This window comes from Thermobia domestica, chromosome 10 (genome assembly GCF_964235325.1).
Source record: "Thermobia domestica chromosome 10, izTheDome1.hap1.1, whole genome shotgun sequence".
Lineage (NCBI taxonomy): Eukaryota > Metazoa > Arthropoda > Insecta > Zygentoma > Lepismatidae > Thermobia > Thermobia domestica.
Window position 1 is genome coordinate 108,481,662 of NC_137463.1, and position 121,896 is coordinate 108,603,557.

Below are 121,896 nucleotides of genomic sequence, written 5' to 3' on the forward strand. Positions count from 1 at the left end.
GAAACAAAAATCCTAATTACACCACTGGTTACTGGTAAATATGTCTCCCATTCTTGACTGATCTTAGCCCTAGTCGTGGAGATTGTAGAAAAAAACTCAAAGAATATATTCAATACATTGTATAAAAATCGAGTATTATTTTAAAGTTATTGCGGCACTTCTTTTTAAAATATCAGGATGATAATGGTGGTGAACTCAATTCTTCATTTTCGAGATCTTAACTTCTTGTAGTGTCGATGATTAGAAAATCTAAAAGAAGATACACCTTATCTATATACTAAGATGCTAGGTTTATAAGCTTGTCTCCAAAGAAAAGTTTATATGTTTGTCTAAATCATTTCGACAATGTGATCTCAAAAACCACAAGCGCTAGAAACGTGCCGTTTTCGGTGGCCTATTCCAAATTTTGTGTAGATTGTCCAGTTCTAATTGAATATTTTTTAAAAAGTGACCGTTATTTCTTTATTACATTTTTAGGTTTACACTAGAAGTGTTGAAATTAAAGAAAAATGTAACGCATCATATCCTATGAGCTATATATTCCAACACAATATGTTTGTATGTAGGGGTTGTATATCCCTCAGGCGTTTGTTTTATGGCCAAATGATAATGAAAAACGAAGGATAACCATTTCTCCAGGCTAAGATGAATTTTTATTGCTTGGAGTGTTTTGCCCAGTGAACACCATATATCATTGACATTATAATTAATTGTATATGTAATGTTGCTTGTTACATACTGCATACAAGAAGAAAGAAAACACTGGTCATACATGAATTAGAAATTCCAACCGGAAGTAGGCTCAATCTTCCAAACGGTGTGAGATATTGAAAAAAATACTAAAAAAAATCTCCCCTTTATGGTACCACTTGCCGATTTTTATCAAGACGTCTTTCACTTGTGTCTGTAAAGGGACATGTACAGATGTTTTGAGGAGTGACAAGGAGATTCACGCTTATATGTGAATGATGCGCTGTGTAGGGATCGCAGGTTCAGGTAGTCTATATATTAAAATGCTAGAAAAGTTTATGTTTGTGGCCAATTTTTTCGACAATGAGATCTCATCATTGTCACAAGTGGTAGAAACGTGCAGTTTTTGCTGGTCGATTCCAAATTTTGTGCAGATATTCCAGTTCTCGTTCAAATTTTCAAAAATGTTGTTTTTATTTTTCTATACACATTTTAGGCGTCGTTTTGGGCCTATTTACCCTTGTGAAAGGCAACCAGTAAAGGAATTACGTATAGCGGGTTGATGGACATTTCAAGCGCTTTGTTTTATCTGAGTGATAAAAACTATTGCAAGCTGGTAACTTCGAAGGCTTGTGGACCGAGAATGAGGCGTACTTGGATGTGGAATTATAAGAAAAAAAATATTTGCATTTGGTATTACTTATCCAAGTTTGCCACAAGAAAATCGAAAGATAACCATTTTTCCAGTTTAAGATGAATCTTTATTGTTTGGAGTGTTTTGCCCATTGAATACTAATATAATTAATTGCTTATTACATGCATTACACTGCATGCAAGAGAAAACAAATTGCCTGCTCAAATCTTGCAAACGGTGAGAGATATTGAAAAAAATAATCGAAAAAATCTCACCTTTATGGTACCCTTTGACGAATTTTTATCAAGACGTCTTTCACTTACGTTTGTAAATGAACATGCACAAATGTGAGGAATGACAAGAAGATTCATGCTCATATGTGAATGATGTGCTGTATAGAGAGCGAAGTTTCAGCTAGTACAGTATTAAAATCGAATAATTTATGACAAAAGTTATCGATAAAAATTATTTTCTTATATTATTTCAATAAGGAACTGTGATACAACATACCTCTTTTAGCCGTTTATCATTGAGCGATTTAAACCAGAATCAATGGGATGATTGGAATGCCGTAAAGAAAATGTACGCTACTTATATTTTGACAAAATTTCTATGTACGAATAATTTTTACGTAGTTTGTATTGGAAATTTGCTTTGTACGCATATTTGGAAACTTGAAGCATGAGATGGATTTGGAGTCCCAAACAATAGTTTATTTTCGACGTTGGAAGAAGCAACATAATATGTTTCACTAAGATCGGTTAAATTTTACGGGAGTTAATGTGAAACAGTTAAACAAAAACAGATAGCCGAACAGCAGAATTAATATTCGCTCCAATTGTTAATTGAGCCGTTCAGATTGGCAAACCGATTAACTCCATCAAACGAGATTTTTTGGTAGTGAGCATTTTAGTAACAGATACCATGGGGATTCTGCACAGTCGTTTTGACGTATGATTAGCGAACATACTAAAGGCCTGACTACTGTTAGACGAACTCTTTAGTATGGCACTAATCACGCGTCAGAACGACTCTGAATAAGACCGTATGTATTTAAATGAGAGTGATCAGAACGCTTACGCATTCTGGTGGCAAATTGTTAAACTATGGAGTTAATCGATTTTGCCTCTGAAAAGAATGTATCTTTTCCATATGTAGAACTAAAAAAAAAAAAAAAAAAAAAAAAAAATAGAGTTAATCGATTTGGCTTCTGAACGTCTCAATTATTCATCAGCATTCCTCTCTCATTTCACGCCGGTTCTCCAACCTCAACACTCACATTCAGCGCTTGGTAATAATACGTAAAAAAAAAAAAAAAAAAGTTATCTACTGACGCGTAGAATATGCGTATAAACTTATAAAAAATGTAAAGCTCGTAATTAACGAGAGACAAGTCTACAAATTAAAATTTTTTTCGCGCTTGTTACAGTGGCTCAGTGGTAGAGTTCTTACCTCTGGCGCGTGGGATCCCTGGTTTGATCCCTGGCCAAGTAAGTTTGTGGCGGACGACATCACGTTCGTGGGTTTTCTTGGGGTACTCCCATTTCCTCCTTCTTTCTCATTCCATCAATTTTTCCATCATCAATCACATTCATCCAGGGGCGGTTTCAGGACGGACTTCTGGGGGGGCGGTGGGTTGTAAGACTGGTACTTAAGAGTTACTTTTTAGAGCTCCAAACTCTGGGATGGGCTTTATTTATATACAAAATAAAAAAGTTCCCTCTTCTGGGGGGCAATCGCCCCTCCCCCTGGATCCACCACTGCATTCATCGTCTCCCGTAGCCAAGAGCATAATCGTAGAACGTTAGACTGAAAGTTTCATTTTCATTTCATAGACTTGAATTGATACAATTATCAAGTTTGAAGAAATCACATTTTTTTGGTTCTGCTTTGGAATGTTTCTTTTTTTTTAAGAAAAATATTTTTTTTTTTTTTACATCTGCGTTAAAATAATGGTTGCCTACGTGATGTAAATTACGGGAACTTGACGTTAAAAAACGTACGATAAGGAGGAATATATCTTGCCAACCCTGCCAACAATATACATCTCAAAGCGCACACTGAAACCATGTAATGCGGGAACTCAGAAGCTAAAAGCGAGTTGCTGCATGTCACGTGACTCGCAACCACCTGCGCGTACCATCGAGAGTACCTGTGGTGCAAATAAACTGAGTTAACAGTGAGTAAATGTACTGAAGGTGTGCGAAGTGAGACAGCGCCAATTAATGACGTGTGTAAAAACGTTCGTCGAAGTTTAGGCGTGGTTTTTTAGTGTGTTAGTTAGAGTGCGTTGTGTTTGCTGTTCTGAACTAATACAAAATGTTCGTGCATTTGTGTGTGTTTACATTCATCGTAGCGTTGGGTGAGTATCGATTATACCCTCCAAAATATGAAGTTGCTTGAATAGTAGAAGTACAACGACTTCTATGCATATACGAACACACATTTATTTAGAGGCGAGCTTGCTTTCTAGGTTCAGTTAAGCCGTCGCGGGTAATTATACTCATAAAATGTAGTATTTATTTATTTGATAAATATATTTTTGCTTTCGAAAGTTCTTGTTTACTCTACAGTTCGTAAATTTTGCCTAATTTAAATATTTTATGAAAGTGAGCTATATTTGAAAATACTACCTAATCCAGGTGATATAGCTTATAGAACCTTAATAAGGGTTGTTTTAATGTAGAAATAACTGCAGCATTTTTATTTTGTTGTTGCTGTGTATCTCCTCAAATTAAGTTCTCCGATGTTTACACTTGCGCATTGTATGAAATTAAGCATTATGCAAGGTAGCATTAATCCAAGACTATTTTGGTAAAGAAAATAAAAAAAATAAAAATAAAAATAAAAATTGTGTGTGTGTTGTTTTCTCACGTAAGAGCGTATATAATGTATCGTACGTTTTGTTACTCAGAAATTCATCTCTAAAGAATCCAGTTCTATGTATTGAGAACCGCGAATCATCAGTGCAAAACACTTTTCCTTTTCCTTTCGTAACCGTTCTTATAACGGAGATTCCAAGTGAAAACTAATAATGTTTACATACAAAAGTAAAAAAGTAATTGGATGATGGAAAAGATCTTTTAAACTATGTTCGGATAAGAACAAAGTTCTCACTCCCCCGTCCTAAATTTCTGTTCAAATGATCTCCCACTAAGTAATAATAAAATAATAAAGAGGAGTCTTCGTTTCTTGCTTCTTACAAAGGAATTGATTTTTGTCCATAATTGTTTATCTCCTTTATATCTTTTAATATTTTATAATATTGTGATCTTTTTTCGTGTCACTAGACATTAAATACGTAATTCGTTCAGAGTACTACTATTTTATGCTTCTAAAAGTGCTCTTCTAAATCCCAACTATATACTTTTCAAATATTCCGTATTTGAATATACCAATGCATGTACTTTGAGCAGTATAAATTACACAAAAGTAGTATATGGTGTCACTGTTAGGAATATGTGTCACCATTACAATACAGGCAGTAGATGCAGTATGTTACATAACACTGTATATTTTTACATATACTGTAAATAAATAAATAAACTATGTAGGCCTATTTGTTCGAGCGGAATAAACTATCAAGTGTTACTGACTACGAACTACATAAAATTCGATTTTCTCGAATAGTACCATGAGAAGTTATCCTGAAGCATCTCATTTTGTTTAGCACCATGTAATTGATATAGACCTATGTCTTATATTCAAAAAATAATATTGAGCTCTTTCAAGGCTAAGCGGTTAAGCTACGCGCCTATGGCGTGGGAGACCCGGGTTCGATTCCCGGCGGGAGCTCATGTGGTTGGGATTCCACGTTAATCAGTAGGTCCACGTCTCATATAGCCTCGCTGCTGAACGGGACTTTAAAAACAAATCAATCGCAAATTTTCGCACAGAGTGTCTCAAAAGCCCCCTCCTTTTAAAGCCCCCTCGGGTAACTGATATTATCAGAGTTACAACAACATGTAAGAGGAAAAACCGTCTCCAAATATAATGTTTTCAATCTAAAGTGAAGGAATTTTGTAGATCGGACGAGCCGTTTGGGCTGTACACTCTTTATGAGATCCAATGTTAAATGAAAATGGAACGTTGCCATTTACCTGGACCCAGAACATAAGTGAATGAACTTAATGTCTTTTACATTAACGTATCGATGTAGAGCCCCCATTTCAAATATATTCCCATTCACTTTGTGTTGTGGGTTCAGGTAAATGGTAACGTTGCATTTTCATTTAACATTGGGCTCATAAAGAGTGTACAGCCCAAACAGCTCATCCGACTTTTAAAAAAAATCGTTACTTTAGATTGAAAACATCGTATTTGAAGACGGTTTCCTGTCTTAGATTTTGTTGTAAATGATAAAACAGAGTTACCATATGTCAGAGGACTTTTGAGACACCCTGTAGAAACAAAAATTAGAGTTTAAGAGTTCATTACAATTTTGAGTTACATTTCATTGACCTTAGTGTGAGCTGGAGTCTTTCTAGTGATACCGGTACGATAAAAGTTTGGTGAGGATATAGTTTAGTATCAGTTTCATATTAAAAGCTAGCGTGTTTATCGTAGGTTTTAAAAAAATAATTTTTCTCGACTCTCGAAAGTGGTAGGCCTACGTAAGGATTTCCACTCATCCGTATCGCTTTGTTCAGCACGATGGAATCTATTAATTGGTGTAGGTCTCACCTTTATACATTTCTTCGTTAAAGGTTAATTAAAATATAGAATTATCACATTTTTTTGGCATGAGCAAATGGAATCTTTTATCCACATGGATGAAATAATGTCATCCCGCAAAAGTAATTTAACTTGGAACGTCATAAATACTATAGACTGTTAGACATTAATCAGGACCGGGTTAACCCATCTGGAGGCCCAGGGCTACTGCTGACTTTGCCTAATATTTTTCTGTGAAAGTACAGTAGAAAATTAAGGGAATATGTTTCATATTTTTGGTTATATTTTATTTTTTTGATGATTGTATCTTTATGGTTCTTTTTAGATAGCCTGTTGAGATTTTGATAAAAGTAGAGACCCCTGTCCACTTAGAGGCCTGGGGCTACACCTGCCCTAAGGCTCCCCTTTAATCTGGCCCTGACGTTAATCAGTCAGTCAGGACTTGTTCTATATAGATTGTAACCTACACCGCTTTTCGTCCCTTTTAGCTCAAATATCAAAAAACCGTGAAACACATGTGTACTTAATTTAGTCCAAATACCAAATTTCATGACTGTAACATCAAGAGATTCCGAGTTATAAATATCATATTATAATAATTGTAATCCCTCCCTCTTCCTTTCCATCCCTTTCCTTCCCGTATTGGTTAAATATCAATATATATATATATATATATATATATATATATATATATATATATATATATATATATATATATATATATATATATATATATATATATATACGGAAAGGAAAGGGATATATGTATAAACACGTGTCTAATTATTTTAAATGGGTAGTCTCAATACAAAACTTGATGTCTCTAACCTTCAGAGATTCCATGATATAGACATTTTATTATAAGAATTGTAATCTCACGCCATTGTCTTCCCACCTATTTTCTGCCCTTCTAAACCAAATAAAAAAACTCATATATCTATTTAAAGTGATAAGTCCACATACTAAATTCCATTCTTTAGAGATTCAGAGATATGGCCATCTTAATATAATGATTGCCATCCCTATTCACTGCTCCCCTTTCTTCTCTTTCCAAAAATCCTTCCTTAGTGATACCTTACGTCAAATTCTATGCATTGTTCAATTTTTTTCAAGTTTCTAGTGTAACCGGTTTGATCAATCAGTTACGTACTCACTCAGCACTTATTTTATATTGAAAAGATGAGACATTTAGATCTTATAAGGAACATTGCTGCCACTCTTCCTCCCTCAAAACGGTGAAATACTTTAGAAATAAGCAGTGGCGTATTTAGGGGAGGCTTCCGGGCTTAAGCCTCCCCGAAATCTTACTTACTATAGTAAAGTATATGAAATATCTTGCAGAATTTTCATATTTTCAGGCAAAGCCCTCCTCGAAAGTTAGCAAAGCCCCTCCCGAAACAAAATCGTAAATACGCCACTAGAAATAAACTTACTTATTAACCCAAGTAACATTGATATTCTCACTGACCTATACTTCCTATTTTTTGAAACGCTTTCCATCTGGGGGAAAAAATGTGATTTCAACACTTTGGTCATGGCCTGCTCGGTGGGGGAAAGGAAAACGTGATTTCAACACGCTCTTCATTATAAATTATGACCATCTTTTATCAGTTTAGTTTAACATTCCAGTTATGTTTTGTAGAGTTTTAGATTAACTTATTTCAGCAACACTTGTTTATTATCGATGTGTTACTTGTAGAAAATTTATATAAACATTAGACAAATAGATAAATAAAGACAATTAACGTATGCAGGCAAATTGATAACTATGAGACAAGTTCACTATGAAATTCACAGTACGGACTACTAGTCTTTCCCTTTATATATTTCCCTCCCCGCTAGTTGAGTGGCTAACGCACGCGACCTTGGTGTACGGGTCCCGGGTTCGATACCAGTTTAAATAAAAATCAGGGCATGAATTTTGCATATAGATTTAGAAAAGACGGGGAAATTCGAGACCAGATGGGAAGAGCTTTTTCTTAAAAAAAAAAAAAATCTGGAAACAGTTAATCGAGAATCGAGACGAGACCTACAAAATTTATGAGACGAGAAAAACATTGTTTCGTCTCGTTCCGGGGTAAAAGGGGAACGCGGCAGGACGCCGTTCCTCCTCTTCGAAATAATACCGTATCTATGGCGTCCCTCCCAGTGCTTAAAGTGTTCCGGTTATGCATCCGAAAATTAGAAAATCGGTCGGTATGGCATACCGGTATAAATAACTGATTTAAATTGTAATTTGCATGTAGAAAAAAAAGCAGATTTTATACATAGAAATAAGTACGACATTAGCATTGAGTCAACAAATATGTTTGTACTATCAAAGATTTCGTTGGTGCTGTTTCGAAAGAAGTAAAAATTTCCTATCACCCTATTCAATGGCAGAATTTGTGCTCTTGATTTTTTCAGCAATTCCACCCCTTCATGTTCCCCACCTAAAATATTAAACCTGGATCCGTCACTGGCATTGACAGCACTTTATTTTTTTTTTAAATTCAAAATTATTCTTTTCACATCATCTGGACTTTTGTGTTTACAGTTATAAGAAAATTAATGTTGACCACGAGATAAGACCAGACCAGAAGAAGAATCTGTTGAAAACGGAAATGAGATTCGAAAGAATAATTAAATACTAGATACTAGAGAGGAGACGAGAGTGATACAAAGACTTGAAAACGAGACAAGAAAGCACATACCTTTTTTTTTTTTGTTTGTTTTTGTTTGTTTGTTAGATCACTATGTTATTGTAAATGCGATGTTTAAGTAAACGTACCATCCGTGTTCTTCCACATTTAGATCGCCGATATGCTCAAGCAAAATTTAGGAAAGCAAAGTCATTTTATAAATATTTATTTCTGTTAGGTTGATAATAGTTGGGAGTAAAACATTTACTATATTAGTATTCACTCTCTCTCTCTCTCTCTCTCTCTCTCTCTCTCTCTCTCTCTCTATGTGTGTGTGTGTGTGTGTGTGTGTGTGTGTGTGTGTGTGTGTGTGTTTCTCTCTATAGATTTTTCACGTCATAAATTATGCAAAAAATGTCAGGAGTAGAGATGATCTTTAGGGTTCTGTCAAAATTACTCCTCTGAGTTGTCATATTTGTTCCATACCGTCACCTCATCTGATGTCGTTTTAAGCACTGGTCCCTCCACTTCCTAAAAAATTATAATTGGCAAAGATAGGCGCGGGGAACGGCCTACGTCATGTGCTCCCCTACCTTTTCAGATCCACTTTTACCCTTAGTCTCTCGTCTTGTGGACTTCATTACTGAACTCTACAATGTTTGATGTTGGATTCTTCTATATTCAAGAACATTATTCAGAGTTGTTGACATGCTAAGTGTATCGAAAGTCCGTGGGCCATAGGGCAACTTCATTATTAGTAAAAATACGAAAAACTGAAAACAGAGGTAAGTTGTTGGCTCAGATGGTCGGTATGATTGTAAAAAAAATATACTATTTTAGATTGATTACTATCTTTATTCAACAACTTCCCTTTCTATCCATTTTTTCTTATCTTTACTGATAACGGAGTTGGCTTATAGACCCAGCTTTTTGATACACCCAGTTATAAAGAGTCTTATCTTATCCTTGTATATGTTTTGCTCTTCTTGGTTGATGCGTGAAGTCTCGTTCGATAGTATTCTGCCTTGTGACATAACTTCAGTTTTACACCTCTTCTCCGAAAGAATTCTTCTTAAAACCCTCGTAAACTCTTACTCTTATGTTGAAATATGAAAGCTTCCCAAACAGAAATTTAATACAAGTAAATGAGACACTATTTTCAAGTGTATAATACGTATGGAGCATTGTATGGGACAGAAACATGGACATGAAAAGTAAAACTGTTAGCTTTCGAAATGTGGATGTGGAGAAGAATGGAGAGAATTAGCTAGATTGAACAGAAAACGAATAAGATAGAAATAGTGGGGTAGAAAAGAATAAGTTTAAATGTAATTAGAAAGAAGAAGAGAAAGTGGTAGGGGCATTGACTAAGAAAGAGCCGTATCATGAAGGAGATGCTAGCAGCTATGATAGAAAACAAAAGACTAAGGGAAAGAAGTTGAAGTTGATGGAAACAGAACATTTCTACGTAAAGACATGAAATTAGCTGAAGATTGTGGTCCATGTAACCTTCTCAATGTGAAAACAAATGATCTGCTAGTATTGGGAGAAAACGATGATGATTTGCGTTTCATGTTCCAATTACAACTTCTTCTAATGGAAGTTGTGCAAGTAACTTGTTGACATTAGCAGATAGGGAATTTTTATGAAATTAATTTCTCGTAGATTTCTTGGATAGATATTGCTTAAAGTCTTCTATCATACACTAACTTTTTGTATATACTAACTTTTTATATATACTAACTTTTTGTACCACACTTAAGTTGTAACAATATTTCTTGACGTTCTGATTGACCGTATAGTTGATTTATTTTTAATGGAATCCTTAGCAGTTCGAGGTTGCAAGATTTGATTTAGTTTATATTTAGCATTGATATTGCTTACCTATGATCACGAGGGGCACATACATTGTTTAACAGGCATTAACGTTCATCCTGTCAATATGTGTAATACTATATATATATTACACAACGCACTGTCGCCAGATAAATGGATCTCATGTTGATCGGAAGTGGTTGAGGTGTTACGTGTATTAGTTGACAGCCTTTCTAACAGGTGATAAACGAATCAACAGGATGTATTACTAAGTCGAATAGAATTCGTAATGTGACAGATTATTTGCTACCGTACAGTAACAGGAAATATTTGTTGCTTTATTTTATTTTTTATTATTATTTTTTTTTTTGATCATGATATCAATATCATTACAGTAATAAGAAGAAATAATACCAGTGAAATCTTTGTTAACAGTTACCTAAATACAGACAGATTTTGTAGTACTCATGATTATATATATATATATATATATATATATATATATATATAGAGAGAGAGAGATACAGATGTACATATATAGATATATAAATTTAGATATCTCAGGCTTGGATGGTTTAAACCATTGTTTAAACCAGCTGGTTTTTTCGAGAAAATCAACTGGTTTAAACCAAACAAAAAGAACGAAAAATGCTTTAAATCCTCTGAACTTCATGATGACGTCTCCACATATCAAACCATCTGCATTGCGTTTATCTACTTTTCATTTTTTAATCAAGGGGGTCCCGTGTTCAATTGTCGGTCGAACCACAACCCATCTTTCAAGTGTAAACCAAATAGAGATTCGAGGTGTCCCTTTAAGCGAAAGTCTTCTCCGTGATAACCTTGGTATTTCATAAGGATGTTAAGCCTAAACATATGAAACGAAACCAGATTATAAATTTCTACTTGCCTGAATGCCTGTTTTTTTTTTTTTTTTTTTTTTTAAATAAAGAAGCCAAGGTTGCTTAAATATATTGATGGAAATTGGCAAAATTTATCAATGCCTACGCAGCTTCCAACATCAGCTTGGATGTGAGTTTGTTTTAATTTTATTGAGTGATATCTACATACCAAATTTGTAATTTAATACCTCAGTTTTAGCGTAGTGATTATGATACGTTGACCTTAAAATTTTACATACAAGTAGATTTAAAATAACAGGATTTTCCCAATGCCTAAGGCGGGAGTTTTCCGATTTATATATAATTCTGGTATAATGTTTTTACTTGTGTAACTGTTTATCTTTTTGTCCTTCTGAAATGACTCTTGACAATTATTTTAACAACTAGGCCTATGTAAAGATCAGTACAACGTATTTTTATCAGGAGTCCTTCGTGAGTGAGTCGGCAATCGCATTTGTGACCAATTAGTGCCGGTTTCGTATCTAAATGAACAATTTCTCTTGGATGTAAGCCGAGAAGTGGTTTGGATTCCGCTTTAAGCTTATGTGACCCCTTCCAGCATAACCTTTTTGTTGTATAATAACACCAAGGCGAAACAAACTAATTTCTCTCCATATCTAATATAAATACATAGAGTAAATTATTTAAACCAAAAACCTGGTTTAAACCAAAAAAATCGGGTTTAAACCAAGAAACCCTGTTTTTTTGTTTTTTCAATGAAAACCATGGTTTTTGCCAACCCTCGATATAGATATAGATATAGATATATAGAAGGGCGCGCAAAATTTCAAAATCAGACGCATTCGCCAATCCGCAAATGATGATCGCCAGTATCTCACGTAAAAATTATGAGAGATACTCCCCACGGCCTTTGCTTTGACAAAGAAGGAGATTACATTAGGGCATAAAATTTCAAAACCAGACAATTAGATTCAGTATAATAAATTCTGAATTGGACAATTCATATACATGTTAAGAAATGTCTTACCGTTTGTGTAACGCTCTCTTTCCGCACTCAAATATCAGTTGTAGATTGCAGTTTTCGGATGAAAGTCCTTAAGTGAAGGGCCATTAATGGAAATTGTCAGCAAATCATAGAGTGATCTACCAAACACTGGTCACCAGCTCTAAATTTCTAGTCGCCAATGGCGACCTGGCGACCGGAAATTTTGCGCCCTGCAAATTTATTTATTTATAAACAGTGTGTTCATAAAGTCACTCTGCAGTGGATTATAGCACTATAACCAACTACAATGTGACATTTCTTCTAAGCTGAAAGTTTAGTAGGATTCATATGTGTAAGACAAGTCTAGCATAACATAATATACACATACACAAGGATAAAAGTATTGTTTCAGTATTTTTCTCACAATAACAAGATCTACACACATCCACTGCGGACTTTTTGAATGCATTGTATATTATTATTATTATTATTATTATTATATTTTATGGAGTAGATCTCTCCTTTTTATGGACACTCAGATACGGATACGGACAGTCCTCTTTTCCCTCTGACCTTTTAGTAACCTCTTCATAACGAACAGAAACTATTCTTAGTTTATACGTATTTAGCATAAATAAACCTGCCTGCGATATAATACAGTAGACAGAAAATCGGTTCCCAATAACATGTCATGAAGTAATATATTGGTGAACCACAAGAAGCAGAACAGTTGCAATCTGAACTTGAAATTTATTTTTTGTCTGTCCACAATAAACTTACTTTTACTTTCAGTACAGTCAGTATGAAAATTAAGGTATTGTAACAGGGGGATGATATGTATTAACAGTTGAGAAGAAAATTACATTATTACATTAATATAAAATCTTTGTGACGCCGAAACTCTTCATTGTGACGTCGAAACTCTTGATTTAGTGTTCAGCACATCTAAAGCAACAGAATTAGTTGGCCAGCTGCTGATATCATTCCAAGAAAATAATCGTCCAATTAGGATTCCCAGGACAAACAAAAAGTTGCTAGTAGTTAACAAAATGTGGCAGATTGTATCTGTGTTAAAGGTTATCGGTTATAAATCATCTACACAAATATCACTGGAAGGAATGAAATTACAAATCTTTGAAAAACCAAGACACGTTAGAAATTTTCTGGTTTAGTTCCATAGTACAATGTGAAAGGATCACCCCTTTGATGCGAGTGGTCCCAAGTTCGTTTCTCGGTGGGGAAATGGCCGAAGAAGTGTAAAATCTTTTTCTGGCCAGCCACCCTGAGCGAGGTTTTTCTCATTCACACCAGAGATGCTACCTCACATAATAATTCCAGGCCGCTTCCTTTTTTCCTCTCCCAATTCACCGAGCAGTGTGATCACCCATGGACGTCATCCCTCATATGTGACAGGCTTGTAACATGGCCATAAATGCCGAAAGCCCAGAAATCTAATTCTTAATCGTAATCCTGTGAGAGGTTATGTTACTTCCTAGTCGTAAAAATCGAAATCCTGATTTAACCAACTTCACAGCCTTTTCCACGCCAAGCTTGTTTCGAATCTTATTCCACACTACCGGTACTCCAAAAGTTGAAAATGTTACTTTCAAGTGACGCTGACACGTTGTAGGGGCTGAATGAAGGAATGTATGTGTGGCAAAATGAAGATGATGTGATACATAAACATAACTATTCATTTGAGCGCGGGGAACAAAGGAGCCAAACGAATGAGGAGGCTCAAAATTCAAATTTAACAGTATCATCCGAAAACTGTTGACCGATTTTGAACATTCTTGGTGCAAAAGTAGACTTTTGGCCTGGGAAAGTTCGTAAGTGTATATATATTCATGTTATCGCGGAAGTCAAAAGGATATTGAAAAAAAAAAAAAAAAAAAAAAAAAAAACGGAACTGAAAATTCAAATTCAGCATCATCACGTAGAAACGACAGCCTTGGGCACCGGAAAATTTATGTAGTATCAATTTTCACTCAAGACAAAGAGAGATACAGGACTGGAAAGCCATGACTCAAACTCAGCATGACTTTGTGGTAGACAAATCTGTGCATATGGGTTTTCCCAGGGTTCTCCCGTTTCCTTCTATTTCCGCCATTCCACTATTATCATCCATCTCATCATCAACGTCTCTCTTAGCCTCAGCGCATAATTGTGGGACGTTAAACTAAAAAGAAACGCATCAATATACAAAAATAACTTGATAGTTTGTATATGGCTATACCATCGACGTCGAAAATTATATATTCAGCTTTGCCACATGCAAACATGGAGCGAAGGAAGCTGAAAATTAGAAATTTAGTCTTATCAAACGAAAAAGGCTTGACTCATCCTTAATTCTTTATCGTTTATTTTATGAAGATAGTTAGGTCTTCAATTTTGGAAGGTTTAAGTGTATTGGATTTGGCGCAGTGTGACAAGTTGCGAAATAAACTACTTTTATTTTACAAACCATTATACTGATATCACCATATACTCCAACGCTGAACACGAGAGAGTTGTTGTAAATTATAAGTAGACATCGGATTTTGTATGCAAATGTATATTTTGTTTACGTATATACATCTTTGTTAAACTTGGTAGGGATTTATAACAACAATAATGCAGCTCGAATTTGAAGTTCTATAGTGCACATGCACATAAATGCATATTTCAAAGGTTAACGCTTATATATTAGTGCTTAAGAGCATACTCAGTAAATTCTGTAAGTTTGTATTTCACATGTATGCGTATAGCATGTAATAAATCCAGTTTTCAATTGTATTTTCGATGCATTTAAATGTCTATGCAACAGAATGAGTTTTTGCATGTGAGGATGGAAGAATCCCTAGCTTAGGGAGCACCCATATTGTTAACAACCGATCAGAGCAAAGAAGCTTTCAATTGAAAACAACGTTAACAGAAATCTGATAAAGACATTCCAAGATCTTGTTCACATCAATTCAGAAACAAGAGATGCGAGGGATGTTGCTCAGTGAATGCTTAGCTCTAGTTTATGAAGTTCAGCACGAGCTTCAGTCAGTTCCTGTTAAATTCGGGTGCTCTGTGGAAAATAAATTTACTGGTATTCTGAATTAAAGCCAAGGAAAAATACTTTCAAGGATTATATTCCAACTTGCCAAAAAATGTAGATATCAAACTTGCTCTTCTCTATAAATATTGTCTGCTAACATTGGTTGGTGTTTACAGGTCATTTTCTGGCAACAAACGTCTCAAACTGACACCAAAAAAATGTAGAGAACCACCTGGCGATACTATGCTGTGAGGCTAATTACGGGAAGGAATAAGCCCTTGAAAATAAGAACTTATATTTTGTACAATGGATACGTATAAAAAAAAAGTGAGGCTTGTATTATCTCGTGTAAAGTAAATGCACTCTAAAATATAGGTAATTGTGAAGAAAATCTAGAGATCATGTTCTCATAATCTATGTATGTTTTAAAAATGTAAGATATATAAACTGTAAATATCATAACAGTAAATTCTGAAGAGAACTTCTTGAAAGGTAGAGCACATTTTCGATGTTATATTTCACCTATAGAATTTCTGTCACAACTTTGCCACATGTTTGAGTTTTTTTCTTTTATTGTATTGTTAATACACATTTTAACACATTTAACGGCATAATTGCATGCATATTTTATGAATTTTAAGTGCATAAAAATATGATGTTTAATTAAGAGTGATGCTTTCTTCATATATGAGTCATAATTTCGCGTCAAAGAAACTTACAGAGTCGAAAAAATCTGATTAAACCCGAAAAAATCCATATAACCCAGCCCTTCCCCCCACGCACAGACAATCTCACATTTTTTGAGACCGTGTGCACTACGAGTTATTGTACTGTGAAGTGAATGTCTTTATGTCTTCTAAGCACACCTGTCTGTCTGTAAGTGTGTTCTTTTGGAAAGCACAAATCGCGAATGACACTGAGATATGTCCATATCCAATGCTCATTTACGTTTTGGTAATTAAATTATTGTACTTAAAATAGGATAAACTTCCATTTTATTTGCGGATGAGATTAGAGAATTTATATATATATATATATATATATTTATTTTGCGTACTGCGGGACATTTAAACAGATCTTATTTCATTTTTAATTTTAGCAAAAGAAAAAAATATTGTACATGAATGGTTGTGTAAAACCATAACGGTATAAGTAACATTTTGGTTAAAATTGAGTTAAGTTCATAAATGAGAACTACTCACGAGAAAGTTCATGTGGTAAGGAAACCTGAGCGCAGTAATGTTATTTGCCAGAGATATAGTTATAGACATTTATATTTTGTCGGAAACTAAGACTTATGCACTCACAGCGTTATTGTTTGCAGCCATTCAAATATGAGTTTTAAAAAAATTGCGAAAACAAGGTGGAGGTATGGCAATTTTGTTTGAGAAAATTTCATAAAATCGTTGACATCGGAAAGTTTGTTGTGAACTGTGTTGATATGGTAAGCGTTCATTTTTGGGTACAAAATAGATTACGACCTGAAATTTTTAAGTGTTCGTAAACAGCTCATAATAGTTAACTACAGTTTTTTAGGAGGTTGATTTCAGTACAGATGCAGTAGAAATGTTGTGCTCATACCACCGTAAAAATATTCAGTTTTTACATGTGACATGATTGCATTTGTTTATTATGACATTGCTTTGATGAATGAAAGAAAGCGAATATTCGTTTGCATCAGAAGACTTGCGTGTTTATGAGTATAAACGTAAGGTTTGATAATTTCGAATTTTCGCTTTGTTTGTTACGATTACAGTAAACTTTCTTGCAGAAAAAATCTGGGTGTCTTTTGTTAAATATACAATTCGTGCAAGAATTTTCTTTCTTATTTTTATTTCATGAAAATTAAATGCAAGTGATTTTCATTCAAGCGCATAATGTTATTTAACTGTGATCATAAATTCTTGTTACGTCACTGTCGTGGAGGATCTCTACGGTTAGTTAATTGAACAGTAGACAGCACATGAGGGTACAATTATGTGTTTTATTATGTAATTTAGATGTGTGGAATCTTCTCTGCCTCACTCTCACCATAAAGATTTGATTTCTATGTGGCATGTCACGCATTTGATTTTATTGAAGTTATTCGTCTTTAATTAATAAAGAATGGTTCCGCTTTCTGTTTCAGTATTTTCCCCCCGTTTCCCTATGTTTTTATTTTGTAATTTTTCGTAGAATTTGTGTTGTAAAGCCTACGATATCTGTTCTGAATCTCAAAATCTTAAATAAATAAGGGTGATACATATTCACATTTCTTTTTAAAACTTCATTTGTTCAAAACTTTAGGCTATGTGAACTTGTAAAAAGATTGTATTGCAATAACTGTAGCAATTGAAAATGTCAAAAGACTGTTTATTTGTTTGCTTTTTATCATTGCACACCATCTTACGCTGTTTCATTTGAATGATATATTAAAATACACATTTCTAAACATTAAATTCTTGGTTTATACAAACAACCGTGTAACTTGCGTTACAATTAGAAAGTCTTGTTTTACACAGCGAACGGTTCTAATCGATGCATATATGTGCTTCAAATCATCGTTGATTCATTTTATGACTGGCTTACGAGGTACAAGATTTTGATGTAAAGCTTTCTGTGCGTGTAGCTTCAAATACCTGACATATAATCTTTCTTCTCTACATTTTCTTTATTCTGAAATGACTGAAGTTGAAAGTATAATTTACTTCATACCTTCAATGCCCACATTAATTAATGAGAATAAGATAGATATTTCCGTACAATTCTTAATTTTTCGTAGTGCTGTTAAAATATATGGGGAAAAGAGTTGGCCATACATCCCCTTATCTGTTAGCTTAATAGTCCATTTTAGCTATGCCAATCAAATGGACTGCAGATATTTTCAGGCAGAACACTCACGCAATTGTCTCTTCTACTTATCTTTTGGAGGGAGTAGTAACTCTTACTCCTTAAGGCTTCCATTATCAAAAGGATTATTTTCCATTAATCAAAATATACAAAATATCAAATATATATGAAGAGTGTAGGAGTTGTGCAGTAGCGTAGCCAGGATGTGTGTTTGGAGGGGGGCAAGTGCTGTTATAGGCACATATAGAAAAATTACAAACACAAAAATATATAAAAATAAAATTATATAAAAAATTACAAACATCAAAGTACCAAAATACATTGCCGGACCTCTTTGGGCCCCCCCTTCCCTACGCCACTGGAGTTTTGTGTTCAGACAAACTGAGAGAAGTTGAAATTAATTTTTATGGATTTTAGAACCATTTTTCTGGATTGAATATACGTACCTCCATGAAGATGTGTAAGAGACTACCAGTGATACTCAGGTGCGCCGATTTCTGTGTAACCTGGGTGTGTGTGTGTTCAAGAATGTGCATTTCTTTGCCATATATCGTAGCGAAGTTTCTTAAATTTCAATTCTGTAAATTTAAAATAAAATAAAAAGAAAAGGCAGTAAATATACTGTTAAAGGTGAATATGCAAAGAATATTTTCTAAAGACACAGAATTTAATAAACTAGGCCAAGAAAAACTACGAAATTCCATTTTTTGAATTTGATCTCCTTTGTAATACGTATTTGTACATCTGAGTCACAATTGTTGGTGTATAGAAAGGGATACAATACAATATCGCGAGTTTTAAATTCTTGTACGTTTACGTGTAAGGTGCATTGTTTCCTCGCACAGAACATTCTTTTGTTTTTTTGTCCGTCAATATATCAACGTAGTTTATTATGCAAGCATAAAGGAGTGATAAAAGATACAATGTTTGTTCATAATATAAAATAATTGTCTCTTCTCGATGTTAAATATAATAAAATATTGTTTTGGTTGAATAATAACGGGAATGCAGGTTATAAACACTAATTTCTAACCAGTAACGGAAACTCAGTTTGAAAGCCATTGCAAGAATTATTTTTAGTGTTCACCGTAAACGAACATTGACTCTCAGTTGCAGATTTTGATTTCCCGTCTTGTGTTTCATTAGTATAAAGGAGCTGGAAAACTAGCCGTAAACATCCTTTTTTACAGCAAATTTTGCCCAGGGTAAATCAAAATTCGAGGATAGTACTTGGACATTATTGTCGTGCTTCAACATAGCCAAAGCAAGTATATATTATCGTCCTTTTGATATTACGTGCTGAAGGACATACCTTATACAGAAGTTATAAGTAATCGAAGTTTAATTTATTTTAGCTCTGGAGGAAGGGAAGGGGAGTAACTTACCTGCTATTCCTGAAAGAAACAGTTGTCATAAATACAACATAATAAACAAGACGATTCATATTTATACACATTTTGCAGTACATAAGTGTCAGTACTGTATAGGCTTCAGAGTTTAGTTGTGGGGGAACAAAATATGTAGTAATGATGGAGATTACACTGGAAGAAATGCATTTCAAAACACCTTTATACAACATTAGATTTGATTGAAATTCTCGCCCACAAAATGTGTGTTGATGTTGAACATGATGATCGTAGTGAAGTCTCTAGTTTGAAGGACCCAGAGCACACCGACCACCGTAGGGAAACTTCCCGACTTTCTCTTTCATCTGGCAAAACTAAAATTTCTGTTTATATTTGCTACGAACTTAGGTAATTTTGCCACCGGAAATTTGGTCTGCGGAAGTTTTGTCGCCTGTAATTTTGTCAGGTTCTTGCAATTTCTTAATGTTCTCATTGTGTAGTCCTGTCCATACTGGCCGCTTGAGGTGATTGTGATTGCACATGCCGTTAAAGTGAATGCTGTATCCTTTTGAGCACTCTGTGCAACATGTTTGAGGTATCTCATGGACGCCTTTGTCCTGCCGCCAAATTATTCTTGTGTAGAAACTGTAAACACTTGAAAACGAATGGGAATACAACACGCCGGTTCATCAATTTGATTTCAGATTTAGGAGAGAAACATTGTGCAACATTTTTACCGATTTGGCTTACCAAAAAGCTAGTGAAATTAATAAAAGATGTGTTTAAATGAAATCTAAATTAAAGTTCGATAGGGAAATACTTTTCACGAGCTTTCATGTCGAAAATGGCCTGAAACAAGATGATGCATTGTCGCCAGTATTATTCAGTTTTGTGCTGGAATAAGCTATAAGGAAAATTAAAGATAGCAACCAAAGCGTAGAGATCAATGGCATTCACCAGGTTGTGGCTTATCCTGGTGATGTTAATCTGATGGGAGATGATATCAGAACAATAGAAAGAAATGCAAAGATTTCATTACATGCCTGCAAGAACATGCATTTAGAAGTAAATGTAGAGAAACTAAATACAAAAATTATGGGTACGTTAAAATATCAAGTAATACTTTCGACAAAGTGGACACTTTCAAATATCTTGGATCAACATTAATAAACTAAAAGCATATACACGAAGAAATTAAGTGTCGACTGAAAGCAGGGACTTCGTTTATAGTCAATTCAAACTTATTTGTCTTTGCGAATTCTGTCGAACAATTTGAAGCTTAAAATATATTTTAAAAAATCTATGCTGTTGCGATGTATGGTTGTGATACATGGTCAATTACTTTGAGGGAAGAAAACAGACTGAAAATATTTCAAAATACATGTAAAATCCTCAGAGTTCTCAAACTCGTTATTACTGCGATCCACATTAAATAGTAAGAAAGTATTTTGTGGCCCGCGTACTTTTATTCAAATACTCAGTGACATTCTACGTAATAGTGGAGTATTTCAAAGCAATTAAATTTCGTAAATCCGTGTGAGCATCCCGAGCGACCATGAATGTTGCTAAGTAGGACTCGATGCTTAAATTTTAATAAATCAAAATGTAGTTGGTTTCTTGTATGTCTATCGTAAATTCTCATTTTCAGACTAAATTGTAATATAAATTTATGAATATAGTGTCCCTGTCGGTGACGATCGAGGAAGTGTAATGTAAATTTCTTTATCAATAAGCGTATCTGTTATATGAAACTGTACGCATGCACAAAGAGCAATAGAAAAGTATCACAGATCTAACACTACTCCATATGCAATGCTCTAGCCCTGAGATTTTGACTCACCCACTCTCTTTCCATTTAACCCAGCATCTCTAACGACTACAACAGGGCAGGCTCTAAGTAACCACTGTTGTGGGATTAATGTTATAGACTGCGTAGGCACTTTTCTTTTCGTCAATTAATAAGGATCTCTCGTTTAGTTAGCGTGTAAAGTTTTATTGAAGTTTCGTAGAAGTAAGAATACAAGAAGTTCCACAACAAAATATCATAAGCAGTGACTGAAGTTATTTTTTTTCTTTAATAATATCGAATTAATGTCCAGATACAAACAAGCCAAATTAAAAGGAAACATTTTGGGAAGATGTTTTACCAAAATGTGCCGAACCTTGTATTGTAACTAGTATATACAACTATTGAAGTGAGCCGCGGAAGTTCAGTGATAGACCGTGTCGTGGGTTTTTTCGGAGTTCTCCTGTTTCCTCTCACTTTCTTCATTCCACCAATTCATTCATTTCTCATAATCAGTGTCTCCTTTAGCCTAGCCGACATAATCGTGAGACGTAAAACTCGAAGATTTCATTTCATTTTCATTTAAAACTATTGAAGGGACAAATATAATCTTGTTATATGAATGTGGGTCGATACGTGCATACACGTGGAGACTTGATAACAGACCTGAAATTTGGACTAAGTGATCCAGTCTCTTACCGCGTGCTGTACACGCGCATACATTGTCAAATTTTGTTAAGAAGAGACATCACAAAAAATGAATATTATGAAATCTACATACCTAATTTTATTATCACAGATGTGTGACCCTTCAGTTACCTTATGTCCTGTTGTTTTCTGCTTGGCACATTATAAATGTCTTAGAAAATATATATATCTTTCATACAAAAATATCTTTCAATAGAGAAATATCTTTCATACAATTATACATTAGTTTAAGAAATAATGTTACTAACTATGAAACACAACTTACATTGAACCCTGCTGAACCTTTATATTCAATATTTACAATGACATTCCAGGTAAGTTCTAAGAGATGAGGTATGTAACAGGTGATAATAAATAAGAAAAGAAGATAATAGTAAATAAATGTTCATATAACACCACATACTCTTCATTACATTAACAAATGCGCCCAATTTTCATTTTCTGAATAGTACTGCACAACATATGTTTCTGGATCAAAATAAAATTTTCATAATTGAAAGGAAAAGCTCGCGAACCACCATAAAACGGCGAGTGACCCACTAATGGGTCGCGATCCACACTTTAAGAAATACTGACCTAACACGATTACATGTCGGAATATTCACGATACGACGACAAAATCAGTTTTCTATGTCGTTTGCTTGTACAGTTCAAAACTCTTCCGTAGACAAGAGCATATTTGCGGTACACAGTGTGCAACGTGTGCCAGAACCATGAGTGTGTCTTTCCTGCATTACACGCTAATTGACTTAAATATTAAGAGCAATAGTAATAAAGCGGATATTGCCCGTTAAACAATATTCGTAACTTTCGTAACTATTCTAATGAATAATAAAGTATTCGTAACTAAGAAGAAAGAAACGAGTGTAAAAAGTGTATACTGGCAGATATGTAAAATTAATATTGCATTCATTATTAGGTGTGTGTAATACTGTATTTAAATTTCATAGATTATTTTTTTGTTTGAAAACGGTCACTTATTACCACGAATGTACTGATTACACTCCATTATAAAACATGAATTTAAAGTAAATTACAAATTCAGTAAAGGGTAATTTTGACTTTGTTCCTTAAACTGATAATGCTTGGTATTTGTGTAACAGTTGAGTCTATGTACTCCCATGCGAAAAAAAAAAAAAAAATGCGCGTATACTGTAACTCACGATTTTTCGCAATTATTTCATTTTCCATATGTTTATTGGTAAAATTTAGTTATTAGTAAGTGGAGATAATAGAAAGCAATCCATCTAAGGAGATATTTTCAAAAAATATAATAAAATAATAAAAATATAAGCAAAAAACAAAATTATGTTCGGTTTTGTGTATACTGGCAATAATGTTTTCGAGGGAATTTTTGGAGTAGCACAGCACGATTGCAGAGGGAATAACAAGGTTAGTAGGAGAAGAGCTGAATGAAGGAACTGGAAATTGGAGTAAAATATTGCATTTATTGGCTTAAATCTAGGGTGTAAATTGTCTACCAAATATAAATTAGCTTCTGTAAGCAAGATGTTATACGGAAATATATAAACAAAGAGAAAAACTGTTGTCTTAAGTTTGGAAGTGACATGCTCTATAGCCATGAGCATTTATTTCTTAAGAAAAAGATAGGCAACAAAAGAAAATCTGTGTGGTCAAGTGGGTAGAGTGACGGACTAGTAATTCTTATACTGTTTTGACACCAGATCGAATCCCATCCGGTCCTGTTCAATTTTTTTCTTTACAAAACATTGTAGAAAGTGTATAATTTTTATGTTAATAAAACTGAAACAATACAATTAGGAAATAACTTTTTGTTTCCTCTGATGACGTATTTATTTAGAATTAGTGTACTATTAGTAATATCGATTGCTTTCAGTTTATGGTGTTGTATAGCTTCCTTTATCATCCTCTTTTCTTGAAAAAAAAATTGTCTTCAATAAAGTATGAAAAATATATATAGTCAGAAACAGACATCTTAGTATCAAACGTGATTTATCGTGATGAAATAAACAAGTTTCCCGTTATTAAAAAAGAAAACTATAGAAAATCATTGAATTTGGTCTTAAGGTTTTTATTATGCTATATATATTCTTTATAAGACTATACTTTATAAGACAAGATGAGCGATCATACCCTCAAATTTAGCTAGTGAGTGAAAGATGTTTTCGGCACAAATATTTTACAGGTTTAGGTGCATGAAACACCAATACGCCATGGTCTTGACCTTCGTTTATTTCACATTATTATCCGACATATCATAGCAGGTAAAAAGCAGCATCAATCGGCAAGAAGAACTGCAAGTTGTGGTCTTAGTCTGTTTTTGATGCTCCGGACTCGATCGCCTAGCACGCTCGTCTATACCTTGACTCATACGTCTATCATTCAGTGCAGGCACATATCCAGCTTTTCTTTTCGGAGGGGGCCTAACACGAATCCTCGTAAGCACGTAATTCTAATGTTTCAAAAATATCAATAATAATAATAATAATAATAATAATAATAATAATAATAATAATAATAATAATAATAATAATAATTCAACAGTTCTGTATTTCTCTTAAACGTTTCTTACTTGTCATTTATGAACCGGTCAAACTTAATTCTAACACATGAAATCAAAAAATATTTTCTAGAGACATGTAAGGAAAACTGTCTGCTACGTATATCACATAACAAAAATAGCAAATGGCAATGAGTGTATCGTTCTAATACAGTAATGTTATAAACAGACCGGAAACGAAATTGTAATCCCATTTGAAAGTGTTCTTTAATTCCACCTGGTATCAATGGCATTACGGTATATTCTTACAAGTAACACTTCCCAAGTGTAACACTCCGATTTTGATAAAATTTGACAGGCAGATACTACACATAAAATAAACGAATACATGTTTTTTATTTTCTGCGGTAAAACTGTTTTACGGGGGCAAAAGCACTCATCCAAAATTTTGAAAGTTGACGCCCGAAAGACAAAAACAAGTGGACCAAAGTGTACGAAATTGTGCACAGATATGGCAGACGTAAAATGAAGGAATACGTGTTTTGTATTTTCCTGGAAAAAACGGTTAGGTGGGACGCAGATCCCTCCAAACCTTTGATCATGAAATATCAAAAGCGCTAGTAACAATATGTCTGATGTGTGTAAAGGACGAAGAATTCCGATGACACTTTGTGTATGGACAATACGCAAAAACTAAACGAAAGCCTGTTTTAGGGTACAAAATCCCCCATCCAAAATGATGAAAGTTGACGCCTGAAAGGCAAGAAGAAGTGAACCGAAATGAATGAAATTGTGCACAGATATTGTAGACGAAAAATGAGGGAATATGGGTTTCGTATTTTCCTGAAAAAAAGAAAAACGTTTCGGTGGGACACAGACCCCTCCAAAACTTTGATCGTGAAATATCAAAAGTGCTAATAACAGTATGTCAGAAGTGCTTAAAGGACATGAAGAATTGGAACGACACATTGTGTAGGGACAATACGCAAAAAAAAAAAAGGTTTATTTTCTGCGAAAAATTGGTTTCAGGGGGCAGAATTCCCCACCCAAAATTTTGAAATCGTGCACAGATATTCTAGACGTAAAATGAGGTAATTGTGTTTCGTATTTTCCTAGAAAAAAGCGATTGAGTGGGACACGGATCTTCTAAGCTGTTGATTAGGAAATATCAAAAGTGCAAATAAGTATGTATACGTCAGAAATTCCTAAAGAGTATGGAGAATTGCAACGAAACTTCGTATAGGGACAATTTACAAAACAATAAATGAAATGCATTTTAATTTGTATGAAAAAACAGTGTTGGGGCCTAGAGCCCCTCCAAAAAAAAAAGTTAATATTACCGTAAAAGTGCAGGAAGGAGTGGACCGAAGCAAATGAAATTGTGTGTAGATATTGTATAGACTGTATGTAAAATAAGGACTTTCGTGTATTAAAGATGTCCCTATCAATTTTGGCACATCAACAGCAAACAGGAAATTAATCGGCACGTGTTTTTATTTATGCGGAAAAACATTGTAAGGGTTAAAGTTGCCTCGTGAAATACTACAAAATACGCTATACTGTTTGTGCTTGTTGTTGATCTGCCAAATTTGAAGAAATCTGATGGAGACACTTGTGAAACACGAGAGGCTTTATTTTTCAAATCCAATATTTACAGACAATTTCATTTGCTTCGGTCCAATCCTTCCGACACTCAACGCCTCGGTCCACTCAAAAGGTTTTTTTCTCTTTTCAGGAAAATACGAAGCACGTATTTCCTCATCTTACCTCTACAACATTTGTGAACAATTTCATTCAGTTCGGTACATTTTTTCTTGCCTTGCGTCAAATTTCAAAATTCAAGGGGGGGGGACCTTTTGTCCTCTAAAACCGTTTTTTCGCAGGAAATAAAAAAGCCGAATTTGTTTATTTTTTGCTTATTGTCCTAACACAAAGTTTTGTTCCAATTCTTCATGTAAATTTAGGCACTTCTGACATACTGTTATTAGCACTTTTGATATTTCATGATCAAAGGTTTGGAGGGATCTGTGCCCCACCTAACCGTTTTTTCCAGGAAAATACAAAACACGTATTCCCTAATTTTATGTCCGCAATATCTGTTCACAATTTCGTTCACTTTGGTCCACTTATTTTTGCCTTTCGAGCGTCAACTTTCAAATTTTGGGTGAGGGCTTTTGCCCCCTAAAACCGTTTTTCAGCAAAAAAAAAAAAAAAAAAAAAAAATAATAATAATAATAAATAAAATAAAAAAGCACTTATTTGTTTATTTTATGTATAGTATCTACCTGCCAAATTTTATCAAAATCGGAGTGTTACACTTGGGAAGTGTTACTTGTTAGAATTATAACAACAACGCATTGTCCACAGTTTGGACACTGACTCAAAGTAATCTGAAATAAAAAAAAAACTCAAAAGGGAAAAAGTAGGTTTATTAAAAAAGTGCTTGAGGTTTGGTAAGGGACAGCTTCCAGGACCTCACGCTGGATACGTCACTGAGTCAATGCATTATATTTGTTTCTTGCAAAGATGATAATTAGATGCGTAATGTGTAAAATTATATCATAGTTTGTCTTTTTATAGGTCTTTCCTTAACACATCCATATTATCCGGCGTTCTGCCTGCCTGTTCTATGTCGGATAAGCGAAACTGTACTGTATTTTCAGATAGCATATACACAGGAGCTAGAGGTCTGCACGGGCCGGAATTTTTAGAACGGACCCTGCCCGTCCCCTTTAATTTATAATCTATAGGCATTAGCGAATTAAGGGCGGAGCCAATGGAGCCCAGGGCCCCCAGCTCAGGGGGCTCTTTAAAATCCCTCTGTTTAATACTTACGCTCGCGGTATCACTATATTTAAGTCTTTGCATCAGCAGCATTTAACTGTTAATAATGAATGCAATTATTTAATTGTTAATAATGAATTTAACTAAACTAATTATTGTAAACTTGGAACACATTCAAATATTACAGCATAGTTCTCGGTAGTTCCATAAGTAATTTCAGAGACCACGGTGTTTCAGTGGTAGAGCGTTCACCTTTGGTGCATGGAGTCCTTGGTTCGATCTATGCTCGCGCCAAGTGAACCTTGTGCTGGACAAACACTGTGTGCGTGGGTTTTCTCGAGGTTCTCCCGTTTTATCCCACTTTTTTCATTCCATCATTTCATTCCTTTCTCATCATCACTGTCTGCTTTAGCCTATCCGGCATATTCGTGGGACGTAAAACTTAAAAATTTCATTTCAAATCATTTCAGTCAAAAAACAGTTGCAGGAAGTATGTAATTTCGAATAAAACAAACTACTATATACAATTCTGAGTATATTATTCTTTTATGAAATTCTCGCGAACCTTATTTCTAAATTGAAGGGTAAGAAGACTAAATTTATTCTCTTATTATTATAGATCTATTTCAATTGAAGCAGTTGGAATAGTTGGAAAAAAATATTTAAAAAAAACATACCCTATATTCCAGTGTGCCACAATCGGTATAACGCGCCACACTGGTGTTTCCAGCAAAGTGAACAGTGTGACGCAAACTTTTTCCTATTATTTGCAAGAATATTTGTCGAATTCCTGTTATTTATTATTATTATTATTATTATTATTATTATTATTATTATTATTATTATTATTATTATTATTATTATTAACGATTTTTCCATGGATCAGCTGTCTGTATACGGTTAAGCAACCACAAGTATCACATTGAAGGAATGAGTGTAATTATTTACTTTAATAGTAATACAAAAGTCTAGTTGCTTGTATATTCTACCGGTAATAACTGCATCCGTCTAGAAAGCTAGGACTAACAACAAAGGGATACCAAGTTGTGACCACACACCGCCCCAAATCGTGGGTGCCACAAGTTCTCTTCTACGCCTTATAACAATAAGGGCTGTAGCGTTCAGGGAGAGAGAGAAACAACTTAATTCCATTGCAGTTATATGCTTATTAAATATTAACTTATATTTATCAATTATGTAAGTGATCGTATCGTTTTCTGTTTATTATTATTATTATTATTATTATTATTATTATTATTATTATTATTATTATTATTATTATTAATTATTTTATTATTATTATTATACATTTCTTAATACGTTGATTGCCATGTGTATGGAATTCCATACACACGGCTGTCCTGTACAGTAGAGCGTGATTATTTTCCATACGCAAACAATGTAGATATTCCAAGTTTGTTGTGTTCGTTCTATAGGTGTGTATGTAATTAGATACATATGGCGTAGAAATCAAAATTTAATGTCCATGCCACGTATATGCAAAACCATAGACAAAGACATTTATGAACAAAGACATTGAGTTTGAGTTTAACGTCTCGTTCAGCAACGAAGCTATATGAGACGTCGGCCTACTGATTAACGTAGACTCCGAACCACGTGAGCTCTCGCCGGGAATCGAAGCCGGGTCTTCCACGCCAAAGGCGCGTACGCTAACCACTAAGGAGCTTATGAACAGAGACATTTATGAGCTAAAACAAAGGCGAAAACAAAGATGTGTGATGTGATTTTGAATTTATCGTCCCTTTCAGCAGCGAGGCTATATGAGACGTGGACCTACTGATTAACGTGAAATCCGAACCACATAAGCTCCCGCCGGACGAAAACAAAGACCTTTGGAATTGACAGTTGTTTGGACATTCCAGTCGAACCTACCTAATATTAACAACGTTCCTACGATAATTTCGTAACATTGTATTATTTCTTTTGTTGATTATCTTGGTTAGGCTTATTTAAACACTTTCTTCTTTGCACCGACGTGTCACATCTCTTGGATGAAGATACACTAGCTCTCACTGGAAATCTAATCCAGAACCAATGCACTTGAACCACTTGACCACAACAAGGCACATTTAAAAAGAAGTTTCGATTTTGTTCGGAAAATTGTGATTAGGTGTAACATTTAAAAATATATTTAAGAAAGGGTACGGAGTAAACGCACTGTACTTTCTCGCTCGAATTTTTTACACTGACTTATGTTAGGCTGCAATTGTTATTGAAACTTTTATTTGGGAAATTGCGAATAAAATAATGTTTTGGAAAACTTTGCTAGAAGAAACTTCAGGCCCAAAAGTAAAGTACCCGTTGGTCATATTTCCGTTAGAAATAACTTGATCCATATATTAGAATTATAAATGATATAATTGTATGTGAACTATAAGCAAAAGCGTCTGAGTAATTTCTGAGAAAATTATGCAAAAACTCACCCCCAAGAATAAATTATCCCTTGTGGATCTTTTCAGTACAAACGAGCTATGCTATATTGTTAGTGTTTTCATAAAACATTTATTTATGAAATACGAACACAATCGCCTGAGTCGTTCTTGAGAAAATCGCAGGGTAAAACTTACTGTCAAAAGTAATATACCATTTCTAGATTTTCCGGATGAGGGAATTATACCATATAGCTAGGTTATTTATGTAACACGTATTTATAAAATATGAACAACAAACATCTCCTGAGTTGTTTTTAGGAAGGTCATCGGGAAAAGCTTACCCCCAAAGGTAAACTCTTCTATCTGTAATTTTGACAGTATATCGAGTAATTTTTAAGCAAATCGTCGGGAAAAATTTCACTGTCAAAGTAAACTATTTCTTTTGGATTTTTATTTTCGGAACAAGCGAGTTATACCATATTGTAAGATTATTACAGAAAATAGTTTTACTGAAATTAGAACAAATTTGTCTCAGTTATTACTGAGACAATTGTCCAAAAAAATCAACCCTTGAGAAAACCACTTCTTCTGTATGTTATCGGAATAAACTATTTATGCTCTATGTTAGTTTATTAATGAAATATTTCTTTACGAAATATGAACAAAATTGCCTGAGGCGTTAATGGGAAAACCATCTGGGGAAAGCTCACCCTAAGATTAAGCTACTCCTTCGAACGAGTTGTCATATTGTTAGGTAATTAATTATACGTTTATTTATGAAATGTGGTTGAGAAAATTGTGCAAAAAGAACGCATACCATACAGTAAATTACACCATATATATTTTTTCAGAAAAATTATTCATATGTGGTGGAGATTTGTTAATAAAATATATATTTATCAAAAGTAAATAAAATCGTCACAGCTTCTTTTTATTTGAGAAAATTGAATTATTTTAAATTTTAATCCTTCAGTAAATTACCATTGCTTTTAGGTGTCGAAGGACATAAAATTCGAAAGATATTATGTTATTAAAACGTTATGTCTAGAATTCGGTGCAGATACGTTGAACAGTATGGCCTCTATTTGAGTGCGTGTAAAAGCGTGACGAACCGAGAGACAAATAGATGGACAGACATCGAAAAATCATTTTTTTTCGATATGTAGGAGCGATGTAACTTGAATTTATTGAAATCTGGTATTCGGTTTTCATAACTATCACCACACTTTCTTTTTTCGTCGCTCGAATGTGAAAACGAATAGGCCTACACCGACACGTAATGTGATAATTTGTAATCCCCAAAATTTAATTTGTTATGTTTAATGTGTGGTTACTCTAGGAAAAAAGCTTATGCATGTTACATCATTTTATTATCAGTTTTTCACGCTATTGTATAGTTCGGTACGATTATAGTTAATATTCATGGCATCTTTTGGAAGCTTTCGCGTTCCTCACAAAGAGAGCTGTAAAATTTAGTTTTGTTTAAAGAAAGCACTCTTGATTTTTTTTATCACACAGACTTGCATTTGTTGCACTTGTGGATATGAAACAAAAGGAGAGAGAGAGAGAGAGAGTCAGAGAGTCAAAAAAACACACACACAGAAACACTAGAACAGTTTTTTTTTCTTCATGACAACGAGCTATCGCTGTGACTGTGTTCCTCACGCTGTGTGTAAAGCTGCAGGTTGCTCTTGTTTTGTTTTTTCCAGTTCCTGACTCACAGACACTCGCAGTGAGTTGAAGCTGTGTAAAAACGGAGAGGGAACGGTTAAGCATACCATACCCTAAACTAAAAACAATCGCTATTAGTAATAAATAGTAAGCTAATTCTGAATAAATACGTCATCAGAAAAACAAAAAGTTATTTCATTATTATATTATTTCGTTTCTTATTAACATAAAAATTATACACTTTCCACAATGTTGAAAAAAAAATTGAACAGGACCGGATGGGATTCGATCTGGTGTCAAAACAGTATAAGAATTACTAGTCTGTCGCTCTACCCACTTGACCACACAGATTTTCTTTTGTTGCCTATCTTTTTCTTAAGAAATAAATGCTCATGGCTATAGAGCATGTCACTTCCAAACTTAAGACAACAGTTTTTCTCTTTGTTTATATATTTCCGTATAACATCTTGCTTACAGAAGCTAATTTATATTTGGTAGACAATTTACACCCTAGATTTAAGCCAATAAATGCAATATTTTACTCCAATTTCCAGTTTCTTCATTCAGCTCTTCTCCTACTAATCTTGTTATTCCCTCTGCAATCGTGCTGTGCTACTCCAAAAATTCCCTCGAAAACATTATTGCCAGTATACACAAAACCGAACATAATTTTGTTTTTTGCTTATATTTTTATTATTTTATTATATTTTTTGGAAATATCTCCTTAGATGGATTGCTTTCTATTATCTCCACTTACTAATAACTAAATTTTACCAATAAACATATGGAAAATGAAATAATTGCGAAAAATTGTGAGTTACAGTATACGCGCAATATTTTTTGCGCATGGGAGTACGTCTCTTCTAATTGAACGTCCTAAAATGGCTTCTAGAACATACAGCTAAGACGGCAAGTGTCGGGCTTTCACATTGTTAGAGTCATTGGGCCTTATGTAGAGTCGTTTTGACTTATGATTAGTGTCATACTAAAGGCCTGACTACTGCAGGAAACGTTTGTCGAAGTCTTTAGTATGGCACTAATCACGTGTTAGAACGACCCTGCATAAGGCCCATAAGTCTAGGAACGCTCTGGTGGGCAGGTTATGTAGGAAGAAAGTAGGAGTGCTCTCAATTTATTTTAACTAGAAACCCGGTTGAAAAAGCGAGGCGTAGATGGGAGGAAAATATTAAAATGGACCTCGCAGAAATAGAAACTGGACCTAATTAGCTAAAGACAAGAGTCAACGGAGTTCTCATTAAACGGCTCCATAGGTCATAGAGTTAATTAGTTAGTACCAGCAGGTACGTAGCCAAAGGGGGGGGGGTCGGGACTCCCCCTTCGAGATCAGATATGAAAAAATTAAGGAAGGATGAAACAACAAGAAACGAGAAAAAGAGGAATCAACGTTGAAAATTAAAGGCTACAGCAAGCTTTTGGTTACTCTTTCTTATGAGGAGATTTGTATTGCAATACATGGTGGCGAATGAGCGGGATATCCTTAAAAAGTCAGGAAATATGAAATTTCTAGAAAAGTTACATAATTCTCAGAATTTCTGCTACTAGTCAGGGAAATTTCAAGCTTTCGAAAGCATAGTGTCGTTCTGTAACAGTGTAGACATTTTTTTATCATAATTTTTCGTCATCGCTTCTCTGCAGTATGAAACATGTTATTTCAGAAACAGTTTTCTACTGCTCCTTTAACCTGTCATTTGGAACAAACAGTAGTTGACGGAATAATAAAAACAAAAGGTTATGTGGAAAGTAAGTTCTGTTAACATGATTCAACAGAGGAAGGAACGCAGATAATGTAAAATATTTTACAAGACATTATTGAATATGTACTTTTTATAATAGTCGATATGTACTTTTTTATAATAGTTGTCATAATGAAAGGAAAATTGTCATATTTGAATGAACAAAGGAAGGAACATAAATATAATATTTTCAATACTTTTTAAAATTCTTTTACTGGAGATTTCTTCATGGTTTGTTATTAAAATACTTACTAACATATCCTCATTTTATTGATCTAACAAACCAATATGTGTTGCCAGTAAAATAGTTTCGATTGATCAAGGTCCTGGTGTGATAACCACAGTGTTTCATGTCACCCCCGATTACGAAACCCTGGCTAAACGAACCAATATTTTTGACAAAAAAATAGTTTAGAATGATCGAGCCCCCAGGTAATGACCACAGTATTCTATGTCACGGACCGCCCCTCCCCCTTTACGAAATCCTGGCTACGTGCCTGGTACCAGTAGCGTCATTTGCGAGTTTGCCTGCGGGCAAGATTGTCCATAGACACAAGTTTCACGATTTTAGTTGTATATTAGTATACAGTTTATTAACAAAGCATGTTTTTCTCAAACTCAGGAGGGAATTGCCACTCCTGCTCTCCGCAACTAACGCTCCTCGTTAGTAGGAACTATATATAAGATCCGAAAATTGTTAAATGCATTTCTACCATTTATAGTCATATATAGGGCATTATTGCATTGTCATAAGGGTCAAACAAAACGCGCCATTTTACTTTATATATATACTTACAAAGGACACACTAAGGAAGGATTTTTGGGCTCGGAATCTGTGAACGTTAGAGACGTGACGTTTGATAGAATATGGAATTCTCACTTGAAAGAATTAGTCACGTCTTTCGGTGTTTATTTTATTTTATTTTATTATTATTATTTTTTGTTGTTGTTTGTTTGTTTGACCTAGAAGGGAAGAAAAGGGATGAAAAAGAAAAACGTATGGGAATTACAATTATTGTAATAAGGTGTTCATATCTCGAAATCTCTTAAGAGTAATGAAATTCGGTATTTGGACGTCTTATTTAATATAATTAGACACGTATTTCACCTTACTTTGATATTTGCTTTAGAAGGGAAGAAAAAGGCGGGAAGATAAAAGATGGGCTTCAAAATTTAATTTTAATAAATCTTTATTAAAATTAAACTATATTCAATTAAAATTAAACCATTCAATATGAACACATTGAAAACCAGCTACCAGCTTAGGCAAATTTTAGAATGTGGAAGTTACGTAATTCTAAAAATATAGTTGTTATCACTTTTCTTTCTACTTTGGTTTTCATTATCATATTATTGTGACGTTTGTGGTACACAAGAATGATTATTATTTAATGTCTACAAATAATAATAATAATAATAATAATAATAATAATAATAATAATAATAATAATAATAATAATAATAATAATAATAATAATAATAATAATAATTTCTTTTGCTATCAAAAGTTATATATTGCCATGAAAATTTAAATTGGTTTCGCAGTTTGCTACGCAAAAATGAATATAAATAACAGTGTTATTAATGTTTAATGAAGTGTTGCTGCTTTAATTTTCGCCATTAGTCGCATACATCACAAATTTCATTACACTAGGACTGGATTAAGAAGGGAGCTTAGGGGGCTATAGCCCCGGGCCTTCAGGTGGACCGGGGACTCCACTCTGCTCAAAATCTCAAGTGGCTATCTAAAAAGAATCATAAAGATACAATCATCATCATAAAATAAAATATGATCAAAAGTATGAATCATATTCCCTTAATTTTCCTACTATACTTTCACAGAAATGTATTCGGTGAAATCAGCAGGGGCCAATATTTTTTCTAGGACCGGGCCTCCAGATGGGTTAATCCAGCACTGCATTACACTATATACCTTCCTACTTAGCATCCAATACGAACTGGAATTTGTATCGGTCCTACTTTATTTTACAACCCCGTATATTTTAAGAATTTGATGTACGCAATTAAAGTTCTTAGCATCGTACAATACCCAAGTTGAATGATTATTTCGTAGGATTTTAGGGTTGAGTTTGACTTCAAACAAAAGAAAGAGAGAAAGAAAGAAATTAAATTTACTAAATATAGTCTTCAAATCCAAATAAGAAAGCATCACTTAATTTTTAACAGTGTTTATGTTTTATTATGTCGGTTCTCATTAGTCTTTACAAGGAAATTAAAAATACATCTGTTCAGATATAGGACCTGGTCCGTATTATCTCGTGGCCTCCGGCTGGATGCAGTGTTACATCGTTTGCTTGTAAGATTTTTTTTGGGGGGGGGAGGAGGGAGCATATATTCTATTAAATCTTGTTCTCCACATTGTGAATTAATTTTATTTTCCTTTTATTACTGTCACAACATATTGCTGCAGTATCTCGTTTGAGTACAAAATAAAACATTTTGCAATTGTGGAGTTAATACTCCTAATTCGTCCATTTTATGCTCCAACCACAAGAGAGATGTCACTAATATTTCTTGGAGCGAAGAGATAATGGATACTGCGTATTCACGACTATTGTGGTGGTGAAAGTGTGAGACTTTCCCGTGATCACGGTAAAATAATCGTGAGAACACAGGAACTCTGAATGTACTGTAACATTATAATAACGGCATCCTCCCGCGTGTCTAGCCAATCGTCCAGCATCTGAGAGATCTGCAGAATGGTTCTAGTACATTAACAGCTGGTACATGATATATATTTTTATGATCATATTTTAAATTTGTTTCGACTCTGCTGAACATTTCCTCTTCCTCCTACATGAATAAAACAGGGAAATTGTTAACGTAATGGAGCTGTGTTCTTTTTTTATATTGTCAACTGCTACGGGAATTTCAAAATAACTCTCGCTTCAGTTATATATACAATTACATTAAATCTAGTTGAACGGTTAGTTCATACTATTCTTTTTCACAATAGGTTCACGAGATAATTTCATGCTTTCCATACCCAGTAATAATTCGGGTTCATACCCCAAATCCTTTACAGTAAGTACTACACTCATTTGGATACATAATGTGTCAACAGTTGCTCAATTAAATATATATGAATTCCCTTCCCGTAAACAAGGATAGAGATAGTAGTGGCCCATGAGGTATCTTAGTCTCATGTTTTATTCATGTTTCTCTGTTATTTTTAATATGGATTGTAAAAAAAATGAAATGAAATTTTTGAGTTTTACGTCCCACGGTTATGCCGGTTAGGCTAAAGGAGACGGTGATGATGAGTAATGAATGAAATGGTGGAATGATGAAAGTGGGAGGAAACGGGAGAACCTCGAGAAAACCCACGCACACGGTGTTTGTCAACCAAAAAGTTAAATTGGCGGGAGCAGGGTTTGAACCCGAGATCCCTAGCACCAGAGCTGAACGCTCTACCACTGAGCCACCGCGGCCCCAACATGGATTGTGTTCTTCCAACGTGTTTCTTTACTTAATTCACATATTAGTTTTTATATGGTTAAAATCCTTTCCGTTTGTAATTATATATATATATATATATATATGTGTGTGTGTGTGTGTGTGTGTGTGTGCATGGGCGGCGATTAGGGGGGGCAAGAGGGGGCAGTTACCCCCCATTTTTTGAAGTGGCCCTAATTTATAATAGTTTCATTTGGAAATGTAAACAGGGTGTCCACACAATTTAGAGAAAAAATCTCTGACCTTTCCCTGACTTTCCATGACGAAAATTCCAGATTTACCTGACCCCTGAATAACTTAAAAATATAGAAAAAAGAAAGAAACCCCAGCCTCCACACTGCCCATAGTAGTTGGCCTTATTCTCTTCCGCTTCTGTTTCTTTCTTTTTTCAATTTTCTTTCCAAAGGAATGTAAATTTACAAACATGTGCATTAGGCTGATATTGATTAGGCCTACATATTCAAAATATTACACAAAATGTAAAGTTACAAACGAAAGTGTGCAGTAGACAGAGTACTTAAAATATGAAAAAAATTACACATTATATGCTTACACATTATAACACCAATTACACAGCATTATAATATTGCCTATAGTAATATACAGTTCATACATAATATTACTGATTATTAAAAAAAAAAAACACACATTATGTAACACATACTTTTGCTGGTGCAGTTGTTAAATGCAACCCATTCAGAATTTTTTTCATCCTTTCTCGCATAGTTTTCTTCTCATTGATCTGAATATCCTTCTTGTTGTCTCCGCAGTTTAATTTTATTCTTTTCTTCCTCCAGCTCCTTTAGTTGTTGCTGAATCTTCAGTTTCTCTCTCCTCTTCTCGTCTCCAGCATTTATTTCTCTTTTCTTTTCCAAATACACCTGATATTGTCTCATTGAACTTCTCACTAAATTTATCATATCTCTTGTAATTATTAATCCTGATGATCCACCTATTCTCATCACAGAACCATATATGATCCGTTGAGCCACCAGAGATTCTTCTTGTAAGTTGTCAAGAATGAGCATTTTATTTATTGTGAAACCAATTTCAAAAAATGCGTTTCCGTGAAAGAAGATAAAACACAAATTCATAACTGACCATAAGTCAACGAAGTTCTTCATATTTCCTAAGACTAAGTTAAAAAAAAAAAAAAAAAACCCTCATCAAGTTCCATACCATCTCTGTCATTCATTGGCTATGAATTTATTCGAGTGTTCCTTAAAGTCTTCAGTCTGAGCTTTCACTGGGAGCTGGAGATGCTGCTTCTTCCCGTTCTCAGCCACTTGTCCAGATATCATCTTGGCACCAGGGAATTATTCTAGAACAGCGTCTACCATTTTGATCAAATATGCCAGGATGTAGTTAGATGTTATTCTCGTAAAAAATTAGTTTCAACAACTATATCAGAGAACACTGACTCCCTCAACATCATGATTGAGAACACCACATTTTCCATTGAACAATAGACCTAAATCGATTTTTCACTGACTTTCCCTGACCTTTTTCTGACTTTCACTTATTTTCCAGAATGTGGACACTCTGATAAAGGTTTCGTATGTATTACTGTTTCATAGAAAAAAATGGCGCCATATGATGTTTGCCGTTGCGTGAGTATGTGTTGGTTATTTGTCTTCCCGTGTAGTTAAGAAAGCTATAGGAATTGCGTTTTAATTGCAATTCAAAGCAATTAATATTGCAATTGCAAATTTCTTTATATGTCATAGCATATGTTTACAGTACTTACTGTATTTCATTTTCTAAGAGTAAAAACATTCATTTAATCATGTGTGAAATTAAAAGTTGTTCATTAATTCCAAGTTTCATAACTTCTGCAAAACAAGCGTCATTATTCATTGCTATGATTAATATTATCCCTTCTATTTATTTATTTTGCAAATCTATTAAACAATCTGATCACACAATTTTCCAGACAGAATTTTAAGATGTTCAGGAGCAAGAACTCAAATCTCTTCTTACACTTTCGTTGTTTTAAAGTATAGAGGACTAGTACCTACCTGTATTGCTCTTATGTATTTACTTAATAAAATAGAAATACGATATACGGTATTTTAGGTGAAAAAAGGTAATATCCTATTAGTTATACAACCTTTCATCAAACTTCAAACAGTTAGAAACAACCAGGAAATCTAACATTGATATACTTAGGTACAATTGTTCACATCATGTCTTGTCCCCCCCCCACTTTCAACGTCCAACCGCCGCCATTGTGTGTGTGTGTGTATTTTTTTAAAGTAATGTATGATCATGGATAAGTGCTCGGAGAAGGCTGCATGTGAAAGAAGTCATAAATAAATAAATAAATAAATACTCCAATGTCAATTAATCATACTTAAGAGACCAGAGATGTCTTAAGTCCAGAGCCTGAGCTCCAATAATTGAACGTAAAGACCTTTCAGTGGATAGAAAACCAAAATACAAATCCGTGTGAGCGCGCACTTCAATGAGGTTATTGAGATCGCAAAAACGATTGAGTGTGAGTCCCATTGAGGATAGCGAGTCCGAGCTCGAGCGAATGTAAGCTGTAGTTAGCGTGAGGTTTATTACAAAATGGCTTTCTTTGGATGGGGCTCACTCATGACAGAAAGAATGTAATTGTAATACTTATCAGTATTGTTCACGAGACGAGACAATAAATAAGGTTTTCTCGTCTCGTTTCGAACAATTCTTCATCGTCTCGTCTCGACTCTGGAAAAACTTTTCTTAATTTTCTCTAAAGTTATCGCAATCCTTCCGCGTCCATGAGAGGTCCACGAAAAGTGTGATATAATAACATGTAAACCATATTTATTATTGGAGTTTTTCGTATAATAATTTGCGTATTTTTGAACGTTGATAAATGCATTTCATCATACAATCATTTTATCGATTTATTGCTTTTATACTATGAATCTGAAAAATAAAACGAAAATTAAATGAAATCTTTGAGTTTTACGTCCCACAGATATGCCGTTTAGGCTAAAGGAGACGGTGATGAGAAATGAATGAAATGGTGGAATGAAGAAAGTGGGATGAAACAGCAGAACTCCGAGGAAACCCACGAGCACAGTGTTTGTCCATCACAAAGTCCACACTGCACGAGCTGGGATCGAACCAGGGACCCCAAGCACCGGAGGTGAACGCTCTACCACTGAGCCACCGCGCCCCCTATACTCTGAATCATGTAACACTAAAACCGTGTTTGAGATCTAAGACTTAGGTGAACTAGTGTTGCACATGAGATTGGAGAAATCTCTAATCTCGATCCAAATTTAAAAAGACGCTTCTTGTCTCTTTTTCGAGATGAAGAGAGAGATTTCTCGTCTCGTGGACAACATTTGTTAACAGAAAGGAGTAGACATAGACAAAACACAGACAGGATTTTTTTTCTAAGGGAGGAGATGGGAGAAGATTGACACAGAAGCAAAGTCGTTTATACGCATACCTTGATGCACATAACACTTCATGTGAAACAACAATTATTTACATACTTTGCATAACTTTATTAACTATAGTAAATATATTAAATACATTAAATACTATAGTGTATAAGTAGTAAATCTAATATGTTGTGAAATGTATTTCGAAGAATCGAACTTCTTTCTCGAAAATCCAGGGATGATTTACCTCTTGCTTCCTGCGGGGACATGGCCACAGATGTACTTTGTGTGAACGCGATTGACCATTGGTCTATATTGGTAAGAATGTAAGAGATGTGGGATTTTAAATTTAAAGAAACTGCGGTTACTGATTTTTGCGGTTACTGTTTTTTTTTTTTTTTTTTTTTTTTTTTTTTGCAAGAAATATAGCAGAAACTATTAAGCCGTAACAGATTAACTTCCATTCCCATCAGGCGAAAGTCGACATGGTACTGTCATGAAGGCTCAGGGCGTATCCTTTTGAGAGCACTTCCTTTCGAAGTGTATTGTACGTGGAACATCGATCTTGCTGACAGAGAAATTCAAATTAGAAAAAGAAATCTTATGTTGGTAAGAATGATGCAGGTGTCTTGTATACCTTTAAAAGGGACAACAGCATGCTTAATGAAAAGAGCTAACCCGCGCACGACACGTACATTTTTGTTGCGTGACCGGCTGTGGTGAACCCCAGCCTTTAAAATTTAAATTTGTCTAATTAGTTTCTTGATTACTAGTATAATGATAGATCTGACGCCAGAAATAAAGAAGATATTTAAGTTATTTCGTACAATAAAATACATAATGTACAAATATTTTTTAGATGAAAATATAAAACTATATAATTCCTGTAATTTAAAGAAATTAAAATAGAAAAAAAAAAAAGCCTCGTTGGGTCAGTGGTAGATCATTCACCGATGTTGCGTGGAATCCTTAGCTCGATTCAACTCGCACCAAATGAGTTTTGAAGTGTACAAACACCGTGTATGTAGGTTTTCTCGGAGTTCTCCCGGTCCCTCCACTTTCTTCAATCTACCATTGCATTCGTTCTCATCATCACCGTCTCCTTTAGTCTACAGGGTCTTCCCGTAAGACGTAAAGAAAAGTCTTTTTTCAAAATGGAAAATGAGAACAAGAGAAGAAAACGAATAAAGGTTTGAAGCAAATATCCCACAAGAACACACATTAAAATGCATAATTTAAAAAATGCATCCATAAATATTTTGTGGAAATTTTACTTCACAAGTTGCAATGCATTTTCTTGCAATATACGGAAATCAGAGGCTTGACTTGTTAACAGAGAATAAATTCTTTGGTGCGAAAACTTCCGATCTTTGGACATTGTGTGGATCTACAATTTTATTCTGTTACAGAGTAGACGAACTCTTGTACACTATGTTCAATTCATATGTGTTTCGATTCAAAATTTATTTTATCGGTTTTTCCTTCATACTTAAACGTAATTAATAATTTTGAATTGCTCCTTGGGTTTCATAGTTTGTAATTTTGTTACTAAATGATGCGCAGGTGCTTCTTACTGTTCTATTAGCGTCTCTCTCTAAAAGCGATGTGCGTATTTTATGGCAAAAACGGCGAGAAAAAGTCTGTTCCACGATGTGAGACGCCTCAAATTTGGAAGTCGAAAGTGACAACGATCTTTTTGATGTAGAGGCATTTCACATGTTTCTAAGGGTTTTGATCAATTTGTGCATACTGTACAACAAAATTACCAGATACAAACTATCGTGAAAATTATTTGCGGGACACTGGTTGTATCGAAAGGAGAAGACTCACGCAGGAGACTTCCAATCTGCGATTACTTGGCTGGTTCAGAGAAACACTTTTTGCGCAAAACTCCACCATAAAAGTAACAATTTCTAGAAAAACCTATTTTTAAGTTTTACATTCAAGGAAGAACTTCATATCATATCGTAGTGCAATACAGACGCTGAAAATATAATCTTTTTTTTTTTATTTTTTTTTAAATATTACACAATATAAGAACTATAGTGTAGTACTTCCTTTACGTATATTTCGTCAACTTTTTTTGTGTGTGAATTTTGTGCAATACACAACACTTTGCAATATTGCGTTATTATTCTAGGTTCTGCCACTTTCTGCTCACACCCATATTCCATCGTCATTCACTTGCATTTATTCTGTCTTTGTATAACTATTTATAAAACTTGAGGGGATATGATGAAAATAAACATTAAAAAGTCAAAAGGAGTGGAGATTCAAACGAAGCGGTCGGTATTACGTATACAAGGAGAGGAGAAAGTAGAATAGGTAACTAGTTTTAAATATCTGGCTAGTATTATTGGTAAACTAGGGATGGCCAGACCCGATTCCTGGTGGAACCGGTTTTCGGCTCTGAACGGATTCGGTTCTACAATATCCGGTTCCGGAATCGGGTTTTTGGACCCAGGTCTGGAACCGGTTCCGGAATCGGGTATTCAGATACAGGTCTGGAACCAGCTCTAAAAATCATGAGAACCTGTTCCGCCGGAAGCGGAACTTTGTGGTCGTTCGTACGCTAAATCCGAGCTGCTGGCAGGCTGTAAACAGTGTGCTAGATGAAATTATCCCGCTTGTCTGATTGGCTAAACACCCACTGGTGGACCAAACTTTTTTTCTGTGGGGCACAAGCGGGTCTGGGTGGAAAGGGCACAAGTGCGTAGTCCTCTTTGCAGTGTTTTGAAGGTAAACTTTGCGCCTCCTTTATGGGTCTTTGGGGATTTTCGGATCCAGGTCTGGAACCGGTTCCTAAGATCCGGTTCTGAAACCGGGTTTTTGGATCCATGTCGGAAACCGGTTCTGAAAATCGGATCTCCAAGAACCGGTTCCTTGCGGAACTGGAACTTTGTCGCCATTCCTAGTAAAGACCTGACGTGCAAGCATAAAACGAAAAGGATGGAAATGACTAAAGATGCATTTAGGAAGAAGAAAAATCTATTTTGTGAATTCTTGGATAGAGTTACGAAAAAGAATCACAAGATGTTTCGTATGGAGCAGGGGTAAAAGTGAGGGAGAACGCGGGAGGACGCTGTCTCTCCACCTCCAAAACATATGTACGGTGTCCCCCCCAGCCCTTTAAAAAATTACAATGGGCAAAGATAAGTAGGGGGACGGCGTGACGTCATGCCGCTACCTACCGCCCCCCTACCTTTTCAGATCCACTTTTACTCCTGGTATGGAATACTATACTACTTGGGGCAGAAACATGGAACATTACGTAATAGTGATGGGAAAAGACGGTTGAAGTGTGGGTGTTGGGAAGAGTTGAGAGAATTAGCTGCGTTGAGCGGAAAAGAATGAGAAAATGTTAGACATATCAGGTTGTCTAAAAAGTATTGAGCATTTGGAGATCAAAATTGAGAATTCATTTATTCCAATTTGAAAATAGCATAATGAAGTCATATACGCACTATTTTGTTCGGTGATCTCTGTAATTTTTCCAGCATTCCCATAATTCCGGCGCTGTAGAACTTCTGTGGTTTCTGGTTAAAAATAATTGTGATACGTAGTTTTCAGATTCCTCTTTTGTGACCGAAACAAATGATAATCTATCGGTGCCAGGTCCGGGATGTGCGGTAGATACATTAAAACCTCCCAGCTAAGTTCTCTCAATTTTTGAGTGATCGTCAAAGATGTATACAATGTAGCATTGTTAGCGTGTATATGATACCCTTTCTGTTGAACAGTTCCGGCCATTTCTTTTGAATTTATTCTTGCACTCGCACTAATTGTCAGCAGTACAAGTCGGAATCTTTCGTTCTGATCAGCGGCAGCAGCTCGTGATTCAGGATTCCAATCCCACCAAATACACAGAATAGCCTTCCTGGGCGTCAGTGTGAGCTTTGTCACAGTCTGTAAAGCTTCTCTTCGCTTCGACCACGATCCTTTTTACGTATTGTTATATTAGGTTATCCACTTGTGATCAACAATTTCAGACATGGCTCAAGTTTGGTACGTTTCAGCAGAGATTCGCAGCTGGAATCTCGATCGAGTAAATGTTTTTGAGTCCGATCACTTGAAACACAAACGTCAAGCTTCTTTTTGTAGCCATAGCTTTTTCCAAATGATTTAACACTGTTTGGTGATGCGTGTTTAGCTCATTGGCGACGTCATGACTACTTACATGGTGGTCTTGCTCTAGTTTTTCTATAATTGATCGCCCGTTGCGAGGAGTATCTTGGACATTGAAATTTCCTAAACGAAAATGAGTGAATCAGCATTTAACTGTTGCTTTTGATGACGTTCTTGCCCATAAACACCACAAATTTCTTTACGGGCTAGCGCAGCATGTGCGGCTTTATCGAAATAAAGTTGTAAAATGTAACTCAATTTTACGGAAAGTTCACTAATCTTCACGACACTATACCTTATATCTCATAAAAATTACAACAATTTTTGCACATCCACTAGCTTCAACAGTCAGCTGTCGGATTATGTTAGGTTACATGTACTCTGAGATATGTTTTTTTAAGACTACTTGATAGGAGAAAAAGAACAATTTTAGATATTATTAAAAAGAGGGAGAGAAACTGGTTGGGAAATTTGCTGAGAAATCACATTATGAGGGATGTACTATAGTGATCATAAGGACTTGTGAATCTTGACCTAGATTTACCAATTTTACAACCCAATAGGACGCGAGGGTGTGTTCCAGTCGTCAACCCTCACCCATGGACTTTTTCTAGTGTCGTTTCTCGTTCTATACGGAGAACATTTCCTGAGAGTACAGTGTTGTTAGATTGTCGCTAAGTTTCGTTTTCTCATTTTTGTGATCGTTATTTTATGTTTTTAGTATATTGTTACTAGAGATGCAGAAAAGCCGGCTTTTTTGAATCGATGGTTTTTTGCACATAAAAAGCCGGCTTTTTTGGAAAAAAAAACGAGAATTTTGGAAATTTTGGCTTTTTTCATTTTCATGATTTTTCTGTTTAAATAGCTTTCTTATAGTATACTCTAAAGCTAAATAAGATTCCATGACCTGAATGCCATATTTCGCTCTGGAATTCACCATCATAATGGATGGAGCACATGGTTTATGAATTAAAGTAAACATAAAGTACGTAGTATTTGAGGGCAATTTTAGAAGCTATTTAACTTTATTTTAACTTCTGAATTATCGACATTTTTTCTTCTCTAAATCATTTCTTTTTAGTCATCCGTGTTTCACTTCTTAGAGCTTAGTACTCTAGCTTCTAGCACATAATTAAACTCATGTTTTTCAATACCATTTGATAGAAATAATCAGTATCGGATTTAGAAAAATATTTGGGAGAGTTTTTTTCTGAATAATGTTTGTTTTTTCTAAAAATTTCTAACTTTTATTTAAGAGGAGCTTAAGTTTATGAGTACGGGCATAACAAATATTTCGTTTCGTTTGTATATTCAGCTATAATCTTCCAGATACAACCTTGAAGACAATTTTATACTGATAATCAGTGGTGGATTTAGAAAAGTATTTTGGGATGGGTTTTAATTATTAATGCTTAGTTTTTCTAAAAATTCCTATTTTTTATTTGAGGACAGCTTGAAGTTTATGAGTAATGGCAAAACTAAATTTAGTTTGTTTTAGAAATTCCGTAATTTCGGGGTAGAGGCTTCAATCCGAAAGACATCCCCACCCTAACCCTCTTCGCAAACCCATCACTGCTGGTAATTAATAATAACAAAGATTTAAAAATGATTAGAAAGTAAGTCGGCCAGGACTTACAGTACACGCACAATCTCTACATTCACAGATGGAATTAAGAAAAACTTTTGTCAAAATGGTCGAATGCGGGGTTGAATCCCGGACGTCACGATAGAAGCGCGAAAGCTAACCACTCACTCATGTGTGTTGTGCTTAACTTAAATGTATTTTCTCTCTCTCTTTCTCTATGGCCACAAAAGCTCTCCATTGACTTCTGTCCTTATCCAATCCAATCCAGTTTCTACCCTGTATTCCTATTTCTGCTAGATCCATCTTAATATTGTCCTCCCATCCGGGCCTAGGTTTTCCTAATGGACGTTTCCCGATTGGATTTCCAGTTAAAACTTTGAAAGTGTTCCTACTTTCTTCCATTCTGGCTACATGACCTGCTCACCTGAGCTTCCTAGACTTGATGACTCTAACGATGTTTGGTAAACCGTATAAATTATGTAGTTCCTCCTTATGAAGTCTCCGCCATTCTCCATTCCCGTTCCTCTTGGGTCCAAATATTCGTCTCAGAATTTTATTCTTAAATAATTTCAGTCTACGTTCTTCCCTCAGCGTAAGCGACCATGTTTCACAACCATAAAGCATAACAGGCATGATTATCATTTTATATATTTTAAGCTTTAAATTCCTTGACAGAACTCGTGTCGACAAAATATTTTGAACTGAATAATAACAAGAATTTCCTGATTTTAGTCGACGTTTAATTTCTTTGTGGGTATGATTTTGGTCTGGTAATACTGATCCAAGATATTTGAAAGTATCCACTGCGTCGAAAGTATTATTAGTAATTGATATTTTAACGCATTCATTATTTGCCTTAACTTCCTTGTATTTAGATTTCTCTGCATTTACTCATGTCCCTACAAGCGTTTAATAAGGCCTCTGCATTTCTTTCGATCGTTCTATCAGATTTACATCATCAGCATACACCATAACCTGGTGAATACCATTCAACTCTAGGCTCTGGTTCCTATCTTTGATTTTTCTTATAGCGTACTCCGGAACAAAGCTGAATAATAACGGCAATAACGCATATCCTTGTTTCAGGCCAATCTCGACGTGGAAGCTCGCATTTTTCTACTCGGACTTTACTCTGGAAGTCATTTAAACACTTAATAAATCTAGCTTTTTCGGTATTCCAAATTCTGTAAGAATGTACAATGTTCCCCTCCTTACCGAGTTGTAAGCCTTTCTAAAATCAATAAACAGTTGATGTACTGGGTAATATATGCCCATTTCTTTTCGAGTATTTGTCGAATGGTAAAAATCTGGTCGATTTCGACTAAATTCACACTGAGAATCTCCAATAATTTCATCTGCGTATGGGATCAATTTTATTAATAGAATGTTAAGAGAAATGTCTCGATAATTATTACAATCAATTTTGTCGTCTTTCTTGTAAATTGGGACAGTGATTGATTCTTCCACTCTTTTTGAATGTATTCCATAGTTTTTCTTTTTTATATATAAAAAAATGAATTTTCTTGTTAAAAAATCAGAAACCTTCAGCATTGGGTAAACAGTGATGGTGGTTATATATTCTACAGCCTAGGAAACCATACGCTCAGATGAACCGTCTATTACGTATATGATCCATGAACAGAAAATTCGATACTTTCTCGATTCTGAACAACCTTAAGGAGCAGTCAGTGCATTACAAAATTTGGAGCTTTACCGATTTTGCAGATCCGAAGCACCTAATAGGTGGTAACATATTATTACGTATGTGATCAATCAGTGAAAAATTTGTTCGAAATATTCATACAATGTATATGAAAGTTAAAACTTAACTGAAAAATTTCAAGAATATACAGAACCACCCGAAACGAAGCTCTTGATGTGCAGATTTCTCTTATGTTTTTCTTCACTTTGTTTCAAAAAGAGGGTGTGTGATATTTTGAAGTAAAAATACTACATACAATTTTGCTAGTTATTTGTGTATCATTTCTTAACGTACTTATTGTATATAAGAGGTTAAAATATTATTACAAATATTGGTTAATCCTTTCGAATTCATAATGTAAATATGTTAAGAATTTTAGAAAATCTTTCTGAAATTCATGGTTTATTTTCGAGGTATCATATTATTATCTGCATCAAAAACTATTTAAATGAGTTTTTTTGTTGTAGAGAAGCAAAACAAAGTCTGCTTTATCAGTTTAAAGCAAAATTTTCAAAAAAGCCCAAAATTTCCCAAGCAAAAAAGCGAAGCAGAAAAAACCGAGTTTTTCCCCAAAAAAGCCGGTTTTTTTCCGAGCCCTTGCATTTCTAATTGTTACCATTTAATTCGAATAATTGTTAGTGTTCATGCTATAGTTCTTTAAATGCTGTTTTTCTGTTGCTCGTTTGCCATGTCTTCTAAGTTTGGCAACATTGTTTTTGCACTTCTGGTGTTTCACTATTTCTCAAGTGTGTGTTCGGGGACAGTTCCACGAATTGTCCCGAATTCTTTCGATGAATCACACATGAGGGAAAGCAGTTGTATGATTTGTGTAGAGTCCAGGCTTCACGAATCGTCGCGGTCACTATAGAGGAAACAGTAGAAGAAGAAAAAAGAAGAGGGATGGCAAAAAGATGCAATTGATAGAGAGTATTAAAACAGAAAATTCGTACGTGAAGACGAGGAGGTTGTGCATGGAAGTTTCACTGTTCCGTCATATGCCAATAATGGCAGAATGTCCAGATGATGACCTAGCGTACAGAAAATACTACTGGTAATAGTGAAATGTTTTAACTACAAATTTCCTCTTGCAATGAATATTGATTTTAACTGTGTCTTAAGAGTCGAGAAAACTTCGTTGTATCATCACTTAGGATTTATCATATCATTGAACCAAAAACATGCAGCTATTTTGTCTTTCTTTCTCTCTCTCCTTTTTTAAAAACTGATTTTGTTCACTAGTAACTTGCTTGGGTTCTTACTATAATATTGGTTTAGTGTACTACTCCAAGTGAGAAGAATAAATAAATGGACCAGTGGAGATGCAATGCTGTTGTTGGAAGTGGGACACAGTAAAAACAAAGATTTATTTCCCATGAATATTAAGTAGGCACTCCTCTCGTGCTTTCCTGCTTATACAGCTGTTTGCTTTACAAACTTCGACTGACCTGTTTCTAATGTACCGTAACCGTTCTAGTCTGGTCAAGGTGAAAGGGGTGAACTATAAAATAAATGATTGCAGTTGCGAAAATGAAGCATGTGAAACAAGAGAAAGCTTGATTTGTCGTTGAATTAGTCACACAAAATAATATTGACTCTTTTGGTTTCTCAGTCTAAAATATTGCTGGGAGTGAGTTTCCCGATTGTCAGAACAATTCGTCCCTCATTGATTTTAGCATATCTTTGTTATAAGTAAATACATACTGCATTTACTTAACGTTTAATATATTTGTTCCATATATTTTGCCTGATTCTTACTGTAACTAGCAATTACTGAATCCTCATTAGGAAACGGAAACATCTCAGTCTGGAGCAGGGCCGTATCCAGGAGGGTCTAGGGGGGCCGCCCCCCTAAATTTTTCCTGGGCCCCTAAAATTTTTAGAGTAGGCTTGCAAAAGAACTATAATATGGTGATGAACTATCATATGGTTGGATCGGGCCGCCCCCCTACATTTTGGGGCAGGCTACGGGCCTGGTATGGAGTAACGCTAATTCCCAATTGTTAACAGTCGCCGCTCCGCTACGTTCGCTGCCTTCCTGCTTTTATTTGAAAATGAATACTGATGATGCTGAACATGAACTTACTGTGCTTTTGAATTTGAAAAATAAAATGAAATCTTTCAGTTTAACGTCCCACGATTGTGCCCTTTAGGCTAAGGGAGACGATGATTAATGCAAGTGAATGATGATGGAAGAATTGGTGGAATGAGAATGTGGGAGAAAACGGGAGTGTTCTGAGAAGACACACGGACACAATGTTGTACACTACAAACTTACTTGGGCCCTAGTGATGAGCAAATGCAAGACCAACACCAAGACCGGGGTAGTCTTGGTCTTCGTCTTGTCTTGCACATCCAGTCTTGGTCTTGGTCTTGCTTGCAGGAGTCTTGCAAGTTTTGCATTTAAGAAACCTTATGCTTTTCATAGGTAAATTTCACTCTCGATTTAAGGGATAATAAACTCTACAATGCGCCAATAGTAACGGAAATACAATGTATGTTTCTAAATGTAATATAGTTTTACCTTCGTGTAAGTATGATGATAGTGTACAACAAGGGTGATGACCTTTAGTTTTTTAATGTGCCTACGCTTCACTACTTACAAGATAAATCACAACGTTTCGTAATCTGTTTATATCTTTTTAACAGAACCAACATTCCACTGGTTCCCAAACTGGGAAGGGTATCCCTGAGACGCATGAAAGAAAATGGAGACGGCACAGATTATTGAAATACCATGAATCGCATTACACTTTAAAGGCGTCAGATTTTTCTTTTCAACCACGATTAGCTAATCCTTGTAAAACTTCCAACTAAATATTGAGATTTTGTTTTACTGATTCCAATATGTACTCTGTGTACTGATATCAGTCATTTTCGATTACTTTTATATATTTCTCCCCACTTCCTCCCCAAGTTGCGGTGCTGAATTTGGATTTAAACGGCATCAGAAGTGTCACTGTTCGTCTCAGAGACCCCGAAAACTATGGATTCGGCACTAATATCGGTCAATTTCCATAAACTTATATATCTCCTCCTCCCCCATGTTGCGAGGCACGGCATCGGAAGTGTCATTGTTCATCTCAATGACTCGAAAACCTTGAGTTCGACATTGATAATGGTCGCTTTTGATTATATATATGTATGTATATATATATATATATCCTTCCTCCTCCTCTCCCAAGTTGCGGTGCTGAATTTTCATTTAAACGAGATTGGAAGTATCACTGTTTACCTTAACGACGCCGAAAATTATGGATTCTACATTAAGATTCGGTCATTTTTAATCATTATTATGTGTCTCCCTCTCCCCCAAGTTACGGGGCTGAATTTAGTAGTAAACGATATCGGAAATGTCAGTATTCGACTCAGCGACCTCAAAAATTATGCATTGGACACTAATATTCATCATTTTCGATCATTTTTATATATTTTCCCTCCCCTCCGCCAAGCTACGGAGCTGAATTTGGATTTAAACGTCATCGGAAGTGTCACTGTTTATCTCAGCGACCCCCCAAACTATAGATTCCACTTTAATATCGATCATTTCTCTCCCCCTCCCCTAAGCTGCACCGTCAAAGTGATATGACAGAAACCATCTCAGGTTCGAAATGTGATCGAGATCGGTCGGGTGGTTCAAGAGTTATTAAATTTTATTTATTTTTGTACATTTTTCCATCCCCTCCTCCTCTCGTAAGTTCTACCGTCAAAGTGATATAGTATAAACCACCCCAAGTCCGAACCTCATCTACGGTGAAAATTTGATTGAGATCGATGGGCTGGTTCAAGAGTGATGAAGTCACAAATACAGTCACTTATATTTTTATTTTTTACATATATATATTTCCTTCCTCCCTCTCCCCTACTTTGCACCGTCAAAGTAAAATGGTAAAAATCGTTCCAGCCCTGAACTTCATCTATGTTGAAAACTTGATCGAGATCGGTCAGGTGTTTCAAAGAGTTATTAAGTATCCCCTCTCCCCTCCTCCTCCCTTACGTTGCTCCGTCAAGGTGAACTGACAAATAATATTCCAGGCTTGAACCTCATCTATGTTAAAAATTTGATCGAAATCGGTTGGGTGGTTCAAGAGATTAGGAGTCACAAACATAGTCACTTTCAATTTTATAATATAGATTTATTGTTGCAGTGTATTGTTATATCGCACAATCCTCGATGTACCGCATACCTAATAAAAGTTATATTGATAAACAATTATTCAACGTATAAGCAGCCGCCCATGAAATCAAACTTACGGTCACATGCACTAAACTTTTGTCAATGTCGTGAAAATGTTATTTCGAAGATAATTTTATGAGCACACATTAAAAATTTCCAACGGATGCTTGAGTCTAGGAGGCAAGGCCATTCCCATGTAGTCGATACCTATGGTATACGGAATTACCGATGTTCAATACTACATTTCTCTTTAGTTTTGGAAGAAGAACACCACTAATACGCTTTGAAATGAAATGAAGCATCTACTTTAACGTCCCACGGTCGTCAATCATAAGGGAGACGGTGATGATGAGAAATGACTGAAATGGTGGAATGAAGAAAGTAGGAGGAAACGGAAAATCGCAAAAAAAAAAAAAAAAAAAAAAAATCCACACACACGGTGTTAGTCCACCAAAAAAGCTCACACGGAGCAAGATGATACCTGTGTGGCTTGAAAACGAGCAATATCTACAGAAAACACAATCAACCAATTCAGAAAACGACATACTGTAGCTATATGCTACAGGGGCAGATCGACTCACACGGAGGCCGCGGTGGCTCAGTGGTAGAGCGTTCACCTCTGGTGCTTGGGGTCCCGCGTTCGATCCCAGCCCCCGCCAAGTGAACTTTGTGGTGGACAAACACTGTGTGCGTGGGTTTTCTCGGGGTTCTCCCGTTTCCTCCCACTTTCTTCATTTCACTCATTTCTCATTATCGTCGTCGCCTTTAGCGTAACCGGCATAACCGTGGAACGTTAGACTTAAAGATTTCATTTCATTTTTTTTCGACACGGATTGCATAAAGTACTGGGAACACATTCACTCCAGCAGTATTTTTTCTGAAGCCAAGAAACCCACCCCCTTCTTTTCTATATTCTGTAAAAAATCAAGTAGTGCCGGTACTTGTGCAAGAGTCTTGGTCTTGCAGGTATGGTTTTGGTCTTGGTCGTAGTCTTGCACCCCTTGGCCTTGGTCTTGGTCTTGCATCGGGATTCCTGGTCTTGGTCTTGGTCTTGCATGCAAGACTCTTGCAAAAACTGCAAGACCCAGACTCTTCCGCTCATCACTACTTGGGCAGGGATGGAACAGGGAACCCCACGCACCAAGCGTAAGCGCTCTACCACTGAGTCTCCGTCCCCCAATCTTTGAATTTGAGTTCAGCATGCATTTCACAGAGAGACTATATGAAACGTGAACATATAATGGGATCCGAACCACAAGAGCTCGTATCCAGAATCGACCCCGGGTCTTCTGCGCCAAAGGTGCACATGCTTTGCTATTTATTATTAAGACAAGAGCCGTATTAAATGTAGATGAGGTAGTAATTACTTTTTAAAATCCACAAGTATTTATTCCATGTCAAGCAAGGTATAATTTAGTAACTAAGCAACATGATTTTAAAATAATGTCAGTATAGGATATGTCCATCATTATGCCTTTAAGTTTATAAAGAAGATTGGTTGGTTGAATTTGATTTTTTTCGTGTGTGTGTGTGTGTTTATTTTCTTATGGCCCACCAGGGTCGTGAGGGACCAGACTTGCTACAAACGTGAATCCCGAACAATGACCGGCCTTGCGAGTGCACAGATCACCATTCAGTTAACAACTCTCACTGCTTAGGCGTTTCCCACCACACTATTTCGCTTCCAGAACCGCATTTTGGAGTTTAACATTCATTCAGCACCGAAATTATATACAAAAATATGGACCTACAGCTTAATGTGAAATCTGAACAGTGAGCTCCGTTAGTCTGTCGACAGATATCAGAGGAACGAGATATCGAGACACGGTTTTTTGCAATCGATTCAGCGTCACAATGATAGCGTCAATGTCCTACGTTAACTCTATATTCAAACCAGAAGTAGTTCAAATTAGTCATTCCCGGTTTCAATGTTTATCACCATAGAACGAAAACGGTAACAGATAGCAAGAAGTGATTTTTTGCAAATAATTCAGCATCTCAAATCAACATGCCATGATTATTCCTAGCACTACCAAAGCTGGAAGTGGTTAAAAGTTACTACTACTTCCGACTTTAATACTGATTTTAGTATTGAGATTTTTTTTTTTAAACAATTGATTCAGCGTCCCAAGAATAGGATCTATCTTCTTCGTTAAACCTCTCTTCAGACCGAAAGTGGTCAAAATAAACCACTTCCGGTTTCAACATATTTTGTTGCCTTAGAACAAAATGGTATTACATAGCAACAAGCAGTTTTCCACAAACGATACAGGGTGTCAAGAGAACATACCATCACAACCCGCAACACTCCACCAAAAATGTCATAGAACAAAAACACTAAGGCATAGTGAGTAAAAGCTTTCTGATAAGGATTCAGCGTCCGAGGAAATTATTCTATCTTTAATCTTATTCTATTGCAACCAATAGTTATAGATGTAGTACTTCAAATTTGAGAATTGAGTTCCCATAGTTTAGAAGTCTACTATAATTTCACACTGTGAATTGAAACTCACTTGTTTTTATCTGTTATTGAAAATCTATATTAATCTAAAGATATTAACAGGTATAATCGGTAGCTATTTACTTAAATAAAGATATATTACAGTATTCATTGGTACAGACAAGTTGTTTGCTTTAAGAGATGTATAAACTTATTGTTTAAAGACATAAAGTATGTACTTCTTTATTAAATGTTATTTGAAATTTATGGAATAGGTTTGTTATGAAAAATAGGCTAGTTAAACTATAACACTTATAAAGTGATTGCCAGAGTTTGTAGTTTTTAGTCTATTTTACTATACAATAGTTGTTATTAATTTGTACGTTGAATTTTTATTAAACACTGGAGTGGAAGACGACAAATAATCTAATGTCCATTTAAATTCCTTTAACTTCTTGGTGACAGACTTTGTTATTGACAACCACTAAATAAATGATTTAATCACATGTTGACATTCCCCAAAGGTGTCCGTTTAGACTATCGGTTATTATTTTCCACGTCTCTGCGTGTCGTTGATGACCTCCAAATTATATCTTCTTCGTATCTGTATTTACGAAGGTGTTTAGAGATTGTATCAAATTTTTAAGTATTAATGACACTATTCTTACTTTGCATGATTAGTTTAGTTTGCTAATAACATGTGCCTGTAGTGCTCATTACAAAAGTTTGTAAAAACCCAAATTGTAATTATTTTTGTATATTCACAAAAATATTAATATCTCTGATCTTTCTTTTTTAATGTTATTGTCCTCGATGGCTGTCCCTGTGGTCCTCGTAGATAAAACGTTAGTCCAAAACAGAGGGAAAAAATAGAAAACCTAGTGATTTGCATATTGTAAACAGTTTGGAGATTATACCTAGATATATGCAAGCGTCTTTTACTTTCCCTCGCAGCCTTCTTCATAATTTCTTCATTTGGTAGCAATATAAAATTAAGTAATTTTAATTAATACTATAACATACGCTCGAAACATTGTATGTCTTCGAAGAAGGAGACAAAATTAAATGATTCTCACTTGAAAAATCGAGAAAGGCTTTACTAAAAGGTTCTTGGCAACATTAAATTTCTTAGTAAGTTTTCCAGTGGAAGCGAATTGCTTGTAATACGTATAGCATTTGAAAAGAGATCGTTTTCTTGTTTGTTTGCCTGAATACTCCTTTCAAGAGAGAGAGAGGGAGGAACTGTTGGTGGTTTAAATTAGTTCATTGGCCTGTGAAGCAGCGAGGGTCATTCAACTTCGTGGACAGATAAATATAAATGAAATGGCTGGTCACTTCCCTTCGAAATGGTTGACAGGCGAGAAATTTTTTCTTCCTAACTTCTTGTGCCACCCTTTCACGCGTCCGTAGGAGCCTGTTCCTTGTTCTCGTCAGTGGAATCATTTTTATAGAACGAAATGCATAAAATGCAAATTCATTTATCTCACCTTCTAATTATAAGCAAACAATGATTATTTTTCGTGGCCTAACTGGCTATCAAATCCGTAAATACCTATGATCTGTTAAAAATATTTATATAGTAGAATACTAGCTGAACCTGCGCTATCTACTCAGCGCGTCATCATTATATTTATCCATATTCCTTTACACACACAAGTGAAGGACAAGACGCCTCTCAATAGGGAATGAATTGCTATAGACAAACAAATAAACGTAACATTTTAATGTATAGACTTTGGGATATGTATGTGGCAAACGTGGACAAGTGACAGATGATGTCAAATGGATTTTTCTCTTGTAAATCATTATCTGTCTGTCCTTTGAACTTGCCAGCATGCGATAAGGTTTTGGAATACAGATTTAAGCAAAGTGCCTGCAATGTCCATCAACCCGCCATACGTAGCTCCTCTTCTGGTTGCCGAACAAGGATATGAACCTTAACTTTGCTCTAGCGACAATGTTAATCTTATGGGTTCAAAACGACCCATAAAATGTTGAATAGAACAACAATGTATTTTTTTTTTTTTAGTTGAAATTTTGAATGAAAACTGGCAGATCTACACAAAATTTGAAATAGACCAGTGAGAACAGCGTGTTTCTAGAGCTTGTGGTTTCCAGGATCTTGCCAAATCTTGTCAAAAGAAACTGGCCTCGAACGTATAAACCTAGCATGCATATATATATATATATATATATATATATATATATATATATATATATATATATATATATATATATATATAGGGGAGCACATTGGCTCAGTGATAGTGCTTTCACCTTTAAAGTTAAGGATAGTTTAAGGTTCTAGTTCTGGCCACGCAATTGTGTCGTGGGAAACGTGTCCATGGGTATTCTCAGTTTTCATCCGTTTCCTTCCACATTCTCCAAATCTTTTCTAATCACTCTTTCATTAATCATCCGTCTCCTTTAGCCTAAATGGCATAACCAATGAAACTAGGAATTTCATTTCAAAACTCTGGGAAATCATAGTAGACAGTGTTTAACTATCATATAATTAACGAAGTGCAACTAAGAATCGAACTTTATCCCTGTGCTATGCCTATAAGGGGTCTACCGCTAAGTTCTATATTTTGGCCTGGCCAGTAGTGGCTCGTAGGAAGCTTCATACATTTTCAGAAGGCTGTACAAAAGAGACAAGTTTTCTTACCAGCATCTGTAAATCGTCAGCTCACCTACGATTTCTGTAAATGATTGTGACTATCCTTAAGAACTACTACTGGGTCTGTCAAACAGTGTGCTGCTCACGTAATTCAAATCTGAAATCTATTATCAATATACTATATACGCAGTGCACCGGTAGTCATTTTTCTTTTACGTTTTAAAATCGTAGGTGAAGATTATATATAACAAGTTTGCCTCCTGATGATAAATTATTTTTTTAGGTACTGTATTAATGAAACTAAATGTTTAGACATTTGAAGTATTACTTAAAGCTGACAGAAAGCTCTGAAATTTACGGGCAAATAAATATCAACAGTCTTATGTTTCAGCAGCATTGCCCATTTCGTTTTCATTTTAAACGTCTACTAGAAGTATAGCTACTTAGAATAGGAATTAGATAGTTACGGGAGACATGGATTTTCGAAACTAAGCTTTAATAGTACCTTGCTACTCTAAATAGCATTCAATAGTGTTGCTAAAGCGGCATCATTTCCTAATTCTCCGTTTTCAGGCAGTCATTTATCACTTTTCCCGTTCGTTGTGTTTTCTTCCCGGAGGACAGAACAGATTGACAGCACGGACGAGTCCATAATGTTCGGTCATCCGATCAACTGATTATTTTTGCATATACATGAAATTTCAATTACCCATTCTTTGTAGTAAAAATGTTTATAATTTTTAGAACACGAAAATTCCATTCTCCATTTTGCAATTCAAGAATGTATACAAACATATGGCGAAAGGTGTGAGTGTCACCATCGTTTTAAGAGAAAGCAAATACAGCTAGTAATAGATTAAAAGCTTCTATTTAACATGGGCCATGAACACTTTTCACTAAAAATCGCGGATCTGTGATTTAAAAAAAAAATATACGTAAATGCAGCTGTACTAATAGAAACTTTATGGGCATATTAAAGTGTAAACTTCATAAGGATATCGGTGCTTACGTGAAGAAATTTGGTTTGTATGGTTTGCTATTTTCTTAATTAAAACCGGAAGTGGTAGAAATCTTCTATCACCTCCAGTTTTAGTAGAGAGATTAGTAGTGGAGATAGAGTATATTCTTGGGACGCTTAATTAGAAAATCAGAATAGTATCAAACACAACATACAAAATCGAAATGATGTATGCTCTTGGATTGACAATTGATTAGCAGGCGCACGTTTCTGCTGCATGTAATATTGTAGCACCATTATTGACACACTGTACATCACGACTTCACAGGCACGGTTCTACTCCTAATTAGATTTTCTAGATGTTGTAATTTGTGTTCTGTATCATTTAACAAAACTTCATTTTGTGCTCAGTTGGCAATACTGCATTACATATGATGTTATTGAGCTTGTCTGTGGGTACTATGTGTGCTCACTATACTGTTGTGTAAATGTCACTTTGATTCCTTTAATCATTTTGAAGTTCTTTCTGTATCGGTGTATCTTTCGCATTGCTATCTTCACATTATTCTCGATCCTTCTTTCCTCTGTATCTCCCGTGTTTCTGGGTGCCTGCCCGTAAAACTTCGGATTTATCACTTTCCGTCACTCCTCTATTGATTGCGCATTGTTTGATTGGGCAATGCTACTATCAATATAAAATGTTCCCGTATCAGCGTGAGCACTTTCTCAATGAAGAAAGGAAAGTTTGGATGTTATAGTAATGATCATTATTTTCCTACAAGGAGCGAAATCTTTTAAAATGCTGAAACACTTGTTTCATTAATAGTAATGAAGGGTTTATAAACCAAATTTCATAACTCTAATAAGAGAATCCTCACATATGGCACTTCGTAAATAAATAAAGGGATATGTCAGTACCGTAGAAATATCACCCGTTTCATCCTTGTAGGAGTAGAATTTTCAAAATTGTTGAAACACGTATTTTCTCATTTTTAGAACCGAGTTTCATACCTCCACCTTAAGCAATTCTCCACATTCACCACCTTGTAAATAAATAAAGAGAAATTTCATGCAATTCTTCCGCTTTCCTCGTTAGGAGCGAAATTTTGAAAACGCTGGAACACACATTCTCTTATTTTTATTTAAAAGTTTGTACTGAATTTCACATTTTCAATTTAAGTGAATCTCACATTGGGTAAATTTTCAATAAAATAAATCTGAATTTTATAGAAATGACCCAAGTCTTCCCCCTTAGAAGTGAAATTTTCGAAAACGCTGTCACACATCTTTCATTATTTTTTACTTAAGAGTATATACAAAATTTTACATACCCCCAACTTATTTGCATATAATTGAAATTGCTTTCTTTTTCATCTCTGAAGCGAAATTTTCAGATACGCTTAAACACGTGTTTTATTTTTAATTAAAGGTCTATGTATCGGCACTTTGTGATTAAACAAAGGGAAATTTGAGTATTTTATAAAGAATGATGAGTTCAGGAGTTGGCCCGGGAGATTTCCCCTGCAGCTACGAAGTCCCTCCAATAAGAGCTACTAGTATTATTTCAGTACAGTTTCACCTTCTGCGTATTGAAATTCTCTCCAGGGCGAAATTATCCAAAATTATCACTTTTTATAAATGTTCCCCCTTCCCTCATAGGAGAGGAATTTTCAAAAACGCTGAAACACGTGTTCCCTTACTTCTTTCGAGGAATTCATGTGCCGAGTTCCATCTCTCTAACACCAGGAATCCATGAGATAACTAGTCTTGGGGGAAATTTTGAATCCCTTTGCCCCCTCAGGATGGGAATTTCCAAGGAAAAAAAAAACTCCTTATCCCTTGCTTTTGTAATAAAAAGAATATTCTCTCCAAAATTTCATGTTAATACCTATAATAGTATGGCCTGAGCGATGATGACTCCTTTCTATACTTTTATGTAATATTATATAAACAAACTCTTCCAGTAGTTTAATTCAACAAAACATAGACTTAAAGGAATTATTGCATAATCATGCTTCAACACTTCCTTAAACTATTACATAAGATGGCATTTCTCAGTGGCTGTAGATCAAAGAACTGAATCTGCGCTGGAAGTTCACAAGGCATCTGCCAGAATAAACTTGAGCAGGACGCAAAATTTCCGGTCGCGAGGTCGTCATTGGCGACTAGAAATTTAGAGCTGGCGACCAGTATTCAGTAGGAATGGTTTCTGCATAAATTCACAGGCCTGCGCAGTTTCTGTTTCGCATGAAATAATTGTGACTGAGAAAATAATTGCCACTGATATGAATTGTCCAATCCAATCCTGTATCAAATTGTCTGGTTTTGAAATTTTATGTCGTGACGTAATCTCTTACTTTGTCAAACCAAAGGCCGGGAGGGGCTCTCAATTTTTACATGAGAGATACTGGTGAGTGGTGACCATTTTTGTTTTGGCGAGTGCGTCTGACTTTGAAATTTTGCGCCCTGAACTTGAGCGAATGGTTGATCTATTTGATGGCGCAAGAAACTCGAATATTCGCTCCAGAAGTAGATTTCTGATATGGATCCAGCACGACAAGAATAGTTAGTTAATTACATTTGAGTTTATCGTCCCGTTCAGCAGCGAGGCTATATAGGACGTGGACCTACAGCTTAACATGGAATTTGAACTACAAGAGCTCCCGCCGAGAATCGAACCCAGGTTTCCCACGCCAAAGCTGTGTATACTACCTACATAGCCAGGAGGGAACTCCGTAAGAATATGTTTAATCCCTGAGTTTACTCCTCTATTACAACCTAGTGCAGATAGAAGTCAATGGAATATAAATTAGACACCTCTTTGAGTTAGTCTCCACCTCTACTACCTAAACTTGGGATCGGTCCACCCTGCATTTGCAAGACATGAAGCTGGGCCAGTCGGGCCTTACAGCGGGTGCAACTGCACACAATTTAACCCTTTAAATTTTGGCATTTTTAGGTAAGTTATAGACATCCAGTCAAACAGCTGCAGCATCGTCCCTATTTATCCTAGGCTCATAGTTCGTACCTAATTTTCTTTAGAATAGAACAGCCTTTCAAATGATATCATTCATATTTCCCTATCGTGTCACTAAGGTCGGAAATTTTGAGAGAAATTGGGATTTTTCTTACTTTTTTAAAAATGTTGAGCCCCTCTGGACCCCTCCCCCCTGTGTTAACGCTCAGATCTCAAGATCAACTGAGAAATACTAACGGATGTACTAAATTTGTGTACAAAATTTCAAGCTTCTATCTTGAATAGTACGGGCGGGAAAAAATATTTACCAATAAGCCCCGCAATGCCCCAGATTACTCCAAAAGACCCTGATGTATTATAAAAATGTCCTAAGACAATCCTGTTTATCCTAGGATCACGATTCATCTATCACTTTCTTCAGAATAGAACACTCTTTCTAAGGTACCATTCACATATCTGCATCATGTATCTGAGGCGGGAAAATCGCGAAGAAAGGGATTTTTTGTTTAATTTTTTTTTTTAAATCTTTTTGCTCCTCTGAAGCTTCCTCTTTTAACGCAGAGATCTGAAAAACGTAAAAAAATATCAGAAATATTAAAGGGAGCACTGAATGTGTGTGCGAAATTTCAAAAAGGTGCAAAAGTAAACCCGCCAAATATCCCCAGTTCCCACAATATCCCAGATTCACGTATAAAACAGAATTTCAGTTCAAATTTCCAGAGACACTGCTATTTATCCTAGGATCATGGTTCGTACATCATTCTCTTCAGAACTAAACATCCTTTCAAACAGTACTATTCACATGTCTCCATCATGTATCTGGGGCGGGAAAATCGCGAAAAAAGGGATTTTGTTAAAAATTAGCCCTTTTTAACCTTTTTCCCCTCTAGACACCCTGTTTTAACGCAGAGATCTGAAAAAATCTTTAAAATACTAAGGGGTGAACTGAATGTGTGTGAAAAATTTCAATCTTCTAGGTACAAAGTAAGCCGCCAAAAAGTAATAAAAACAGGCATAACAAAAATATTTTTAATGTTAGGGCGTGAAACTACTACGTAACGTGTTTTACAATGTCTCTAAACTTGAAAAAAAAATAGTAAAAAGCTTTATTGGCACTTTTTAAATTGAATAATGAATACACTACTTTAGTGTTTTAGGATTAACAGGACTGCACGGCGCCCATCTCACGCTTTACAGTGGCACGTCGACTGCATGACGTGGTCTCTATCCGACGTCAGTTACGTTGTGTCCCCTTGACATCAGTACATCTGCTCCATAGTTTGCAGTGTTGCCAAAAACATCAGGATTGAAGCGAGGAGGAGTGGAGTCGCGTTCTCTACTCACATGAGAGCAGATTTAACCTAAGTAGTGTTTCTGGACGTACACTCATTTGGCGAGAGGTGGAAACACGCAGTGAACCTAAGAACAGTATCGAACATGTTCTTGTATGGGGAAGTATAATGTTGCATGGACATACCGGACTACTTGTCAACGTTATTGTGACAACACTTCGTCCTCATGTGCATCTTTTCAGAGAGTGCAGTCGGGCCCAATTTCATCTTTATGGAAGATAATGCGTGACCGCATCAAACGTGGCTGAGCGCTTGGAATGAAAAGATATTCGACAAACATGCTTGCCTGCTCGTTCCCTCGACTTGAATTTCGTCAAGCACGTATGGGATGCTATGGGAAGACGTCTTGCAGAACGTCCAGATGCGCCAAGGACCAGCAGTTATTAACAGCGCTGTTAGAGAAATCGAACTCCATACTACAACATCTCATTATGAATCTTGTAAACAGCATGAGAGCATGTTGCAGAGCATACGCCGCTGTTCGCGATCACATACCCTTTTAAAAACCGTTCCACTCCTTCTGTAGTTAGGGGGGCCGTCACGAGTCGCAGTAACTGCACTGTAAGTTCTTGTTTCTGTGTAAAAGTGCCATATCTGTGTAATTTCCTGTTTCCTATACCATAGTGTAGTACTACTTTGTATGTACGGTTCAAGTTTCACCCATATATGCCACTTGGGAGCAACACAACATGTGAAACTTACTTTCGTCCTTAAATTTTGCACACCCAGTGTATAACACGTCGACATTTTAACTGACATATTGTGCTTTGCTCACAGACTTGTGTTATCTATATTTTGGAAAAGGACACCAAACTTTAAAAAAAAAAAAAAAAAAACTATGGTTTCCTTTATTTCCACATGTTGCCCTAAAATTAGGCACTTCAAAGATCCTCGGGCCGCCCATTTGGCAGATTTCCCTCGCGTGATTGTTTCCCCGCGGTAGATTACAACTGAGTACATAGTGCCAAGTAGCAACAGGATCAGGGAAGCATGATTGTCAAACGTATAGAGAAAGTGAATAAATTAAAATATTTAAGAACTCGTAACAAACGAAAGGAACTTAGTGAGAAAATAATAATTAATAGCGGAATCTTGAACGATATTAAAAGTGAAAATTCATAAATGAATAATTTATTCCTTGTATTGTGAGGATGGGAAAGTGACGACATTATTAGCGGGAATGAAGGTCTTTAAAATGAAATAAACACAACACTTTGATGAGAATAAAAAGATTCAACGCAGAATTCTGCACGTAATTGTAGGGGAACATATTTATGGGTTAAATCGAGTAGTCTAAGAGGGAAAAAATACAAAATACATGTACAATGTTTGTAATTTTCCATAAGAGAGGCAGAGAATCCTTTGATTAGGCTGAGAAATGTTCAAGATCTTAAGATAAATCACGATCTTAAGGTGAATAACACGGTGTGATATCATAACAGTTGAAGTAGGGGTAGGGAAATAGGAGTATAAAATGCTTTTGCATTGGAATACTTTTAAATAGTGTTCACATACTTGAGAACAATTATTAAACAATGTAAGATATCTCAACCATTAGTTCATACGATAATTGCATATGAAATATACGTTAACTACGTATTAACGACTGTAATTAATTCACAAATTCCTGATAATAGTGTTACTTTATTTACATCCAGTAACTCATTAGTGGGAGGTTTTTTTTTTTTTTAAAACGTTAAGTGGAGACTCTCATCCATCCCTCATGATATCGCATCCTAGTGAGTAATACTAATCCCAAATACGATAAAATTATCACGTGCTAGCTATAGCATTAAACAGTGGACTTTTGTTTAAAAAGCGGTGATCAACGTTGAAACTGTAAATGGTTGATTTGCACCACTTCCGGTTTAAATAGAGGGTTAACGGAGAAAGTGGAACCTATTTTTTGGGACGCTGAATCGATTCAAAAAACTTGCTTCTCTTTATCACTAACTCGATTTGTACTGAGACCTGTCGCCTGACAGATAGACGAATAGAGCCGTTCTTTAAGATTTTCTATCCTTATGCATAGCATAGTTTGGAAGTCCAAAAAGGGAAGCAGCTGTTAAAAATGTATGTATTTTGGAGATAAGTGTAGATAGTATGTTAAAGGTGTCCATGTTTTATTCTTTAATAAATTTAATCTCACGTATACTTGATCAGATGTTCCAGTAAATAAATTATGAACTAATCTACGTGATCAATGGAACTCAGATTTTAGTAGCATAAACGTTGACGAAACCTGCTGTAATATAATATATAAATATTTTTCAGATGAGATTTTAACAGACATTGAAAAATGAATTAACTAGTATAGTTGTTGTCATTGGTAAATCTGGGTTAGAATTCAAGTTGGCTAATTTGAACTTGTAAAATTTTTGTCAATTGGATAGGACTCTTAATTTTGCATTAAAAGACAGGTATCAGAGCTATTTTTCTCCAAGAAATAAAGGCTAATAAAAGTTGGTTGTCTGTGAAATCGAACCTACATACAACACTGGATGCTTAAAAAAAAAAAAAAAAAAAAAAAAAAAAAACACTGGATACTATAAAGAAAAACAAACAAAAAGAAAAAAAACAGAGTTTGTTATTAAAATGTGTATTGCTGCTATGCACCTACACATTTTCATGCATAAATGGATATGTTTTGCAGTTGTGACTATAAACTTTTGTGCTTTTCCACTACATTCACCCAACATGGCACCTTCTCTTTGTATGCCTTTTCAAACTGTAGAACCATTTTATGGTGAAAGTCTTTCTACAATGATGATGAAGCCATTAATGAAGTGAAGAAGTGATCTCTTACCAAAACTGAGGGTTTCTGCGAAGCTTGTATTAAAGGCCTGTTTCATAAGTACGAAAAAAGTGTCTTACCATAGAATGTCGATATGTTAAAAAGTAAGGATCATTAGACACGGCTTCCCCTCGTTATACCACTAAAAGATTGAGGTCATTGTAAACTTCAGTGGACATGCTATTCCAACCAATGTATTTTTCTTTTTTCTTTCTTTGTATTTGTGTCTGTTGTGACCAAACGTTCTGAATTTTTCAACGATTGTTTATTTTGTTCTACATTTTGAGCAGAAGATTGTCAGTAATTATAAATTTTTTACAAAGATTACTTTTTTCTTCTCTCGTTACGTACTTTTCTTGACCAGTATTCTCAATGTCTCTTTCTTTCTTTCCTTTGCTTATTTATTTTTCTTTCTTTTTAATTGTAGAAAGATTAGATCTTGTAAAAAAAAAAAAAAAAAAAAAAAAAAGACTTTTTAAGCGTTTGCTATGGCAGAGATTCAACATAGTAAATTGTAATACGCTTCGGTCTTTGAAATCTGTCATTTGCAGGGAAAGACGCTCAAACTTCACATACTTGCCTCTGTATACAGTAACTGTACTATTTGATTCTAAAATAAACAAATATACCGCATTGAGAAGAAACTAATTGAGGTAATATTTCAGGGTTATAGAAGGAAAACCTGCTAAATTCATTTTTCAATTTTGTCAGGAAACGAAAAAAAAAAAAAAAAAACTACTAATAATAATAGGCCTTATAACTTGAAACATATGAAAAGTAGTTTTAATAATTACGATTCCATCATTTTATTTATTTTGAAAATATAATGCTTGAATAAGAATATAAATTCATCAGTGTGATTTTTTTATCTTTGTCATGAAAAGATAGTTGGGAGTATTCCTTGACAAACGTCTAAGCGTTGTAACAGTAAACAGAACCAGGTAGATGCAGAGTTACAAGTAATTCAAGTCGCGCTGCTTCTCTTGCAGCTTGAGGCATGACCGGAAGTCACCGTTATAGCTTCACCTGAGGCAATTAAAAAAGAAAAAAATCCCCCAGGAGCCTGGCCAACTAAACAGCTGGCGTTCTGGGCTGAACCTAGTTGTCAGTTGAAGCCTTATGAGGGGTCTTTTACTTCCCTTTTGAGGACCGTTCTGAATTTATGTTGAGTCACATCCTTTAACTCTTTTATTTTTATTTGGTATCACAACACCTTTCATAGAGCAATTCTCGGGTGTTTGTGCAGAGGGTGTTAAGTCAAAAAATACACTTTTTGGGAAAACTGATTTGAAAGTTTAAAAAATCGCGCTAAATCGGGATGACGAGTAAACACTACTTTAATATAAGATTTATGAAGAGACATATGTGTACAAACAGTGTGTATTATATCGCTAATGTCATGTAATACTTTTTATGCTTATAAGAGAACAAAAATGTACCATTTGAAAAATTCTTACTTATCCCGTTTTGCACTTTTGAAAATTAGACTTACTCCTGCACCATATTATACAGACACGCACTTTCTATCTGCCTTACACACATACATTTTTGAATCAAACTAAAAAAGTAATTGAAGTTACAGTTCTTCAGGCTCTGAAACGTTCCCCATTGTGTCCGGCAAGACATTACGTGCAGTTTTGTCAAATAAGTTCAAAAATTCTTCGCGGGACATTTCTTTCACAACAAACTGCTTACTCTTTCCAGCCTGTCTGACAAGTTGCGCCCAATCATGAGGGTGGTCAATACTACCGTAGAATTTCTTCTTTTTCTTTTCTATGAAGCTGTGATCCATGTCGCTCTCCATATGAGTATGTCCTGGTAGGAGGAACTTATGGTCGATAACTTCTAAATGGGGAGAATTTTGCAAAGCAGTCATGCACATTACTGCTACATGGCTGTTCCTGTTTTGTCCACTGCAGTTGTCGGAATACATTGTGACATGTCTGACACCCGGGTTCAAGTAGTGAAGAAGAAATTGGTACAAGCAGGAACCGACATTATTTGCCCCCCTACCAGCTAAACCTTCATGACATATGAAACAGTAACCTTGACCATCATCACAATCGTGCACTGTTAGGTTAAAAGTCCATAGTTGACTCTTATAGAACGCTATTGAATTTTTAACCAAAGGTGTTTGTAGGCATTGCTGCATGTCAAAAGTTACGGTTTTCTTTCCTGGATCGTGTTTGGATAGTTCCTTGTCTCTAGCTTTAGCCTGGTAGGCCAGCTCAGCTTGCCTATGATGTTCATTTAGTTGTGTTTTTGAATCTTCATCACAGGAGCGTCATTTCAGATTTTGCTTGGGGGGGCAAAACCCCTCGATATAAGTAAAATTTCGCGTTTTTCACTCATTTACTACTGCTCTATTGATAAAATCTATATAAATCTCAATCTCAGGGGGGGGCAAATGCCCCTCCCTGCCCCCCCTAAATGACGCCCCTGCATAAAACTATACCAGGTAAAACAATATTTTTCTGTTTTGTTTCTACGATTTGAGATATGAAAACAGAATGGGCAACACTGATAAAAGCAAAGACCGGTACCGATTTTTTTAAAGAGATGTACAAAGGGACATTCTGAAAAGGAAAATATGAAATGAGTATTGGCGGTCAAAAACCACTTTTCTTGTCTTCGAGGGAAATCTTTATTGTCAAAATTTTGAAATCAAATAGTTCAAATGTATTATATGACTTTTTAATCTTTTGAACATTATCGAAGAACAAGGAGGTTGACAACCAAGAGGTTAGATTCGGTTAAGTTAGGCAAGATTTGATTCAGTCAGTAGGATTAGCTGATTCAATTATCCCTCATATATCAAACGAGACGTGAAAATGCTCTATTTGACTTACTCTCAGAATCACTAGCATTGATTCTTCAGAAGAAGGGAGTTACTTTTCACTACCATTGTACACTTTTATATAAAATATCGTGTACCCCTAAAGTTACCACTGAATACTTTCAGTGCACAACATAGGCTATAGTAGTGCAACATACTATCATCGTATGACATTCATTAATCTAATTTATATTCATAATTAAAAATTCTGTGTTACTATAATTACGCTATAAACATCAAATTTGTTTTTACACTACATTTATTGCATACATCCCTTATTCTTGGTTAATACAACAAGCTGGTGGCTTTATTGTTTATAAGCAAATGCTTTGGCTTCGGTCACGACCAACTAACTTAAAAAATTCAACTAAAACGGAGAAAAATGTTAAAAATACTAAATATGATGCAAAAAGGTTAGGTCATTTTCATCTGAATCTTGTTGATAAGCAGGTTGCTTTTGCATACGCATTAAGGCCAGTATTTTCCTTCCCCTGGAGTTTTCCATCAAATCGAGTGCGCAAATTACTCACACCTAAGACTACGTGCTTTCAGTAGAAAACGCATTAGCGAATACTCGTGCATTTGTAAACAGTTAAAACTAATAACAATTTACACAAACTTTAGTATAACTTTTATTCTATAATTTCATTCATTGGATACTATTCAAATGTAAGCAATATTCATTTTCAAGTTTTTAACTAATTAATTCTGAAGATCAGACTAGTGCTTCAGATTCAAAAAAATAATTATGTAGACTGATCATAAGGTTGATATAGGAGTACCATCTGTTGGTCAGCAGCAGCGTCACTATTAAAAAGGCATAAGGTTTACGCCCGTGTGACTTACCCAATTCCGCACACAAGAACGGATTCTGCTTAGGGAAAAGGGGGTTAAGTCAATTTACATGGGACTTAGCCCACTTTGCACACACACATTTGGGACAAACTGTGAGGGTAAAGAGTGTTAAGTCAGTTCAAACTTGACTTACAACTCTTTGCACAACCGTATTCGAAATTTATTGAACTACCTCATAAAACACAAGTTACTAACTTCGGTACTTATTCGAATTTGACTTAGCTTCTTATACACATGTGTAGAGAAAAAAAATCTCTTTCCAGTGATAGCAAAAACTCAAAAATGGAATTTTGTGACTTAACACCCTCTGCACAAACACCCGAGAATTATTATTCATATAAATAATATGATTTTTGTGTATAGCTGTGTGAAAACATTTATAACATACAAAACGAAGGAATACGTGTAATGTTACTAACAGTTTGAGGATTGCTGTAAATGGAGCACTCCTTCGTTCCGTACCGCATCGTTATGTTGACTGTTGACAATGCTTAATTGTACAGTTTCGATATCTCGCTTCTTTTAATTCAATACCAAAACTTTATTTTTATTTATAAGTGCATTCAGCAGATCCAGGTATGAATTTACATTATCCGAAGAGTGAAACAGAATGTACACCGTTAAACTAGTTCAATTTTATCATATTTTGCTTTGTTATGGATTTAAAAAAAAAAAAAAAAAAAGTCTTACGTTGCGGTTTCGTGATAGACAGATTTGCCCAACAATTTTAGATTCTTCTATTATCTGATGCATGAGAAAATTATACAAAAGAAATACTGGTCTGGTTCCGTAGCTTTCTTAAATTCAGTGATGGTAATTGTTTAATAAATTAAATCGTCATTCTTAAATACCACAATAGCAATCTACAGAAGAATATTCAGAAATTGTATTTTAATAGTCAAAGGTATACATGTTATAAGAAAGAAAAGAATATTAATGTCAGTTGCTGTTGTCACGGAATCCGATAGACAGGGGCAATTTAAAAGAAGGCAAGCCTCCGGACTCTGAACTTGCAGGAAGCCTTCCAAATGTAGAACTAATAACTTTCGTATAACAATTCTGCTTTCATGGGCATTTATATTAGTATTTTGAAAACCAATCTCAGAGTATTCATTGCACTTTCCTGTGCATTACCTTTGATAGAATGCGAATAACTCGACTTTAATAAACATTCATCGATAACTTGTTTCAACAGCTGACTGTGAATGATTTTTTTCCTCCTAATACTTTCCTAGTGTTTGTATATTTTTCTACAAAATAACACTTCTCTCTACTTTTCGTTAGGCTCATCCTTACTTTTTTAAAATTTCAGTGAATAACTTAAAGACAACGAAGAACATGAAGAATATAGAAAGTAAAGCAGATAGCATCTGTAAAATGCTATGTAATAAATTTATAGCTGTTTCTAAAACTTCTCTTATGAGTCAGAAATTGGGTGCGCAATTTACGACGTCATATTTGTTGGGCACCCAAATGTATACCATAGGTCTTAAAAGCAACTATTAGTTCATGTAATAGAAGTTTACAGATATTATCTGGGTTACCTTCTAAATCTTTAATGTTCTTCACTATCTGAATCTGCGCTGTCTACTCAGCCCATCATTCTGATATGACTATAGTTCTCCTTCCCACTTTCTCTCTACGAGTACAGTATATCTGTCTATTTTCATTTACCTACGCAAGTAAAGGACAAGACGACTTACAAAGGGAGAAAAAAAAATATAAACATAGCTCTTAATATATAGATGTTGGAATAACGGAATTGACCACAAATATATATTCTTGCCTGTTGAGTTTCTGGCAAACCTGGAGAAGTAACGGATGATGTTAAATGGAGTTTCCCCTTATAAATCCATATCCGTCCGAAGACGCCTCATTGCGGCTGTTAAGGCTTTTGAAGTTGCCAGCATGCAATAGGTATTGCCATTCAGATTTAAGAAAAGCGCCTGCAGTGTCCGTCAATCCGCCATACGTAACTCGTCTGCTGGTTGCCTAACACAAGGTATGAACCGTAGTTTCTGCACAGCGACAGTGCTAATCTTGTGGGCTAAAAACGACGCATGAAATTTTGAATAAAACAATAATAGCAGTTTTTTTTTTTTTTTTTTAAATGAATGAGAACTAGCAAGACTTCACAAAATTGGAAATAGACAAATAAAAACAGCATGTTTCTAGAGCATGTGAATTTCGAGATCTCATTGTCAAAAGAAATTGGCAAAGAAATATAAACGGAATTGATCAGAAACATATAAACCTAGGATTTTAATATATAGATTGTCTTTATGCTATTCACTAACATTGTAAAAAAAAGGAAAGAGCTTAGCGAAGAGCAAATTTTAGTCTATATGTTTTCCTTTTAGTGGTACGTATTTCTTTAGACTTCATTAAGCAACGACAAAGAATTGTATTTAAATGTTATTTGTAAAGAAGCAAAGCGGCATTTCTTTCATTTTATGAATGGGATCCTTTTGGAAAAGATCCCTGCATACTTGAATGGTAAATATCCTTATTCTTACTTTCATGAAGAAGACGTAAAACCAATTGCAGTGATCTACTCTATTTCGCAGATTTCATTTTACTGACATTAACGTCTCGTCAAAGTACCTAATACAGCTTCATAACTAAAACAAAATGTTAGAAGTGTTAGACCTGCGTTTGGCGAGAAGTGCCTTGAATTTAAGCACATGCCGACTAGCGTAGTTAGGATAATTAAGACAGGCTGAGAGGTTGTCGTGACTCCAACTTTAGTTGCCACTGAAGACATAGCATTTCAAAATTTAATCTCGCATAAGTGAAATTCAGATTAGCTTGGCTTATATGGTTCTAATCTGTGAGTTTATGGTTATTTGTGGTGACGCTTTTATGACATATACTCAGAACATTTGCCATTTTCACTTCTTCCTGCCATTTTTTTTTATTGCAATTGATATCAAAATGAAAAAATGAAATCTTTCAGTTTAACGTTCCACGATTATACCTTTTAGGCTAAGGGAGACGATGATTAAGGCAAGTGAATGACGATGGAAGAATTGGTGGAATGAAAATATGGGAGGAAATGGAAGTACCCCGAAAAAACCCACGGACATGGTGTTGTTCTCCACGAATTTATTTGATCGGGGATCGAACCAGAAACCCGACGCACCAGAGATAAACGCTTTACCAGCGAACACATTTACGACATACTAAATGTAGTCCTGTGGCGTATTAATAAGACAAGTTAAACTTTGTTAAAGTGTTTCCATTATTTGAATTATGTATACACAAACAATGAATCCTATCGAAACAGAAGCAACAGTATCAGAATAGAACTAGTGATACTCAACAAGAAGAACTTCTTTTATTACAAGAAGGGTAATCCAATTGTTCACTGGTATCTCACTTACGACATAGTAGTAAATGTTCACCAAATTCTGTTACTGTCCAAAATTGTATGGAGACAGTTACTGCCCTGCGTCTAATTTAATCGTTCTGTCTCTAAGATAGTCATCTCTAATCGCAGTTAACTGTTTAATTTGCAAGTGTCATCGTAATCAAGATTGAAGTTAACGCTCATGGTCTCTATACGGAAGAAAGGGTCACGAATAATGATGACTTAAGTTACGTAAGAAGAGCGGCAAGAAAATCTTTATACATTCATTAATTTCCCATCTGTATTCTAAAGCTTCAACACTACACGAAGTATTTTATTCATTCTGTAATATAGTATGAAAGTCACCACAGTAACATGTGTCGAATTCAAACTACGCCGAAATTTGGTTTTATGATATTTGAGAGTTGTTCAGAAATTAATGGCCCACATTATGCAAAATATATTAACTTTATGTATAACATAACTCGACTTTTCTTTAAACGTATTCTTTTTTCACATAATCTCAATCAAGGTTCATAACTATAGATTAACGCGAAATAAGGTTCGAATTCTCTGCACTGCATGAATCACACTCGCGCGGTCTACAGTGAATCTAAAAGATAAAAATTTAAATAGCCAGATCAGGACTGTATCTGAGAGAGCACAGTCCAGCCACATTTGAAGATTGTCTTCTAGTTTCGGAGGCTTGTGTGAGAACGGGGATTATCCTGTTGAATCGTGGGTGCTTGTTATGGGAAGCATACACTGTCATGAGTTTACGGGCACAATCGTAAAATTCCTTATTCTAATCTTGTTAGCAGCTGTCAAAATGGTGGTAGATGAGGATTTCCGTAACGTACAGTCCGTTCATAAAAGCAGCTCAGATAAAAAAAAAAAAAAAAAAAAAAAAGCTTTCAAGCTGCAAGTACTCTTTTGTTCTTTCGTCTCCCTCTATCTGGTCTTTTGTTCTCAAAAATGAAAACTAGTTCTTGAGTTGTGTCCTCGCGTATTTATTGATTTTTTTTCTGAGGTTTGCTGGTGGACTCACTAGGAATCATTATTTCAATCTGGTTTCAGTGTTTTTATGCAATACGTGACCTTTGTTAAATTAGTATTGTATGGCACAAAACGAGGTATTTATTTCCCAATTAGAATGCGTTATTAATTTCCATTGTATGGAGAAAAAAATAACATTTAAATTTCATGTTTCCTATTCAGAATTCGAGCATAATGCCTTTCCAGTAGGATTTAAATTGAATATTTCAACATTAAACACACACACACACTCCCTCTCTCTCTTATATATATATATATATTAGGGGTGCCCACAAAGGGGGGCTATGACACAAACTACGTCATTGAAATATTTGGGGGAATTAAAATCTATATAAATATGTTTGAGGGGGGTGTAAAAATTAATCGAAAAGATTTTTTTCATGGAAGAACACCTACGGATAGACAATTGGGGGGGTGCGTCATGGACATAAGGGGAGTGGGATTTGAGTCAGGATTTGAGATCATCAGAATTTGAGTCAGATCCTTTAAACCAGCTTTGTTGGATGCGAGCATTGTTGATTTCACATTATTTCCTTCGGGAAGGAGAGGGGGGCTTTAGTACACGGAGGATTAAAGTAGTAATGCAAAAATATTGGTAATCTATGTTGAGCATGATTGTGGATACGCTTCAGGGAACTTTCGTAGTCGCAGAAGAGAAATCTCCCCGACATCGCTGCTGGAAATCATCACTGCAAGATAGTGTGGAGGGGAGAGGCCATCCCTATATGAGATGATCTTGCATGATACTTTGAATACCCACCTATTTCACCAGGTTGACCCTGTATTAATTTGGAGCCGCTGTAAGCAGTGCATAAATAATTATTATAATCATTGTTTTTAAAAATCGTTTATGGTAGCCGCAGATCTAACTTAGCCACCGTAAGTAGTAGATCAATAATTATTTTTATCATTATTTTATTTTTTTTTAATCGTGTAAGGGTAGCTACAGAACTTGCAAGCTGAAAGTCAGGTTAAGTTAATTTAGGTGTATTAAGTTAATTTTATTAATTACAAAATCAAACCTGGAAATATCCTTGTGTGTGTTTATAGGACACTTTCAAGTTATGTTCAGGAAGTAATAATATCTGTAACTGTTGACCTCGTGCTTCCCGTGAAGAAGTATGGGAGACTGCAACTGCAGTGCGTACCTCTGAAGTCATGGAAACCGTTAAGATTTCTTATGTCGTGTGAATCGGTGTAATAAGCCGTCTTTCATCTTCACTCTCACTACCACTACATGCTGCATATACACCGGATGTTGTGAAGATATTTTAACTTATTTTTTGTGTGTTATTCACGCTATTATGGCAGATCAAAGCTGATGTTGCACTTACACTTGACGAACAACGAACCTTGCTTAAGAATTACAGCTACAAGGAAGTCTAAAAATGACTTTGTATCGATACCTAATTTAAGAAAGTAGTGCTTTTATAGAAATGCATTGAATAGGCAGTGGTGCCCACCCCCCTCATGTCCATGACGCACGCCCCTCAATTGTCTATCCGTAGGTGTTCTTCCATGAAAAAAAATCTTTTCGATTAATTTTTACACCCCCTCAAACATATTTATAAGATTTTTAACCCCCCCAAACATTTCAATGACGCAGTTTGCGTCATAGCCCCCCTTTGTGGGCACCCCTGGAATAGGAGAATATATATATATTTGCGGCGTAGCTTTTCCTACAGTTGAGGGCTAAAATTTTTGTGGATATTAAGGGAAGTGGTTCACTTGCGCCCAATGCTTTTAATCGTAGTTTCCTTGCTGAATATTTACCCACTAAAAAGAAAATTCCTTTGTATTGCATATTTTCTCAAGTTTTGTAGTAAGGCAATAACACTGACAATTACCCTACCAAATTATTTGCCTTTTTAGTAAATTTTATACAAACATTGGTCTTAAAACCTTTTTTACAATTATTATTATTATTATTATTATTATTATTATTATTATTATTATTATTATTATTATTATTATTATTATTATTATTTTACTTGTTCAATATTTTAACTGTTGGGAGGCAATAGTCTCTTTCCTTCACAAACTTTTGATAGCAAACGTCTAGTTGTCTGCAACCAAACAAACTTCCGTGTGGTTGGGTTGTATAAACAGTAGGCGCTCGATAATTATTTCTAACTAGTTAATTAATTGTAGAGTAAAACGATAAGCTACAACGAAAATTATGTGGCAATATTATATTGTCATTCGGTTTATGTATTTGTACAAAATTTCAAAGCTCTGTTTGGTATGGAAATGCGTGAAATATTAATTGCAATATTTGACAAACAAGAAAGATAACATAATATAACCATTGTAAAAATTGTTACAAACTAGCTAAAATACCCGTTCTTCGCACGGGAAGAAGATAATGCGATATATCAACTGTGAAAATAAAGAAATGTAATAAATAAATAATAGAACTATCCCTTCGTCGTTGTCCCTGTCAATATGAGTTAAGTAAATAAATAAATAACGAAAAATAACCCCTTTGGCGTTATTCCTGTCAGTTCCTAGGCCAGCTGACATGTCTCTTTTTGCCTAAACTAGGGTTTAAATGTCATCGAGACTGCCATCAAATAGCGTAATAATCACGAAAACTATGATTCGACACTAATATAGTCATTCTAAATGTTATTTTTCAGCCCCCATGACTATGGGGCTAAACTGGAACAGCGTCAGGAATATCGATCTCTGCGACCTCGAAAACTATGGATTTGACACTGATATCCGTCGGGAGCTTTCCCGTGGCTGTGTTGTTAGCGTACGGGACTTTGGCGTGGGAGACCGAGGGTTTGATTCCCGACAGCAGTGCATGTGTTTCGGATCCCCGTAAACTCTAGGTCTACGTCTCAAATATACCGCCATTAATATACATCGTCTCAGGTATTTATCCTCTCCTTTTATGCATTCATTTGACTCCCTCCGATTCACTCTATGGAACACACTTGTAACGACTGGTTTTCTTGTCAGAAAGGAGCAGGAAGTAGTTCAGTAATAAGCATTGAAGCTTTTAAGAACTTGGTTCAGGAGAGAAGAAAAAAATAAAGAATTCTTTGTTGTGTTACCTTTGGAGTTTTCCGATTAAGAATATGAATGTTTAATTTTTGCAATATTCTGTAAGGTGATTGTGTTCACTAACATGTGGCACTGTAATTACATTTGTTTTAATCAACTTAATAAACTTACTTGCCCGATAATTTATATGTTGGGGAGCTTGGGACTGGAAAAGTATAGTTCTGATGGTTGGCCAAGAAATTTAAATTCTGGACCTCCCAATTGGGAAACGAGAACGATAATCATTCAACCACATTTATTCCTGTGTATTTGGAAATGTTAATAAATAAATAGAGAGTTCCTGGGAAATAAATGTCGATGAACTGTGACTGACAGTGAATTAAAGAATCAATATAATCTATATATATAAAAGAGAACGTACAATTCTTTGTCCGCTCATCACGCTAATACGGCTGAACCAATTTCTTTCATTTTTGGGGGGTTATTAGGATTTGGACCCTAGATGGTTTTTATCATATCACTTTAATTTTTAATTACCAGTGTCTTGAGATAATTGACCATTCAAGTGTCCATAACGTACAAATCCTTTGTTATTAGTTCATCATAGGTAAAAATAAACGTATTTATATGCAACCCGCATGACCGTGTCACTCGGCGGGTTAACATAAATGACAGGCGATATAGAGCGGAAAATAGCTTGAATCTTCTGTTTAAAATTTTTTAATTGATTTGCTTATTTTTACAGACACTTTTACAATATGCCAGCACCGGGATGACCGCAGCGAAGCGGGGCGGGTTAACATAAATGACAGGCGATATAATGTTAAGATTTACTGCAATCTTCTATGGTTTTTATCATATCACTTGAAAGCGAAAAAGTAAAAATTATCTAAGTAACAAAGTTTATTGCGTTCCGGGGTGACCGCAGCGAAGCGGGGTGAACGCTGCTAGTTTTTTATAAGTCACGGAATATTGCCTTCAGTAATTTTTGTATTAGTTTTCAATATTTTTATGACGTAGAACTACCAATGATTTTCCGACTACGGACAAAATTTCATTCTTCATCGATTTTAGCAAATATTTATTATAAGTACACACTGTATTTATTTAACGAAATTAAATGAAATTGTTTTATATCCCACGATTATGCTCTGTAGGTTGAAGAAGACGGATAACTAATGAAAGTGGATTATTATGTAATAATTGGTGGAATGCGAATGTGGGAGGTAACAAGAAAACCCGCAGTCACGATGTTTTCCAAACTCCCATGTCTTGGAATCTAACAATTTACTTAACATTTTAAGTTTTGATCCATGTATTTGCCCCAGTTCTTATTCTGAACAGCAATTAGTGATTGTACGAAAACTTGACTAGACCTAAGTCCAAACTCTAACTTCGACGGCCAATAACGCGGCAACCAAAGGCGTCCATAGGAAATGTGTTTCGCCCGCATACTAAATAAGTCAAGCTCTGCTTCCATGCTAAGTTTGGTTATGATTGGATAAGTTCTGTAGATCATATAGGAAATATGATACGAGTATTGATACGTACTCTCCTTGTAGTGGTATGTATTTAAAGTAGAGATGCAAGGGCTCGGAAAAAAACCGGCTTTTTTGAAAAAAAACTCGGTTTTTCTGCTTTGCTTTTTTGCTTGGGAAATTTTGGGCTTTTTTTCAAAATACTGCTTTAAATTGATAAAACAGACTTTGTATCGCTTCTCTATAACACAAAAAATCATTTAATTAGTGGTTGATGCTGATAATAATATAAAACATCGAAAATAAACTATGAATTTCGAAAAAATATTTCAAACAATTTTTCTTCAACATATTTACATTATGAATTCCACAGGATTAACCAATGTATATAATAAGAATTTTTTAACCTCCTATATACAAAAGTAGGCAGAGTTGGCAAGAACCGTGGTTGTTTTTGAAAATGCCAAAAACCCGTTTTTGGGGGGATGTTTAAACCAGGCTTTTTTGGTTTAAACCAGGCTTTTTTGATTTTGATTTTTTGCTTTATGTATTTATATTACATATTCACAGAAATAAGTTTGTTTCGCCTTGATGTTATTATGCAACAGCGGGGTTATGCCGGAAGAACTCCCATAAGCTTAAAGAACTGCGGTCAATAAATTTCTTAAGTTGAGAATCTCCCGCCCTAGCCATTGGGAAAATCCCGTCATTACTTGAAATGTAAGACAATAACGGGAAAATCCTGTTATTGCTTTGCATGTAAAATTTAAAGGTCAACGTACCATAATCAGTACGCTAAAACTGAGGTATTAAATTACAAATTTAGTACGTAGATATCATTGAAAGTCCAATCCAAGCTAATGTTGGAAGCTACGTAGGCAATCGATAAATTTTGCCAATTTCTATCAATATATTTAAGCAATCTTGGCTTCTTTATAAAACAACACGCATTTAGGCATGCAGAAATATACAATTTGGTTTGTTTCGTATATTTAGACTTAACATCCTTACGAAATACCGAGGTTATCAAGAAGAAGACTTTCGCTTAAACTGACATCCGAACCGCTACTTGGGTTACGCATGAAAGAAGGTTTGTGGTTCGACCGAGAATTGAACATGGGACACCTTGATTAAAAGGTGAAAGGGAAATAAAACTATTGCAGGTGGTTTGATATTTGGAAACGTCAACATGAAGTTCACAGGATTCGCATTTTTCATTCTTTTTATTTTTGTGGTTTAAACCAGTTATTAAAAAAAAAGTTGGTGTAAACCAGCCAACCCTAAAAGTAAACACTTCTTTTTAAAGAATACACAAATAACTAGCAAAATAGTATGTAGTATTTTTACTTCAAAATATTCCATACCCTCTTTTTGAAACAAAATAAAATTAAAATAAAACATAATTGAAATACTTAGATTTATATGATACACTTAAAGGCTGCACATCTAGAGCTTTTGGTTCTGTACATTCTTGAAATTCTACAGTTAAGTTTTATAGAACCACCATCACAGTTTACCCAATCCTCAAGTTTTCTGAATTTTTAACAAGAGGGATTCAACATATCATTACGGAACTCCCCCTCCCCCCCAAAAAAGAAAGGATAACGGAATATATTTAAGTTAAGCTAAATACAACTGCACAACAAACATGACTGAGTGATTAGCTTTTGCGCTTCTATCGGGAAGTCCGGGATTCAACCAGCATTCGACCATTCTGACAAAGCTTTTCTTCATTCCATCTGTGAATGTAGAAATAGTGCGTGTACTGTGAGTTGGGCGACTTCCTTTTTTATTGTTTTTAAATCTTATTATTACTAATTACCAGCAGTGACGGTTTTGCGAAGGTTAGGGGGGCGGTCTTTCGGACTGAAGCCCGTTCCCCAAAGTTACGAAATGTTTGCAACAAACGAAATATCTATTATTTATGCCTTTACTCATAAACTTTAAGCTCCCGTCAAATAAAAATTAAGAATGTTTCAAAAAACTAAACATTAGTAAGAAACCCTTCCCAAAATACTTTTCTAAATCCGCCACTGATTCTCAGTATAAAATGATTTTTAAAGTTGTATCCGGAAGATTATTGCTAAACATATAAATCAAACGAAATATTAGTTATGCCTGTACTCATAAACTTCAAGCACTTTCCAAATAAAATTAGGACTTGTTAGGAAACGACACAATCAGAAAAACCCCTCCTAAAGTACTTTTCTAAATCCGCTACTGATTATTTGTATAAATTGGTATTCAAGGTTGTGTCCGGAAAATTATTGCTAAATCACTTCACAGCTACAGTATAACAGAAATGTGGAAGTACGGTTTGACGGATATATTGAAGAACGTACGCTTTGACGGATAAATAGAAAAACGGGCAAGTTAAACTTTTGCGCTAGAAGCTAGAGTACTAAAAGCTCTTAGAAATGAAACACGGATGACAAACTAGAGAAGAAAAAAGATGTCGATAACTCCAAAGTTAAAATGAAGTTAAATAGCCTCTAAAATTATCCTCAAATACTACATTCTTCATGTTAGCTTTAATTCGTAAAACATGTGCTCCATCCATCTTGATGGTGAATTTCAGAGCGAAATATCACATTCAGGTCATGGAATTCTTATCTAACTATAGAATATACTATAAGAAAGCTATTTAGATAGAAAAATCATGAAGTTGAAAAAAGCCAAAATTTCCAAAATTCTCGTTTTTTTCCCAAAAAAGCCCGCTTTTTATGTGAAAAAAACCATCGATTCAAAAAAGCCGGCTTTTTTGCATCTCTAATTTAAAGTCACGAAAGATAATAATCTGTGTAAAAAAAAATCGCATATTCTCCTTTTTTCTTTGTTGTGACAAGAAATTACAGAATAATTTGCTGCTTTATTAAAAAAAACCCTCAAATATCGGAATTGTTTGCGTATTTTACATTTCTTCCGTAAAGTTTTTTTTTTCCCCTCAGTAAAATGTATTTCCTCTTTTCTCAGTAATAATTTCCCTGAATAACGTAGTTGAACACCTGCTGATGTCAGGCATAATACAAATAATAAAGCTGGTAACAAATAATAAAGCTGGCATTATGATTCATGAAATGACACATGCATAGTTCTCAGATAACAGGAAGACAAGTTGCATTACGATGTATTGTAACAAGATCGTAGTGTTCATCATATGGCAATGAAAAGAACATTCCAGTAATATAATGGATGTGTCGAATGCATTCAATTTATCTGCTTATAGAGAGGGAACTACAGTACCTCTAAAGCTCAGCCGCTTTGTTATTTAATCGTAGATTTATTTGTGCGGAAACAATGTCAGGATAAATAATGATAAATGAAGTATGTTGTTTCTAATGTGCTTTCAGCGGATGTGATCAGCGAAAAGTGATATTTGCACTTTCATTCCTTTTTGAAATGAATCATTCTATATTGAAAAAAAAAAAAAAAAGGGGGGGGGGAAGTGACAATACCAACTGCGTAGATGTTTTTCTCATGTTCGTTGCTTTCGCTTCTGAGCGCTTCCGTTCCTATATTTGGCAAAAAAGTTACGGTACGTAATTTATTGACTCAGAACAGTGTAAATGGTAGGACTCTGTTAACATATTACAGTTGCCTCACACAAAGATTTTCCTGTGTGTTGGTGTAGTGAAGAAATTGGTTCGATAAATCTCTCGTTTCAGAACTGAGACACAACACTTCCCAGGACTTCTTACTAAAAACGTGTGAATTTTATCTAACTTATGGTTCATATATTGATCAAATTTTGGTCTCAGACAATTGGCGACTAAGAGATCTACTTCGCTATTAGCACACAAATCATTTAGCAAAATCTCTATAGGTAAAAGGGAAAATCGTTATTTCCATCTTCTCATAGCGCCAAAAGCATTATATAAATTTTGATTAGTAGCGGCTCTTTCAGGAAATAAGTCACACCGGTAAAAATTACAATTCTATTACTTCAAAGCTAAGGAAAGATAACTTACTATTGGACTAATTCTTTTATACAGGCGAGTTTTCTTCCCTTAGCTTGTAGTGGTAAAATTGTAATTGACTTCCCGGAAGAGTCGCCACTGATTTTGACGTTTGTATTTAACTAATTCTTATGAGAAACTTTTAATAATAAAAATTTCAATTATTAAAAGTTGGCAGCATTTATATTTCCCTTGTGGAACTAAAATTCTTCGTGATATTACTTGTACCAATATTAAAGGTTTCATCCCAAAAGGGTGGGGAAAGAGAGTGTGTAACGATTATTACGTATTTACTGCGGATCGTTCAAGCACGTAGCCAGGATTTCGTAAAGGGGGGATGCGTGACAAAATACTGTAGTCATCATACCAGAGGCTCGATCATTCTCAACTATTTTACTGGTAACATATATTGGTTCGTTTAGCCAGGATTCCGTAATGGAGGGTGACATGAAATACTGTGGTTACTACACCAAGAGCTCGATCAATCTAAACTATTTTACTGGCAACATATATTGGTTTGTTAGGACAATAAAATGAGGATATGTTAGTAAGTATTTTAATAACAAACTATGAAGAAATTTTAGGTAAAAGAATTAGAAAAAAAGAACGAATTGAAAAAGATTTTACAATATTTGCGTTCCTTCCTTTGTTCATTCAAATATAACAATTTTCCTTTCATTATGACCTCAACAATTATAAACAGTACATATCCACTAAGCATTTCTAGTGTTGTTGGCGAGACGGATTTTAACATCTGCGCCAGTACAACACACCTCTTTGGAGGTGATGAAGATGAAGAAGAAGTACATATTCAATAATGTATTGTAAAATATTTCACAATATCTGCGTTTTTTTTTTTTTTTTTTTTGTTGAATCAAATGTTAGCAGAATTTACTTTCCATATAACTTTTTTTGTTTTCATTATTCCGTCAGTTACTATCTGTTCCAAATGACAAGTTAAAAGAGCAATAGAAAACTGTTTCTGAAATAACATGTTTGATACTGCAGAGAAGCTATGACGAAATATTATGATAAAGAATGTCCATACTGTTACAGAACGGCACCATGCTTTCGAAAGCTTGAAATTTCTCTGACTAGTAGCAAAAATTCTGAGAATTTCGTAACTTTTCTAGAAATTTCAAATTCCCTGACTTTTCCAGAATATCCCGCTCATTCGCCACCATGTATTGCAAGTAAAACAAATCTCATAAGAAAGAGTAATTAAAAACTTGATGTAGCCGTTTATTTTTGACACTGACTCTTCTTTTTCTCGTTTCTTTTTGTTTCATCCTTTTTTATTTTTTTTATTTCTGGTTTCGAAGGGGGATCCGACCCCCCTTCCTTGGCTACGTGCCTGCATCGTTAGATATGAATGCACAAACTGCGTAGCACGTAGAGATTTTTTGCTTCAGTGTATGTGCATCTGTCATTCTATTGCATTAGTTCAATACGGAAGATGCATAAGGATAGGACACAGAAAGAGGAGTTATTCCGGTAACACACAGAGAAACTTTTGTAAATAAATACAACGCTTTACTATCATATTTGTAACTCTGCAGTAGTTGTAAAATAAACAAATTCTTTTACTTGTCAACTTAGATTGTGTATACTGTAAAGCCTGTCATCAGACCACTTACCTTATCATTGTAATGCAAAAGCCTTTCAAATTAAACCGGCGTAGACTATTATTATTATTATTATTATTATTATTATTATGACAGCAACTAATAAAATATAATAATAATAATAATAATAATAATAATAATAATGTTTAAATACTAAAAGAATTTAAAACTAAAAAGTATCTAGCTTTATATTATAAATGGTTCAGGAATTTGTATATAGTTATATTCCCCTTACAGATTTATCAAAAACTTGATTGGTTGGTTGTTTCATTGGTATTTAATGTCCCGTTGCAGCATTAAGCTGGAACTTGTTTTAAAGTGAGATATGAAGCATTGCTTGGGATTGTATCCGAGGTAAACCCGGTCACCGGAATTAAACTCTTGAGCATGTGCATTGAAAGCATGTGCGTTAGTTACTCTGTCACTAAGAGCCATTTATCAAAAACTTACTATATGTAGGGTAAAGGCATTAAATATGGAATACTTTTTTTCTTTCCTTTATTTCTAAGAAACTTCTACTTCTAGATGTAAGTATTATACATCATGATAATTGGGAGACCTTTACCAACCAGAATATAAGTATGGAAGTTGATTACATATCAATGATTTTACACTATAAGAGAAAATTGAAAGAAACTCAATTTCGCATTTTAGAAACACCCTGCTGCTTGGAGTAGACTATAATGATCTTAATTATAATCGATAGTCGTTTGATATTTGCAGCACACGTTTTATTGTATAGTAAATGAAGTTTTTAGAAACTTCGAGTTGGTAAAGATTTCGAAAAAATTGAATCTTTCAAAGTGCTTTATTTTGGGTATGTCAAGTCGAAATTGAAATATGCTTCTCAAATATGAAATCCGGATACTAGCAAATATACAATTCAAATTTTTAAATTACCTTAAAATTCTCATTTTTAGTCAAACTCAGAACTGTTCCAAATATGATTCAGCTACCCAGCTAAACGCTCATTTTCATTTATCGTCCTTGGAAAGCAGAAGATTTACTCATGATCTTGTGTTTTTATATAAAATACTACACAATAGAATTGACTATATTGACTTGTTAGAAAAGATCAATTTAGGAATTGAATTGATTTTGAGTTTAACATTCCGTTCAGCATCGAGGCTCCCGTTCAGCATCGAGGCTATATGAGACATGGACCGACTGATTAATCTGGATTCCGAACCGTATCAGCTCCCGCCGGGAATCGAACCCGGGTCTCCCACGCCGAAGACGCGTGCGCTAACTGCTTAGCCACGAAGAAACTCAATATCAATTTAGAGTGTCTCATCTAAACACGCAGGATCGAAATAACGGTCTGTTCTTTTGCATTAAAACTAAAACAGATATTTTAAAGAAGTCTCCTACTTAGCGGATGTGTGCTTTCTACAAGATTCACTACTTGGAATCAGTGTTCAACTCCAGGATTCTACAACAGAGACAATAGATATTCTTAATGACAATGAAAATAAATTAGAAATACAAGTCGATAAATTATGTTTAGATATATTATAATCAGTATCTTGTGTATATCGTATATTCTATACATAAATTATCTTACTATTGTGTTACTTTGTCACATTAATTAAATACCATTAATAAGTGCTATAACCTATTTGAATTAATTAATTAATTAATATGGAATACTAGAGCGAAATACAATGTCGGTATATTAAAGCATCGCATATATATGTATCAGATTCGGTGAAGTACAAGAGCAGTATCTTCAAACATTCTTACGGCTTAAAATACCTTAAAAAAAAAACAAGATTTTAACTGATAGTTTGAATTGATGTATTCACCACATCTTTCAAAATTGGAAATCAGTGTCTTTTACGTTTAGCTTGGAATGATATATTAGTCGTTTTACATGCAAATAAAAATATATTTAATATATATATTCTTTGAGGAAGACCCACGCGTCAAAAATGAGCGAAACAACTATAGGAAATCAGTTCTGTGACTATAAAAATATTTTCAAGATAAGTCCAGGCCCATATTTAGGTAAGTGCTGTTCTGTGCTCGAGCACAGGGCGGCAGAATTTAAGGGGCGGCAAAATTTTGGATTTTTAAAATGAAATGAAAGGAAAGCCGTAAGTTTTACGCCCCACGGTTATGCCGGCGAGGCTAAAGGAAACGATGATGATGTGGATAAATGAAGAAAGTTGGAGGAAACAGGAGAACCCCGAGAAAACCTCTGTACACGGCGTTCGTCCACCAAAAAGCTAATTTGACATTCGAGCTGGGATCCAACCAAGGACCCCAAGCACCAAGGCGAACGCTCTACCACCGAACCACTGCGACCCTCAGGATTTTTTTAAAGATTCACAATAAAGTAATATTTAAAACTAGCAACCCGCGGAGTCCCGTGCAAGCGCGAGAAATATGTTAATGTGTTTAATTCGCTTTGATTACAGTAGTTACTAATTACCTAGCTTATCTGATTATTTTTAAAACATCATCCTCTCCTACCCGCACCCAAAGGGGTGAGGATGAACTTGAACATCATGAAAACTGATACCGTTAAACTCAGCGACCTCGAAAACTATAAATTCAACAGTAATATCTGACGTTTTCGCTTGCTTTTAAAATCTCGCCCCCTTCCTGGGGAGTGAAGTATGACCTTGAAGTTGAATTGGTTTAAAACTCACTATTCATCTCAGCGAACCCAAAAACTATGAATTGAACTATATTTGTCGTTTTCGGTGGGGCGGCAAATTTTGTGCGGGGGACGGCAAATTATTTAGAGCACAGGGGCGTACAATATATAAATACGGGCCTGAATAAGTCTAAAACCCATCAGTTTCGGATCAGTTTTCACTTTCAAGAACAAAAACAACAAATAAAATTTTAAAGGAAAATTGGTATACTTGTGATGACAATCTTGGGGAAACTGTACTGCGAATTAATTAAGTCATTACATGGACATAGCTAATACTGCTTTCTTGAATCTGTAAAAACTATAAAAATAGTATATCTATCATAGTTTTTCAAGACCCTTTCTGTAGTTCACATATTCCTGCTCCTATCTTCGAATATTCCATACTTAAATCATACTAGTATTCCATCTTAGGAAAATCATTTTGACTATTAACCTTCCTACGCACAGTCATGTGAAATTTCCGCAAACTTAATATACATGCATTTAAAGAATATATATAACATCTTGACTGCCTCTTTAAGTACGTCATCTTGGGTTTAGGTTCAAATTTTCTTAATAGGAGTGGGGTCATGTGCACACTGTCTTGGGGTAGCTTTTCATCATAAACACACATTTGATGTTATTTCCAAGTTATCTCTAATAATTTGCTTTCATAGTATATGTTTTTTAACTTACGATTCTCTTCCCATATTGTACCTTTGCCTCATATTGTATACTGTAAATCAGGGGTTCTCAACCTTTTACACTGGCGTACCACCAAAGCATTAGCGCCGTAAGTTGTACGTACCACCAACTGCGGCTAGCATACCATTAGTGGTACACTACCATAGGTTGACAAATTCTGCTGTAAATGTATTCAGAATTTAGTGTCGCTTGGGGCAGTATTTAACATTGTTCAATTGAGAATTTTTCTCATGGATTAATTTGATCTGATATGGGACCATTTTAGGTGAAAAAAAAAAAAAAAAAAATCGGAAGTCGAAAATTAAGGACCATCCTAATATACATATATGTACACACAGTCATTGTTAAAAGTCTGAGCACACTACTGATTTTTCAGAATTTTTTACATACACACACACACAAAAGAAAAAAGTATCCATACAAACTTAATTTGTTCAACTTGTTCTGTAAAATAAACATCATTGTTCGTGTAAATAAATTACATATGATCCTATTCCACTGAGATAGATTTATTGAGTATGTTTGCGTTGATTGAAATGCCAATTGTTGACAAGACTTTACAAATTCCAGACATTTGTTTGATTAATTTATCCAACTTTTGCGGCTTGCTTCGTCTACATTATTTCCAAATATTAGTAAGTAGATTTAATTAAAATTTTACATTACATTGCAGCTGATTGACTGATTAGAGGCACTGACATTTTATTCTAATGATTAGAGAAATTTGAAATTTCAGCATATTGACCTTCAATCACTCGTCATTTTTGCAGTAACTCTCTCTTATTTACTCCATTGATAATAATAAAAACAGTTTCACTCGTAACTACAGTGTACTATTTATACCATCATACATTTCTACACTACGAGGGGGAGAGGTGGAGGGAGATAATGCTTTTTATGAAAATATTTATTTTTGTAGACATGAGCTTTTATAAAATCGCCCCTCAATTGGGATATATGACTCCGGCATATTTGCTTTTCATGTAATTTTAAATTGATTCCTATACAAATCTGCAGTTCAATTTTTCTAAAATAATATACCTAGTTCTGGGAAATAATATTCCACAAATTATGTTGGCAATCCAATCAGTATTTGGCTATAACTAGTATTAAATATTACCACGTGATATTATCGTGTATATTCAAAACATACATCGATGCTGTCATCTTAATTACCACGTGTGTGATAAGCATGAAAAATCAACAAAATTTAATCTGCATTAAAAATTTATAGTAACTAAAAGATTAAAAGATTTAAATATAATGAAAATGATGATATTTAAAACAGTATTATGTAATATATTTGTTTGTTTTCATATTTATAGGATTTGCTCAAAGGACGCCAACAATCTCATACATATCTCAAGAACAAATTAAAGATATTGGAGGAACAGTGGAATTGGAATGTTCAGTACAATATGCTCAAGAGTATCCTGTTTTATGGATGAAAGTGGATAGAAATCGTATTAATGAGCCATTACCCATTTCAACTGGAAGTTCTCTTATCATCAGGGACAGTAGATTTGCCCTAAGATACGACACATCAAGTTCGACATATACGCTTCAGGTAATAAAACATTCATTTTACAGTTTTGTGTCATAGTATACTAGAAAAAAATATAATTACAATGTATAAGCTTGGTCACAAAATAGTGACTATATTCGGTATATTTCTTCCTTGCAATAGCTCTGCTTTGGAAATACCTAGAATTCTTCCAGATCAGTTTTTAAAAAGTAAATACCGCTTGTAGTAAAATGAAGGCATCTCAGCAGCTTTCTGCTATCTATGTAATTACTTCAACGTAGAGATGGACAAAATTTATTTTCCGGAATTGGAAATTTCACTTTCCGGATTTCGAAAAAATCCGGAATTGGAAAAATTCCGGAATTTAGAAAATTATGGAATACGGAAAATTCTGGAATTTTTCCGAAATAGAAATTTTCTAAATTCCGGATTTTTCCCAATTCTGGAATTTTTACGATATCAGAATTCGTCCGAATTCCGCAATTGGCCATTCCTACTTTAACGTAAAATATTACGGTATATATTCAGAATATATTACCTACACCTTCATTTAAATACTATGTGATGATAAATTCCAGACCTAACATTAGGACAAGATTTGTTAATAAAAGTATAAAATAAAATAAATCTCATTGCATGGGAGGTTGGAATTCTGAAATTTTCAAGGTAGCCTAATTCAGAGAAGTCATCTTTTACAGCAGTAATCATTTCTGATTAAAATAAAGTTGAATTTTCATTCCTTGAGACAACTAATCAGGAGAGCTCTTTTGTCTGTTCTCCGAGGAGCTACGATTTTAAAGAGGCAATAGTTTCGATATTGAATAAAATGATTAAACCTAGATACATATCAGTCAAGCTTGGCAAATTTATTTAGTTTGCTATAAGTTTCCTATACATTTTACTCAAATTCAATGCGAGGTAAGGTACTGATATCACAGGACGTCCCAGCATTGGAAGCTAAATATTCTACTACTATTAATAAGAATGATAAATGTAATTCTGAATACTGTAATTTTTTTCTTATACCTGAAGTGACAGATCTTATATTTTAAGATGTTATTTCATTTTGTAAGTATTTCCGTTGGGTCAGCAAAAGTCACACTGCCATGAGATGTTTATCTTCAGAATAGTTTAAAAAACAAATCTTTTGTTGTGTTTTTGTAATTTGTATTGTGTTTCGTAAATAAGCGTGGGTCATTTTTGGGTACAATGTGTGCAACAAACTATTCGTATTATAGACAACTGTTCTCCCGTTTCCTCCCACTTTCTTCATTCCATCATTTCACTCATCTCTCATCATCACCGTCTCCTTTAGCCTAACCGGCATAACCGTGGGACGTAAAACTGAAAGATTTCATTTCATTTTTCATTTCAGATTTTTTAAAAACTCGAAGTAGGAGGGGGGAGATGACAGATTTCACTATTATCACAGGTTTCTCTTCAACTGCTGGATGTAAGCACGAATTTTGTATTATGGAAACTTAAGAGCAGAGTGGCGACAAACTTGGAAGACCAGGAAAAGTCGAGGAATTTTGTTGTCAGGGGATTTAGACTAGCTAAGAATGAGATTTTATAACATTTAAAATGATAGTTTCAGATGTGGGTGACTGCTTGTTTTTTTAATTGCAAACTTCAGACTTAAATGAAAAGTGATCTGTATTCTATTATTGATGTATAACACATTTGTGCACTGTAGTTAAGATTATCTTTTGCTTTCGCTTCAGTGGTGAATCAACCACAAAATGCAGTTGGATCAACGATGTAATATTAAATTCATTTTCGACGAATACGTAATTCCAGCCTTTTTCCGTTTTCGTTTTCACGAAATACGATTTTATCGGAGTTGCTTGACTTGTTATTTTCATTTAGTTTCGTATAATACGTGTGGTTAGTAGTAATGGTAGCGTTTTGTAGTTAGTAATAGATGATAGAAGTAATGATAATGGCATACAAAAATCTTTATTTTCAAATTTGTGTCCCCAATTACATCAATGCTACTGGTCTCCAGACTTGTTTCCAGTTCAACTTGGCAATCCTAGTGTGGGCTTAAGATATCAGTGTATAATTTATTTATTTTTAATGTAACAGAAAGTATGTACAACATTTACCGTAAAAATGTTTGGAGCCTCCCTTTGTGTCACATTTACTTTGTCGATACATGTGTAGATAAAATCGAGAAATGACATTATAGTTTAAAGTACAAAATGATCATGAAATGCGACGAAGACTGCATAAACTTGTAATGGTTTTTGCATGTGGAATAAATGTTGGTATTCTGAAAACATATAAATTCACTTCCATATCTTCCGTGTACAAGTCCGTCAGTCAATCTTTTATTTGGGTAATTGTTCATTTTAACTTCACCGACTGATTTCACCTTAATGGGCTGGGTTTGTTTAACTGTATTCATCATTTCTAAGCCCTTTTTACCCCCTGAAATCTGTCTATGATTGGTAACATAAGGCTGAAGTACTCCTTGTCTAGCATATCTTGAACAACAATAGTGTGAATAGGCTTTATGCAAATTCAGGTTTTTGGAAGGTAGACAACACAGTACAGTTATCTAAAGTAAAAATGAATAATGAAACAGTGGCGGTGCATGTGTATCTGTTAAGGATGATTTCATTGCGTATCGGTGCTTAAAAAGAAAAATGTTACGGATAGGTGAGGCAATACGGATATTTACCTCAACTGTGCTGTATTTTTGTAGCATTCGAGATAATCAGTGCGTTATGTAGAGCATTAAATACATTAAAGATTCGTTTCTGTTGTGTGTGAGAGAGTTACCAGCAGTGAAACCATAACTGTTCTTCTATAGAAATTTAGTCGACAATAAATCGCAGTGCTTTCTTCTGGCGGTATGGAATGGTGTGCAGTACCGGCAATTTTTATAACAATATAATCTATTCTCTAGCAATATATTCTATAGTTCTTCGCGGATATGGTTTTGGTTTGTCCACGAAGAAATTAAATGTCGACTGAAAGCAGGAAATTCGTGTTAATATGTAGTCCATACTGTTTTGTTTTGTCTTCTCAAATTGTGCCAAAAGAATTTGAAGCTTAAAATGTATAAAACGATAAATAACGCTGTTGTGCTATGTAGTTGCAAAACATAATCGCTTACTTTGAAGAAGAAGCACATAGTGAAACTGTTTGAGAATAAAATAATGAGGCGAATATTCGAACCCAAGAGTGACGGGATTCAAGAATGGGGAAACAAGAACTAATTTATATCATTTACCTAACATCGTTAGGGTCATTAAGTTTAGGAGGTCATTAAGGGCAGGTTATGTAACCAGAATAAGAAGTACAATTTCAAAATTTTAATTGGAAACCCAATTGGCGAAAGACCATTAGGAAGATCTAGGCACAGATACGGGGATGGATCTCACAGGAATTAGGAGTACAAAGTAGACACAGGATCCAGCTGGCAGAGGAGAGAAGTCAATGGAGCTTTTGTATATGCGGCATTGAATCTTCGGGTTCCATAGAACGAAGAGCTAGTTAGTTGTTTAATTACAATATAAATATTCTACATTCTGCCGATGTCTGCATTAACAATATCGCAAATGAAATGAGAAAGAGTGTTTGTTGGAAGTAGTTGCTGTAATAAGATATTCATAGTGAGTACTGGCACTTTTTTTTCCCACAAAGAAAAGTACTAAGTAAATGTATTACGTTCTCTGTTTCTAGATAAAGGATATTCAAGAAACTGACGCAGCTGTGTACCAGTGTCAAGTTATTATCGGGCTGAACAACAAAATCTCGGCTGATGTTGACCTCTTGGTACGTCGTCCACCAATCATCTCCGACAATTCAACTCGATCCCTCGTTGTGAGTGAGAATATGACAGTAACCTTAGAGTGTTATGCAGGAGGATTTCCACTGCCTCGAGTTTCCTGGAGGAGAGAGAATAATGCAATATTGCCAACCGGTGGCTCCATTTACAGGTAAGCATTTTTATATACAGGGTGTCCATAAAGTCTTTTGCCATCCCTAAAACTCGGAAACGGTGAAATATATGTAAAAACGGGAAAACACGTATTTCATCATTTCTAAAGTACCACGTATTGAGGGAAACAAAGTTGCCCCAGGATCCCTAGGAGGGTCCCAGACGGGGTCTAACTTAAAATTCTCAAATGGCAAGGAGGGTCAAGTAGTATATCGTTTGAAAGCTATTTTAAAAGAAAGACGATGGAATAAGTTTCGACGCTCTACAGTAAACCTGTACAAAATGGTGGCAGGTCAAAATGTTAATACAGTTTGCATTGAAAAGTCTTTGACCACCTCTAGAAAACTGAAATGGCTCAACAGCTATCAAAACTGAAAAACACATATGTCATCATTTCAAAAGTAACACGCATTGAGGGAAACAAAGTTACCCCAGGGTTCCTCGGAGGGTCCCAGACGGGATCCAACTCAAAAGTCTCAAATGGCAAGGGGGGTAAAGTAATATATCATTTGAAAGCTATTTTAAAAGAAAGACGATGGAATAAGTTTCGACGCTCTACAGTAAACCTGTACAAAATGGCAGCAGGTCAAAATGTTAATACAGTTTGCATTGAAAAGTCTTTGATCACCTCTAGAAATCTGAAATGGCTCAACAGCTATCAAAACTGAAAAACACGTATGTCATCATTTCAAAAGAAACACGCATTGAGGGAAACAAAGTTGCCCCAGGGTTCCTCGGAGAGTCCCAGATGGGATCCAACTCAAAAACCTCAAATGGCAAGGGGGTTCAAGTAATATATCATTTGAAAGCTATTTTATAAGAAAGACGATGGAATAAGTTTCGACGCTTTACAGTAAACCTGTACAAAATAGAGGCAGGTCAACATGTTAATATAGTTTGCATTGAAAAGTCTTTGGCTACCCCTAGAAATCTGAAATGGCTCAACAGCTATCAAAACTGAAAAACATGTATGCCATCATTTCAAAAGTAACACGCATTGAGGCAAACAAAGTTGCCCCAGGGGCAGTAAAGTGTATTTCAGAGCCCACAGAGACTCGCCCATTTTATACTATCACCACCTGCCCAGTTCCTTGCACACTGCAGTTCTACTGCAGAGAACGTAATATGGAGTTTGCCCTAACACACCATTGTCAACAGTCCGAAACTGTGGTCGCCGCCTGACCATTGTCAATCCAGACATCAGACATTTTTATGTTTGGACTAATCCGCTACTTTTGTAGCACAACCTTGCTACATTTTAATAATCAGTTTTAGCAACACTGTTTCTAGTAGAAACAGATATACAGGGTTTTCATAAAGTATGGACGGATTTAATTCGCTTATAATTTACATAAAAATGCTCATATTGAAATCAAATAAAGTGCAAACGGTAGCGGAAGGATTAAATTTTTACCTGTAATCTGCACCAGCTCAGTTCATTCACCGCCACACCTCCAACTGGGCGCCACTAGGAATCGACTTCTGTGGGCTGTTGATGATGCTTTCCCTTACCCTGCTCACTGTTGCAGGCGATGTTGGCGGCCTTCCACTTCGAGGACGGTCCAGGACGCTTCCTGTCTCCAAGAACTTAGCATGCCACTTCCGGATTGCACTCTCAGTCGGTGCCGGCTTTTTGAACTCTTTGGTGAACTTTCGACACACCAGAATTGGTGATTTTAGCTCTGCGTACCACAGAACACATTGCGCTTTCTCTTTCACCGACGCCATCTTTGATACGGTAACAGTGTTGCCAATTAAAAATTTAATCCTTCCGCTACCGTTTGCACTTTATTTGATTTCATTATGAGCATTTTTATGAAAATTATAAGCAAATTAAATCCGTCCAGACTTTATGAAAACCCTGTATTTTTAGAGACAAGACATCACTTTCACGACACACTCTCAAGACGAGACAGCCTCAACTCTTGTGTCGTGGGATCCCTATTTTGAATTATAATGCGTGAAACACAGTTCGCATAAAATTTATTTTTACTGTCCTTTTCTTTTGACTCATGTTCAGTCTAAGGGAGGCTGCATATTGACCAGAAGACAGGAGACCAGAGCTGAGGTTCAGTACTGTGAACAATGCGATAAGGGCTCGTATCACATACTTACTGGAACACATGTTAGACAATCGTGACGGGGACCAATAGCCTCGATCCTGACGTCCCGATTAATCCTCAATCAATCAACATGCTAGACAAAGGCCTCTCTAACTTTGTGACTGAAACACAGTCAATACACAGAGAACTCTTTCTTCGCACCGTCTCCTACCTCTCGCTGCCACTGCTTGGCTGGCTTTCTACTAGCTCCCGGCCTAAGGGAACTCAAAGAGCATGTCTTAAGGACCACAGATTGAGAAATGTTGATATAAATACGGTAATAAGACTGAGATGTGTCATTCCCGTAGGAATTAGCACGAGTTATAGACTGTTTTTGGGAAGTGTGAAGATTTTTTTTAAAGTTAGGCCAGGGAAAAATTGGGCGAATGATGTATAAAAGACAGTTTTAGAAAGATGGTTAATAACATTTCTTTGTATAGAAGAGAACGGAATATGATAGGATAAACTTCATGTTTCTTAAACCACTAAGTAAGTCAATTTATTTGTGTGTTCCATGTTAGAGGTGCATCTTATTTCAAGTGTTCCCAGTAACTCATACTTAGTGTATTCGCTTTCGATGCGTGTAGTTGTAGGTTGTAAACCTTACTGGAAGTACGTCTTGTATATATATATATATATATATATTTAAAAAGTAAGTTGTGTTTTGGATGCGTAAGGATGTAAAGTAGAAATCTCAATCACATTATATTTAAAGGCCTTGAAGAGTTTGTGTTTCAAAATTGTGTGAAATATTAACGGCAAGGAAGATGATAAAGAAAGAGCCGATTGTCTCTCTGTTACTACTTTCTGGCACGTCCTTTTTTATTTATTTATTTATTTTTCTTTATGCAAGGAGTTACAAAAATTTGTCACAATATTTTGGGAATAATTCCTCACATCAAAATAAGAAAAAAATTCATATAAACCTTTGGTCGGAAGTGCACAATGTCGTAGTTATAGGGTGCCGAAAACATTAAAAAAAAAATGAACTTTAAAAGTCCATAGTTCACTACTATAGGACCGATCATAGTCAAACCAAAACATCACTGAGGAACTAGTATGTGAACTATCCAAATATCTATCTTTCAGAACCTCCGGTACTTGCACAATCATTTTTAGAGAGGCTGTTTGGGAGTACTTGATCACTCTCCACCTATCTCTAAAAATTGGTTTGCATACTGGAGCATCTTAAACATGAATATTTGGATAGTTCACATACCAGTTCCTCAGTGATGTCTTGACCCGACTATGATAGGTCCCTTAGTAGTGGAGCTATAAACTTCTAAAGTTCACTTGTTTCACGTTTTTGACACCCTATAACTTCGAAACTATCCACTTTTGAGCACGATTGACAACTCTGTTCCCAAAATATTGTGACATTTTTGTAACACCTGTGTAGCAAGTAAATAATACCTGTTTTCTTTAAGGAGATTAGCTGTCACTAGATCCGAATACCTTGTTTAAATGTGGTACTTGTTCCTTTCAGGGGAAATGTTCTGAAAATTCCAAGGATACAGAAAGATGATAGAGGCACTTACTATTGTGTAGCGGAGAATGGAGTGGGCAAAGGAGCAAGGCGAAACATTGCTGTGGAAGTGGAGTTTGCGCCAGTCATAACAGTTCCACGGCCTCGTTTAGGGCAAGCTCTGCAATATGATATGGATCTTGAATGTCACGTGGAAGCATATCCGCCTCCAGCGATTTCATGGATTAAGGATGGTAACCAGCTATCTAATAACCAGCATTACAGGTAATAGTCTTCCCGTCTTAAAATCGTGAATATAAGCGAAATAGTCTGCCGGCGTTAATAATAATTACTACCTTTATAGATAATGAATTTTTTTTTCAGCGTCTGAAACTGACATAGAGACTTTCGTGTTCGATCACTACATGTGTTACATTTGTCAAATGATAGAAATAGTTTTAAGATAATATAATTAAATAGAAATAGTTTTAAGATAATATAATTAAATAGTTCCTCCTGGTTTTACCATTAAGTTACGTCATCAGTTCAAAAAGCAGAACATAGTTATGCTTAGTTTCCTGTGAGCACAACAGATACTTATTTTTATCTAATAATTTAGAAATTATCTTATTTTTGTCAAATAATTTTTCTTTTGAATGTCGTAGATAGTCAGAAAAATCAATTCCAGTTATATGTACCGTACTACAGCCACGTATGGCGCAGTTTTCCATTCAGACTTGTTTCGTCGATGAAGGAGAATATATACTTTTGAATATATGTACAAATTCTTTCATGATACCGCCATAGTACCATCAGTTTGTCTAAACAATCAACTTGTCAAGAATATTTCTACCTAATATATTTGTTGTGATTCCGTACAGTAATCATTGGTGTTACATATGAGTTGCAGAGGGACCTCATAATTTTTCAGTATTTACTAGCACACATCACTAAACATCTAAACAATCAACTTGTCAAGAATATTTCTACCTAATATATTTGTTGTGATTCCGTGCAGTAATCATTGGTGTTACATATGAGTTGCAGAGGGACCTCATAATTTTTCATTATTTACTAGCACACATCACTAAACATCGAACATCGAACATCACATCGAACATTCTTCATCTGTTCTTCGGGCTGGATAAAAAGAAAAGGAAAATGTTGTTAAAAAGTAAAAATAAAAGTGAGAATTTGAGTGCGATCAATCCAGCTATAAAGAAATAACTTTACTTGGCGCATAAAAATAATAAAGTTCCTTCAAAATTCCGTCTGCTTCAGCATACTGACGCTTCTGAAAAATCGATGTTCATATATGATTCCAAATCATTTCAAAAAATGAAACATTAACGTTAAAATATATGTGTATGTGTCGGCTAGACAAGTCCTAATCGAGAAATTTATTTGTCATATCCGGTAAAGTCATATCGTGAAATAAGAGTATTGTTATCAGTTAGTTGCAACAACTAGAGTTCAAAATCTTCAGATCGCTTAAATAGAAATTATTGGATTTTAGGTAAGCATAAAATATTCAAATGTAATATCATTAAATTCAAAAGTATTTTTAACATCAAATAGAAGTTCTTACTTGGTTATTTAAATTGAACGTAAATAAAAATGTTTAAATTTTATTTTAATGCAATATATATAAAGATTTTTTAATAACATTGAAGTCCTAGAATTTTAAATTACATTTGTATTAAAGTCACTTTATTTATGAAAATATTGGACAAAAGTGATTAAAGTTTACAAGAAGCTGAAAAGAATGATTTATATGTATTTATTTATTCCTTCCTTGAAGTTGAATTAATATAAAACAATAGTTTAATACTATTTATTACTCGTTAGTTATACAATTAAGATTATCAATCCAAAATTTGAATTTCAAAATTTAAATGATTGAAATATTGTTTTTCTTTTAAATTTAGATCAGTGTATATAAAATAAAACTATCATTGATTACAGGACCTGAGAAGGCATCACTCTCCTCCATATAATTTCTAATACGTGCCTGAACACATTATTAAACACTGTTACTATTTTATTACTATCGTTAAACATTTAGTACTGTTATTAATGGTCTGACAAAAATGGAGAGATGATTGAAGAAAATATCAATTTAAAAACACTACAGTTATTATTATTATTCAGTTAAATCATCTCTTCATGGCTGAGGACCTGAGACCATGTCACAAGTCTCCACTTCTTTTACTATGAAATGTCTGTAAAGTTATTATCTTAATACTATCGCTACTATCTTATTACTATCGTTATACATTTAGTGTTGTTGTTATTAGTTTGATAGTTTAAAATGAAAAGATTGTTGAAGAAAAATATTATTACAAAAATTACTACAGTTATTATTGTTTATATTCAACTAAATCATTTCTCTATGGCTGAGGACATGAGACAATGCCACAAGTCTATCTTTATGGGCAGGAAAGATCACGTTTATTATTTTATATTTCTTGAGAAACAGTCTAAAATCACACGTTATTATTATTATTTTAAATATTGCAATGCTAAAACTGATTAATACTGTATCTCGTTTTGTCGTAGAAAGTACAAAGCGTATTTTCCTTTATTTTTCTGAAGTTAGAATTCCACGTGACTTTACTTTCCAGATACTTGTAATATTGCGTGGAAGAAATTGAGATAGTTGCATGTTTCAAAGCGGCTGTTTTCCGCTTTTTAGCATTCGAAAGATAAGCATTTTCTAATTATTATCTTTTTAAAGCATCTTCTAATCATTATCTTTTTTATGTACAGGTGTTGGAAGTGAATAGTTACGAGCTATACAGTTCCAGTAACTTCACTAAGAGCACCTAGCCTTTTTCATTTGTTTTATAGCAAATTGGGACCTTTTTTCCACTTGTGCATATAAAAAGTTTTAAAAAGAGGAAATTCTTTAAAAATAAAATAAAACTGAAAAATAAGCAAAGTGAACAAGAATTTTAGGGAAATTATTCAAAATGGATCTAAAGATTTCGATCTTGGCCAATAATTAGGTTTTGGATCACGGACCACAACATTTTTGAACGGCCCATTAATCGAGCTTTCGTATTTTCTACGGAATAAGTATATCGTACTGAGTTAACTACACCGGGTTTGGCTACACCGTATGAAGTTCTCCAGATATAAGGCCCACAAGAAAATTTTTGTAGGCCACAATTAGTTTTTAGATCAGGAGCCCAAAATTTTTGAATGGCCCCTAAATCGAGTTTTCGTACTTTCTGCGGAACAAGCACATCATACTAAGTTAACTGGTAATTTGGGTTTGGCTACATTGTATGTAGTTCTCCAGATAAGACCTACAAAAAATTTTTTGATTGAAATATATTGGATCTTTTAATCAAAAAGTGATTAAAAGCTTAGAATTAATTGGATCTTAAATTAGTTAAATTAGTTTATGTTATTGTTCGCGCCAAAATGAAACACTGTCCTCTCTAAAAAGTAATTTAGTTTCTGATCATGATATTTGAAACAAAAAAAATGTTAGTTAAATTGGTTAAAGTGTCAATATTACAATATAATTAAATACTAGGCAGTCAGTCAAAGATGCATTTTTATGCTAATTCAGATATAGAATTTTTGAAAGAGAAAGTAATTTCTAACACTTGCGAAAAATGAGATACATCATTAGTTCCATTTAGAATGTGCCGAGTTTAGTTCGGACGATTCTCCAACTGAACTTGTTTATATATATTTGCAGTGTATGCTACCTGTGATTATGTATGAAATATGATATTACTCAAATCTCTTCCACGACTCAACAAGCACAAACTCGTTCTTTCGACGAAATTTTCCATAAATTTTCGGCAATCTTTCACTTATGTTATTGTTCGCGCCAAATGAAACACTGTCCTCTCTAAAAAGTAATTTAGTTTCTGATCATGATATTTGAAACAAAAAAATGTTAGTTAAATTGGTTAAAGTGTCAATATTACAATATAATTAAATACTAGGCAGTCAGTCAAAGATGCATTTTTATGCTAATTCAGATATAGAATTTTTGAAAGAGAAAGTAATTTCTAACACTTGCGAAAAATGAGATACATCATTAGTTCCATTTAGAATGTGCCGAGTTTAGTTCGGACGATTCTCCAACTGAACTTGTTTATATATATTTGCAGTGTATGCTACCTGTGATTATGTATGAAATATGATATTACTCAAATCTCTTCCACGAGTCAACAAGCACAAACTCGTTCTTTCCACGAAATTTTCCATAAATTTTCGGCAATCTTTCACTTATGTTATTGTTCGCGCCAAATGAAACACTGTCCTCTCTAAAAAGTAATTTAGTTTCTGATCATGATATTTGAAACAAAAAAATGTTAGTTTAATTGTTTAAAGTGTCAATATTACAATATAATTAAATACTACACACTCAGTCAAAGATACATTTTCTACAGCTCTGAAATTACACGCAGAATCTCGGTATTGAGCTCTGGAAATGATCGTGGTGTGTTGGTGTACACATGTGTTTTTAAATATCCCCACAGAAAGAAATCACGTGGGATCAAATCACAAGAACTGGGCGGCCAATTGATGTCATCGTTGCGCGAAATCACCCGGCCAGGGAATCTCTCTCGTAACAAGTCCATTGTTGCAATTGATGTATGACAGATTACGCCGTCTTGTTGAAACCTCAGCATTCATAGATCCAGTTCAGATCACAAAAACTCACTTAACATATTGCAGTAGCGTTCGCTGTTCACTGTTAATGAGTTTCCGGCGCCATTTTCGAAGATGTTTTCCGTAGAACGACTAACATGAGGACACCCCGAGGGTTTAATGTCCATAACCAAACCGGTTTTCTCAAATTTAGCAATCAGTCTTATGCATTAGGTTGACCAAACATTCCACGGAGTTTGCGAACAGACTCTGCACAACATTCACCACATGTGTCATGATAGCACGGTTTTCCGTCGTGAAGCACTCCATTCCTACTCGTACAGAAAACACATGACAATCATGCTCTAGTCGGTGCTCCGTGACTACTAACCACAAAACAACAGATAAAAATCGTGTAACATTCAGTGCTGCCAACTTACTAGAACAGAAATGGCGGGCAATTCAAAAGTAGCGCTCTTTATGGAGTTTATTATATCAATATATGATACGACGTCTATTTGAAATTTAATGTAATTTCTTATCAGATTAAAATTGTATCCATAACATGTAATGTCTGTTTCTAAAGTGTTTATACTTTTTTTTTTTTTTTTTTTTTTTAATTACCTATACAGCATATCTCACTTTGCGACAGCGGACGAATTTACGGATACGACACTTCGTGTGATCACAATCGAGAAGAGACAGTACGGCAAATACATCTGCAGAGCAGCTAATAAGTTGGGAAAGGCTGAACAAGAGTTGGAACTTTTCGGTAGGTTTTTTTCTTACAGTGGACATTGCTTCTTCTTCTGTTTTCTGTTTTTATATGTTTATTTTTTTATTGAGTCCAGCTTTTTCTTTTATTCTATATTGGTTTTATTAATTATGCTATGTTGATATATATTTTTTTGTATATTAAAAAATACATTCTTTTGTGTAGAATACAGATGATTTTATTTGTTTCTTTCGACCTAAAATTTCAGGCTTCTTAAACTAGAACGAGTGTCGCAGGTCAAAATTAGTGGAATAATTCTTAATGAATATAAGACTGGAAAATATGTATTTAATTAATCTGCAACCGACCAATTCGTTCGTGGTATCCTAGATATAATGGTATTGGTGATAAAGATAGCTGGATGATATGTTCCAAATTTGTATTAAAGCTTAAAAAAATGGATGAGGTGTACATGGAAGATCTCAAAGGAAGAACGAACATTACAGCGAGGAAAAAAACTATACAAAGGAGTAGTAGTTTCTGGTACGCTGCGAACAGATTTATTAATTTCTGCGCTTTTATTGGGCATATTCAAGAGGTGAAATTATGTCCTAATTGCAGTGAAGAACTGTGCAAGCTTGGAAAAGCAAGATTGTATTAGGAAACAAAGAAAGCATCGAATTGATCATACTTCATATACTTTGACTCCATCCATATGTTCATTAAATCAAAGACATACGTTATTTGCAAGGTAGTAAGCACTTTTCCCTAGAGAGTTCTCTCATTCCGTGTATATGTATGTTTCTCACTTAATCCTTTCACTTTCAGATACCTTAGACCGTACATGATTTCGAAGTAGTGTCTCACTTCTTAAAATTAATACTGTTCCATCAAACATGCCAGGAAACGTAACATTTTTCTCTTGATGTCAAGACTATTGTACCTTCAAGATGCCATAAAGTGAAGTACTATTTGCCATAAAATGTATGTATACACTGGTCGATGTAGGATGTAGGGTTTAGATTTCTGGGCTCTCGGCATCTAAGGCCATTTGGCCCGTCACGTTTTTGAGGGATGACGTCCCTCGGTGATCACACTATCCGGGGAAAGGGAAGGAAGGAAGCGGCCTGGGACCGATAAGTTAGGTACTACCCCGGCATTTGCCTGATGTGAATAAGAAAAACCTCATTCAGGGTGGCTGGCCTGAAAAAGCGTTTTTACACTTTTTCGACCGAGTGCCCCCACCGGGAATCGAACCCGGGACCTATACACTGGTCGAAACACATTTTAAACGTGTAGTGGGAATTTATACAGATCTGGCCCGAGGTGGTACACAAGAAGAGGACGTTGTAGGCGGTAGTGATACCAACATTACGTCCTTGGGGCATCTCGAACATATTATACAGTGTGTTAAAAAAAAAATAATAATAATAATAATGTACTCCCATTAATAGCAAGTGTGAGCATACCGAGTGACCATACAAGTAATTATTTAGACAGATACTGAATTACTTTGTGAGATATGATATCTCACGCTTGCTGTATATCTTGGAGTAGCTAGACAATGTTCATTGCTTGAGTGTGGCTGGCAGTCAGGCGCCTTCAATCATGTGGTTCATAGCATTTAGGCCTAGACAATAAGTTGTCAGGACATCTAGGAAAGCGCTATCCTGCTGGTAAGTGGAGTCTCGTAAAGTGTCCGCATGAAGTTGGAGAATAGGATTGATGACATGCACCAATCCTTGAATAAAAACCAGAGAGAAGAAGGACGTAGCTTATTGCTCTCAAAAAGCCAAGTGTGACTCCTGTATGGTGAGCGCGAACACACGCTGGCTTTTTCTCTTAACGTGTATTAGATTTTACAGACTTGCTGTCAGTGTGTCCAAGATAGGAACAACTATCATTGCTGATTACTACTGCCCTACATTCGCTTCGCCACTTCAGTTTCTCCCGACATTATCTAAGGTGTTCTCGACGATGAACAGTTGTCGGTGGTAGTCGTGCGAGGGGAACGTAGATTACGTCTACTAATTGAACATATCGAACATTAGTGTTCGTGTGTTCACATAGGGAGTTACGGTGACTCCGAGTGATCAGTTGAGGGGAGACAGCACATCTGCTATAGGAATATATATATCGATGCAGTGTCAAAAATCAATACGCTTGTGTAAAAGAGACTAAATTGATAACTGAGTAATCGAGAGTTTCTTTTGGTATGTTGTGTTATCAAATTTAACAGAGTCTATTTATATAAGATTTCTGTAAAATGAACTTTATTAGTTTTGGAAAGTACTAACTGGTTACAAGAATCTGTGTCCTCTTTCAAAGTGCTGGAAAATTTCAGGTCTGCAGTCACCACATTGAGTTTGCTGTAGTCTGTAGCTTTTACCTTTGGTACATGTCGTTACATTTTCAGCTTCTGGTGGAATACAATTCCTCAGATTAAAAGTAAATAAATAAATAAATAAATAAATAAATAAATAAATAAATAAATAAAAGAGTAGTAGTGCCTGTCCCACTTCGTAATTGTGATATTTGCTCGGACGTAAAGCAGAATCCTTCTAACTTGTTTTATAGATCTAACTTTGAATTTTATTCAGTAATGAATCACTATTTGGATTTGATAACATTCCAGTAGCCAAGTTAGTGAATTCAGATACAGATAATAATCTATTATAGACTAAACTCCATCCATACAACTTTGTGTCTCTACTAAAACAGAATTGGATATACGTGTTTAAAAAAAACATTTTTACAGAAGATATTTGGTATTTCCGCCTACTAAAGGTATACTAAAGATACAAGTGAGAAAGATTGAGCTATATATATATCTCGTAGTTCAAAGAAAATAAATGAATAATAATACAAAGAAAAAATTGTAAATATGAAACAATGTAAAAATGAAAGCAAAACTAAAATTGTAAATATGAAACAATGTAAAAATGAAAGGAAAACTGTATTGAGTAATAAAAGTAATTTGATAAGAGTATTGTGGTAATAATGGCATGGAATTCTGAAGGCTATAGTAGTCGCTGGTTAGAATAGAATATGAATATGATATGTGAATGTAGAACCATTGGACAATGTGAATGTATGTAGAACCTCCATAGGATAATATAAATTGAAAAAAAATTTATGTTCTGAATATCGTGGGGAAGAATAATTTTGAAGAAACGAACATGAAGTAATATGATCAAAAGTGCAATTGTAATGGGCTAGAAACGTAGAGAAAATGAAAGTGAAATTAGTTGGAATAGTAGATATGTAGGAAGCAGCTACTGTAGATAGCATGGGTAATTTATTGCTATTATGGGCTATTATGGTTTGCAAAATTATATAAAAGATCAGTATATATTAATGATTTGCTTTAGTGTTATGTATAATTTTGTTTACAATTTTGGTTTGAGAGTAGCTTCGTTTTTTGTTTTCTTTTCACAATCACTTTAAGTGTACATTAATTTTGTGCTTCCAGAAACTGTTATTCCCGTGTGCCCACCTGCTTGTGGCCAGACAAGATATGGATCTAGTGATGCAACGCAGGTCTCAACAAGCATGCCAGTAGTGTTGTTGTCTATTCTTCTTATGTACCTGCATTGGTAGGGTAGTGTTTTGCCTTTTGTTTTTTGTTATAGATTTGTGTCAATTATTATTAGTTGTACCTTTATAAGAGAGACAAGTTTATTTTTTATTTTTTTCATATGATTACCTGTCCCATTACGCAGGTGACATTATAAATCAGCATTTTTTTGTAAGGTTTGTAACATGTAATGGGAGAAATACGTCCATAAAGCAGACACTATAGATATACTACAACTCAGTTAATAATGATAACCCTAATTTAAAATATATAAAGAGCCAATCTGGACACGCCTTAAAAAGGAATTTAATATTTTGCACTGTCTTGTTAGATTTTTCAGACGATTAACATGGTTAAAAGGATTGATGATTGGAGAAACCATTCAGTCACGTCTGTTTCAAGCGTTAAATTTAGTTTAACCCTAATCTCTTTAAACGAAATCCACGTTGATGATGATAACACGTCGCAGTTAAAAAGACAAATTGAGATCGTCAGTATTAATTAGGTTACATTAAATGATAAAGTACTTACATCTACGTTTATTAGAGAACATATTTTTCATTTTTCTTTCTTTCGTTCTCCCGTAATAATGCCCATTAGTAGATATACAAAATACATATTTATAAGCTTTAAGGATCAAGGTAAAATAGCTCTCCCACTTTTTCAATTTCTCGTAAATTATTCAGGTAAGATTACAGGTAAGTGTAAAATAACTTTCTTTAACCAAAGATTGTTTGATTTTTTAAGAGCGAGCGTATTACAATTGATTTATTTTTATAACTATATTCAGTATTTGATCCAATGAGGAGTTTTGGAATATTTTGGGTTGATTTTATTTAACTTGCCTTCCTTGTTTGTTATAAATTATCCATTTTTTCCCTCCCACTTTTATCAACCAACCCGGATTGCTTCAAAATGGAGGAAGTGTAGAGTGTGTGTATAAAATTTCATTCATACGAGCATGATTTGTGAATGTTCAGTTTTACTTTCTGATAGGGTCGTATTACCTTGACTTGATCCATCATCAAAGACAAAGTTAAAAGAAATATTTGTTGCTTTTTACTTAATATAATTAAAAACAAATCACATTGCTTGTAGCCTGATTAATTGAAACATAGTCGTTAAGAAATGTTAGCATTATCAATTTTTAAGGAGTTTGTTTTACATAAACTGCTTTATATATTTATCTTGTGCGTTCATCCTGAAGACAAAACATCTCAAGAAATACTTGACCAATCATCGGTAGAAATTTAGAGGGTCAAATTAGGACCCGAGTTCTTTTCGGAGCTCATATTCAAACCGGAAATGGTAGGATTTTTGGCTTTAACATTGATCACTATAAAACAATAGACGGTAATAGATAAAAGAGAAGCGGTTTTTTGTAATCGGTTAAACGTCCCAAGAATACATCTCAACTCCTTCCTTCACTCTCTGCTAAAACCGAAAGTGTTAGAAATCCACTACAACTTCCAGTTTCAATATTCATTTACACAGATCACACACAATAACAGATAGCCAGAAGCGGGGTTTTGAAATCAATTTAGCGTCCTAAGAATAGGTACTTTTAACCCTCTGTTCAAACCGGAAGTGGCATAAATCAACAACTTCCGGTTTTAACGTTGGACGACTTAGAATAAAAAACGAAATAGATAGCGACAAGTGATTTTTGTGATCTATCAAGCGTCCCCAAAAAAATCGATCTCTAATCTCTCTACTGAAACCAGAAGTGGTAAAAATCAACCACATCCAGTTTTAACGTTGATTGTTATGCAGTGAAAACGGTAGCAGATAGCGAGAAGGAGTTTTCTGCAATCAATTAAGCGTCCCAAGAATATGTTTCATCTTCACTCTAATCCAGTGGCGGTCGGTGAATGCTGGTCTCGGGTGTTGCAATACGAAGGATCAGAGACAGAAGATAGAAACTGAATGCATTAACTAATCAACATAAATTTAGACGCACATATTATGTGATATGTGAAAATATTATGGCAAAAAACTTAACATTAAAACATTTTATCCAATTATTCGTCTTATATTGAAGAAAATATATATTCTCCTCCTATTGATTGCAGAAAATTTTCTATTACAAACTCGAAGTCTGGTATTCCCATTACCTGGTCTTTTGCAAAAACACCTTTCTCCTTTTTTTGACGTCATAGGTGCAGTTAGTATCAATTTCAGATGCTTTGTAGATTCACTGAATGATTTTCCTAGATTATTCCGAACAATTGATTCTAGCAAACCCACATCCCTAACAGTGATCGAAATTTATCTACATCGTAGACTGAAAACAGTTCGCGGCAGAGATTAGTGTTATATGTAAAAAAAAGAAATCTCTGCATTGAACTATGTACCGAAAAGCAATAACATCGAATCAATGTGAAGTACAGTTGAAATATACTGGAGATAACTTGTTTCATCGACTATAATAGCCAGGAAATCAACTTCGTTAATTTCGTATGATATTTCTTCCTGACAAACCAAACCTCAAGCATTATATGTGGAGCTCATTGTAGATTTTTTTAGACGTCCCTTTAAGCTCTGTAAGTTTTCTAAAGGTTTTCTCAAAGCAACGTCTAATTCTGAGCTAAAATTTATTAATCTTCTAAATACTCCCGGGTTGGAGGTCGAGTTAGTTTAGTCCCGGGGGGTTTCAGTCGTGTCCTCTTTAAGCTAGTTTAAAACGCCTCGAAAATGAACATAGTTTATGATTATATTCAGTACGCATCTGTTCTGTTATAACGACTCACCAAGGGTAGTCGTCAACCTGGTCCGTCTAAGTAAGATATACAAATATTGAGTGGTAGTATTAGTTTGCATATAAAAATTATCTTTAATAATTATATAGCATTATTCTCACCTTTTCTATTAGAATGATAACGTCGATGAACGTTGCTAAAATGGTTTATTAGCTGATATATTTTATAATATATTTTCCTTCAAACTGTCAAGCACACAAACTTGCTGACTAGGTATCCATAAAACATTTACATAGCAACAACTATCCCATAATAATATTTTACATATATTAGAAACATTCTTCTTTTGTTATTATTAAATTAACATTCTATTAAGTATAGTGCACATGTATGAGCACTTTCTGCCCAAGGTACAGGTAATTATTAATCTATCCAAAGTATTTTGTTATATAAAAATGTCGCCCGACAAATGGACTGAATATAAAAGTCATGAGTGAGCTTGGCTTTTATCTTCAAGAACCACTGGTCCGTTTACAATAATGGTCGTACACTACATATGTTCTTTATATTTTGATCACACCTCGTATATATCTTCATTACATATTATAGATATAGATACATTTATAACAAATCTTACACTTCATTAATACTTATTTTTCATTACATTAATTATATTTACTTTATTATCATTCATTACATTATTATCAAAAACATCGTCGCTTATTAGTATAATTAACGAGGGTGAAACACAAATTACTATGATTAATAGTTTTGATCATTATTAAAACAGTGATGTTATAAATAATATTTAATCTTTCAGGGCGCATTAAATAATAAATAAGTTAGATGTTGCATTCTAATGTATACATCGTGGCACTAAGAGGTCATAATAAAGAAGAATCTTGTTCGGATAATATATAGGATAGCTCATAAAAACAGTTGTCGAATAATTAGTTTTATAGAATAGATCTTCTGCTTAACATAATCTTTGACAGTTAAGTTTTTTTTTTTTTTTTTTTTTTTTTTTTTTTTTTTTTTTTTTACACAAATCAATCTAATATAAATAACCTTTGCTTTTAATCATTTATGAATCGAATTATAATTCTTCACATTAACAAGAGAGAATTAAAATCATTTGAAAATTAACTTTCCAGTCTATCTAAAACTATATCTAAGCACTTCAAGTATTTATAAGAGTCGTTTTCATTATCAACATTAATTCATAAAATTGAAAATAAAAGTTCACAAGAATCTATAACTGATATGGGTTTAACCTAATTTCATTAACGGTAATCAGGTTACGTTCGTACTTGCATACGATTCTAATAAAGTACATTGCACAGCACAATCATGATTATGTCCCGTATTACTGTTCTGTACAGGAATTACTGTGATACCTGGATCTTGATGCGAAGTGCCATCTCTTGTCCTCCCATTACGTCTATTTTTAAACCTATTTTGATTATATGGTCTACCATATGGATTGCTACGATTAATTAGGTTAGGCGGATTCCCTACATAACTTTGTCTATTTTGCTCGTTTTGATTGCTAGAGTATACTCGGCTTAGGTTATGTTCCGTATTATTCACACTTCGGATATTTAAATTCCGAAGAGGCACAAAATGATCTGAATTATTCTTATTTTTACCCATTCCTGCTTGTTGATTCATAGCATGGTATTGAGTTTCATAGCATTGGACAAGCATTAATAAATGGTTGAAACTCATACACTATGTGGAAAATAAGATCTGTTGCAATTTAAATGGAAGCAAATTTCGAATCGATGCTATTATTCTCGATTCCGATTGCAATGGATTAACGACCTTTAATTCGTTGTATGTATTTACAACAAACTCTACAATAGATTTATGCAATCGAGGATTGAAGTGTTGATTTCTAATGGTGGCATCTCTATTCGCAAGCAAAAAGTCATTTTCATAATTTGCGATCAGTGCCGCTTTGAATTCATCATATGTACTGATGTGATCACGTACTGCTTTAAACCATAATGAACAAGGTGGGAGTAATACATGAGGGATTAATTTCATATATTGTGATCTATCTATACACATAATATTGCATTCGTCCTGGAATTTCTCTAAGAAAGAAGTAGCATTCTCGTTACACTTACCACTGAATTTGCTCATAGCTCGAATTTCACTCATCTTAACACTTAATTTTACCTTCCTTTTATCATTCCGTGTACTTATTGGGTGATAGTTCCTATCCATGACGTGATGTGTCGTTACACCATCTATGTTTCGCCCATCTGTACTCTTCGGATGTATTTCTTCCAATATAATATCATCATCAGACACCGGCGAAGGCGAGTTCATCTCTGGTGAGTGGGGAAACTCCAAGCGATCACTACACATGTTATTACGGTATGTGTTGTCCTTAACCTGTAGCATTCTAATTTCTTCCTGTAACGTAGCTATCGACTGCGTATTTGCTCGTATGTTGTTAGCATTATTGATGACCTGGATCTTTTGTTGTTGAACAGAAGATTCGGTTACTTCTAAATCTTTTTTTATATCACTGATTTCTTGGCTCAGGTGGTTGTGATTACCTTGGCATTCCTCCGATATTCCTTTTAACTTTTCCTCGAATTGCGAGGTAATATCGCTCATCGTCTGGATAATTAATTGTTTCGTTTCATCCGACTTCTGTTCCATCTTCTGTTCTATCGTCTGCTTCAATTCTTCGTATTGCTCGTTAGATTCATCAGACTTCTGTTCTATTCGTCTACTTAATTCTTCAGAGTTATGCTTCATCGTCTGCTTTAATTCTTCGTATTGCTTGTTAGATTCATCAGACTTCTGTTCTATTCGTCTACTTAATTCTTCAGAGTTATGCTTCATCGTCTGCTTTAATTCTTCGTATTGCTTGTTAGATTCATCAGACTTCTGTTCTATTCGTCTACTTAATTCTTCAGAGTTATGCTTCATCGTCTGCTTTAATTCGGTAGACATCTGACTCAATTGCCGCTGTAAGACTAGCAAGATTCGGTCTTCCGATGTCATTCTTGATGTTACACTAGGTTCACCGTTGTCACTATTAGTGGATTCATTCTCCATTATTTCAGTGTCCATTTTCCTTATGATTATTCTACCACTTCTCAATATGGTCAAATTTGTATTCATTAACTTAATTGTAAAAGTAAATTCACCCTTACTTTGCTTCGGGGTATAGAATTTATGAAAAGTCCCGGGTGAGGTAAACCAAAATTTTTAGCTAATCCCGGTGTGAAGGCACCAAAATTTTTATAACGACTCACCAAGGGTAGTCGTCAACCTGGTCCGTCTAAGTAAGATATACAAATATTGAGTGGTAGTATTAGTTTGCATATAAAAATTATCTTTAATAATTATATAGCATTATTCTCACCTTTTCTATTAGAATGATAACGTCGATGAACGTTGCTAAAATGGTTTATTAGCTGATATATTTTATAATATATTTTCCTTCAAACTGTCAAGCACACAAACTTGCTGACTAGGTATCCATAAAACATTTACATAGCAACAACTATCCCATAATAATATTTTACATATATTAGAAACATTCTTCTTTTGTTATTATTAAATTAACATTCTATTAAGTATAGTGCACATGTATGAGCACTTTCTGCCCAAGGTACAGGTAATTATTAATCTATCGAAAGTATTTTGTTATACTGTCTGACATTTTCTATGTGCTTTTCAAGTTTTCTCCTATAAGAAATGTCCAACTTCGAAGCGATATTTACTTTTCGAAAAAGTGTGAATTTTAAAACACTTCTCAAATGTGAAGCCGAAGATTTTTATTTTTTATGTTCTTTATGTTTGAGCATAGATGGCTTAAATAGGTTATGCATAATTTTGTCTACAATTATTCACCACCAAACAACAGACACAGAAAACAAAATTGTTTTCTTTACTTTGCACCCACACAATCATTCATTTATGAATTAACTTTTGCATGTTTTGATGCTCTGCACAATGTCTGTGTGGTAATGGCCTTCCAGGTTCCTTAAGATTTTCCTCAGCGGAAGGCTGGGAAGATAAGTTCTTTTGGAATTATTTACAGAATTCATGACGTAGAATTCATTCAGAATTTGTGTTACGGAATTAGAACACACACAACGCAAGTAAATCTAATAACTAAAACCAAAACCCCTGATTCAAAACACACTCGAGAGATACATTAATCATGAATGCCATATATAATATACCTAGTATAAACGAAAACAAAAGGAAAACTATAGCCCATCCACATGAGGCTAAACAATGCTTATTGATGTCATACGTTCTGGAAAGCAAACTTTGGAACCCGCCAAATGTAGGATCAGCATGTATTAGGAGTCAAAAGTCAAAGAACATCAAAACAAGCAGCATTGCTAACTAGTCCCAAACGCATTGTGGCCAATGGATTACACAGTTATATATGGAAAGTTAAATCTTTCAGTTCAACGTCACACGTTTATGCCCGTTACGCTAAGGGAGACGGATGATTTAGGCAAGTGAATGACGATGGAATAATTGATGGGATGAGAATGTGGGAGGAAACAGGAGTATCCTGAGAACACTCACGGACATGATGTTGTCCACTACACACTTACCTGACCGGGCATCGAACTGGGGATCCCACGCGCCAAAGGTAAGCACTACCACTGAGTCACCATGCTCCCATATAGAAAACTATCAAAAGTATATGAAGATATACATATACATTTATTTTATAGAAGATATACATATATACTAAAGTACTATCTACAGAGGGGGAGATGCTTTACAATTTTTAGCATAAACGTCAGTTTGGATAATGTTTTGGAAAGCAGAAATGTGATTTTTCATTACATCAACTCAGGTTCTAAGGATTACTAGAATTGTCAGAAGGAAAAGCACCCAGGTTGTTCTTCAACGAATTTCGCTGTCTTCAGGAACGAAGGAGTCATATTATTAATTCTTGAAATATGATACTATACATTGACTTATTGTTATTATTATTTGGTTTATAAATTACTATACAAGAAGTCTTCATTATCTATATAAACTAATAACTAAATTGTAAATGTATGTTTATTTTCATTTGTTTTCTGCATTACTGCATATTTTCTTTCTTATTTTGTAATTCTACGATCACTTTTTTTTTTTTTTTTTTAATGTATTATTATATTGGTTTGCTTCAGCACAATTCCATAATTTAAATATAATTATGAATCCATAGAAATGAATGCCACTTGTTAATTGGTAGCGAAATAATATTCAGAAATCTTATTTAGCACGAAAAGTCTTCTCGTTCACTGAAAACCTTCCTGCGTTGCACGAGCTCTGCAACGACCAAGGGTCTTTTAACTCCTGAGATAGGGGAAAAGCGACTTAGCATTTGCTCCAATGTCCGTGTTGTAGAAATCTGGTCGTTGTATGCTCGTTGCAACGCAACATAAATTAGAGATTCTCTAACGGATTGTTTTCTGCTTTTTAAAACGGATTAATGGATTTTACAGTTATAGAACTAAAATATATTTTATTTAAGGTATGTAAAGGAGTAACAGAAAGTAAAATTCTTCACTTCTATACTACTACTGCTAATATTTTCTCTTGAAAATCTTTGGTCGTTGCGCAACGCTGCAACACTAACATTAGCCGCCACTGCTCTAATCTCTCTATTAAAAGCATTAGTGGCAGAAAATTAGCCACTTCCAGTTTTAACATTGTTCGCTATAGAGTAGAAACAGTAATAGGTAGAAGGAAGCATCTTCCTTTATAGAAATAATTAAGAATTGTATGTATGTAACATTCACTGTATGTACACAACACTATAATTGGGCACTAGGCCTGTTGTGTTGTATATTAAATAAATAAATAAATCTTTCTGCAATCGATTGTGCTTCTCAACAATACATTTAATTCCTTTACGTAAGTCTCTACTAAAACCAGAAATGGTAGAAATCCACCACGACGTCCGGTCTCAATATTGATCTACATAGATCTAAAACACCTGAGAGATAGCGAGAAGCGGTTTTATGGAATCGATTTAGCAATCTAAGAATAGGTACCATCTTTCTTAAACCCTTATTCAAACTGGAAGTGGTAGAAATCAGATACTTCGGTTACAACAATTAACGTTGATCGCTATAGAGTGGAAACTGTAACGGATAGCGAGAAGCGTTTTTTCTGCTATCGGTTAAGCATACCAAGAATATATTCCATCTCCACTCTAATCTTTCTACTAAAGACGATACAAATCTATTACCTTTTCTATTACCCTTTTCAGTTTTATTATTAGTTTAGAAGATACCACACCATACAAACCGAACTCCTTCGCGTGATGTACACGTGTTCAGCAATATAAGCATTTTTTAAGTTTTTGTTTGCGGTACTTCGTATACATAGAATATTAATAAACTGGAACAAGTGGGAGAGCTAATGAACAATATATTAGTTTGATCCAAACGTGCTCCATGTCTGCTGACACGATTCTTGACACAACTTAACGTTCCACCATGTTGCTTTGAATTTAAAAAAAAAAAAAAAAAAAAAAAAAAAAAAAAAAAAAAAAAGTGAGAATCCAGAGCAGTCATTACAGTGGCTACGCTCTCGCACAGGTAATCCAGATCTCAGCTTCTCACACTATACAACTTAAAGGTTTTAAAATTGTCTGTAACGTCTATTGGTTTGAAATAAAATAGTCGCAGTGCTCATACTTGTAATCAATAAAGCCATTGTGGAGATATTGATTAAAGACGGCAAAACAGTTCAATTTTAAGTATATATATATATATATATATATATATAAACGAAAATACAAGAAACACACATATTACGGATCATATTTTGGAGAATGGAAGTAAATATTTTCCTAGTACACATCTCAGCTCTTTTGTATGATGTATTAAACCTTCTGTACTAGTGTTGTTATAAGATAAGATCAACTTGTAAAACAAATTACAATTACAAATGTTATTTTCGTGGTTTAATATTGAATATTTATTAGAGTTAGTACACTAGTATATAGTACAAGGTTATCGGAAGGTCACATAACTCAAATTTCAGTAGCTTATGTTCGTAATGAAAGGAATAAGAAATGATTTTTGTTTTAAATGCGTACTTTTCAAAGGCAATGACGGCTTTCATCTTTAGAGTGCAGCGAATATAAAATATTGAAAATGAAATGGAATTTCTACTTTTACATTCCTCTTTACATTTCATTGTTATAGCCTTTAGGTTAAGGGAGAGGGGTGATTAACGGAAATGAATGATTATGAAAGAATTGGTGGAATGAGAGAGTGGGAGGAAACGGGAGAACCTGAGATGATCCACGGACATGATGCTGTCCACTAGAAAGTCACTTGGGCTGGGATCGAACCAGGAACCCCTTGCACCAGAGGTGAATGCTCATAATGTGGATTCTCCGTAGACCGTATTCTGTAATTACTACTGTTCACATGCAGGTGGATCCATACGTTCTCTGTGAAGAAAATCTTACCTAGGACAGCATGCTATTTTCAATAAAACGTTGAAACCCATGGCATATTTTACTGGTTTTCTTCTGGTTCTTGGAATGTCATGATAATGATATAGATGTAAGTTTAGCAGCCTTGTAGCTTTGTAAACAGTTCCATAAGTTACTTATTCTAACGAGAATGTTTCCGAAAATGCTTCATTTAAGATATGAAGAAATGGTTAAAGAATTTCAAACACCATCGTGATCACAGTTGGTTATTACCTGTTCCTGTTAAGAGAATAACGTAATGATATAAGAGGATTTGTTTGATGCACTGACATTTCTTACGAGCAGGTAAAAATATCTTGGCATTTGGTTTACAGAAGCAATTTTCAACAAGAAAGATCCATTATTCTTGCACGAGCGTTATTGCTGCTCAGACTCAATAAAAATAAATAGCATGGTTTAACTGTATTGTTAAGCGTGTTAATATTACAGAAAAATAAATCCTACAGAAAATAACCCTTTTCGCTGGTTTCCAGTAGTTAGTGCTCGCGCCTTTGGCGTACAGTGTCCTGAGTCCGATTCTGAAATTTGAACACATTACGGTGATCTAGACTCCATATTAAACTATAAGTCCATTTCTCATATAGCTTCGTCCAACCAACCAATAGAAAATTCCTTTATATATGTAACTTTCATTTTTACAATGTCTTAAATTTGAGTTAGGGGCCGCGGTGGCTCAGTGGTAGAGCGTTCACCTCTGGTGCTTGGGGTCCCGGGTTCGATCCCAGCCCCCGCCAAGTGAACTTTGTGGTGGACAAACACCGTGTGCGTGGATTTTCTCGGGGTTCTCCCGTTTCCTCCCACTTTCTTCATTCCACCATTTCATTCATTACTCATCATCATCGTCTCCTTTAGCCTAACCGGCATAACCATGGGACGTAAAACTCAAAGATTTCATTTCATTTTTTAAATTTGAGTTGTGTGACATTTCGGATCACTATATAACTTTAATTGTATCATAGAAGATGCTAAGGGAGGAAAAGACATTTACGAAACAAGGTTTGAATGCCAGTATGCTTCAATAAGTAGCAAACATTACGTAGCAATCAAAACTGAAAGTTCAACTTGAAAATTTCACAAACTTTAATTAAATCGCAATAATGTATAACTTCCCATATCAGCTCAGTTAATTAAAGTGTAAGTTAAACAGACATTCTGAGCAGTGTACCACGATTGCAAATGTCTAATACACAAAATAATAAAGATAAAATGCTTAATGTTAAGCAAATATATATATATATATATATATATATAAGTCACAGGGTACAATGGGATAATTGTGCATGTTAAATTATTTTAGTAGTGAATGTGAACATGAAAACAATACTATAAACTAATGTAAAATTATAATTATTTCATTTTCTTGTTCCAGAAATTTCTACTCCAAACATTAGGTACCCAGGCATTATCCAGTACCAGAAAAGCAGTAGCAACATATCTAATGGAAGAAGATCTGTTACCTTTGTGATAAGCATCGTGTCTGTTTTTATAAGAATGTTGTTTATATAATAAATGTGTTCTGGCAGCATTAACATATATGTATCTTCGAATGAATTCTCTAGGCCCTTTAAATGTCTTATTGGCATATATGTGTGCTGCAGCTCTGAATGTAATTTGTAAGACACATATCCATATATGAGATACAATTTGTAATATAGCTTTTTGTAAGTTTATTTTCGATATATTTGTATATTTAGCTTTTTTAAAGATAGTATCTTACTCACATTCCAATTTCACATTTCTTACAAAAATAGTTTCTTACTTACATTCCAGTTTTACATTCCTTACAAAAATAGTATCATACTGACATTCCGGTTGTACATTCTTTACATTTATATTAAGACTGTTTAAGATTAAAAGTAACCAAGTACAAAGATGCAGTGTTCACGTAAATTACAGAATACTTTAGTCATTCTTCAGCTCTGTTTCGCTTACTTTGTAGTCTAGCGAACCAAAAAAAGAGAGCGATTTGGGCAACATTTCGTAAGGAATGTAAGAAAGAATAATAATTATGGATCCTACCCCCCTCCCGCGGTTTTTTGTTAATATGAATATATGTTATTGGAGATACACAAATTGCACAATGAAAGTAGCGTATTAGTTTCAAAATTTGAAGCTTCGCTGCTACTACTTCTCGTTTCCTCTCTAATCACTGGCTTTTTAATTTTTTTTTTTTTTTTTTTTTAACCAGTGCATAATCTTTTAATTCAGTGATATTATATAAACGATACCATTATTATTACTGTTGTTTAAAATTTTAATTTTTAGAAGCATTTTCATTAAGTATATCTCTATATATATTATTGGTGCTTTGCTAGATATTATTTTTAATGGCAAATAGTTATCATTGGATGTTGTATTGATGTCTTCCGGGTGTTTTTATGTTATAGTATGAAATAACATGATTGTATGTAACACCTGACTGAGGTAAACATTCAATAATTGATTTGAACAATAAAGAATTTCGAAACAAAAACAGATTAATACTTTTTTTTTTCAAACTTGAATTTCATGCAATACAAGTTGTTCATATCAATTAGACTTGTATCTCTATATCTTTGCTTGATCATATCAGAATTAGCTATAAGGAACTTCACTTTGCAGAAACACTTGCTAATGTGACATATAGCACTAGTTTTAACTATTTTTTGAAATTGAACTTTGAATGACCATTAGCTCTTTCTCAGGTGCAATTAATAACATGGCAAAATAACTTTTTCTAAGACTTTTTTTATTAGTTATATTCATATTTTGTATATATAAGTAATCTTATATGTGTATAAGGTATTGTATAAGTGTAGGTAGAATATTGCTTTTTTATCTTTTCTGAGCTGCCAATTGTTATTTCAACAGCAGAATTATGCAATGATAAATGTATTTTTAAAAGAACAATCTTGAGTGGTATTTATGTGTAGTTATTAATTGTGATGAAAAAATATATTTAAAAAAATATCGTTGTAATTGGATGTAAGTAGTAAAATAATGAATATAAACACTAAATGTAGTACCTGTTGTTACGTATTTTTGCTCGTAGAAATTTATCAAGAAAATTAATTTTTGGTATTACGATATGTAAATATTTGTTTCACGGACAAAATTTATATTTATGTATAATGTGATCTATTATATGTGTAATTCTAAAGTTAATAGTGCACTAATTCGATTACCAAATTTAGATCCAGTAATTAACTGTAGTGTTTGAACATGATAAATAATTGAAAAAGTTCATGTTTATTGCCGAATGATAGTCAAATTATTTTTATTAAAATTCTTCTAACCATTTTGAAGGACATGCACATGTGATGTTCAGAATTAATTTATTGTAAAAGCAGAAAATACTGAGAGATCATAACAATGTGTACTAAACTTGATCCATTTTTTCATCTCTTTTAAAATTTACGTTGGAAATCAGAAAGTTGTGAGATTTTTAGCCTGTGTTGATTCTTGTATCTTCGTCAGTTCTATATTGAGAGTTTTGATTTATTAAGAACACACTATACAGCGCTGCGTTTATATTACTTGGTTGAACACAGAGAAGTAAAGGCTAGTTATACAGTCTCCATCACAAGAAAATAGCATATTGTATATACAGTTTGTATGAAATATGCAATTTTTTGTCGGTAACTGTACAATATAGCAATGTTTCTCAGTGAATATCTTATAATAATATGCAGAGTTGCCTAGAAAACTGGCATGTATTAAGTTATGATATTGTACAATCAATATGCTGCTGTTTTGTATGCTTTCGTGTGCATATCTTATTCTCCAAGCTTAATTTTCGTACTGTAAATCTACTCATACGTGTACCAAAGATATGTCGAATTAAACAGCTCAGTAATGAAATACAAGTCAACAGTATTGTGAAAGTTTGAAGCAATAAGTAGTGCAATCTTACCGTATTTAGTATGTACACTCACAACTGAATATTTTAGCAATATATTTAAAAGTATTTACTTTCATATTTTATAATATTATACAGTATATACATGAACAGTTTTAAGACTTTGATTTTTGTTTTTAAAAGGAAAGCCTGTCAGTTTTCATTTTGATGTACTCTTTATAGAAAGAAAATGTTTTGAAAATGTATGTTCTTACGAATTGTATGGTCAGAAACAGTATTAAGTGTAGCTTGGAGCTATCATTTCTTATACCTCCAACCTATACTTAATATTGTTTCTGATCGTACATTGCAAATACTGATAGAAATGTGTTAGTAAGGAGAAGCATTCTTCTTCCTGAACAGAGAATGAGAGTTTTTGAGACACATGGAGATGTGTAAGAGTAGCTATCAAGATATCGCCACTAAAGTGTAATCTGCAGAATGATCACTGAAACTATACCAAAATAGAAAGTTTTTATTATTATTATTATTGACTGTGTCAGTTACGAAATTCGTTGATCTTTTTGATAAAGTAATTAAACTATAGAACTGTTTGCACCGTAGTAATTTTGTAACAAAATAAACAAATCTAATTCTACTGTAACTTTTAAAGAACCACAGTGAAATCTCCAGAATATGTCTCCAGAAATCTCCAGAATATCTTTTTGTCTCGGCAAAAAGATATGCATTATTATTGGACAGAACCTTCCTCTTTTCTTTATGGACATGAGAGTCTTGTTTTCTCCGAACGCTTTAATAACTTATTCGTAACGGGCAAGAGTTATTCCCAGTTGATATGTATTTATCACAGAAATGACTTAAAATCTGCGATAAAGTTCACTGCCAAAATATTTGCACCGTAGTAATTTTGCAACAAAATAAATAGATCTAATTCTACTGTATCTTTTAAAGAACCACAATGAAACCTCCATATTCTGGACAGATTTTTTTTTTGTCTCGGCAAAAATATATGCATTATTATTGGACAGAACCTTCCCTTTTTTATGGACACGAAAGTCTTTTTTTTTTTTTTCTCCGAACGTTTTAGTAACTTATTCGTAACGAGTAAGAACTATTCTCAGTTGATGTGTATTTATCACAGAAATGACTTAAAATCTGCGAAGAAGTCCACTGACACAAAATCTTTTCCCTACAAAATACATGTAATAAATAAACAACCTCATGAACTACCACCACAGAAAAATTGCAAGCTAACTAACTAAATCTATGGTCTGTGGAACCCGAAGATTCAATGCCGCATTCACAAAAGTTCTGAATTGACTTCTGTTTGTATCCAGTTTCCATTTTGTATTCCGAAAAATTATAAGCTGAACTCGAAGTTCTAATTTTCTGTTCACAATACATTACGAATCCTGAAAAACTTTCGATGAGTAAAAACAGTCAATGTGGCCAATAATTCTATGCGAATTTTCTTTCATGGTGCTTGTATCTTCCACTGCAATTTTGAAGGTAAAGGAACAAACATCATTTGCATTACGATAAAATTTCAACGAAGAATATTCTCCTTTTACTCGAAATTCTTCCCAGTAATTTGATCACTAAGTACAGTATTTCGATATTAGCCTTTATTTAGATTTATGATTAATATATTTACCGTATACTGCATACAATGTACCGCATGAGCTGTGAGTAATTGCAATTCGTGTAACTTGTCTGAAATAAACACTCATTTAAAGACAATTAATCATGTGCTATCGTTTTTTTCCAGAGGTTTCACTGTATATGAATACCTTAAGAAACAAAATTAGTTAAAAATAGTTATTGTAAAAAATAAATGTACATCTTACAGAGTTCTACTGGTGACAAAGATATTCACTGTTTTTGTTGGTATTATTTTCAATAAAGTCTGAATATTCAGAATTGGCGGATAATTCAATGAGAATGTGTAATAACTATGTAATCTATTACAGTAACTTATTTTGTATGTTTTTTTTTTTTTTTTTTTTTCTGTTTTGTGTGCGTCAACAGATCGAGTTCTCTTTCAATAAATTTGTAGTTTTGTAGAAAGAAGTGAGTTTGTGTCTGTTTTCTTGTAGTTAGATAAGAAAATAATGTAACCCAGTCATTTCTAAAGAGGCAATATTCAGCATCCAGTGCGAAGCAAAAGTGAACCAACAGTGGCGGTGCCATAAATAAATTTCAGAGTGCAAAATGGGGTTTGGTGAAAGTTCAAAAGCAAATTCCAGATTATAGTGAGTTTTCCCATTATTATAAGGCGAAATGGCAATAGAGGTAATAGAAAGGGAACAAAGATCATTGGTAACTCATGCACGAGAAAGCCATTCGTGATTAAAAAAAAAAAAAAAAAAAAAAAAAAAAAAAAGTATGCTTATTATAAAAGGGAAGTAATTCCTAATAGTAAACAGTCACTCTAATAGATGACGATACTTGCGCGTCGTGACCTAATAGATGTCGCTAGCGTGCAGGCAATTTGCCGACTTAAAACTATTATGACGATTTCATTGCAACTTGAAAATCTTTAATGTTTCAATTTAAGTGTATCAAAATATGACAAGGGCTGTAACCATGTTAGATTTCAGCATTAATAATTGTGTAAACCATATGTTGGTTGGTCTTTTTTTAAATATATATGTATATATATATTTAAAAAAAGCTAGGTGCAAACAAATAGAGCTTTATGATTTTAACTAATTGTGTTCAGCAAGCCGATGGATCGAGAGCAACAAGTATTATTATTAATAGAAAAATCATTACGCCACATCTCTCAACTATACTTATCTCTCAATCTCAGATTTTAATGAAACTGCATATATCAACTATAGGGAAATGTATGAACCTGCATTTTTTTTTTTTTTCATATTGTCTGTAGTTAATTATTTTACAGTCTACAAGAGAGTACTGTTCTCGCAAGTTTAGTGAACGATGCGGTTAAAGAAAGAACGATGCGACATGTCTTTAACTTCAGGTAAGCAATACCATGCCATGACTGAAGCAAAAATATTGGAAATCCACCTCACTGGAGATTTGATGAGGATTTTGAAAATGTAGTCTAAACGATACGAATCCAGAGATGGAATTTTGCATTTGAGGATCTCTTGGGCCCAGGGTCGCTACTCAAGGAGGCTCGACTGATTGTGGGCTTGCGCTTTCCTTGGCCTTGCTTTTTCCTTTCTTTTGTTTTTTAAAAAAAAAACATATACATTTAGTCTAAAAAGTTTTGAGCCTTTTGCGTACGAGATGGCGTTAGGATATATGAGTCTCTGAGACAGGCCTTTCGTCATTTGACAGCTAACAGTTGAAGCTAATAGGTGTGCAAAAAAGTGTAGGAATTAGTAGAATCAGGCATAAGGTACTGCGCCGTGAAGATAAGTGAAATTTTCGCAAAACTGCACTACAGCCTAGTTTTATTTTGATAAAAGCGCAAATGTTGTGGAAGAAATTTTTACTGTTCATGGGCAAGATACGTTATCAAAAGCAACAGCTAAAGAATGGTTTAGACGCGCTCGGAAATTTAACGACCAAGATGTTTCTCGCAGTGAGCGACCAATCACACGCAAAAGTAATGATATTGTGAAAAAAAAAAAAAAAAATCGAGCAAGACTGGTATGTAAGCAGTCATGACATCACCAAACAGTATGAAACTATTTCGAGAAAGATGGCTATCAAAAGATGGATGGGTTTCACGTGATTGGACACAAAGACATTTACTCGATCGAATTTTTATAGT

At 34.6% G+C, this 121,896-nt stretch overlaps 1 protein-coding gene across 3 annotated transcripts; it reads left to right on the forward strand.

Annotated features, from left to right (window-relative positions):
- Nucleotides 1-3,446: 3,446 nt before the first annotated feature.
- On the forward strand, nucleotides 3,447-120,218 carry Lac (septate junction protein lachesin). Of its 3 annotated transcripts, none has more exons than XM_081728429.1 (7): nucleotides 3,448-3,686; nucleotides 87,486-87,727; nucleotides 91,379-91,635; nucleotides 95,226-95,489; nucleotides 100,454-100,593; nucleotides 104,009-104,137; nucleotides 115,680-115,818. In XM_081728429.1, the coding sequence occupies exons 1-6, from the start codon at nucleotides 3,644-3,646 to the stop codon at nucleotides 104,134-104,136; spliced, it is 1,074 nt and encodes a 357-aa protein (XP_081584555.1). In that variant the 5' UTR covers nucleotides 3,448-3,643; the 3' UTR covers nucleotide 104,137; nucleotides 115,680-115,818. The 3 variants fall into 3 exon arrangements, with proteins under 3 accessions (XP_081584554.1, XP_081584555.1, XP_081584556.1); XM_081728430.1 differs by having other exon boundaries at nucleotides 104,009-104,132; nucleotides 115,680-115,817; XM_081728428.1 differs by lacking the exon at nucleotides 104,009-104,137 and having other exon boundaries at nucleotides 3,447-3,686; nucleotides 115,680-120,218.
- Nucleotides 120,219-121,896: the final 1,678 nt, after the last annotated feature.

Bases quoted from the DNA above. Each gene is read 5' to 3' on its own strand.
- Lac (XM_081728428.1), top strand. From the start codon at position 3,644: ATGTTCGTGCATTTGTGTGTGTTTACATTCATCGTAGCGTTGG. The intron at 87,728-91,378 runs GTAATAAAACAT...CTCTGTTTCTAG, and splicing joins GTTCGACATATACGCTTCAG to ATAAAGGATATTCAAGAAAC. The intron at 95,490-100,453 runs GTAATAGTCTTC...TTACCTATACAG, and splicing joins TCTAATAACCAGCATTACAG to CATATCTCACTTTGCGACAG.